The sequence below is a fragment of the Episyrphus balteatus genome, chromosome 3, assembly GCF_945859705.1.
Source record: "Episyrphus balteatus chromosome 3, idEpiBalt1.1, whole genome shotgun sequence".
In the NCBI taxonomy this organism is placed as follows: domain Eukaryota; kingdom Metazoa; phylum Arthropoda; class Insecta; order Diptera; family Syrphidae; genus Episyrphus; species Episyrphus balteatus.
The window spans coordinates 29,450,938-29,556,912 of record NC_079136.1 but is presented as its reverse complement, the minus strand read 5'-3'; the positions used below and the strand labels follow the sequence as shown (position 1 = coordinate 29,556,912).

At 33.4% G+C, this 105,975-nt stretch overlaps 5 protein-coding genes and 1 pseudogene across 9 annotated transcripts; 3 read left to right on the top strand and 3 right to left on the bottom strand.

Moving 5' to 3' along the window:
• Positions 1-2,157: 2,157 nt before the first annotated feature.
• Positions 2,158-10,181, bottom strand: LOC129915964 (heterogeneous nuclear ribonucleoprotein 87F-like). 2 transcript variants are annotated; one of them, XM_055995694.1, is made up of 5 exons: positions 9,941-10,181; positions 9,002-9,476; positions 5,508-6,086; positions 5,309-5,442; positions 2,158-2,400 (listed from the first exon to the last, which is right to left on the bottom strand). In XM_055995694.1, the coding sequence occupies exons 1-4, from the start codon at positions 10,004-10,006 to the stop codon at positions 5,312-5,314; spliced, it is 1,251 nt and encodes a 416-aa protein (XP_055851669.1). In that variant the 5' UTR covers positions 10,007-10,181; the 3' UTR covers positions 2,158-2,400; positions 5,309-5,311. The 2 variants fall into 2 exon arrangements, with proteins under 2 accessions (XP_055851669.1, XP_055851667.1); XM_055995692.1 differs by lacking the exon at positions 2,158-2,400 and adding an exon at positions 3,106-3,679 and having other exon boundaries at positions 9,941-10,180.
• A 1,280-nt stretch (positions 10,182-11,461) lies between these two features.
• Positions 11,462-14,647, bottom strand: LOC129914896 (cytoplasmic dynein 1 intermediate chain-like; annotated as a pseudogene).
• Positions 14,648-18,131: 3,484 nt separating this feature from the next.
• Positions 18,132-29,862, top strand: LOC129915965 (ribonucleoprotein RB97D). 3 transcript variants are annotated; one of them, XM_055995696.1, is made up of 6 exons: positions 18,132-18,315; positions 18,477-18,709; positions 18,793-19,037; positions 22,009-22,536; positions 22,968-23,118; positions 29,609-29,862. In XM_055995696.1, exons 1-5 carry the CDS (start codon positions 18,271-18,273, stop codon positions 23,102-23,104), a joined length of 1,188 nt encoding a protein of 395 aa, XP_055851671.1. In that variant the 5' UTR covers positions 18,132-18,270; the 3' UTR covers positions 23,105-23,118; positions 29,609-29,862. The 3 variants fall into 3 exon arrangements, with proteins under 3 accessions (XP_055851671.1, XP_055851670.1, XP_055851672.1); XM_055995695.1 differs by lacking the exon at positions 29,609-29,862 and adding an exon at positions 24,770-24,957; XM_055995697.1 differs by lacking the exons at positions 22,968-23,118; positions 29,609-29,862 and adding an exon at positions 24,770-24,957.
• Positions 29,863-45,752: 15,890 nt separating this feature from the next.
• Positions 45,753-60,430, bottom strand: LOC129914364 (homeobox protein rough-like). Its single transcript, XM_055993570.1, has 4 exons — positions 59,580-60,430; positions 59,335-59,510; positions 49,523-49,757; positions 45,753-46,351 (listed from the first exon to the last, which is right to left on the bottom strand). Exons 1-4 carry the CDS (start codon positions 59,864-59,866, stop codon positions 46,090-46,092), a joined length of 960 nt encoding a protein of 319 aa, XP_055849545.1. The 5' UTR covers positions 59,867-60,430; the 3' UTR covers positions 45,753-46,089.
• Positions 60,431-64,759: 4,329 nt separating this feature from the next.
• LOC129913665 (mitogen-activated protein kinase kinase kinase 4) lies at positions 64,760-83,348 on the top strand. Of its 2 annotated transcripts, none has more exons than XM_055992454.1 (16): positions 64,760-65,250; positions 75,826-76,011; positions 76,071-76,548; positions 76,610-76,770; positions 78,345-78,439; positions 78,499-78,769; positions 78,831-79,037; positions 79,106-79,246; positions 79,308-79,836; positions 79,905-80,050; positions 80,818-82,033; positions 82,097-82,288; positions 82,352-82,640; positions 82,694-82,800; positions 82,861-83,040; positions 83,109-83,348. In XM_055992454.1, exons 1-16 carry the CDS (start codon positions 65,012-65,014, stop codon positions 83,169-83,171), a joined length of 4,500 nt encoding a protein of 1,499 aa, XP_055848429.1. In that variant the 5' UTR covers positions 64,760-65,011; the 3' UTR covers positions 83,172-83,348. The 2 variants fall into 2 exon arrangements, with proteins under 2 accessions (XP_055848429.1, XP_055848430.1); XM_055992455.1 differs by lacking the exon at positions 64,760-65,250 and adding an exon at positions 71,403-71,532.
• A 4,971-nt stretch (positions 83,349-88,319) lies between these two features.
• On the top strand, positions 88,320-92,257 carry LOC129914895 (mitogen-activated protein kinase kinase kinase 4-like). Its single transcript, XM_055994343.1, has 9 exons — positions 88,320-88,334; positions 88,454-88,738; positions 88,807-88,952; positions 89,722-90,937; positions 91,001-91,192; positions 91,256-91,544; positions 91,598-91,704; positions 91,766-91,945; positions 92,014-92,257. Exons 1-9 carry the CDS (start codon positions 88,320-88,322, stop codon positions 92,104-92,106), a joined length of 2,523 nt encoding a protein of 840 aa, XP_055850318.1. The 3' UTR covers positions 92,107-92,257.
• Positions 92,258-105,975: the final 13,718 nt, after the last annotated feature.

The window sequence follows — 105,975 nt, the reverse complement described above, 5'->3', positions numbered from 1 at the left end:
GGTCAAACGATAGGCAAATGACAGTCGTAAGGACTAACGAGTATCGTAAAATTCTAACGATTCTCGTTGAACACAATCGCATTTCAACGATAACGAAGTAATTTCAACGATAATCGTAATACAATATTACGATTGGTAAATAATAATATCGTGTTGATATTTGACAACCGTAATAAGGCTCTGCCTCTGAGGTGCGTTCTTTTTCTAACAATAGTTAACTATCGTTAACTTTTGTCGTTCCTAAACTACAAAATAGTTACGATTTGTAACTATTTGACAGATGAACATCGTTCCTAAACTCGTTTTTAAGTGTCAAATAGTTACAAATCGTAACTATTTCCAACTCACCTAAGGTGCGTTCTTTTTCTAACAATAGTCAACGATCGTTGTTATGTCAAAAATTATTGTTCAAGTGTCATTGTTAGAAATCGTTGGATTATTTACAAATCATTTAGGAACGATTTATTAGGTGTGTTTTTTATTACCACCGGGCTTAACTGGACAAATAAAACGCAGTCGGGGCTAAGCAATTTACATGTTAAATACAACAACACCTTAGCCCCGTGGGCTTACTTGTTTAGCCCGGAGATTTCTCTGGGCTTAACTTTTTGAACAGTTTTAAATCTGTGCTACCAAACTATTTTTTTCAAAAATTGTTTAGAATTTGTTTAAAAACGTGAAAAATCACTTTTGGAATAACAAAACGTATTTAACTAGTTTTGGTAGCATACATTCTTGTGTCTCTTTGTAAAATAAACAAGAAAAATACAAGAAATACCCGAAAGCGAAAATATGACAACTCTAAATTTTTGTTGTTTTCGGAACATTCAATGTGCAGTGCTGCCAAGATTTCAGGTTAAGCCCCGAGGCGTTTTTTTTGTCCAGTTAAGACTGGTGGTAATAAAAAACACACCTATTGTTAGAGATTGTTAGACTGTCAAACCACCAGCTAAATTTCTTTTGAGAATACTTTTATTTCCATTATTATAACAAAAAAATTTGTTTTTTATTTAAAATAAATTATCTTTCATCAAAAAATTACAAAACTCTCTTTTTATTTTCATTTTTCCCGCTTATTTCCAAAAGAAAAAACATCTTTGAGTTTGTTTTGTAAACAAAACATCCACTTTGACACATCAACAATCTCATGAATGTTTAACTCATATCATGGAGGTGAGTTGGAAATAGTTACGATTTGTAACTATTTGACACTTCAAAACGAGTTTCGAACGATGTTCATCTGTCAAATAGTTACAAATCGTAACTATTTTGTAGTTTAGGAACGACAAAAGTTAACGATAGTTAACAATAGTTAACTATTGTTAGAAAAAGAACGCACCTCTAGATCATATGAGTTGAACATTCATGAGATTGTTGATGTGTCAAAGTGTATGTTTTGTTTACAAAACAAATGCAAAGATTTTTTTTCTTTTGGAAAAAAGCGGAAAAAATGAAAATAAAAAGAGAGTTTTGTAATTTTTTGATGAAAGATAATTTATTGTGAATAAAAAACAGTTTTTTTGTTATAATAATGGAAATAAAAGTATTCTCAAAAGAAATTTGTTTGATGGTTTGACAGTATCTCTAACAATAAATCGTTCCTAAATGATTTGTAAAAAATCCAACGATTTCTAACAATGGCACTTCAACAATAATTTTTGACATAACAACGATCGTTGACTATTGTTAGAAAAAGAACGCACCTTTGCCGTTAGAATGTACACACGTGACATGTGAGCCTCAAAAAAATATTCTTTCGTTTTAGTTTGGCCAAACGCTTTTCTCGTTTTACTACCACTTATTTGAAATTAAATTTGCGGGTGTTTTAGGCAAAGGGGTACCTTAGGTATAACTGATCTTTGGAGAAGAAGATCATGTGTTAATTGTAGTACTAGATCTACTCATAGGTAAACTACCACCTCCAATGGAACGGAACTTATGTTGAATGATTTTGAAAACGCTCAACGCCACTTTTCATTTGATACACTCGGGGCCGAAAATGAGCAATTCCTATTACCTACCACCAAAATCAATTATGTAATCCAGCAAGAAGCAATTCTTAATCTTAATCCACTGTAAAAAAAAAAAAAACAAATTCAAACAAAACAATCTTTTTTTTAATTATTTTTATTAAAATCATATAATATGCACAAAAAGAAGTTTATCATCAATACAACAAAAGCATGTTGGAGACGACAATTACGCACGCGACACTCTCTGTAAAGTAAAAGTTAGTTTTTGAAACTCACCACAAGCCACGCTGCGGTCCTTAGAGTGTTCTTTCCAAAAACAATACCAACAAGGAACCATCAGAAGGCACGCATAGCGATGCTGTTTTCACGACGCCTTTCTTTTGTTGGCAATCAGGATCATGCAGTAGTTCAACGAACCTAAAATGTTCTTGGAACGAGATACATACACAAGCAATTCATTAGTTCAATCGGTCGATACAAAATTGAGAGTAATTTTTTGGTTTTCCTGTGTTTTTATTTTTTCTTCCTGGCTGTTTTGCATATTTTTGCATTTTGATAAAAAATTCAAAAAATCTGCCAACTCGACTTTGGTAAAGCTCCTGCTAACTACCTCACAACATCATTGAATTTTGTTTTATTCAAATGATTTTATTTTTAGTATTTTTGATAGAAGAACAAACTTTGGTTTGCTGACTCTACCTCGTCATATTTTTTTTTACTTGTTGATGAATCTCTCACATTTTCTCTGTCTGTCTCTTTCACTGTCACTGGCTGTGGGTTGTTTTGCTGGGATTTAAAATCATTTCAAATCTTAAAATTAATTTCTACAAGAAATAATTTATATACCTGAAAAATCGTTAACGAGCAAATACGAGGAATCTAATTTCATGATGACAAAAAAAATATACATCAATTACAGATTTGAAAAATTCCTCTCGCTCAAAAAATTTCGAAAAAAAAGCTTAAAAATGAATAACTACAAATGTTACATTGGTTTTTTTTCTATTTTTTTCTTTGTTTTTGTTTTATTAATTCTTACACAGATAGTTGTAGTAATTAATGTCTTACTAATAGTACTTATTTATTCAGATTAATATTATTGGTGGACGAACTGTAAAACCAGAAATACAGCGGTTTTCTATTATGTCGTTCTTGCCTCGATTCTTTTTTTTTTCTTTTTTATAAAATTTTAAACAAAAAAATCAACGCTATTTTTGACAGAAGTTCTTAATTTTGTTTTTTGTTATTTTTGTGGAGGGAAAATTATGTTTTAGAGTCATAAATATATGATTTTTTATTTATATATAAATAATGTGTATTTTGTTTGTTTGATATTTTCTTTAAAAAAAAAGCTTTAAAACTATTATATTTTTAAGTTCAATTTTCTAAAAAAATCTCAAGTTGGTCAAAAGAAAATAAATGCAAATTTTTTTAATAAAAAAATAAACAAGATAGATGATGGGACTACATACTACCTATTGTTTGTAATAAATATTATTTAATCATGATGATTCGGCTACGCACGCAGTAAAATTTTATTTAGCTTTCTGCTTTTCTTGGTTTTTTGTTTGTATTTTAGTCAAGGTAGGAACTAAATTCCTCAGTTATCTACCTCATCGCTTGTTTTTTTGATTTTTTTTTCTTTATTTCTTAGAATTCTGCCTATCTTCTGTCACATTCTTCTGTCTGTATATTTGCATTTTTACCTATATTCGTAAAAAGAAAAAAATGTAAATTATAATTTATATAGTTTTTTGGTTTTTCTTCTTAACTTAAATGTCTAAAAGAGAAATAATAAGATTTTTTTAATACATATTTTGTACTTGTGCTACAAACAATGGTTCACTTTTTTTGTGGAATTGTTGAGGTTATAAAAACATGTACAAACAATTGAAGATTATAATTTCATAGTTTAGTAGCGTTTTCGTTTGGTAATCCGAAAGAACTCTCATATTCCGGATGCCAGAAGAAAAAATGGCAATTCGGTTTTGGTTCGGAAGCTTGTGTGTAAGACTATCATTTCAAATTAGAAAATAATACATTCACCCTGAGTGAGTGTGCTTCCCGTTTTATTTTATCTTCAAATTTCTATTTTTTAGGAACTGTTATCTAGCGGTAAACGAACGCTTTAAGAAGCATTTTTGATGCTTCCGGACAACCAAACGAAAATACTTGAAGTGAAAGAATCTCCCAAATAAATTTAAGGCTTAGTTTTCTCCTGGAAATACTTACATATAAACATGAAATTAGGAAAACAAAAAAAGCTATAGCAATATTAATAAAGTCAATCGGCAGTTAATTAAAAAGAAGGAAAAGTGGAAACACAAAATTTAAACAATTTTATGAAATAATGCACAGTACTGTTCGAAAAATTTTGGTCAAACATCTTACTATCTACCCTTTTCGGGATTAGATCTTGGAATTTAGGAACGCTTTGCGGTTTTTTGCAGTAGGTAGAAGCATATCGTTGAACACTGCATTAAAGTCGATGTTATTATCAATAGGGGCTGCATATGGCTCGGGATAGCAGTCGAATACGATCCGAAGTGATTTAGTGGAAAAAAATGAGAACAATCAGTTGGGTAAACAAAACCAAGAAACCATGTCATTGAATTTAAAAAAGTATTGTGATACTGGGACTACCGATAGGAAGAAAAGCTCAAAAAAGACAACCCCAATAAAGATTGTACAGTCATCGGCAACAAATTAAAAAAAAAGTTTCACTGAAATTTTTCGAACGGCACAGGCTCAGATTTGTATTAATTTTGAGGTCATGAGACTCAAAGAAGACAATTCGGTGATAGAAACAACTTTGTTTTCTTAAACAGAATTTTGAGTGAACTAAGTATTAATTTGCCTTTAAAAAAATAAAAATCAACTGATGTTTTTATTTTAATTTTACATTCAATTTGGTCCTTTCGATAATTTAAACCTTTTTTCCGGATAATTGGATTAACTAAACAAAAATTATCAATATCCTTTCTAACGGACAAAAAATTTTATTTAATTTAGCCAAAAAATGTTTACTACCTTTGTAATAACACTCGAAAATACACGAACACACGCATTACACATTTTGTTTTGTTTTAATAGAATAACAACTTGTCTATTTTCAACTATAGTCTTTCTAATTCTGTTTTCATCGATATTAGTTTATTTGTACAGTTTAATTTTGGGAGAAACACTTAATACTTTGGAAACTTTTGTAGTTAATCTGATTTACTATAATTTTTAGGTCAACATTCTTGTCAGTCTCATTTTCATTCTGTTGCAACAACGAAAACTACCTTTTTTTATAAGAGAGAAGAAGAAAAGTAAATGTGTAAGCAACTTACCTATTAATACCTCCTGTTTCCACCGCCCATGTTTCCACCACCCATATTTCCACCCATGTTTCCTTGTCCACCACCATAGTTGCCTCCTCCGAAGCCACCACCACCACCGCCGCCTTGGTTACCCATACCACCGGCTTTAAAAAAAAAGAAAAATTAGATTAACAATTGAAATAGAATTTGAGCAACAATAATAAATTACCGTTTTTGTGGAAGCCACCACCGCCGCCGGAACCACCTCCGTATGGAGCGGCTCTGTTATTTCCAAAGTTATTTCTCGCTGGGCCACCTCCATAACTTTGTTGGTAGTCGTTGCCGAAGTTACCTCCGCTGCCGCCACCACCACCACCGCTTCCCCAGTTTCCGCCTTGGTTGCCACCGGAACCACCTCCAAATCCACCACCGGATCCACCACCACTGCTCCAGTCGTTACCGCCGCCACCACCACCGGCATTGTTGTTCCATGGTGCTGGTTGACTGTTCCAGTTACCACCTCCACCGCTACCACCTTGGTTGTAGCCACCACCGCCATTGTTTCCAAAGTTACCAGAGTTGCCACCCCAGTTGTTGCCTTGGCCGCCGCGACCACCGCCGCCGCCGCCACCTCCCCAGTTTCCTTGGCGATCTCCGCCACGACCACCGCCCATGCCTCCACGGCCACCGCCGCCTCCGCCGCCACCTCCGCGACCGCCACCACCACCGCCGCCACCGCTCATGTCCTGTTTGGCAATGGCTTTCTTAACATCCAAAAGTTTGCTCTTGATGTTGTGGGTCTTTTGCACTAAAAAAAAATATATTAAATAAAAATATGCAAATTAGCTATTTTTGTTCAAAAATCTAAAAATTGAACTTTGAGCAAGCAATTAACATTATAATTTTTTCTAATTTCATTTCTAGACGGTTCCTTGAAAGTTCTTATTTCTGAGTTCATTCAAAGTATAATAGGCGGTGATTAAAGCTCTTTAATTGTTTGTTCACAAAAAAATAAAAGAAAATACATAATAATAAAATAACTTTCATTCTAACTATGTACAATAATAAATGTAGAGAAAACGATAAATTTATTGGTTAAAAAAAACTTAACTTCAAAAACAAAGTTAAACTTTTGTAGTAGTCTCACCTATCTACCTACCCTAAATCCGAGATTTACCGAATCAGATTTAGAATAAATCTCGAGATTTGTTCTAGATCTACTAACTCTCGGATTTAGGGTAGGTAAAGCAGAACGTTTTTTCTCATCAAGAAAGTAAAAAAAAAAGAGCGAGGATTTCAAAGTGAACTATTGGTGAGCGGTGAGGCTATCCAAGTGTTACGGAATGTAAAATTAAAAGCCAATTAACACAGTTGTATATTTATTTACATTGATTTATTTGTAGTTTTAGCATCACCCAATTGGCCCATACTTAGGGTTATCATTTGGTTGGTATATGCAAAGCTTGGTATTTGTTTTTCCTTTTTTTTATCTTTCCAGAGAAATGGCAAATTTTCTTGCTTCCTAGGGAAAATCTGGAAAAGGATTATTTGTCAATGTACGTTTTTAATGTCTTTCATTTGTGTATAAGCTTATTGGCCAGTCATTTAAGGCATCCTAGGTCGCAAATAATTGCAGTGGTATGAGTATGCTTGGGATGTTGGTACCAGTGGCAGTGTTGTGCCAGCGGTTTAAAACCAAGTTTGCCGCGGAAAATTCTCCAGTTTCATACGAATCATGCTTCGAGATGTACTCTCACAGGTAAAAACTCTCCGATTGTATGAAATCGAATAAACTTACAAAATACTTTTTTGACAAGGATCTATACTGAACAGATCTGTAAGATCTTACTACAACATTAGATGAGCCTAACAATATAATCATAATTAGGGATGGGATCCCCATGCAAATGCATGTTTTATTGGGAACACCTTGGAAGCAAGGAAAAAAAATTATACGTTACTGAAAGTTTTTCTTCCTGATTTTTTCAAAGAAAATTAATAAATATTTTTTTAAAATTATGTAGTTATAAATGCATCTTTTAAATTCATATTTTCTATGTTAAGCGCATATTTAAGTACATGAAAATCGTATTCATAATCATAATTATATTTTAAAATGCAAATAAATGTTTAATTTTCTTATTATTCCATTTAATAGTGTCCGGATACTAGACGCTACAAAAAAAAAACAGTTCTGAGCTATTTTGCAAGACACAAAGAGCTAGTCGCTCAGCGACTAAAATGACAGCTGTCGAAAAATTCGCTTTCCAAAATCGCCGAAAAATGAGTGAACAGAATGCAGTCACGCGACGAACTGTCAAAAAAAAAAAAAAAAAAATGCCTTTAAAAAAATCAATTATTGAGCGAATCGCTGAGCGACTACATTCTGTTCCCGATGGGCAACTTCCATACAAATTTCACATTTTTAACAGCAGTTATTTTAGTCGCCGAGCGACGCATTCTGGTCAGCTCTTCGATTTTTTTGTTTAAGGTGACTGGAATGTAAAACAAATATAATTAACAAAAGAATAACACCTCATTTAAGCAGATTTATCCGTAAATTTAAATACAAATTTAGGCACCAAACAGTTTCGCTCCCGAGAAATCAACCCTTAACTTTTTCATGTACTTTTAATAGCTACTAGCTACGGTCGAGTAGAAAAAAACCGGTTATGGTTTGTGTTTGAGGCAAACGAACGCAGCCTTTCTTAAAAAAAGAATGTGTTAATTACAAGACGGGTGCCTTTTACTAAGAATTTCATTTCTACACTAAATAAAAATACAGTAGAGATCCAGTATAACGAATGCCGATATAACGAATGATCGATATTACGAACACTTTTTAAGTCCATTAAGAAAGTGTTCTATATAACGAACAAATAACGAAAATCGGAAAATAAAAACAAATAAACTTACAAACAAATTCGAAAGAAACTCTTGACTATAAATGTGTTAATATCTTCTTGTACGTATGTTTATGATAATATTGGAAGATACAAACACAATTTTCCATTACTTAAGTGTTTTTTTTTTTCGCTTGTTTTGTTACATATGTCCTGCATAATTGCCTTTGGGTATGCAAACAAACAGATGCTCAAAATATCAAACGGATTTTTTGTTGTTTAACGTTTCGTGGCGTTCTTTTTTGCTCGTTTAAGTAGAGTATGAAGTAAAATAATAAAAAAAAAATACAATTGTACATAGTATTTACCTAAGGACTTGTATAAAAAAACGTCTTCAATTTAACGAATTTTCTATATAAAGAATTGACACTGGACATTATATCATTCGTTGTACTGGGCCACCACTGTATTTTGTTTCTCTGACTTGGTTGACGATATTAAGGGAGGATTGATTTGGTTGGTGTATCTACGTGCTTGTTTGAACATCAATAATGACTGCTACGATCGACTGTACTAACAAGCCGAGTAAGAGTCTAGGTCTACTGTACTATCATTTCTTGATTAAAAATATTCAAATTTAGAAATTTTTAAACAGCTGCTTAGCATGCATCGCAGCTGTGCTAATACTATCGCTCAGATATAATATAATTAAAACGAAATGAATGTTATTTTTTTTCGAATGATAACACCTAAATTCGATTTAATCATGTTTACCGTCAACCGATATAGATACAATAATTACCGAACAAAGACATTTCAATTATTTAAGCTGCTAATTAAGTTTGCATGATTTATAGGTAATTAAAAAAAATATACTTACACACTACTTTGTCCACTGGATCATAATCATCGAATTCAACAAATGCAAAACCGCGTCGTTTGCCGGTTTCTTTGTCCGTCACAATATTGACACTCAAAATTGTACCGAAATCCTTAAAGTAATCACGAATGCATGCTTCATCGTGATCATCACGCAGACCGCCAACAAACAATTTCTTAACAGTGGCTCCGGCATTGGGGCTGTCAATTTCTTGGCGGGGTACAGCGCGCTTTGGTTCGACAACACGTCCATCGATTTTATGGGGGCGGGCATTTTGAGCATTGTCAACCATGTACGATTGCGAGTAGGTGATGAAACCGAAACCACGCGAACGTTTGGTTTTTGGATCTTTCATTACTACAACATCGACAATGTTGCCCCATTTTTGAAAATGGCCTTTTAGAGAATCGTCAGTGGTGCGGTAATCCAAACCACCAATGAACAGTTTTCTCATGTGTTCGGGTTCAGTGATACCCTTAAATGAATTGAATAAAAAAAAGAAGAGACAAAGTAGAAATTAAAAATGGCTTCCTTTTTTTTGCATTCAAAAAGTTGTTATACAGAAAATAAAAAAAGATATTTGAGAAGATGAGGACATCATCATGATTCACCCCAAAAAAAATACTTAAATCAACTCAATAAAAGACTACAAAGTATTAATTTACATAATTTATTTAAGAAATGTCTTTTATTAAAGGTAACGCCGACAAATGAAACCAGACCAAGCCGGCAAAGGTGGTCTTTAATTAGTCCGCCATTTTGTGTTAAATTTTCATTTTTTTTTAAGATTTTACATATTTAAGCAAGGTTTATAATAAAAACTGAATTTAATTTAATAACAAAACTTTAATAATTAATTATAATTTACAAGAAAAACAATTTTGCACTTAATTTACAGATTTTAGATAAAAAAATTCTAAATTTTATTTTTGCACTTACCTCTTCATCGTAGTTGCCGTTTGAATTACCATTACGATTATCATTACCATTTTCATTGTCCGACATTTTGAAAGGTTTTATTTATATAGTAAAAAAAAAGATTGAAACAAATATTTTTTTAAAATTAATTAAATTATGCTTTTAAGAAAAAATTTTTTTTCCCATACACACGCGAAACACGAAGGAAGAACAACTTTCGTGAAAAAGATGGTGGAATCGAATGAATGAAAAAAGATGACGAAGACCTCGCCAAAAAAAAATTAGGCTAATGTTGCCGGCGACGGCGTAATTTGCTCGGCTAGCCGGTAGCAGTGAAGTCAGCTTGCGGCTTGTTTGTGAGAATAATTATTTGTAAGGAAGTGTTTACACTAAGAGGGTTTACACTTTTCAATTTGTTTGAAGAGTATGGTTTGATTAGGACTGTTAAAGCCTGTTTTTAGGTGTGTTTTTTTATTACAACTGGTCTTAACTGAACAAAAAAAAACGCAGTCGGGGCTAAGCAATTTACATGTTAAATACAACAACACTTTAGTCCCGTGGGCTTAGTTGTTTAGCCCGGAGATTTTTCTGGGCTTAACTTTTTGAACAGTTTTAAATCTGTGCTACCAAACTAATTTTTTCAGAAATTGTTTAGAATTTGTTTACAAACGTGAAAACTTACGTTTGGAATGATAAAATATATTTAACTAGGTTTACTAGCATACATTATTGTATTTTTTTTGTAAAACATACATGAAAATATAGGAAAAACTCGAAAGCGAAAAATATGACAACTCTAAATATTTGTTGTGTCTTGTGTTTTCGGAACATTCAATATACAGTGCTGCCAAGATTTCAGGTTAAGCCCCAATGCTTTTTTTTTGTCCAGTTAAGCCCGGTGGTAATAAAAAACACACCTTTTGTGTGTTAAGCCTTAACTACATTGGCTCAAAAAGTGAAAAAGTACAAAAGTGAAAATTTTCAAACGCATTTTTGTATGGTTTTTCGGACTGGAAAATTAAAATAAATGATGCAGAATGCTTATTTCTCCGTCCAAAAATCAATTTGTAAACTCTTTTTTACAAAAAAATCCCACTAGCGAGAAAAAAAATATTTTCACTTTTGTACTTTTTTAAAAAGTGGTGAATGTAGTTAAGCCTTTATTGTTTGAAATAATTTTGCAAATTATCTCAATTCGAATGTCAAATAGCATAGGAAATTTTTTAAATTAGAAGGCCGCCTCCACAGGAGATAATTTTTGTCATGTTGACGTGTCTTAACAAGAAATGTCTTGTGTCGAAAAATGTCGAATTTGACAGATGTGTTTTTTTTTCTTTTGGAAGTGCAGTTTTTTCATTATTTTTTGTCCTCTCATGAGCAAGGTTGTCTCCGTAGTAGCGGACGACAAAATATATTTGTTTGTTTTGCGAATTTTTGCATGTTTAATGTTGAATTGAATTAGATTTCATGAAATGGTATATACTTTTGAGTTTATTTATTTATTTTGAATTTATTTAACAGGTATTAGGTGTGTTTTTTTGTTTATCTATATAGATTTTGTGCAAAAAAACGACATCGAGATTTTTGAAATGAAAACAATTTACGTGTTAATTACAACAAAAACTTTATCTGTATAGATTTTTGAAAAATCCAGATAATTATCCAGATTTTACTTTCTCTCGATAGAAAACAGTACTGCCAAGGTACATTACACTTATTAAATGTCAGATTCCAATAAACGACAGCTGCAGTTGACAGATATATGACAAAAAAAAATTTAATATTTAAAATTGAATTCAATTAGGAATAACAAACAACACAAATCAATGTAAGTATAAGCATATTTTTTGGAAAAAGATGAAAATTGTACGATAAACTTTGGTTTTTTTTTTAATTTAATAATTTTAGGATTCACGTGTTTGCAAGAGTGCGATATCTTCCCCAAAATTAAAGAAAAAAACCTGAAAAGGAGATGGAAAGTAAATCAATTTATTCTTACAATGAACTAGCGTATTAATCTTTTTTTCTAGGAATTATTTCACAAAAGAAGAATTCTGTGTACTATGCGCTTGGGTCTTAATCGTGTCGGTACCTTCAACCCTCACAGCCAAAATGTAATGTCAAATGCTCTTGGAATGCGCGCTCGTTTGCGAAAACGTCTATTCTTAGACGATCAACATGAATAAATGATAACAAAGCTCTTGTTGTTAATAAATTGCATCGTTAGAATGCCCACCACAAAAACAGTCTCTTACATTTTTAAAATGATACACGTCATGTATGCGTGCGCTGCGAAGAAAAGCAAATACAAACATACCTCCCGACACATATTCCCCCAGGAAACACTTTTCATCCCAAACAGCAGACAGCAACAAGCAAGACAATCCTAACATTGCATTATGCAGCTCATTCAACACCCAAAAATCCTTCAGCTCCCGTTGATGAAAAACCATTTCATAAGAGATCGCTTCACTGCGTTCAAACTTGGACGACATGTGCATGATAAGTGAAGTGTGGAAACAAATGGCATGTTGAAAGTGGTAATTGTTTCAGAGCATCATTTAGCTCCCCAATTGGTTGCAGGTAATATTTTTATTGATTCTCCTTTTTTGGTTCGATATATTCCTTATGTACTCTGCCTGCATTGATGTCGTTTTGTTTCTGTAGGACATGTCTTCTACAAATGGGTCTAAAGCCCCCATCGAGCTCCCGAGAAAATCTGCATGAATCTTCTTCGCAATTGCTTTCCCCTCCTAAACAGTTATGCAGAGGGAGGAATTAAGGCAAAACACATGGATTCCCAACCCAACTTAACCAACCCTACAACTGGACATCCGGGTCTGAACAACTCGAGTACGGCAGACTTTTTAAACTAAGTTTATCCATGTATTATATTTGTTTATATTTTATAACTTTGTCATTATTATTTAACGTTAGACCCCCTTTGTGCCATCAAAATTTTAAATGTATCTTAGAAATAAGTTATTTTATTATTAAATTGCAAATTGCAAAATTAAAACGTAATCCGTTTTGCTTTTTCTCATTAAGATTTATCTGACAAGTTTCCAATCCGATATGAAAATTAAATGAACAAATTTGTGCGCGCCTCACTGCATAATCTCGGAACTGCACTTTTACATCAGACTTACAAAATGTTTCCATAAAAAATTCAACACATAACTTTGTATTAGTTTTTAGAAATAAAAAACATACTCAAAGAAAGAATTACTCAGCTTTTGACAAAATTTACCTATATATTTATTTAACATTTTTGTTTCATGTTTTTTTTTTTTTCATAAGTAGGTACCTACTCAGTAAATACTCTTTTACTAATTTTCATTATCATACATACACAAAACAAAAAAAAAAACAATCACCGATGCCGAGGGCACTTCGGTATTCCATAAATCAAGGCGACCACTGCCGTCGACAGAAGCGAACAAGGCGGGATGAATTGGAGACCATAACATAATTTGAATTTTCTTCAAATGAATATAATGGTTTAGTGTCCTACAAGTAAATACAAAAAATGTAATACATATTGGTCGTTATAGTAGATATTAAATTTCACCTTAAGACTCCATAACTTTATTGTCCAATCAATGGACGATGTAAGAAACAAATCACCAAAATCTGTTGTAGATTGATTTGGATGAGTTGATATTCCCGTCACTGGACCCAAATGTTTCTCATAGACTTCAGACACACCCGAACGTATTCCATGTCGATAAGCTTGAGTAGAAACAACAATTTATTTATAAGCAAATGAAAAATCACAACAAACTTTTACCATAATAAACATTGCCATCTTCACTACCCATAACCAGATTGTTAATCTCATTCGATGGAAAGGACATGCAACTGATAGCAATTGGGTTCGATTGCCGTGGCTGCAATTCCAGTGTATCTCCATGAGCAAAGCTTGCCATCGGATGAGATCGATAACACATTGTCTGCATTCTGTGTGCCAACCATTTGCAAACAATACACTGGATGCGTATGTGCAGTTGCACTTAGAGGTGCTCTGCTGGTTTAGCAAAGCATGTTGACATAACGGCACTTTGACAATGGAATACATCTTCGGGTGTTTGTTTTTTATATTTTGTGTTCCAGACCATTACAACACCATCTGGTTCATTGTGACTCTCCTTAAAAAATTTAGTGGGTTTTAGATAGAATCGTAGAAAAAAATACAAATGCAAACCTCATGATTGTGATATGAAACAACAACCAGTTCAGGAAAATGTGTTGGCCAATCCATTGAAGTGACGCATCGATTCTTAGACCATCGGTCTTCGTGGAAATCTCGATTCAATGACAACCTAGCATGTGTCCTCTCATCGTTTGACTCCTATCACCACCTCCAATGTATTCGGTGTAGATGTCGACATTCTCAGATAGAGCCCTTTCGAAGACACGTCCAGCGGGTAAAACAAACCTTTGAAAGTCCGCCGACAAGATGATCATCTGTTTTTGTTCTTCCGATAGTTCCTTAACTGAAAGCACAAATGTTAAATTAATGTAAAGAGAGGAGAGAAAAAATTCACTTACTTTATTTTTCTCTTCAGGTTCTTTTTTGTGTTCAAGTGGTGTTATGGCTGATGCAACTTCCTTCATAGTGGGCAAACCATGTGGTAGAATTCCTGGTGGTAGTTTGGAATGGAACCCATTGTCGATGTGTGGCAGCGATCTCTGTTCGTCATCTCCTTGGGCATCATAAGTAAGCATAGGTAAAACAGGAACAATTCTACGATTTTTTTTGTTTGTTTTTTTTTTTCTCCCATTTTGTTTAGAGCTTTGTTTTATTAAATTTTAATTTTTTAAATAAAAAAGCAAAAGCAAACTTTTTGACAGACAGTTGTCAAAGTAAATGTTCAGTGCTGCCAAATTTTAACACGGATTCCAAAAATCTCGATGTCGTTTTTTTGCACAAAATCTATATAGATAAACAAAAAAACACACCTATTATAAATGGTTTTTATAAAAATAGCTTGTTTATTTTTTAGAAGGTAAAAAAAAAAAACAAACCACCCAACTAGCACAACAGCTTCTATAAATTGAAATTTCGCAGGATCTACTTTCTATACAGCTTGTATTGAGCTTGCTTCTGAATTTAACTGCTTATAGAAGTTCGGACTTGTTTAAAAACTTCTAATAAGTTGTTTAAATACTGTTAAAGAAACTTAAACGAAAAAAACTTGTTTTTCGGATAAGCCTGTTTAATGAATTTATAGAAGCTTTACAGCCCAAGTAACAATTTAGCTTTCATAAGGGCCAATGCAAGCTATTTTTTGACTTGTTTAAGAAGAAGGACAAGTCTTATGCAAATCATTTTGGCGCACATTACCGAATTTCCCCAAGACCTTCCTCCTCAGGCAATCCACAAGCTAATAGCTTGTGACGAAAAGCGTAAAACGACCTTATGCAGGCCTTTTTACAAAACAATGAAACATTTTAGGGAAACTATAGCTTCGCTAAGGAAACTATCATTTGCATTGGATGTTATAATAAGGCCTTATGGAGGTTGTTATAAGATGTTGAATTTATGAATAAAAAAAAAAGATTTTATTGATTTTTTTTTTCTTTTAATTTTTTTCTATTTTGTTTTTTCTTCTTTTTTGGCCATGTCAATGCTTTTCCTGTCGTTCTGAAATGAGAAGAATTTTATTTTAATTGAAAAAGAACACATTTTTTTTTTATTTCACAAATGGCCCCGCCAGGAATCGATCCCACGTACCTCTGCATACCAAGCCAGCACCTTACCAGTAGACCATACTCGAATATTAAAGATGAGTGGCAAAAAGGGAGCTAATTGAAACCTCACATAAAAATGCAATGTTTTTTTCTAAAGTGTTACAAACATTGCATATCTGCAGGATAAAAGCTTTGCATTCTTATTGGTGAAAAACATTGCATACTTGAAAGATGAAAACATTGCATACTTACAAGAACCTCTTGGAACAGGTCTTATGAAAGCCTTCTGTCACTTGAAAATGGAAGGCTTCTTTAAAACGGTTCAAACAGGTCTTATGAAGGTCTTCTTTAACTTATATTTGCAAGGCTTCTTCTAAACACTTCCAGATAGCCTTAAGGAAACCTCCTTTGTTTCCAAAATGGATGATTTGCGTAAGTAAGCCTTAAACTAAACTTATACAAACTATAGCTTGCCGAATCGAAGAAAATGGACCTTATGCAAGTAAAATTGTTACTTGGGAGAAACTACCAAGTTTTGTATTTGATTTTTGGTTTTGATATTAAATAATCTAGCTCGTACACTTTTTGGTTTTGACATTGAATAATTTAGCTCGGACATTTTTTTGCTATTTGAACTGATTAAGTTTTTGATTTCATTAATGAATATACTAGGATGGCCGAGTGGGTAGAGTGGTGGACTACCACCAAGCAGATACGAAGTTCGATTCCTGGGTGTGGTAAAAAAAATTATATACTTTTAAAATTATTATTAATAGATATACTAAAAACTAATGGAATGTTATATATAATATCAGATCAAAAGATAAAATTCATGATTTAAAACCAGAATTCTCTTTTGTTTTTGTAGTTGTTTTTTTTAAATTTCGATAAGACATGTATTAAAGAGCTATACAAGCTCTTCCGAAGCTATCTGTCAAACCTCAAAGCTTCTGTAGAGCTTCGGTAAAGCTTCGTTTAAGATCCTTATAGAGGGTAAAATTTGTATAACGTTCTCCTTTTTCCATGCCCAACAACCTTACTAAAGTTTAAAAGAAGCTGAAATGTAGCTTTTGTAATACCTTAACCGAAGCTGAAATGTTAGTTGGGCAAGCAATAGGTACAATAATAAATTGAAAAAAAAAAAATTAAAAAAAAGAAGTATTCATATAAAATTGACCATATAAAATAAATTTTGTCCGCAAAAAATCATACATCATCCTCTGGCGAACGAAGCATATGAAATGAATTGTCCGAACAAAATTTGCCCAGCCAAGAAAATGAAAATTGTTATGTTGTAGATGTTAGACATTGAGTTAGAGAAAAATATTTCCTGTTGAGGCGGCCTGTAGAAATTTGAACTGAACCGGCTAGCCGAGTCAGCTTGCAGCTTATTTCTCGGCTTTCAGCTCGTTTGTGAGAATAATTATTTGCAAAGGGGTGTTCACACTAAGAACGTTTACACTTTTCAATTTGTGTGAATTTTATTAGGGATTTTCACAATTTACTAATGATTCCGTTTCTCTTAATTCTTCTTCTGTTTTTATTTGCAAGGAATAGTTAGAAATAAAAAAAATTGATTGATTGTTCACAACTCAGTTGAAATTCTTTAATTAATTTCAAGCTTGGCTATATTTTGGATTTTGTTTGGAAGCTTAAAATTTAGTTCAATTTGCGTACTTTATTGGAAGCATGACTTGATGGCTTCGATATAGCCGTTTTTTTTATGCATGTGGATTTGGATCAGGATCATACATATAAAACAAAGACAACATCACGTGATCCTGCTTTTTATCGGGATCATTTTACTTGAACCAAAAAATTAGTTCCAATTTTGAGAAGTAGATGTCTTTTGTAGGTCGGTAGGGAGAAAGATAAGAGATGGAGTATGAATTGGATAATAAACAAACATGAGCGAAAAAGAGATGAATATAGAAACAGATCGCTTTAATTTATATCCATGATTATGGATCATTGGTCATTCATGCTATCGTTTGTCCCACACCTTCACTTCCAGCGTTTTTGTATGAAAAAATATACAGTTTTAGCTGAATCTATGCACAACTCGGTTGAAATTCAAGAATACCGGCCTTAGTATACTTTCATCCTAAAGGCTTAACTACATACACCACTTTTTGAAAAAGTACAAAAGTGAAAATATTTTTTTTCTGGCTAGCGCAATTTTTTTGTGAAAAAGAGTATACAAATTGTTTTTAAGACCAAAAAATAAGCTTTCTGCATCATTTGTTTTAATTTTCTAGCCCGAAAAACTATTAAGAAATGCGTTTGAAAATTTTCACTTTTGTACTTTTTCACTTTTTGAGCCAATGTAGTTAAGCCTTAAATAAAATTATCGTTCTATGTAAATCCTAACTAAAATCGGCACCTGATATCTCAACAAGCTGAACAAACCTATTTTTTGAAAATGACAACGTCATTTTTCAAACTGCAACCTACTTCACGTTAATATTTTTCGGAGTCAAATTTTCGGACTTGTCGGTAGTTGTTTCATTTTCTTTCATTCCATTTTTGTGTGTGAAAAGTTGAACTGTTTAAAGCAGAACATAAAAGTGTAAAGTGCAAAAAGCAGGTGAAATTCACAAAAAACTAGTGTTTTAATTAAATTAATACAAATTAAAAGAAAAATATAATATATTATAATGCATAAAGATAGTTACATGAGTAGATCAACTAATAACGGCATGGTAAGTACAAAATTAGTTGTATTAAAAAAACCCAGATAAAAATGTCTTAATGGAAGCCATATTAAAAAAATTGAGCTCATCCGAAATTATATACATAAATTACAAAATGGCGTCATCGAAATTTATTTAATTACAATTTTTTTTTTCAAATAAATTTTAAGGAGGAATCGCCTGATACAGAGCATTTGCGAAAATTATTTATTGGTGGCCTTTCGCCAATGACCACAGAAGACTCACTTAAATCATTCTACCAACAATGGGGTGATGTTACGGATGTTGTAGTCATGAGAGATCCAGTTACTAAACGTTCCCGGGGATTTGGTTTTATCTCATTTGCCAAATCTACAATGGTCGACCAAGCGCAAGCTGCAAGACCTCATATAATTGATGGAAAGTAAGTTTGCCCTAAAAATGAATTAATTTTTTTTTTTAGAAAGTGAGCAAAATCAACTAAACTTAAAATTATTCTAATCTAAGGACTGTTGATGCTAAACGAGCTCTTCCCCGTCCAGAACTAGATAAACCCGAAGCAAGTGCTACTGTGAAAAAAATATTCGTTGGCGGATTAAAGGAAGTTCATGATGAGCCATGTTTGGAAGAATACTTTCAACAATTTGGAAATGTTGTTGGAGTTAAGATTTTAACAGATAAGACCACGGGTCGCAAACGTGGATTTGCATTTGTGGAATTTGATGATTATGATGCAGTTGATAAAGCAGTATGTAAGTATCAAGATTTTGGGGGATGGGGGATGGTTTAATTAAATTTATAAATTCTTGCTTCCCAAACTATAACTTTAGGAACATAATTGGCATTAGTTTTATTCCAATAAGACGTCAAACCTGTCGGTAAAATGTAAAGAGAATGCGCAGAACAATTCTTCTGTTTCATCAACAAAATCTTAAAATTCCACATTCAGTCGGCTTCTTCGGAACGCTCTTTTTCCCATACAATCCCCCTTTTACTGATCGCTACAGAAATTCTCCCTCAAACTTAAAATCAGAATCATGCGCATAAAACACGTCCAGTGGTTTTTTGTGTATGAACTTGAGGGGTGAAATTCATATTTTCATTCATTTAATTAACTTCATGGATTTGAAGTGAAAGTACAAATCTGAAATCAATGTGGAGCATTAGAAGAAAGAAGAATTCATTAATTAGGGTATCTTCTTTGCTTGTTTTCTGTACTATTGTTTGAATAAACACTGCAGTTTGTTTAAGATACTGATTTCAATAATAAGCCACAGCATAATAATGTTATTACAAATTATCGCACCAAAACTTTGCTCTTGCTGATGCTCCCGGCCATTTTCTACTGACTCTTATCACTGACATGCATACAGAAAAAATGTGTGGTTGTGAATGGGGGCTTAGGGTCATCTGAACAATGAACTATAATTTAATAAAATACGATTAACAATCCGAGAACTTCCATTGGCACAATCGGAATATAGACCATCAGACTATACTGCTGTTAGTTATTGGTGGAATACTTTTACTTTTTGGACATTGAATTCATTTGTAAAATAAAAGTTTTTACCAGGTTTAGACATTTTATAGAGAAGACTTAGAGCCGTTTGTGAATCGAAACTTAAGCATTTATGTTCAACATAAATCCTTATTAGACAGTTTACGCAGAGGAAAAAGTAGTGATTAAGAGTTTATGTTTAACATAAATTATTTAAGTTTCGATTCAGCAAATGGCCCTTAACTACTTAAATGGCTTCTCAGACGGAAGCAGTTCTAATTTGTAAATGTTTGTTTAATTATTCCAATCATTATCTGCGAATTTAAAAATCGACATGTAGGTAATGCACTGTTCACATGAGAGCGACCAACGTATGAGCGAACGAACGAACAAAAATGAAGCTTAATGTATTTCTAAAGTACATTTTTGAATAAAAACTCTATTAAAGAATAGGCAGCTGGCTAAAGTTCAAATTTTTCAAAAAAAGTTCCATATTAATAACTAGAATAAAAAAAAATATGAAAAAACAAATTGGTCGGTACGAATAAAAGTTTGTTCGTACGGACAATTGGTTGGTCCACATTTTTCTTGTTTTAGAAATTGAAATGTAATAATTAAAAAAAAAAAATTAAACACTAGTTAGCTTGCTACTTTTTTATACAGTTTTTGTTAAAAAAATTAACTTTGAAAATATATTAAATTTCATTTGTTTGTCCATTCGCTCATTCGTTGGTCGCTCTCATGTAAACAGTGAGTTGATGGGGTTGGATAACTTTACCTGATTAACCATCACCATAACCAAAAACGATCCAAGTTCTGAGCCTTCTCCACTTCTGAAGTGGCGTTTATCGATAAAAACCTACACTCGTCCAAAACTAGAACATATCCTTCCTGTGATCCTGATATTCACCTGGGGCCGAATCACGGCATACGTTCGTTAACGTATGGTTGCTATAAATCACTATCTTTGTCCACTGATTAAATAGAGACAGCAAAAGTCAAAACGTTAACCTATGATCGTAATCTTGTGCCGAGATTCGGACAAAAGTATTCAAAAGTATACGAAAAATCAAGAAAATTTTAACCCTTATTACAGACCCCGTCATCATAGGTCCCGTCGTACTAGAAGGCCAAATGAATAGGAAGTTTGGCTGATTTTTTTTTACGAAGACAGTTACACATTTTAATCCTTGGAATGGAATGCATACAAATTAAAAAATAACACCCAAATAATAACGCGATGATATTGTTTAAAAAAAAAAAAAAACTATTCGGCGTGAATATGATTCAAACCCACGACATGTGCAGAGCACATTGAGTTAGCAGTATTCGTAGCGGAACTTTACGTTCGGAACTTTGCTACGAGGGAATCTGTAATAGGAGTGTGTGTCTCTCAAACACCGCATAATGTTCAAAATTTCGATGTTTTTCAAAGTTGTTAAATCATTTGCGATTAGACTCATGTCAAAGAAACTATTTGCGCATGTATTATACTTTGGATGTATGAACACTATCTGATTTGATTTCTGAAGAACGTGAGTTTTCCAATTTATATGAGGAAAACTGACATTTCCGTCATTTTTCCTAACTCTGAAGACCTCAATGTAAACCATCCGATCAATAGAACTCAAAATATAAGCTGTTTAAGCGGCAATATTTTGGAGAATTTCTGTTTAATTTTTTGTTTGTTTAAATTCAAAGCACTCCAAAAATAAAGCAGATATGGTTGCTTAAAAAAAGCTTATTCCTTGAGTTCTTGCATTGCCAAAATTGTGACCTTCAGGCTAACGAAATATGACAGCATCAATCCTTATATTCATAATGTGAAATAGTGTGAATTATTACTCCTCACATCAATTGGAAAAACGCATTGTTCAACTCTTTTAAAACATTGTAAACCGCGAATTAAACTGCCAGACTTTTGAATTCGATGAAAACGCATACTTTCGTTTCGGTTATATCTAAGTATATTGAAATATGTATACATACTCATGTATGTATATTTTCCCCTTTGTTGCAAGCTATTAAGTTACTCTTTAATTAATTCTTTAACATTGTGGAAAGAGCTTTGTACTCATGAGTCAAAAAATGTCTGTTATCATAAGAAGGGAAAGTTTTCTGCTTTCTGTTTTCATAAGGGGTTTTGTTTCCAAAGAATAAAAACACAAAAAAAAAATTAACTCTTAGATATTTATAACAATTTGTTTTTATTTTTCAATTTTTAGTAAAGAAAAACCACACAATTAAATATGTGTTCGTGGACGTCAAGAAATCTGTATACAAACAAGAGGTAATGCGAAAACACCAACAACAACAACAGCAAGGACCCGGTGGTGTGGTACCGCCAAATAATGGACAATATGCAATGCCAAATAATATGGCACCTCCACCACAAGCATATGCCAACAATGGCTGGGGAATGAACAGCTATGCAAATGCCTACACACAGCCACCACCGGCAGGCGCTGTTCCTCCACAAGCTTACAGCTATCCACCACAGAACGCCGCCAATGGTTGGAATGCTGCTCCGGCGCCATACCAAGGAGGTTGGAATCAGGCACCAGCCTATGGGCCACCTGCTGCAGTTCCACCTCAAGGTCCACCTGCTGGCGCAGCACCACCCAACAGTTGGGGACCTGCTGGTAATTTTGGCAGTGAGTATCAACAAGCTTATAATGGTGGTCCAACAAAGGCCGGTAATTTAGGTGGAAATCGTATGAATCCTTATGGTGTAACGGCAGGAAATAATTATGGTAAGAAATCAAACATGATTTAGTTCTTCTTTAGTTGGGAATCATTATTTAAATTATACCCTTCAATGGCATTTGCGATTTAATGATAGGTTTTTTTTTTTTTTTGTCACCTGTGTGTGTGTGTAGAGTAATTGAAAAAACTTAAATAATTGCAACAAAAAGTTCATCACTACTTAACTTAATGTGTAATCCATTTGCATCGTATGTACATTGCTCATTATAAATAGTTAACGAAAAGTAAAAACAATACAGCTTTTGTTAGTTTCACTCTAATTTTGTGTACGTCTTTGACCTCTTTGTGTCCGTTCACTAACAACATTAATAATGAATAGGAAGTACTTTTTTTCTAAGAAATAACACTGACACTAAGGAAATATTTTTAAAGGACGACACAATACAGAAGCTGCTATCACATGTTAAACTATTTTCAGGCACCATTCCACAGAACACATATGGTTCTGCTCAAGGCTACTATAATTCATATAGTACACAACAGCCTGCGGCGGAAAGTTATACACCAGTTAAAAGTAGTGGCGTCTCTGGACATGCATCAAATCGGCAATATTAAGAATATATTTGCAGGTATGTTTGCAATAATTGTCCTTGTAATGATTTTTTTGTTGCAATATCAAAATAGCGTGGGCAAGATAAGAAGAATTTTTATACATTTATTTATATTTTATATCAAAATATCAACATCAAACACAAAAAAAAAACCAACAACTAGTCATATATCTTCTACTTTTAATAATTTATTTTATTTAAGATGTATAAAAGCGGCTCGATTTGATTGAACTCTTGTTTTTTTTTTTTATTCAACTTAAAAATGCTTGTAAATTACTGCTTATTCATTTATTTATTAAATATTTTATTACGAGATACTTGAACTCCATACAAGTTAGTGAATAATTATTACCTTGGTTATTTTTGAAGCAGTGATCTTTGCAGATCGTCATTATGCCTTTGAAAATTACATTAAATTATATTTGTAACGTACCAAACTGAAATTGATACAAGCAAGCAGATTTAATTTATTTAATTTTCGACTCATTTATATAAATATTTTAATTTTGATCAGGATATCAACAATAAGTTTTAAAAATTAGTTTTTGACCCTTTTTGATAATTCTGAGTTGATGCATTTTTAACATTGATCGATCTAGAGATTTCATTAACCAACCATGCTGAATTCCTTATTATTGTACAGATTTGGGGTATATTATGAAAAAATAAAACAAGCAATTGATTAAACAGGCAGCAGCACCACTGCAAGTATGAAAAAGCCATACATAAACCGCTTCTAAAACAAAATTATCTTGGATTACAAATATCATAAAATACAAAGTTTTTTTTTAATACAACGTAATCTCTTATCTCAAATACGAGAAATTCGTTCCTTCTATGTAACCACTATTTTTATTCTTTAAATAATTGATTTTTATTATAAGTTAAGAGACTTGAAGCAAGATAAATAAACTTATCTTCCAACTGACGGAAATATAATTTGGAAAAATTGATTTTATTATAAATATATTCTTAATTCAATTTTAATGCTTACTTTTCAATATTTTAAAAGTACATAGTTCAGTTTTTAAACTGTTATATGTTAGTACGCACTCCAATTTTTTGAACAACTTTTTAAGGAAAAACGACAAAATGCTTGACCATATTGCAAGTTGTCTTGAAATGATACAACAATTGTTTTAGATGAAGTTGTTGTTTAAGGCTCAATAAAGTTAAATGCAGGCGCTTAAAAGGGTTAAATGTATTGTACTTTCGAGTTTTGTTGGTAGTAAAGATTTTTGTAATTCAAGATTTTTATATCAAGGGTTTGTTTATCTACATTCTACAAATTTGAGGGGTGTTTGAGCCTTACCAAATACAATAAACTGCAGTTTTGATTTACAAGTTAAACCAGCAATTTCGTAAACTTTCCCTTTTATTTTTGAAATCGCTATCAACTCATCATTACGATTAAAAAGTTTTGATAACTTCCATTATCCAATTATATTTTTTTGTATATTAAGGACCTACGCATGATAATAAAGAAGAGTAATACCTGCCTTTATTTTTTGGTACTAAGAAAAATACATTTATCTCAAAGTGAAGGTGCTAGAATTGCGAAGAATTTTTTTTAAATAATCAATATTCATTTATATTTTATTCTATATTATTATCTTATATGTATAATATATATTTTTTCTCTATAAATATCTTATCTTTTTTACTTTAGGCATGTAAGATGTATACCTAATTATATGAAAAAAAATCTTTAAAAAAAAAACCAGAACAAAGTGACGTCATGTGTTTATCTCTATCCCTTCAAATAAGGTCGCAGATTAAATTTAAGGATCTCTTTAAAAATATACTATCATTGAAAAAAAAAGAAACTAAACAAAAAAAAAAAACACTTTCAAATAATGCTGAAAAATCATTATTACTATTTTTTTTTAATAAAATGAATTTTAATAACAACTATAAAAAATATTCCACACAATACACATATCCATGAGTAGTATTATATATAATATTTCAGGAACATACTAAAAATTCATTTAAAAGAAGAAAACATAAGAAAGAAATGCAATGATTGATTACGGGACTATAGCAGTATAACATTAACGTAAAAACAAAAGAAAAAAAACTGTTACCGTGTCTTCGTTTATCTTTCAAAGCTATACATTTACTTGAATTATAAAGTGTGAGGTGTTTGAGGGATATAAATGTGTATTATTATTTTTTTTTTTAATAATATTTTGTATTTCCAATAAATTTTTTCATTACAATACTATTTAATAAATAACATTATTTGCATTCAAAACAAAAACAGAAGAAGAAGAAAAAAATAATAAAAAAAAACGGGACAGATACATTGATGTCTGGAATTAAATATATGTAAAATTATTTATAAAAAAATTAATTAAATGGATATAATAAATATACAAGATTATTCCGTATATAAATAATGATGAAATCAAAAAAATCTATCAGGAGCATTCTTATTTACGAAAAACAATAAAAATTATTTATTAACTTATATAATTATTTTCAGCAGCTTTATAATATATATTATATAAATATTGTAAATTTATATAATTATTTATATTATGGTGGTATCATAGGTATGTATATTTATAATATTTAAATAGATCCTCAATTATATGAATAGCGAATCGAATCTTAGATTAAATTGGGTCGTTTGGATTAGTATAATAATGTTTGCTATTTGAATTTTGTTTGCTTGAGTTTCAATCATCGGACTTTAGTTTTAAACCTGTGCACTGCTGCTATGGAAATCATGGTATGCGATTTTAACGATTTTAACATGTATGTCTAAGGGTAAAACCCAAAGTCAAACCATATTAAATCTGCATGGTATTCAATATGTACTTGCGTTTTTATCGTGTTAAAGGACTTGGTCGAACAGGGTATTCCCCCAAAAATGGGAGATAAAATCGTAAACCATAGCATCGATACCGCAGTGTCAAATATTATATGCGTTAAAGTAACTCGAACCATATGAATGCTAGAAGTAGGTCGTTAAGAAGTTCAACTACCTATACTGTCCAACAAAAATTGCCAGTACAGGCCTTGTGGAAAAGCTTTTTTCAAATCAGTGGGACCAAACGATTTCACAAAAGTACACACTAAAAAATATACCCCTGAAATGCATGAGAAAACCACAGACGTGCTATGGCATTGTTGTTGTAATTTCTTTATCAAGCGACGTACATCCCTTATGACCTATCTGCCACACGATCGGTGACAGACTGAAACTCAATCAGCAAGGGTGTGTCTGTGTATTAAAAATATTCACAATACATAAGAGTTACCATTGGTAAGCTTCTTCATAAAATACTTCCTTTTTCTATTGTTTTTGTGAAAGAGCTTTCAGGATTAATGCTTTTTTAAAGCAATTGGTACGGAAAAAAGACATAAGTGTTGTCGTGTGGTTGGTGGCTTTCTGTTTTTCGTTTGTTTGGAAAACAATTAATGTCAACATTTTAGCATGCGCCGCAATGGACTTTCAGGGAAAATCATTTGGCGGGCGTGTCGCTTCGGGATGTTTCTTGAATAAGTAAATTGCAAAAAATTACATTAGGGGTAAGCACGTAAACGCGGAAAACCCATAGAAACCGTAGAATTTTCTATCGGTAGAAATGAGAAATGAGAAACCGTAGAAAAAAAATCTGATAAACTTTGGGTGTGTTCAATCACCTATCGGATAGGCTATTTGGGATCCCCGTATCTGGAATATGTTTTTGAACGCGATTTATGTCTTATTATTCAGATAATCACAAATAAAATATGTTAATATTGAAAAGAGAATATTATTTTATCTGAGCAAATTACATTTTTTTTTATTGTTGCATAGTATTTGCATAATTAGCTTGACTTAATTTTTTTAATTAAACAAATTTTATAAGTTCAATTTGACGTTTAACAAACAGCTGTTTTTTTCCCTTGCTTACGCATTTATTTTCTGCGGGGGTGTTCATTTAAACCTTTTGCGGAATTTTCAATTTTTCTGCAAAGTAAAAAATTATCTCGTTACGTGAATACCCTTATTATTACATCTTGGTTGTGTGGGAAAAGATAAATCTATTTTTCTTTTTTTTTTTTTTTTAATTTGTTATTGTGAAATTCTACCAACAAAGGGGTAACGCTGGTACTTTTTTGATCGCACTTGAAACATTTTTATGCAAAGTGCTGCATCGCTGTGAGAGCTTTTTGTTGTGATAGACTTATGCGTTAAACATGATGCAGAATGAGATGTAAACGTCCTATCTTATATGTACTGACAATTTTTGTAGAACAGAGTATAGCTGTGTTTAAAAATTAGTATAAAAACAATAAAATAGATGTTACTTCTTCGATACAAAATAAATACGATTTATGAAAGTTTCCTGAAGTCGTCATCTGCCAAACGCACGTAAAGTATGCAAAAACATTAAGCAGGCAGAAGATAACAAGTAGATCTTCTTGAATCAAAGGTTTTTTTTTATTAGAGAAGTAAGATATAACAATTTTGTTGGTACACTTGTTTGAAATGCCGAACGTCCTACTTGTAAGATTCATTTATGTAGTTCGGTTCCTTTCTCTTTTTATTCGATTCACTATTCATAATGAAATCAATTTTTTTTACCAATACATCTAAACAAAATAAATTGCCTCGTAGGAATGGATAAAATGAAATATTATTGAGTTATGAAGTCACTATCCCTCTATCGTTATAAAATAACAATTTATTATCCACAATAAACAAACAATTTTTAATGGGACACAAATTACGAAATAAAATACAGTATTGATGTTGATTTCTGTTTTAACACATTTTTGAGATTGAGGGCGGAATTTAGAGTCGTCACTCAAATAAAATTTTTACTCAAGTGTACATTTGCTCTTGCGTTAGGAACACTTCAGCTACTTCTTTCCTTAAGAAAACCTAAGGGTTTCTTTACATTTAGCTTATGAATTCCAACTGATAAAATTTTGTAAATGCTTGAGCAAACACTCAGAAAATTCATCTCAGACTCAGACAGACAAGATGGGGAAATTTTTACTCTCGTTAGCCCTTGCTTTTCGAAAAAAATCGCAACTTTTGAAGTCTGAAAATTACCAGATGTTTACTTAATTTAGAATTAAAATGTATTAACAAGTTTTGTAATAAAAGACATTATTACACCGAAAAATATAAAATTTTACGAAAAAGTGCAATGTATGAAAGAACATTGTGTTTTATGATTTTATATATCCAATGAAAAGAGAGTAAATTTTTCTTAATTCGTTCCACATAATTACAACTTCATAGATGCGGCAGATGTTTGTTGTGACCTTTTGAATTTCTGGAAAATTGGTTAACTGCGTTTATGCGTTAATGATTTCGGGAACCTTTAATTTTTTTTTCAAATCGGAGAAAACAATTCTTCATGTCATATAGGATTGTCAGAAACCAAAGCGCTCTTTAACCCTCTGTAGGCAAACCTCTTATTTGTGACGTGATAGGCACACGGGTGCGAATTTGGTTTATACTTTTTCATGTCGCTAGAACTTTTTTCGTTCACAATATTTTATAGAGAATCAAGTATGAAATATTCCGAAGAATTCGAATATTGTATTCACAATTCCGAAAAAAAATATTTTCACCCTTATCAAGAGACTTTTTTGTGACCACTTTTTTGAAAAATCGTATTTTTTTTATTTTTATCCTGCCAAATTCGCACCCGTGTGCCGACAGAGGGTTAAGAAATGGTTTAAGCGGATGATAGACCGTTCTATTTTTATTTACAAGTTACACCAGGAATCAGGTTTATATTTGCGCGTGATGAAATACTTAAGAATCAACATTATTACTCTATTTTTTTTTTCGATTTATTGTTGTCTCGTACAAAATTGTTTCATTATTTGTTTTTATGACTTTTAAAACAAGTTACAATCAGTTATTATAGTATTAACTACTTGTGCTATAAGAAGTGAAACAATTGGTTAACAAACAACTAGTTGTGATCGAAAACATCGATTAATCGCCGATAGCAACTCAATTTAAAGTTAGACACAATTAAGAAGCACAAAAAGTTAATGAACGACTAGTCTCTTGAACTACATAATTTGAAATAGATATTTGAGAACAAAAAGGGTAAGAATTTTTTGTAGGGAAATAAGAGTAGAAGTCCTTTATTTGATTAAAAAAATTAATATTGTAGTCGCGTCTAGGTTAAACAAAATAATTTTTAATTAATTCAATATTTTCTCGTTGTAACCCACGATATTCTATTTAATAAGAAACATCATAAAACGTTAGTTTTATTTCCATTGATTTCCAGCTAAATTATCACTATTATGAAGGACTTATTAATATATAACTCAAGGCACCAAAAATAAAAAGCATTTTGAATAGTCCTTAAAAATATGAATGCCTCATTGCAGTCTTGCTTATTTAAGAATTTATATTTCATTATAAAAATAAAATACAACGAACACTATTGATTTAGTTAATAAGGACTTAGAATTAGTGGAATTTCCATTCAGTTTCTTAAAACACAAATACTTTCCCTTTTTTCTTTTCTTCAAGCGGGCTACAATTATTAAACAGAACCCCCCGGTAAAAAAGGAAAACAATACTCAACCAGGTAAGTCTGTTTCATGGTTTCAGCTTTTTATTCGGCGCTGTGATGTGATCGTTTGTTGATGTCAACGTTATTCAGCGCCAAAACTTTGCCAGACCAGATGACTTCTGGATATATTGTTAAAAGAAATCAATTTTTTGTGTACTCAAAAGAAAAATATTTAAACGAAAAATATACAAAAATATTTTTATATAAGAAATGCTACTGTGTTTTTTGCTTAAATTTATTCACCGAAGAGGTATTCAAAAGGAAAGATGGGTCACTCAAAGGGGAAACCAAGTTCGGCCTTATTGTAACGCAAATTTTTTACGAACCCGGAAATACAAAAGTAAATTTCGCAATGTGAAATTTTGTTTTGTGATTCGTAGCACTTTTACGATCCAATAGAATGATAAAATAGTGCCTCTTCTGCGACTGCAAAAAAGACTGGAAGGATTCAACAGAGTTATATGGAGCGATGAATAAATGTTTGATATGCTTGTCATAGCGCTAACACAAGGAAACGTAAAAGGCGTTATTGGGAGATAACGCTTTGAGTTAGAAATACAAATTTTTCATTAAGCCTAATATGCAAATCGATTAGTCGGGTAGTTTTGATTCCCTCGGAATTTTTTTCCCCATGAAATGCGACCGGGACTCTCCCGGAATTTATTTCCAAAGAAAATAACAGCTAAATTCTCCGGATTTTTCAATAGAGGCTATTGTGAATAAAAATTTCCCAGGTAATGTTTCCAATGTTTTAAACATGGCAACGAAAATGGTCATGAAATTTTCCCCTCGGAATTTATTGGCATCGGCAATAAATTTTCAGGAGAAATTTAGCTGCCATTTCATAGGATTTTTTTGTTCCCTGAAAGTAAATTCCGAAAGAGATACGATCGCACAAAAAATTCCGAGGGAAACGAAATTCGTTCGGAGATTCACGATAGGACCCAATATGTACCGGTTTTTGCCCGTAAATATGGAAAGCGAGGTCGACAAGTTACAAGAACCTCACTGGGTGAAGTGAAATTGATTATGAGGTTTTCGTACCATAGAAAATTTCAAACAAGTATCTGCTCTGAATAAAATAAATTAAGGAAGTGGTTTTCATTCAGAACAGAGCTGAATATACTTCGCACTCACAAAACTTCACCTAGAAGGTTCACACCATACAAACAAATACAGTAGTCCCTAGATAATGTGAATTACTAATAATGCGAATTTCTCTAAAATGTGAATCGCCAAAACTTTTCATTATCATCTCTATAATGTGAACTTCGAAAATTTTAATACTCTATAATATGAATTTCCTTTGCAAAAGCTTGCTTGTTTTCCTCGTTCGGACACGCAATTTTTGTATAGGTTTGAAAAGTGGATAACTGTTATTTGTATCTTAAAATATATTGAATGCAGCTGTAGGTTGGAGATTTTTGTGCTAACATTTTACATCTTTTTATGTAGTTTCTTTTACGTTATGTTATGAAGAATTGATTTTAAAGATTCTTATGAATTTTTTTTCAGTTTTTGAAATGGAGTGTATTTATGTATATTTTATAGATTTTTTTCTGAATTCAATAAATGCTTAAACTGGGCTTAAAATAAATATTTTCTGTGATATTCATTGGTTATAATGTTTTAATCATTTAAATGACAATTGGAAAAAGTTCCAGTAATGTGAATCCCTCTAAAATCCGAAAAAGCCTTGTTTTAATTAGTTCACATTATCGAGGGACTACTGTATTATGTTTTACAATTATGAGAACTAGATGGTGCTACTAGTTAATCCCTTTGACATTTTTGTCAAATTGTAAATTCTCACTCTTTAAGGTGGCATTCATATGGATATGCGATATGCGTCTGCGAATTGCTAATAGTCACTGAATATGTAATTTCATTTATATGAGTGGCTGCAGAGAGCTGCGAACTGTAATAAAAAAATTGTAGTTAAATCAAAAGTGAGGTGCGAGTTAATTGTTCGTAGCTTTGTGGAATGCTTTTGTATTTGTGGACTGCGAATTTACATTTGACAGTTCGTATTTTAATTGTTTAATAAAGTGAATAAGTTGATATTTGCTTCAGAAAAAGCTTTAAAGGAATTATTCACGGACGCAGTTCGCAACTCATGAATGGCAATTTAGTGCTGCAAAAGAAGTATAACCTCAAAAATCTTTCCAATTTTAGCAATTTCATTGGAAAGTTAGTCAAGAAAAATCCTCCTTACTTGTTTACACGTCTTACTTAAGAAATTGACTAAATATCTAGTCCCTAATGTTTCCTGTCCATTATTAATTAGCGATTTCAATGCACCTTATAATGAAAAATTCGATCGCCTATGAAAAAAAGGGAATATCAAAAAAGTATTTTCGCTCGCTCGAAATTTCTAAAGAACGGCGAAACGTCAGAGATAAGTTCGTAGAACTTCGCACCTCAAGAATATGAACAAACCTATCATCATCATGTTTGTATCATCTACTCTGTGTTACGTAGTGTAGGTATTTTGTTGACAAAATAAAGTGAGTTTGTGTGTCCTTACAAAAAATTTAAAAAAAAAAGTAAAACAACATTGATAATTATACAAAATTTCGTTTCCTTTAAAAATACATATATTTTCTTAAAAATATAAAAATAAAATAACAAATATTTGATACGTAATTATAAAATGAAAGAAAGATTCGCAAACTTGATTACATATTTCGGTAGTTCTGCGCACATTATTATCTCAATTGAAACTTTGTGACATTCGCTAAATAGGTGAATAAAATTATGTTATTTTAAAGTTTTCTTTTCAATTAGATATAACATTCTATTTAAAAATAAGGAAAACGTAGTAATGTGTGTTACAATACTGTAAATTAATTGAAAAACGATGAAATAAACATTAAAAATGACAGTGTTTCGGAGAGGAAAAAAGACATAACATTAGGTCTGTTTGCTTACTCTGACCATAAACAAAAAATACCAAGACTGGAAATTTTCGTACGTCTTTCCCCCCGAAACCCTTTTGTGTACAGTGCTGTCTGTGAATATATGTGAAAGCCACCACGTTGGTAAATGACGTTAACACGCACACATTTATAGATTCACGACATTCACCACACATTTGACACGAACACAACGATAGGTTCACGACATTCACCACACCTTGCAGCTTGTAGGCAAACGTCAGTTGACCGCCGAGTTTCCAGTCTTGGTATTTTTTGTTTATGACTCTGACATTGGGAAATTTCCTTCTCTGGAAAAAAGGAAATTTCCAAATCTGTCAAAGTCAAATGCGACAACCCATACTTTGATGAACTCCACATTCAAATACAAAGTTAAGGCATAACCACAATGGCCACTTTTTGGAACAAGTAGGAAATTTACAAAATTAAAAAAAACTTTCTTTCTAGTGCCATTTGTTTTTGTGAAAAAAAACTACAAAATTTGTTTTAAATTTTCCAGTCGGAAAAATGATCATAAAATGAGCGAAAATTTTCACTTTTGAACTTTTTACAAAAAGTTAGTAGCCTATGCAGTTATACTTACCTTTAATAAAACATGGGTTTTTAATTAATTTGCTCATGAATGTATTAACAAATAACCATGGCTGTAAAAAATCATTTTATTTTTAATACTAAAAATAAAAAAGAAATAAATATTGAAACTAAAAATTTTCAGCCTTAAAAAATTTGATTGCAAATAAAAAATTTTATACATTAAAAAAAAAAAAATCAATTTAAATTAGCTAATGTATAGGGTCAATGTGGGTAAATGTAAACAGGGGTAATTGAAAACATGGCTCATAACAAGCTTCAGTTAAATCTCTTTGATGCATACATAAATACAAATTGCGGACGCATGTATCTTTTAACTTATACGTCAAGCTCATTGCTGTCAAGATAGAATTCATCCGACGAGCGTATTTTCCGTGAAAGATAATTTTTTAAAGTGCCAAACAAGTCGTCAGTCTTTCAGAAAAATTTAATATTTTTGCAGATTCAATTAAGTCAGTTTAATTTGCAAATACTTTTTAGTTTTTAACTTTGATGTAGATTCTATGCGAAACAAACAAATTTTAAAAAACAGGACATTTATGTCGATTTGCATGTGTTTACATTAGCCCCAGAATATTTTTCATAATGGGTAAATGTAAACAACGTATTCTGGGGGTAAATATAAACATATATTTTTGCTGAAATTATTGGTTTTAATCAAAATAAAGTATTTTTAGTCAATTACTATTGCTAAAGTGCAGGGGAGTAACATTTTAAAGTAGCCAATACCATCATTTTCAGTGGATGATGTTGAAAAATCGGTCTCTGACGAAAAAAAAAGAAAAGAAAATATGGCGTTCAGAGCTGCTCAGGATGCATATTGGGTGCCTATATAAAGAATCAAAGGAAGAAAACGAAAACTTTTATTGGAATTTGAAAAAGTTTTTGTCAAATACCTTCTTGAACGTTTTTCAAGTCGTAATCCATATCGTCCCGTTTCTGCTTGAACCTCGTAAGTACATTTTTTCAAAGATTTGTTTTTTCTCTTAAACATTGCTCTAAAACTTACAGAAAGAATATATACAAGGGTTTTAGTTTAGAAACAACTCAATCAATATGTCTTAAACATAATTTGATTTCCTTTTGTTCAATTCATATTTTTGATTTCAAGAAAAATGTATTGTAACGATGAATTACCGAACTACTTTTAAGATAAAAGTCTGAACACACTACCTGCTACAGTAAAGGTAGAAATGTGAACGGACCTTTAGTAATTAAGAAACTACCCTCTGAACGCATCCAAAGAAATTCCCTCGACTGCTGAATATCCCAAAATATCCCACTGGACTGGAAGTATGAAGCGCCCCCTCTTGGAAAGGAAGCTTCGAGAAGCAAAGACGAGAACCTTCGAAGACATTCTCGAATTCCGAATTTCAGGTATAAAAGGGCAGCGTGGACACCGACCGGATACAGTTTAATCTTGAATGTGAAAGAGTACAGTACAAAGTGAAATAAAGTGTTGGAAATTGTTAGTAGTAAATAAAGTGATTGAAAAGTGTGTTTGTTTGAGCGAATAATAAAAGTAAATTGATTTGAAATAAAGTGTGTTCTTATTTGAACGGAAAGATAAGTGGAAGTTAAAATAAACGAAATAAGTTTTATTGTGAACCCGGAATAAAACGTTACATTGGTGTCAGAAAAGTGGAATAAAACTTATTTATTTGTGCGAATCAGATAATTTCGCGAATAAAATAAAAAGTGCGCGTGTGTTTTAACAATAAACAAAGTGTAAAACATTTTGAAATAAGTAAAAGTGCTCGCGTTTTGAAAAGTTAAAATGGGTAAGACATTGAATCAGTTAAGTTTGACTGAGCTGAAGGCGGAATTAACTAAACGAGGTCTTCCTACTGCTGGATCGAAAAATGACCTCATTATTCGCCTGCAGGATTATTTAACCCAGAAAAACGAAGATTTGGATACATTTCAATTCGAAGTTGAAATGGTAGAAGAACGAGTAAGTACTAGTTCCGATATGTCATCCATGATGGCTGTTCTCCTTGCAAAATTTGAAGAACAGAAAGATCAAATGGAACAGCAACGTAAAGAACAAAAGGATGAACAGAAAAATCTTCTTGAACAAATTGAGACACAACGCAATGAACAAAGAGAACAAATGGAACAACAACGAACAGAGCAAAAGAGTGAACAACAGAATCTTCTCGAAAAAATTGAGAAACAACGTACCGAGCAAAAGAGTGAACAACAGAATCTTCTCGAAAAAATGGAGAAACATCTAGAAGAACATCGCGATGAGCAAAAGAATCTTCTAGAAGAACAGAAAAATCTTTTAGAGGGAAAGCTTGGTGATTTCGAGAAGAAGTTCACTGCTCTTGACGAGCGTGTTGAAGAAAACAAAGAAAAGCTGTTGGCAATGCACACAAAGTTCGAAGAGAAATTCCAAGACATTACTAAAGAGTTGGACAAGGTTCGAAAAATTAAGGCCCGAGAAAGTTCTGGTGAGTATTCAAAGAAGAAGGAAATGCATCCACCAACCTTTGATGGACAAAGTTCTTGGTCGATCTACAAGAAACAGTTTGAGGCAGCTGCCACAACAAATGGCTGGGATGACGAAGACAAATGTATAGCGCTGACTCTTGCTCTTAGAGGTCCTGCTGCTGAGTTGTTACAAACTTTACCACCAGAAAAGAATGGTAACTTTAACGCTCTTGTCCAGGTCATTGAAAAACGCTTTGGAGATGGCCATATGCAGGAAGTCTTCCGCGTCCAACTCAATACAAGAGTCCAGAAAAGAGGAGAAACTCTGCAACAACTCCAAGCAGATATTGAAAGGTTAGCTCATCTGGCATATCCGACAGCAGGAGACGACATTATCAATCAGTTTGCGACAGAAGCCTTTGTACGTGCTGTATCTGATATAAATCTTCAGCGAGCAATTCGAACAGCTGGAAAACGTTCCCTTCCTGAAGCATTAGCGTTTGCACTCACTATGGAAGCAGCAGAACAGGCTTCTCAAGGCGTTCATCGGGTAAGAGAAGTTACAGTGGAGGAATGCTCTTGTCAAAAACTCGCATTCCAAAGAAACCAGCGAGACGGAGCTGCTCGATGCTGGAACTGTAACAAGACAGGACATCTCCAGCGGCAGTGCAGATTGCCACCAAGAAGAAGTGCTTGCCAGCACTGTGGAAACAGGAATATTGCCCAACAACAGGTAAGCGATACAACCAACACTCATCCTCAACTTGATTCCCATTCGGGAAACGAGTAAGAACCAACTTCGAGGGGCAGAAGCTGGTTTCTGGTATCGATGGCCCCAGAACCACAATTCAAGTCTCACAAACTAAACGAGACAACAAAAGTCTGACAGTAGAGGCAACCATAAACAATAACCAACACGTGGCTACAATTGACACCGGTGCCACCGCCTCTATTGTACGAAGAGACTTGGTAAAGATGACGTGGCTACATAACATCAACAGCTATCGTCTGAAGACCGCCACAGGAGAAGCAGCAAGAGTGTACGGAGAAGTTCGTCTTGAGATCCGTATAGCAGAACTAAAGTTTTTACATGTGTTTTTGGTGGCAGATATATGTGACGAGTGCATCATTGGAATCGACTTTATGAAGGAGCATGGAATCATTTTGGATATCGGTAATCAAGTCCTGAAATACAGAAATGTAGAGATTCCAATGGTCTATGGCAGCGAAAACTCAACAACAATTAGAACTGTCATCAAAGAAGACATGTGCCTGCCTCCTTCTTCAGAAGTTTTTGTGTGGACGAAGTTAAAGGGGAACTGTGGAAACCATCGATACCTCATGGTCGAACCAGAAGTTGAGCAAAGTTCCGAAAACATCATCATCGGGAAGACTCTTGTGGCACCAAAGAACAACATGGTACCTGTACGGATACTTAACATCAAACCGTACCCAATCAAGCTTAAGAAAGGAGAAGTTGTTGGGCAATGTGAATCTGTGTCCGCAATAACTAAGATCAACGAGATGGACACACAGATGACTATGAACTCTGAGAAACTAAAGACTCAAATTCTCAAATCAGACAACTTGAGTCAACATCAGCTTAATGTTGCTGGAAGGCTTCTTCATGAATATGCTGATATCTTCTCTTCACCCAGCGGGCAATACGGCCGAACACAACTGGTGCAGCATCGAATCGATACAGGAGACGCTAGGCCGATTCGTCAACCAGCAAGACGTCTCCCCTTGGCCAAACAAAGTGAAGTTGAAGAAATGATATCGACAATGAAGAAAGACGGGCTGATCGAAAATTCCAAAAGCCCTTGGGCATCACCGGTAGTTCTCGTCAAAAAGAAGGATGGAAGCACTCGATTTTGTGTCGACTACCGCAGGCTGAATGATGTGACGAAGAAAGACAGCTACCCACTGCCAAGAATCAGCGATACTCTAGATGCAATGGAAGGAGCACAATGGTTTTCGACTTTGGATTTGAAGAGTGGCTACTGGCAGGTAGAAATCCATCCAGAAGATCGAGAAAAGACGGCTTTCTCCACAGGAAATGGTCTGTGGCAGTTCAATGTCATGCCGTTTGGGCTATGTAATGCCCCAGCTACTTTTGAGCGCTTAATGGAGTGCGTTTTAAATGGATTAACCTGGAAATCTTGCCTAGTCTATTTGGATGATGTCATCGTTTACGGGAAAACATTTGATGACCATTGTGAAAACCTAAAGGCTGTATTCCAGAGGCTACGAGAAGCACATCTTAAGTTAAATCCAAAGAAATGTGCACTTTTCAAGACCGAGGTTAAATATTTGGGGCATATCATCTCATCCCAAGGAGTAATGACTGATCCAGAAAAAGTTGACACTGTGAAGAATTGGCCAACCCCTCAGGACAAGCATCAACTTCGGAGTTTCCTCGGTCTGGCAACGTACTATCGACGGTTCGTGAAGGATTTTGCGAGAATCGCCAAAAGCTTGCACCAGCTTACGGAGAAGGGTAAACCCTTTAAATGGTCAGGTGAGTGTGAGAAAAGCTTTCAGGAACTGAAGCTACGGTTATGTGAAGCTCCTGTGTTGGCCTATCCGACTCCAGGCAAACAATTCATCATTGACGCAGATGCAAGTAATGTTGGAGTTGGTGCTGTTTTATCGCAAGTTCATGACGGAGAAGAAAAGGTCGTTGCCTATTTCAGCAAGGTACTCTCGAAACAAGAAAGAAACTATTGCGTGACCAGAAGGGAACTTCTAGCTCTGGTATTGGCAACAAAGCACTTCCATAAGTACATCTATGGACAGAAGTTCCTTCTTCGCACAGATCATGGTGCACTAAATTGGCTTTTGAACTTCAAAAATCCAGAGGGTCAAGTAGCAAGATGGATCGAGATACTCCAGACGTATCAATGTCAGATTCAACATCGAAGAGGAAAGCTACATTCAAATGCAGACGCATTATCTCGGCGCCCGTGCAAGCAAGACTGCAAGCATTGCACACGGCTAGAGGAAAAGGAAGTTGTCGCTGTAAGAAGAACGAGAGCTGATCCCATTTGCGGCTGGAGTAATGAAGAACTCAGGATGGCCCAACAGGAAGATTCGGACATCGAACCCATCCTTGCATGGAAGGAACATGAAGAGAAACCAGAATGGGCCGACATCTCCGACCGAAGCCCCAATCTCAAAGCATATTGGGCACAATGGGACTCACTTCATGTGCAAGAAGGGTTACTCAGGCGTAAGTGGGAATCCGCAGATGGTAAATCTTATGTAATGCAACTAATCGTACCTCAGTCAAAGGTTAATGATGTTCTCCGAGAGATGCACGAGGGAACTTCTGGAGGCCATTTAGGCATCAACAAGACGCTGGAAAAGGTACGCCAGCAATTCTACTGGTTACGTATGAGAGAAGACGTTGAAAAGTGGTGCCGAAAATGTGATACTTGTGCAGCTAGCAAAGGACCAGCTAGAAAAATGCAAAGCAAGATGCATCAGTACAATGTGGGCACACCTTTTGAGAGGATTGCAATAGACGTGGCAGGTCCTTTTCCCGAAACCAACAAAGGAAACCGGTATATCCTCGTAGTGATGGATTACTTCAGCAAGTGGCCTGAGGCATTTGCCATCCCAAACCAGGAAACCAAAACAGTTGTGGATAAGATTGTCTTTCATTGGGTGAGCAGGTTCGGAGTACCCATGGAACTTCATTCCGACCAAGGAAGGAACTTCGAATCTAAGATTTTTCAAGAGGTTTGCTCACTCCTTGGCATCAAGAAGACGCGAACAACACCGCTTCATCCACAATCTGATGGGATGGTTGAGCGATTTAACAGGACACTTAAAGAACACCTGTCAAAAGTAGTCAACGATAATCAACGAGACTGGGATCGACATATTCCATTATTCTTGATGGCTTATAGAAGTGCAACACATAGTTCCACTGGACATACACCATCGGAAGTCCTTTTTGGTTCTACAATACGGCTGCCAAGTGAGATAAAATTCGGATGTGTTCCAAATGAGCCACAGGAAATAGATGAGTATGTTGATAACCTGAAAGAAACACTGGCTGACATTCACCAACGGACAAGGACAAATATAAAAGCGTCTAGTGACAGGATGAAAACAAGATATGACGCGCGAGCGACAGCAACAGGGTTTCAAGAAGGAGAACTTGTGTGGTTTTACAATCCCCACCGACAAAAGGGACTATCACCAAAGCTACAACAAAACTGGGAAGGCCCTTACACAGTAATAACCAGAATCAACGACGTGGTTTACCGTATACAGAGAGGGGTAAGAGGCAAATTAAAGGTAGTTCATTGTGACCGTTTACATCGTTATAATGGTGAAAGTAGCAATGGAGTTGTTCGGGACGAACAATCCTAAGAGGGGGGCAATGTAACGATGAATTACCGAACTACTTTTAAGATAAAAGTCTGAACACACTACCTGCTACAGTAAAGGTAGAAATGTGAACGGACCTTTAGTAATTAAGAAACTACCCTCTGAACGCATCCAAAGAAATTCCCTCGACTGCTGAATATCCCAAAATATCCCACTGGACTGGAAGTATGAAGCGCCCCCTCTTGGAAAGGAAGCTTCGAGAAGCAAAGACGAGAACCTTCGAAGACATTCTCGAATTCCGAATTTCAGGTATAAAAGGGCAGCGTGGACACCGACCGGATACAGTTTAATCTTGAATGTGAAAGAGTACAGTACAAAGTGAAATAAAGTGTTGGAAATTGTTAGTAGTAAATAAAGTGATTGAAAAGTGTGTTTGTTTGAGCGAATAATAAAAGTAAATTGATTTGAAATAAAGTGTGTTCTTATTTGAACGGAAAGATAAGTGGAAGTTAAAATAAACGAAATAAGTTTTATTGTGAACCCGGAATAAAACGTTACAGTATATATCTTTTAAGAACTGAACAAAATTTGCTTTGTAGATACGTGGTTCACGCAGAAACGGGACGATATGATAAAAACGAAATTCTAAATTTTAAACCACCGTTTACATTTACCCCGAATTTGTAAAAAAAAAAACAGAAACATGGTGGGGTATTTGTAAACATGCTATATTTGACAGTAATTTAAACAATTTGGGAAATATTTCTTTATATTAATAAAGAAGAATTGAACCATTTATTTGCAAAACATGATAAGTCCACTTTTTTTCAAAATTCGTTTTTTTGACTAAATTTGTACTCCAGGGATAACCACGTCTGTCTTTAAAATATGAAGTATCTACTTCATCTATATCCGATTTTACAGCTACGCGAAATATTTTTTTAGTATCAAAAATAGAATAAGTCCCGGACTTATCATCTTTTGAAAATAAACAACAGCTTCTTTTTGTGTAAATGGTATATTAGATTAATGGCTGAAAATCTTAAGTTTAAAGCTACTTTAAAGTTAAATAATTAGTCCGGACATTGTATTTTATTCTCAAATACAATTGTTTGATAGACTGGGGCTAAAAGCGAAATTGCATATCCATTTAAAAACTAATTTCACATCCGTTTATTTTCAAAGTATGATAAGTCCAAAAGCGTTTTTAATTTGTATCTTTTGAGCTATCGCTCCAAAAATTAAAAACGAAACGGTATTTTGTAGCTAGGCAAGAGTTCTACAGAATATATTTTTTATAAATTTTTCTACGCATATCAAAAGAAAATAGAACGTTTTTTTCTTCTCCTGAAAAATTTAAAATCATGGACTTATCATGTTTTGCAAATAAATGATTCAATTGCCATCACTTCATATTTGCATTTGAAGATACCTGTCAAGTTGTTCCGTGAAAACATATTAAAATCTAAAGTCCAAAGAAAAAAAAAAGACATGGAATTGTTTACATTTACCCACATTGACCCTATGTTCAAATAGTCAAAGTTGTAAGAAATTCGAGGACGAGGAATATTAGACAAAATTTTTAATGGAAACATTTTGCATTAAATTGTTTTTTTTCAATGCAGACATTTTTTTATTTGCAATAATTTTTTTTAATGCAAAATATTTTAATTTGCAATACAAATTTTATTTTAAATGCAATTTTTTTTCTATTCCATTTTTTTTAAATTGATATTTTTACAACCCTAGTATCAACTACATAATGTAAATACTTGCAGAGTGTTAAGAGAAAAGTATAAAATTGATTTGTTTGATTAAACAATTAATTTAAACTAGAGCTCTTGATACCCGGGTACCCGAGTTTTCGGGTATTACTCGGGTAGCCGGGTATTCGGGTACCCGAGTACCCGGGTACCCGGTTGTTTAGTTACCCGAATACCCGGGTACCCGGGTACTCGTGTATCAAAAGAAAAAAAAAGTATTTGTTAGGAAAATTGTTGATACTGAGCATTTTAAACGGTAAATAACACACCATAGGTATAAGATTGAAGGTAAAAATTAAATTCAAAGCAGTTCTCCAGTCAAAGCAAAGAATTGTCGTCAAAAAGAGTTTTAACTTGGTTTACTAGCATAAATCAAAAGATGCAATATCCGCATCGTCTCCATTCCTCTGGGTGGCCGAACTATGCCCACCGGAGAAAGGTCCTTGCCGTGTGCAAAGATACCTTTCATTTTGTTTATTTTGATTTTTAAAAATTTTCCAAAATATTAAGTGAAAAAAAAATTTTTTTGAATCCAACATGGATGCCATGGCCATACAAATGGTTTTCGTTTTTTTGTGAAAATATTTTTATGTATCCAACATGGATGTAATGGTCTCCCCACTTCGGAGTTAAAATAAAAAAAAAACAACAGCAACATTTTTGACAGACAGCTGCCAAAGTGTATGTACAGTGGTGCCAAATGTTTGCATGGATTTCAAAAATCCAGATGTCGTTTTTTTGCACAAAATCTATATAGATAAACAAAAAAACACACCTAACGTTAGTGTTTACTGTCTTAAATTGTAGCTTAGAATATACCAATCATTTTTGGTTTATGGTAAAAAAAAATTTTCCACCCATCATAGATCCCATGGCCCTAATACTCTTAAATCAAACGCTTTAAAATAAAACAAACAAATGGCTTTATTGTACCCGGGTACACGGGTACTCGGGTATTATAATACATGAAACTACCGGGTACCCGAACTACCCGGGTACCCGAATACCCGGGTACTCGAGTAATACCCGAAAACTCGGGTACCCGAGTACCCGGGTATTTGTGAGGACGGGTAATACCCGGTCGAAATCAAGAGCATTAATTTAAACAGTTGCAGTTGTTACTTTTACAGTGATAAAAAAGATTTTTAAATCTACATATGTTGGTTAGGGTGTTCGTTATTTTTGAATCAGGTTCCTAAGTGGAAAAACTGTTTCTAAATAATAATAAAAAAAATCCACTAAATTTTTCAGATTTTTTTTGACGCTAGATGGCGCCCCAAGAGGGTTAAAGTTTTTTCTCATTTGAAATTGGTATATGTTGACTTATTTGGCCATTTTTTTTAGATATAGCTTAAATTTAAAAATTTGATGAGGTTCTATTCTATATTAAACACCCTTTTCAAAAACTTATAAACCATTTTTCTAGGACTAGGGGTTTAGTCAGGACATGTACCAGGTACCTATGTCTTTTTTGGGTTTATTAAACCAAGCATGTTTTATTAAAACAAGCATATGAGTAGCATGAAATAAAAAAATAAAACCCAAAAAAGACATACATGTCCTGACTAAACCCCTAGTCCTAGAAAAATGGTTGGTACCTTTTTGAAAAGAACCACATTAGTCCAGTGCATTTATGATGTTCATATATGGGTGACCCAGCAGTTTGTACCACCCCCAAATTTGTTTTGCTCATTCGATAGAGCATTGGCTGAATATCATTACCCTGATTTTTCGCACTCGAGAAATTCACCTTTCGGCCGCCATCTTGGATTTTAGTTTTGGTTGAATATCTCGATTTCTATTTATGCTACATAAAAGTTGTGTCTACAAGAAACGTAGGTAATTAAAATTCGCGTCTTTATGTTAAGAAAACTTTTTCGATATTCTGAGTATTCAAAAACTTGCAAGCCAAAAAAGTAAAAAAAAAACCGAAAAAAATGACAATTTTAAAGATTTGAGCACTTTTTATTAAAATTATGAAAAAACTTATCGAGAAAAGATTATTTGCCTTAAAATTCTCTACAACTCTGCTATACAAATTTTTTTGTATCGCTATAATTAATAAAGTTTTTAATACTTTTTTGTTAAAAAATACCTCTTTTTTACGAAATAAAGAGACTTAAATATAAAAAAATTGCAGGTCCTGAATTTTCTCTTGTAACATAAACATAAACCTATAAAATACTCATTTATCATTTAAAATTCAAGATTTAGTAAAAAAAAAAAATTAAGAAAAAAGTAAAGATAAAAAACACAAACAAAAAAAAGCATTTTTAACAAAAAAAAGTATTAATAACTTTTGTATTTATAGCGAAGGTTTTTTCATAATTTTAATAAAAAGTGCTCAAAACTTTAAAATTGTCACTTTTTTTCTGTTTTTTTTTTTACTTTGTTCGCTTGTAACTTTTTTAATATTCAGAATATCGAAAAAGTGTTCAAAACATAAAAGACGCGAAATTTAATTTCCTACGTTTCTTGTATACACAACATTAGGGCGTTCGTTATTTAGGGTTTTTTCTGGATTCAAGTTCCTAAGTTGCAAAACTGTTTCAAAATAATAAAAAAAAATCCCCTAATTTTTTCAGATTTTTATTTTTATTATAAATAGAAATCGAGATATTCAACAAAAACTAAAATCCAAGATGGCGGCCGAAAAGTAAATTTCTCGAGTGCGAAAAATCAGGGTATTGATATTCAGCCAATGTTCTATCGAGTGAGCAAAAAAAATTTGGGGGTGGTACAAACTGCTGGGTCAAATTATAAATGCACTGGACTACATCAAAAAGTTTTACATTTAGGCTATACCTAAAAAAATGGCCTAATAAGTCAATATATACCTATTTCAAATGAGAAAAAACTTTTACCCTCTTGGGCGCCATCTAGCGTCAAAATAAAAATCTGAAAAAATTAGGGGATTTTTTTTTTTTTATTATTTTGAAACAGTTTTGCAACTTAGGAACTTGATTCCCGAAAAAAACCTAAATAACAAACGCCCTAATGTTGTTTTTTTGCCATCGGGGGGGGGGGGGGGGGGGCAGTTATGGTTGGCGCAGTGCATTAACCCCGTGGCAATTGCACCCGTGGACCTTTCCTTATTTTTTTTTAGTTTTAACTGACCCATAAACATTGAGGAAGGTATGAGGTGGCATGCAACCCCCCGCTTGGGCGCATTATAGGAGGTTCGATGTAGGCATTTTTTTTTTCAAAATTAAAAAGTTTCTGGGAATCTAAAAGAAACTTTGTATGTATGTATTGTACAGTGTACAAACCTGGCCGTGGGTGTTATTGCACTGCACCGTTATGATTAAGGTTAATTCGTACCAAATAAGTCATGTGTTCGTGAATTTCTTGTGACCAAATAGTAACATATATTTCCGAATATGAAGTTCCAAATATCCAGATAACTTCAGGTACCGAATGTCTTGTTGTATTTCGAGTTTCCCACGACAATTATTTCCAAGTCATACTTCGTATAATGGTCCAAAAAGAGAAAATGTACCAATAAATTCGTAAATAATACGTTCCCATTTCAATGTTTGAATGATGAAAAATTTGGATGCAAAAAAAATTTTATGATAGCTCTTCAGGGCGCCATTTTAGTAGACCTTGCATATGAGGAGAGCATGAGGTGACTGTTTTTCTTTGTACGATTATAAATACATTTTTCTATTCTCAAAAACCCAAATTAACATTAAAGTTGTCCTTGAATGAAGTTTTTTTTGCAGCTATTATGTTTCGTACCTACCTACCTTTTAAACCTTAAAAAAATGAATCTTTTATGCTTAGTGCAAAATTAATACTGTGCTGCCGCAGTATTTTTTTTCCAGTAATTAGCACATCTTTCTTGAGAATTCAGGAATCTTTTCAAAATCAACCTTGCAAAAAGCAAATTATCATATTTAGATTGTTTTCATCCCTTGTTGCATTCGCAATTCATTCGCCGCGATTTCTCCCCTTCTAAAACCAATTTAAATCCACGATGCTGAAAAGTTAACAATAGAAATCAAAATCACGCTTCCATGTAATATGTAACTCTTCTCGTTTTATTATTTTTTTTCATCTTAGATTTCCTTGGAAATAGGCATCAAACTTACAATATCATTCTTATTATCAATATAAAAAAGAAAATCAAAATTATTTACATCTCTATTATTGTGATACAAAAGAAATATTTCATTCAAAAATATAGAAAACTGAATGTATCTCGAAGGTACTTATACAAAATAAATGCCCCCGCACTGGACATTAATGCACTTGAGTGCGTTCATTCATTAGTTTGAAATTTCGACAATTAGATATATAAAATTACATAAAATAATATTAAAGGTAATAAAAAGTATAAGTAAACATAATTAAACAATAAAATTACTGCTAACATGAGTTAACTGCGTTATGTTTATAAAAGCCACTTATTTCATTGTAATTTAGATCGTTACGATTAGGCGCGGATGTTGGTGGTGGTGGTTGATGATGATGATTTGTGGATGGTGTTGAGGACATAGGTACTGCAGGAACCATTCGTGATGGAAGACCATTTTGAGCATGGAAGTGCTGATGAAGATTCGATATAATTGGGGGATAAACATTTTGTCCCATTATGGATGTCATGAAACCATTTGCAACAACGAAATTCCTGAAAAATAAAAATAAAAAACATAAAATAGGGTGTTGATCATTATTTGAATGCTTTATGGGAATTAAATAGAAAATAGATGATAATAAAATAGGTAGTCGTTAAAATAAAAATGATACCACTGGAGATTATTTTTAAAATAAGGGTAATTTCAATAAAAATAAAACTATAATTATTAGGGACATTCTTAACTAGTAGAAATTCGGAATGTATCTTTAATTTAACGAAATACATGGTTTAAAAATTCGCTAGTTTCTCAGATTTGTATGTAACGTTTTTTTTAAGTTTTTCGTCGTTTTATGTTTAATTTTTGGAATGAGGAGTACTGGAGTTGAATTGAAATCTAAATACATTTTGTAAATTTTATTTACTATTCCAAAATCAGGTGTTTGGAAGATCACACCCGTAACGGTTTTAAATTGGATATTAAGACAAATTTGAATATGTACGTATGTATTAAAAATAATATAATGCATTTTACTCAATATTCAATTTAAATTCTATTAATAGTATAGAATAATGGTAAAATAATTCATAAAATTTTGAGTAATACTCTCACGCCCTGAACGATGGAAACGACCAGTTATCAATTTTTTTGGGTTTGTTTTTTTGTATCTTACTTAGTTTTTGTTGTTTCTTCGTTAAGTTAAAAAGAACTTAGCGAAGGATTCAGTTAAAAATCGCAAATTTAGAATTAAAAAAAAAAATGTATTTAAAAAACTGTACCGGATTATGTGATTATGTTTTCGGGATTCGTAACGAATTTACGATACGAAAGGAATTCGTGAAATTGTTCATATTTTTCAACATGTTTTATACATTCTAGCAAAGGTCTTTCAAAATACTAAAAAATTTAAAAAACATTTAAAATTGGTAAAAATTTGACGAAGCTGGATTTTTTGCAATGGAGTGAAGGTCCTAAAAACGGAATTTTTCTATACAGTTTTGTAATCAGTAATTTCTATAAAACGTGAAAGGTCTCCGTCCGAGCATATTTTGTTACCCTTTTTTTTTGTCACACAGTATATTTTACTGTAATCTCAAAATCTATAGTTTCTGGTATTAAGGATTTAGATAAGTAAAAAAAATAAATTGCACGACTGGGGTCGCACGTACTTGCTCTTATGGTAAAAGTTAGTCTAATGTTAAAGCTTTTCATTCATAAAAATAAAGGAAAATTTAAAATTTGATATTTTTACGGAATTTCATAAGTGGTGAAAAAAAAAAATAAAATCTGATTTTATAAATAATTAAATACCGTTTTTTATTTCTTGTATAAAAAGGAATTTTCAGAAAAAAATTTTCGAAAATCGTTAGAGCGGTTTTTTTAAAAAATAATTTTTTATATACAGGGTGTCCCAAAAGTAATGGATCAAACGAAATATGCTGATAGGCCAACTTTAGGGCTCTCAGAATTTAGTAACTTGTTCATCCCAAATCCTTACGGTTTTCAATTTAATGCAGTTTTTGTGAATTATCGAAAAATCTCGACTTTGCAACAGTATTTTGCTTCCTCCGGTCATAATTGATTTTTGTTTTTTACAATTCTTTCAATAAAACATTGGCTAATAAGAACAAATAATTATTTAATCAAAATATTTTTTATTTCATACGCCATTTTGCTGCAAATTAATTAACAGTTCCATGTTTTATAAAAACTCAATTACTTAATTTTTTTTCAGAGCAACACACTGCAAAAAATTTGTATGGTGTGACACTGGTTAATTATTTTAAAAACTTGCCGTGTTATTGCACTTTTCAAAAATGTATAAAAGTTTCCAAACTTGAAGTTAGAACAAAAGATATTACAATTTTAATGCAACAAAACAGGACTTTTCAGGGAAAAATAACAAAGAAAAATAAACACATTTCCTCGACTGTTGTTTGTTTATTTCTTTTTGAATAAAAGCCTCGATTTTTGTTTGTTATTTTGCTCTGAAAACCCCTGTTTTTTTGCATTAAAATTGTAATATCTTTCGTTCTAATTTGAACTTTGGAAATTTGTATACATTTTTGAAAAGTGCAATAACACGGCAAGTTTTTAAAATAATAAACCAGTATCACACCATACAATTTTTTTTCGGGATGTTCCTCTCGAATAAAAGTAAGAAATTGAGTTTTTATAAAACATGGAACTGTTACATAATTTGCAGCAAAATGGCGTATGAAATAAAAAATATTTTGATTAAATAATTATTTCTTATTATTAGGCAATGTTTTAGTGAAAGAATTGTAAAAAACAAAAATCAATTATGACCGGAGGAAGCAAAATACTGTTGCAAAGTCGAGATTTTTCGATAATTCACAAAAACTGCATTAAATTGAAAACCGTAAGGATTTGGGATGAACAAGTTACCAAATTCTGAGAGCCCTAAATTTGGCCTATCTGCATATTTCGTTTGATCCATTACTTTTGGGACACCCTGTATAAAAATTTTCTAACATTTTTCAAAAAAAAACTTTGTATGCCATTTCGAAGAAATAATTAATTTACACCTAAAAACGGAATTTCAAAATTTTTCACCGACCCGTTTTCAAAAAATTGAATTTTCAAAAAAAAATTTTGAAATATTTTTTAAAAATCCAAAAATGTGTTTTTTGAAAAATTAAAAATTTTTTTAAAAAATAATTGCTTAAACTTTTCTGTATAAAAATTTTGGTCGAAATCTGTTTTGTAGTTTACGAGAAATTCATAAATCAAAAAAACGGTTCTATGGCAGGTACAGTTAATAACTGTAGAAAAAATATTTTTTTTATTTCCAAAGAAAGCTTCTATGTGCTTTACTACACACAAAAAATTTAATCAAAATCGTTAGAGCCGTTTTTGAAAAAAACTAACTTTTGTATTTCCGTTACATGACAGGTACCGTTAGTTTTGGTCCTAAAAAAAAAATTTCAATTTCTCCTCTAGGGAATCACCAAAAACTGTTAACTACCAAGTTTGAAGAAAATAGCTCCAGTAGTTTAGGCTGTAGCTCGAGGTTCTTACAGACAGACAGACAGACAGACAGACAGACAGACAGAATTGCCGGACCCACTTTTTTGGCATTCTCCATCATCGTAATGTCATGTAAAATTGTTATCTCGATTTTTTTTACGAATCCTAAACTTGCCCTATAGTACCTATATCGCAAGTAAAAAATTATGTTACATTAGTTTAATTATTCTTACCTGTATTGCTGATCGATGTGCGCTTTTTCAATGCGTTTATCTTTGGCACGTCGATTTTGAAACCAAATTTTGATTTGTGTCTCTGTCAGTCGCAAATTCTCTGCCAATTCAAATCTTCGACTTCTTGATATATATTCGTTACGATGAAATTCTACTTCTAACCGGAGTGTTTGCTCTGTGCTAAAAGTTGTTCGTTGTCGTCGGGGTCGACCTTCTTTTCGACGACGTCTGGCAACTTTAAATATAAAAAAAAATAAAAATTAAGGGTTAGTAGCAATATACATTTTATAACTTCAAAATATAATCTGATAAAATACACAAATGAAAACAACAAAACATGCGAATTTGTGTAAGGGTAGATTTTAAATCACAGTCCACATCAACGCCTTGTCATAATGAACAATACCAATTGAATTTTAATTATCATAAAATGTATCATAAGAACATCACAACAGTCAATTACTTTCACTTAGTTTAACTCAAGATTTATCAATGCATTAAAATCAAACTTACTCATCCAATCCAACACTCTTCATCACATACATATATACCTATCAATGGCAATATATTATGATGATAATCACCACAATAATGGGGTGTGATATAAACCCATTTTTAAGTAGAGGTTTACAAAAACATTTCGATTATACGAAGGGAAGATAACACTGTTTTTTTTTCATGATTTTGTGTCGTCGTCGTAAAACCTTCTGATCAACCTTATGCAAACAATTGTATAACATTCCCACAGAAATTATCAGACATTTAACAATAAAATAAAATTAATCTCCGGAAATTTGAAATTTCGTCTGTACTTCTTAAGGGAGGCAAAAGCAGCAAAAGAAGTTTTTTTTTTTGAAAATGGGAGAGGGTGGTTTATTGTTTGGAGAATGATGAACGGAGTTTATAAATGGTTTTGTGGCAATGCAATATCTCAATCACGAACGTATCAGACGCTTGGTTAAATAAATCATCTATGATGAATTATAATTTAATTAATTGTTCTCTCTAGATCATTGTCATGTTCGTGTTTACACAATCATTTCCCTCATATACATAACATTTATTGCACCCTAATTTTGTTTAGATACTCTGGTATTAAGTGGTCGCAGTTTGGTGGAAAAAAATGGTAAACAAGCATTTTTGATTCTATTTAAATGACCTGGAATTTTATGTTCGTGATAATTTATTAGATAAAAAGTGCATTTTTAAAACGATATCCCCGTTCCCCGTATGATAAATAACCTAAATAAACGTAATATCTTTCAACTAAATTTTAATTCAGAAATTCTATCTTTCTTTTAGTTTTATTTTACGTTAATTTGTTCCTTTGAGTAGGCAATAGGTCTTAGTTTGATAACACTGATCGATCAGATTTTTTAACCAAGAACCAAAATATACTTTTCTGAAGGTTTTAATAATGCTCAACACGAATATTTATTAGTTTTCGTTTTTGAAATACCGTTAGAAAATGCAAAAACGGTATTTTGACTATTTGAAAGTATGCTTTAATGTGTGATAATTTATTTCAACATAATTAGAATATTAAGGTCCATTTTTTTCACTCGGAGTTGAACAAAACTTGAGAATTTTTATATTAAAAAACTGTTTTTCTTCTTTCAAAAACTGATTTGCGATATCTTTTATTGCCCGAGATATCTTAAGTTAAAGGTAATAAGCTTAAGACTAACTCATATTAATCTTAAGTTTAAATAGCTGGTCAACAAGATTTTTGCAACACGAACCAAAATATACTTTTCTTATCGTTTTAAGGGTTCTAAACTCGAATCCGGAGTCAAAGATATTCTACTAGCCTCCCTTTTTGAAATAATACTGTTCTAAAAAAAACTTTTTTTTTTATTTTCTAACAGTAATAGGTACATATTTCAAAAATTGAAACAAATAAAATTTTTCTGACTTTGGATTCTTGTGCAGCACCCCTAAAACCCTCTGCAAAGTAAGTATATCTTCTTTCTTATGGCAAAAATATTGTTGACAAGTAACTTAAACTTTAGAATAATCTTTGCAAGATATCTCGGGCAATAAAAAGATATCACAAAGATTTTAACAGTTTTTTAAATAAGAAAAATAGTTCTTGTAGACACTATTACAAAATTTGTTGAAATAAATCACCATATATTAAAGCATAACCTCAAAAACAGTCAAAAAACGTGTTTATGCTTTTTCTAACGGTAATATTTCAGGAAACAAATACAAATTTTCTGGCTTCGGATTCGAGATTTACAACCTTAAAACCTCCAGAAAAATATATTTTGGTTCTGAATAAAAAAAAAATAAATTTTTTAGACCAGTGTAATTTGCTAATATTGCGTCGACGTATAATATGTATAAAATTAATACTTTCCTTTAACGTCTTTCTGACTTTCTTATTATTCAAAATAGATTTCTTGTTATAGGTGATTTTTTTTTGTTTTGTTTCAATATTTTAAAACTCAATAAATATGTCTTGAAAAGGACGAACCTTAAAGGACGATCTCTTAAACGTTTAATTTTTTTTTTTACCTCGAATATCTTTCAAGTTATTAGATTAATGAAAAAAGTAAGGAAGACCTTTTTGTGGAGCAATATGTTTTCTACAAAAATATGTCTTGCCCGTTTGATTTATAATTTTTCAATTTTAGACCAGTGCCGATGCCTTCAAAAACATTAACAAATTTAAGAAAGAAATAAGATAAAAAAAAAGATATTCGATTTTTTTGACCCACCCTAAGATGTATTTACCGCCGTCGAAGTGAGCTCACCTATTTCAAATTTTTGATTTCCCTTCTTCACCGGCAAACAAGTTTAACGATGTGTTAACATCTATATTAATTCAAAGCTCATGTCATCAATTACAATAACGAATTAAGTGGAGCAATTTGGGCTGAAGAACTCGAAGCACTTCAAAGAACGTTTTTAACAATTTTACAAATTAATTGAATGAAATACAAATACCTTATGTTTTGAGTACTCATATGCCACAGTGAACTCACTGTTTCTACATGTTCAAAATTAATTACGCACCTTTATAAAAATAAGTCATGATTCTAAATTTAAAAAATACTTGAAATTTTTGAATTTATACTTCTTTTCCGCGCGTTAATAGGTAAACATAGAGTGGAAATTTCCTTTTTGACAAGAATATATTACTGAGCCTTACTATGACAAAATCATAAGTGTATAAGACGACTCCACTTTAAAAATTTCATTTCAATTTTCCCCTATTGTAAAATCTGGTGATTAATGTTTCATGTTTTTAAATATTCCTTATTATTCCTTATTAAAGTGGGCGTTTCGGAAAGCATCCTAAAAAAACTAAATTTCGAACAAAATTTGATGAAATAATCCTCGAAAGCTATGACAAAACAGTATCTGATTTAATCTATTTATTTTAATGAAAGAATTTGTTTTATTGAACAGCAAGTAAATTTTGTTGTATAAAATACATAAATTAAAATCCTGTCATTATTCAACAGAAGCCTTCACCAAATTGCGATCCCTACAACAACTTTTTTTTTTCATAATTTTTATTTCCACCCTCATTGCTCAAGCAGCACCTTAACTCCTGACACCTGACATTCGATAAATATTTTTGATTTTCTACTCAATGTCTTTGTGGTAAATCCTTTTTGACATGTCCAAGTCTGTCTGTCTACAAAAAAAGATTCCTGGTGTTTTTACACAACAAAGACAAACATATACGGTTATTCGATACATGCTCATTGCAATTTGTCGTTTTGATGGCTTCCTCTTTAGATCGATTTCAATAATTTTTTTGCATACCTACAACATTGACTTCAAATAAACACTCACAACAATATTTGTTTGTTTAAAAAAAAAACTTTCAAAATCAAGAACTATACATATGTAAGTCAGGTCCCCTTTTGTTTTTAAACAACAATAGGGTTTAACAGGTTGTACCACAAGGCAGCAATACCATAATCGATCGAACCACATATGGCCACCGAAAGTGATTTCCTTTTTTTTTTATTTTTTGCTTTAAACCAAATGACAAAAATAACAAAAAAAAAGGCGATTGGTGAAATCACTTTTTTTTGTCGCATACCCTTGGTCGAATACTTATTTAAAATATGTTCAAAAGAAATCCTCGATGAATGAGTTACCCTGCCCATCTTCATTGATCGGATATTATGAAATTCGATATCTCTTATGGATAATATGATTTTTTTGTGTAATTTTTTTCATCATAACTTAAACGTATCCGTTTTTTCTCGTTTTTCCGGAACATTACCGTATTTTTTTTTTTAAGAAGTTTTTTATTCATAATATTGGATTCGATTTTTTCTTATTGGGATTACGATTTATAATCCCATAAATATTATTCCCATCTGCTTTAATACTTTTTTTTAAATATTTTTTTTTTTTTTTCAGATAATGCGTATATTAGTATCTCACAACCTGAGTGGCCAAATATTGAGAACCATTATCAGAAGACTGAACACTACAATAGGGACATTGTCAAATAAAAAAACGGAAGATATAGAGGTTTGTATATGAACAAATGTTGGGAAAATTGTTTCATTTGAGTAAACGTGTTTATATTTTTTTGGTTGATTCTAGCTTCCACCGGAACCGACAACTTGTTGTATGTCCGGATGTGCAAATTGTGTTTGGATTGCGTATGCTGAAGAGTTATCTAAGCTTTTCGAAGGAAATAATGAAAAAGCCCGCGAAATAATTTTAAACAAAATAAGTGATCCAAATTTAAAAATGTTTCTAAGTATAGAATTGAAGTATATTCAAAGCAGAGATAATGATAAAAAAGATTAAAAAAGTAAAGGATTGTGTGTATAATTTTATTTTTATAATTTTAAAATAAAACAATAAAGTACTGATTAATTAAATAAAAAGTATATTTTTGTATAACTTTTTCATAACATAAAAAACTTTATTGTTACGAAAATTACCTTACAACTATTGAGTTTGCAGGATGCCTCGATCTCCTTGTAGTACCGTAATTATCGTCTATTAAATTAGCATATATATTTTAAATACAAAACAAGTTACAATGTTCAGAGGATAGTCATGGACGTATGGCAATTATCCTAATAAAACAATGCATTCTAACATTAATTTGCCTTAATCAAAGAGATATAATGACAACTGGATAAAAATGAAGTGCATCTATAGTGCAGTAAGTTTTTTTAATTAGACAAATTTAAGCAACATTTCTGTGAACGATAAATTCAATTCTGTATTTTAACTCGAAAAAGACAGTAACAACCATAAAATATAAGGTAGGTAATATTCAAAAACATCTTTCTGTAGTTGCACCACGAGGCACAAAACTGCATGCAGTTACGTGATTTTCAGAGCATTTTTTTTGAAAACTTGAACAATTTTGAATTAAAACAATGTTCTCATTTTTCTTTTAGATTTATATTTCTTTAAATTGTAGTATTTTGTGATTTTTTTCTGATTCTGCTTAGTCAGAAGTAGATAAAAACGCTATAAAGTATATTGCAAAGTTTAACATCATTACTTAATATTCAATACGCTGAAAAAAGTTACGTACCTAAAGGTTGTTTTTTTTTAGGAAAATATTTGTTTGTTTCGTAAATACTTCTTGAATCGTAATTTTTACGTTTTTGAACTTGTTTTTATTTTAACATTAAATTGTTTTTCCTTTTGTATCTAGAGTGTATATCATATTAAACTTTATATAATGTCAAAAAGCTTCTAACTAGCTGACGATCAAGACTCTTTCATCGAAACCCCCTTTGTCAAAATAATGTGTTTTTGAAGTTATGAAATAACAGATGAATATACATATCAAGTCCTTCTCGCCAATTTATTTTTAAGATTTCTGTTTTTTTTTAATTTTTGCATTGAAGTTGTAATCAACACATCAAATTTTAAGGGCAATGTTGTACAGATCAAAATAACTTTTTACCTTTTTTTCATATGATTTCGATTTCTTTACGTTTAACAAAAATTTATTCAGCTTAAAATTTTAAATATTTCGTGACTAAAGTAAAAAAAATTTCTGTTCATTTTTTCTTATATAAAATTAAATTTACTACAAAAAAGATCTGATTGAAAATTTTCGTCAGACGAGCCGTATTCGAGTAATTAAGCTTTTTAAATCGAAGTGTTTTTTCAATTTGACTGTTTCACTTTGGAATTTTGTGATGAGCAAATTAGTGAATAGAAAAATAAAACCACTACAGATTCTTATAGGAAATTTAATTCTCTACAAAAAAGGTCTCTAAATAATTTTCCCTAAATTGAGTTCTGAAGAAGTTATTCACGATTTAAAAATTGATTTTTTAATTTTTTTCTCGATTTAAATCGTGAATAACTTCTTCAGAACTCAATTTATGGAAAATTACTAAGAGACCTTTTTTGTAGAGAATTAAATTTCCTATAAGAATCTGTCGTGGTTTTATTTTTCTATTCACTTATTTGCTCATCACAAAATTCCAAAGTGAAACAGTCAAATTGAAAAAACACTTCGATTTAAAAAGCTTAATTACTCGAATACGGCTCGTCTGACGAAAATTTTCAATCAGATCTTTTTTGTAGGAAATTTAATTTTATATAAGAAAAAATGAACAGAAATTTTTTTTACTTTGATCGTCTAGCAGTTCTGTTGTAACACATCATATCATGTATAAAAATAAAAAACACCGATGATAGACTTCTTAAAATTATTTTTAACGGCTCAAATTTTCACCAAATTTTTTTTTCATCATCCTGAACAAGATTTTCGAAGTAACTTTCAAAAAAAAAAATATTTTATTTTTTTGGCCCAGTCTACTGTCTACACACCATTTATGTTTGAAAATCCCAGTTTTGGGCTATTTTATGTTTATTTTTTCAAGTAATTATATTGCACATTAAGCACTTAACAAAAGAGGGAGCTTAAAAATTACAGAATATCTTATTTCTGAGTAAAATAATTTTTTCTGATACCAACGACTTCCGTGGTAAAATAGGAATTTCCCTTTATACATTAGTCATGGTGATGGCTTGTAATTTGTTTGACTTAAACTATGTAAATATGTAGGTACCTAAACATTTGTATTTACTGTATTTCAATAAGTGCAATTTTGCTATGTGTTATTCAATAATTAATTTGAAATTGTTATGAAAACATTGGTAGCAATGTATTTAAATTAATTTTAAATTGTGTTTTTGAAATATTCTTGCGTCTTTATTATTCAATCGAGTTTATATGCTTTTTAATACCATGGGCATGGACATGGTATCTTGTTCAGATATTTTAAGTCCTTAACTCAATGCAAAAAAATTATTGCTCCTTATATCTTAGACCAGTGCCGATGCCTTCAAAAACATTTAAAAGTACAAAAAAATCATAGTAGGATGAAACCCATTGGAAAAGGCGGTGAATATGATGAAAATTAAAGGAAAAATAAATTACGGGCGAGTCGAGTTCGGGAAGTGGGTGGGTAGAGTTTTTAATGGTAAAAAATGGTATATCTCGGTTTCCGGCAAAACTACAAGTCCTATAGAAAAAAGTTGTATGACAAAGTTGTAGGTAATAAAAAGATCTACAACTTTTGTATCAACAATTTTTTCACATAACCTCAATATTTATGTGAAAAATTAAAAAAACCGAGTTTTTGGTTTTTTATTTTTATCTTTTTCAAAAACAAAAATTTTTCTACGAAATTTATTGAAAACTTACCTTATTATGCCCCAAATACACTGTAATTTATTTGATTTAAAATATTTATTTGTTCACCTTATTTTGACTTAATACCAAAAAAACACCCTAATTTTCAATCGAAAATTCACGTGTCAAAATATCAGCTTTTTTCAAAAAGTCGGTGGGAATTTCGTTTGTTAAAATGTCTATTTTCTGATGGTGTAAAAAAAAATTTACATTAGTATACTAAAGAACATGTTTTAGTAAAATGCAAAAAATGAAAAAAGCTGGAATTCGAAAAATTTTTTTTATCATTGTTTACAATTTTGGCCTATTTATTCAAATTTACACTTTAATTACTCAAAAAACGTAGGATTTCATGTAATATTGATTAATGTTACGGTTTTTGAGTAATTTAAGTGTAAATTTTAATAAATAGTCTAAAATTTTAAATAATGATAAAAAAATTTTCGAATTCAAGCTTTTTGCTTTTATCGAGAACATTTACTATGGTATACTAATGTAAATTTTTGTTTACACTATTGGAAAGTAGAGATTTTAACGAACAAAATACCCACCGATTTTTTGAAAAAAGCTGATATTTTGACACGTGAATTTTCGATTGAAAAGTAGGGTGTTTTTTTGGTATTAAGTCAAAAAAAGGTTAAAAAATAAATATTTTAAATTAAATAAATTAAATTGTATTTGGGATATAATAAGGTAAGTTTTCACCAAATTTCGTAGAAAAATTTTTGTTTTTGAAAAAGATAAAAATAAAAAACCAAAAACTCGGTTTTTTTAATTTTTCACATAAATATTGAGGTTATGTGAAAAAATTGTTGATACAAAAGTTGTAGATCTTTTTATTACCTACAACTTTGTCATACAACTTTTTTCTATAGGACTTGTAGTTTTGCCGGAAATCGAGATATACCATTTTTTACCATTAAAAACTCAACCCACCCACTTCCCGAACTCGGCTCGCCCGTAATTTATTTTTCCTTTAATTTTCATCATATTCACCTCCTTTTCCAATGGGTTTCATTCTACTATGATTTTTTTTGGTTTCAAAAATTATCGACCCTGGTCTATCTCTGCTGTCCAATAATTTGTGGGCAAACTATTTTGTTTTTATTTTCAAGAAAAAAAGTACGTATACGCCATACACCTTTTTTTTAAATTATTTTTTATTCAAATGGAATTTATTTATACAGGGTGTCCCAAAAGTAATGGATCAAACGAAGTATGCTGATAGGTCAACTTTAGGTCTCTCAGAATTTGGTAACTTTTTCATCCCAAATCTTTACGGTTTTCGATTTAATGCAGTTTTTGGGATATTTCGATTAATCCCGACTTTGCAAACAGTATTTTGCTTCCTCCGCTCATAATTGATTTTTACAATTCATTCACTAAAACATTGCCTAATTATAAGAAATAATTCAATAATCAAAATATTTCTTATTTCATTCGCCATTTTGCTGCAAATGAATTAATAGTTCCATGTTTTATGAAAACTCAATTTCTCACTTTTATTTCAGAGCAACACCCTGAAGATATTAAAATGCCATAATTTGGTAACTTGTTCATCCCAAATCTTTACGGTTTTCGATTTAATGCAGTTTTTGGGAAATTTCGATTAATCCCGACTTGCAACAGTATTTTGCTTCCTCCGCTCATAATTGATTTTTGTTTTTTACAATTCTTTCACTAAAACATTGCCTAATAATAAGAAATAATTAATTAATCAAAATATTTTTTATTTCATTCGCCATTTTGCTCCAAATGAATTAACAGTTCCATGTTTTATGAAAACTCAATTTCTCACTTTTATTTCAGAGCAACACCCTGAAGATATTAAAATGGCATAAGTTCAGAATTGTTTTAAATGATACTACTTTTTGCTTGTTTTTAGACAAAATGCACATGATGGACATAGTGAATTTGGATGATAACATAAAATGTTTTTTTTTTTTTTTTTTTCGTGGATGGGTATTTTATTTGGATGAATAAGATGCGAAATTCTTGTAGTGCCTAGTGGGCTTATTACAAACAAAATGCATTAACAATACAGTTTTTTAAAGTATCCTGTACCCTTCTCCTGCTTAGTTACTGCTAACAGGTCTTGAGAATAATTTAAAGTAACTTAAAACTAGGATTTTTAATGATTGATTTAAAGACTTACGAAAAGCTGTTAGTCCAACGGGAAAATGTGAATCCGAAGGAAATCCAAAAGCCGATTTACCATGCAATCTATCCGATAAATAGGGAATTTGACCCGATGGACCATGATTCGGATTAAAACCATTTACAGATGAATCCGTTGGATAGTTGGAATACACAGAATTATTATCACATTGCCTACAACAATAGGAATTGGTAAATTAAAAAAAAAAACTCTCACAAACATCATTTCTTTCTTAAACCAACCTTTCATCATTAACTATATCGGGTGACGAACTTAAATCACTTTGATACGAATGATCAAATTTTTGTTTTGTAAAGTCGTCACTTTTTATCACCTCCATTGGCTGATTCGAATGTTTCGGACTTTCATTACTATTTTTCACCGTTGGAGTTGTTTCTAAATGCCCGTAAAGACGTTCGAAAAATTGCCGCGGCGACGAAGGTCTATGTGTTGGCACAACGGATGAATTCATTCCTAATAGAGAATTCGGTGAAACTCTTTGAAACCCTTTATTATTAATCGGCTGCATATTTTTAATACTATTTATGCATATATTTATAAAAATGACACACAAAACAGATAGATACAAAAAAAAAATCACATCAAAATATCGAAAGACATCCGCACGTATAAGCTCTTTAAACGACCGCTTCTAAGGAACTGACCACTGGCGAATCCTTTTTGCCTTTTCAATGCAAAAGAAAGTACGAGTATCCTCAACTTATCACCTGACCGATAAAACAAGGCTCTCGACAACGGCAAGCCATAACGAACCATCCATCAACACGATATACCAAATACCACCCTCGCTCGCAGTCACCGGCCGTAAGGGGAATGAAGGAAGAAAATTTGCTTCCTGACACCCGTTTCATAATAATCTCCTGATGTTCAACGATGATGATATGTATCCAATCCGTGTGATTAACCGACACAACCACCACCACCGACTTAGACATGAGGTATAAGAATCTATCTATAAAGGCGTACGCAAAGTGTATTAAATTACCACCCAAATAACACTTTGACAGGATGTATCATCACACTATAAAAATCATGAACGTCACTTCATTCATCGTCATCCACAGACCAGCAGAGCTAGAGCCAAGCCAGACATATGGATTCCGAGGTGTCAGGTGTTTTGTGCAGTTGGTTAGAAAAAGTGATGATAATTTGTGTGACGTCGACGTGCGACACACCTCTTATTGGTTGGAATGGACTATCATCCCTTATCGTTATCCTTTTGTAATATGAGAGGGTAGTATACAAAACTCCTCCTTAATCCTTGTTTATCATACTCATTCTCTTCCTATTGTAATTGTAGGGCGATTTTAGTGTCTCAGAAAATAACACTTGAATTATGCCTTAAAATAATCGTACTGTGTGGATAGAGTCGTTAAAATACAAATACGACTAATTATCGCGGTTTATCATAAAATTTCATGAGGTTTAGGGTGGATGGAAATTATTCAATTAGTTTATTTGATCGACCAAAATGGGGATGATGGCGGAATGGTATATATTGGCTCCGCCTCATATGCGCAAGGACATTTTCTTCCATTGCTGAAATAGAGGATTATAATAAATATGAAACGATTTACATTTGAAAAGGGGAACAAGAAGTTAATTCTTTATAACCAGCGTTAAATATTTAGTATGGATTTTGAAAGCCACTTTTCAAGAACTTTATGGAACTAAATATGTAGGAAGTTCCTAGGATATATGTAGGGTGTCTTTTGATGGCTAAAATAAATATCAATGTGTTGTGGTAGTTTCCTTTCTCGAAGGAAAGGTTTTAATAAACTTGGGCCTACGACTGTAAAGAATATGGTAGGGCCCTTTCCTTGTAATCCACATAACTTGCAAGTTGTCCACATACACTGTGGCGTATACGTATTTATTTTGTATTCATTTTGTTCAGATATTAAAGTTATTGGAAATAAAATTTAAAACGTGGAGCCCGTAAAAATTAAGGTTCAAACTTCAAAGTCCCCCCAACGGTGTTCTCTGGTCTCTGCGTACCCCGTCGATAAAGCTTGAAAATGTATGTTCATGCAATCTGGCCAAACGACACATTGTTTCAAGGTATTTTTGAATGACGAATCGAAAGGATCACCTAAAAAAAATATAATCCTTTTGTTATGAAAAGTAAATATATGCGAAAAACTGATAAAATAATGGTATCCCTAATACAATGAAAAATTAAGAAAGTTTATGTTAATTTTTCACGTGAGAAGGAAATTTTTGAAGAAAATAAGAGGTTTTGATTTAGAACTGAAAAACCCTGTGAACATAACGCAAAGCTGTAAAATTTTTTGAAAGTGATGCATTGTTCATATGATAACCAACAACCAAAATAGTAGATTCAAATATCCAAGGAGAAAGGGTGTTTTTTCGAGAGAAATGAAAGTAAAATTTTATATCTTAAATTTTATTTTGAAATAACCGAATGATGTTATGCATGATTTAAGGGTTTTTTTTAGCAATATAGACCGGGCTGCAAACTGCAGAAATGCTTTACTCATAGAGCTAAAGGAAATTTAAAATTGGAAGTGAAAGATGATTTATTAGTAATTAAGAAAACCGCGATTGGTGTCGTAAAGTGCATTTATGCATGCAATGCTTAAAGAGCTTAAAGACAATATTGGTGTCAAATTAAAGGTTATATCGTTCAAAATTTTGAAGATTCCTGCGTCAAAGCTTGGCAGATTTGCCATACAACCCGCTTTAAGGTCAGAAGTGCTGAACGTGAGTTTTTTGCTAAAGTCCTGTGTTTTCGTATCAAATCAAAGATAAAACTAAGAACCTTCCTGACATATAAGTTTTTGAAAATTTTAATACACAAAATCATTAAGAATGATAAGAAATATCTATCTGTAAAGTTTAAATAAAATCTGTCAAGCATTAAACGAAATATACGTAAAAAACAAAAATTAAATATTTCTACTATCCGAATTTTTGGAGAAAAAATAAGAATGTAGTTTTGTTAGAATAGCTTAGATCATTCCTCACACCAATTTCAATAAAAATCATTAGAGCCAATTTCGAGAAAATTGCAATAATTCAAAAATTTTGTATGGTAGGTACACTTTCTAAAACAGATACATTAGGTACAAAAAAAAAAAACAACTTTGGAAATTACTAAAAAATCATCCGTATAATTTCAAGAAAATCCGTCCACCCCTTCAGGCTGCAGCTTCATATACAGATGGACGCACCGACCGACTGCGACGCACAGACGCACGGACCAACGGACGTCATGACAAAATCTAAATCTTCTTAGCTAAATCTCAGATTTAGGGTAGGTGATAACATACTATTAAGGTAAAAAAAAGCCGACCGTTTAAAATTATACCCTGAACTAAATCAGTTCCATCAATTCCAAAGTTGTATCTAATGTTTATTTGTTAACGTTCGTTAACGTTTTGACTATTGCTCTTTCTATTTAATAAGAAGAAAAAGTAAATACGTTAACGTACGTATGCCGTAGTTTGACCCCTGTTTTCACTAGAGCCAAAATGAGATGATTAGTCAGCTATTACATGTAGGGCTGCCAGATAAAATTTTATTAATGTCGGGACAACAGGTCTCAAATGTCGGGACAAATCGGGACAGAAAAAAAAAAAAACATGAGATCGAAAATAAAAAAATAGTAAAATACAAACTTTTCCATGCATGGGACTTTTTCCTTAATTTGTGTGGACTTCTTGCACAATTGAGTTGGTTAAAACACCAGTTTTTGAAAATCATTGTTTGAAAAAAAAAAATAAAGTCTTCATCCATAAAATAAAATCCCATTTATCGTAGAAAGGTATTAGGTACTCGCTTAGAAACTTGCTGTCTATTGATGGATCTTTTGGTAAATGTACTAAGCCCCAATTTATGTATGTTTTCAACAGTTTTCTTATTTTGGAGAATGAATGAATTCGACCTAAAAGTTTTTTTTCTTGTATAACTTGAGTGACTTTTCTTATATTTAAAACCATTTACTTTTAATGCAGACTTAAAGTCATTTTTATTTAATTTTTTTATTTTTTACTTTAAGCATGCATTAAAAGTGGTGAAATTTTAGAAAACCTTAGCTTTTGGTATTATTATGCATATTAATTTCAACACATAACAAAAATATCTTAAAACATTTTTTTTTTTAATTGTCGGACGGTTCAAATTCCTTAAAAAAATGAAAAAATGTAAGAATATATTTTAACTGTGAATGTTCCACATCTCACTTACATAAGTAACTATTAAATACTCTTATGTGAGTTTAAACAGAAAAAAAAAATAGCCTGTTTTCACTACAGCCCAAATTTAATAGTTTCACAAATAAGATCAGTTCGAATTCCAAATTCTTAAAATTTCCGATACGATTTGAAATTCGAAATGATATAATTTGCTCATTTGAGCTCTAGTGAAAACGAGCTATACCTAAGGGTTATTTCTTACATTGTTTACTTTACAAAATATCTTAATCCATTGGAATGGCGGAAATAAATTAAAACTGTTACCCACAATCATTTCTTTTCTCCCTAAAGTTTTCGAACGAAGACTGATTAAGAAACGGAATGTCGGGACAAAATCGGGACATTTTGTAAATCGGGACAGATATCGGGACAGGGTCTAAATGTCGGGACTGTCCCGGCAAAATCGGGACGTCTGGCAGCCCTAATTACATGAAGCCTCAAGAGGCTTGACTCTTTTTTTGAATTTTCTTTTGATAATCATTCTGTGAGGCGCGTACTACACGACGCCTCTTGAGTCAAAGACTCAAATTTGACATTTCTCTTTTAATTTAAGTATTGTTGTTATTGTATTCCACCAAAAAGCAAAAAGAAATGAAAGGGAATGTTGAAAAAAGAAAGAGTGGAAAAAGAAACGTCAAAAAAGAGTCTCAGAATTTTTGCCCACGACTCTCCGGTAGGATAATTTTTTGTTTTATCTTCTTTCTCTTTTGCACTCATTAGTTTTGATAAGAGGCGCGCCTCTTGAAGCTTCATGTAATAGCTGACTTACTCAAATTATCTCATTTCGAATGTTTTCTATTTCTTTTTTCCTCTATATTACAAATTTGAAGGATTTTTAAACATTTTGCTAGAAAAAAAAGCTACCAAACAGATCTGACACTGCACTACACATGTACAGATAGAAACAAAAGTTTGAATTTTTGAGCTTAGTATGCAGATCCCACCAATTTATCGTCTTTAAAGTACCATATAGAGAAACTAATAAAAGTAATTTATCTACTATTTACAATTCTGAAATTAAGAGCTGCGCGGGATTTATGAAAAATAATTTTAAACATCATTAAAAATAAAACAAAAAATAAAAATTATAATTTGTTCAAACTTTCTTTCTTAACTGTACCAATTCAGTCAACGTCCTTGTACAGCGGCTCTTCTCAAACATAATTAGAATTGCATAATCCTAGGCTGAGAAAAATGTAAAAGTCAAAACAAAATGTCAAAAGCAAAACCAACAACAACAACAAAAAAAAGAGTTGTTATCAACTGTCAAAATAATTTTTGAAGACGAAGGTTAAAAATGGCACTCTGAAGAAAGACCACCTGATCCGGTAAAATTAATAAAAAAAAAAATATTTAAAAATTTATTCTTCAAAATCATAATTAAAGTGCTTATAAAAATTCAACTGTGTTAATAGACTAGTTGATTTAATAAAAAAATGTATAAAAACGTATCCGAAGTTCTGTTGAAAAAATCATTTCAAGTGTCCCGAAGAAATGCTGACTGTGCTGATTGTGCCACTACCAAAAAACCCAATCAAGAAGACATCGAAAACCAATCTCAGGGACACGAACACGAAATAAATTACACGGGGGACGACGACAAGGGCAATGACAACGCCAACAGAAGTGCCGCCGACGAAGTTGCCAATCAGATTAATATCGATGAATATTCCAAGTAAATATTAATGAAAAAAATATTAAAAAGAAAGGAACACATTTTTTTAAGCAATTTATTTATGAATTATGAAATGTTATATGTATTTTTTACTATATTGTTAGTATAATTTTTATTTTTATCCAACAACACTTTGTTGATGCGTGGAAATGAGAAGAATTATTGTGGTTTTTGGATTGGCGGCAGCCTATCAACATTGTAGTCGCGAAATCATTGAGAGGTTTCTCAATAAAAAAAAAGTAAATAATACTATCGACTGACGCTGTCGTGGTCGGTCGTCTCGTCACACAGTAGAATATTTGCTTGGAAAATTTGATCGAAATCATGAAATTGTTGTCAAGTAAAAATGGCTGAACAAAAACAAGTCATTCAAAAGGTTTACTTATGCGAATCAATTTATTTTTTTTATTCAGAACTGTCAAAAAACTTATTTTGATCATTTTTGGCCAAAAAAATTGATTTATTTTTTGATCTAATTTTCAGATCTAGAGTTTTCGTTTCGTAACGAAAAAAATCAATTTATTGATCAAAATATAAATTAAGCAAACGAAAACCCCATTATTTATAATTGCGTTAACGTAGTTCCTTGAATAATATTTCTTTCCTCCTTTTTTTTTTAATATTGGTTCCTTTAAAGAAATCTTTCCAATTGGAAAACTTGCTTGCGCCACCTAAGACGAGTTCTTTCTCTTCTGAAACTACCCTCTGGGTTGGAATCGAAAACTTTTCGAGCCGTAGCATTGTTGTCCTAGCCTTCGCGACGCTGCTCCTTTTCTCTCTTGGCTAGGTTAGTGTCCTTTTACAACCCGTACAGTTCGATGTTGTATCTTGTCAATGCATACCAAAAACCCACCTAAAGAACTTTTCTCAAAACAATCAAAGGTACTTTCATCCGCTTTCGTCAAAGACCACAGCGCAAAATTTTAAACGATTTAGTAAATTGCTAAAGCCATTTAGTAAGTTACTAAGTTAAAAATCAGTATGCTTTTTGGCTCAGTAACTTACTGAAATGGCTTTAGCAATTTACTTAATTTTTTTAGAATTTTGCGCTCATGTTTTTACACAATATAGCGAGACTGGGATGACAAGAGTCTTGTATAAGAACATCTCAATTCCTAAAGATAGGGCAAAGCCAATTCTTTGTTTAATTATAGCGCTTGTGCTGTTTGTATTAATAGCGGAACCAAAGTAGACGAGGTCGTTTACTCTGTCCATGGTGAGCTTAAAATATTAACTACTGTAATATAAGGTTCATTCTATATACCGGCCGTATTCTGCTATTCGATTCACGTGAAAGTCTTAAATAAGGAGCGTTTAAATGGGCGTTTAAATTAAACTTAAACATTTTTTTTTCTTTAAAATTTATTAAACAGGCAAAAACAACGTTTTGCTTTCGAAATTAAACGTTTTTTCAAAGCCATGCTGACGTGGTAAAGGAAGGAAATCTCTGGATTCACGTGAATCAAATAGCAGAATACGGGTGTACATTTTGTCCCAAAATTAATGGATCAAACTGAAAATTCTATAAATAACATCTCAAGAATTAGATAACTTTCTTATTTCAAATCATAATAGGTATTTATTAGATGCTAGTTTTGTGAAGTTTTATGCTTTCAATGTCCATTTAGTTTTAAACTAAAAGATAGTTTGAAGTTTTGTTAAAGAAGGATGATGTGTTTAACAGATAGAATGTATGTACGAGGAGAGTCAAAAAGTTTGAGGAATGAAAGGTTTTTCATAGAGGAATTTTTTTGCTTTGTATTTTTGAAAATTTATACCAACTTTGGTTAAAACCGCTTCATTAGCATTTGTGCTTTCGTTTTCGTTAAATCGGAAAGACTATATTAATGAGTGTTTGAGTTTGAGTGAATCTTGCCTTTGAAAAACAATGATGTTTAAATTGTTTATTTAAATAAGACAATGAGTCGATTTGAGATGATCCCCTCAGAAAAATCATGGTCAAAAAATAAGGTTTCAATACGGTGGATAAGAGCCATCTAAAAAGCTGTTCTGCTTCTGCAAAACAAAGTTTCCATTCACAAGGACCATTTCGCGATCACTGACTTTAAAAAATATGGATTCGGTATATTGAATCATCCAACTAAAAAGATTTGGCCTATTGTGACTGATTTATTCACAAAACTAAGAAGAAAACATCGAAGAAAAAATGTACACACGATGAACAGGTAAAGTGGCAATTTCTGCCTATTTTAAAAGATTATGACAAACAAAAAATGACGATTTACCTGTATTTTAAGATACGATGGATAAGGTTGATTAAATCTCTTTACTTTTTTAGTAGAACTTCTTTTTCCGACTAACTATTTCGGTTCCAGGGTTTTTAAAGCAAAATTATTGGTTTCGCAGTTAAAATTTAAAATCTCTCCAATCACAAAATTCTCCGCTTACTTTACGAGTCACCTCAATAAAATCAAACATTTTCCGGTAAAATCACGGGTTTTACCGGTATGACGTATTGTTCCCGTGCAAATTCAAGAGTTTCATGGAAATCATGGTCTTCCCCTATAAAATGCAATCACGTTGGTCGAAAAGGTTTTTATAAGACCTTCCACTATTGGGAGAACCTTACAAACCCAAACAAATAGTCAAAACGATGCTTTTGTACAAACGATAACTGTAAATGCCAGGTAGACTAATTATATTCTTGATGACAACATAGTATATTTTGGCTTCAATTAATTTACCGCCAGACACATTTTTGTCCCCTTCGTTTCAATACTAGCAAATACAGTACTGATATTTCTTTAATGTCAATCACATCAGCGAAAACAGAGAGTTGAACAAACTTTTTAAAAATAATACCTCTGGTTTTGATCTCTGAGTTGTGCATTAACAATATAATCCTTTCTTTTTTAGCGTAAAACACTGGGTCATATTCATATCTCTTTCATGAGTTGTGATTTTATAGCTTCTAAGAAAAATTGGACTTTATGTTATTCAAAGACAATTAAGACCAACCTCTTAACCAATTTCCGATATAGGTACTATATACAGGGTGTCCCAAAAGTAATGGATAAAACGAAATGTGCTGATAGGCCAACTTTAGGGCTCTCGGAATTTGGCAACTTGTTCATCCCAAATCCTTACGGTTTTCGATTTAATGCATTTATTGTGAAATTTCGAAAAATCCCGACTTTGCAACAGTATTTTGCTTCCTTCGCTCATAATTGATTTTTGTTTTTTACAAAACATTGCCTAATAATAAGAAATAATTAATTAATCAAAATATTTTTTATTTCATTCACCATTTTGCTGCAAATTAATTAACAGTTCCATGTTTTATAAAAACTCAATTTCTTACTTTTATTTCAGAGCAAAACCCTGAAAAAAATTTGTATGGTGTGACACTGGTTTATTATTTTGAAAACTTGCCGTCTTAATCCAGTTTTCAAAAATGTATAAAAGTTTCCAAAGTTGAAATTAGAACTAAAAACATTACAATTTAAAAGCAACAAAACAGGGCTTTTCAGAGAAAAATAACAAAGAAAACTGAACACATTTTTTCGACTGTTGTTTGTTTATTTCTTTTTGAATAAAAGCCTCGATTTTTGTTTGTTATTTTGCTCTGAAAACCTCTGTTTTTTTGCATTCAAATTGTAATATCTATCGTTCTAATTTCAAGTTTGAAAACTTTTATACATTTTTGAAAACTGCATTAACGCGGAAAGTTTTCAAAATAATAAACCAGTGTAACACCATACAAATTTTCAGGGTGTTGCTCTGAAATAAAAGTAAGAAATTGAGTTTTTATAAAACATGGAACTGTTAATTAATTTCCAGCAAAATGGTGAATGAAATAAAAAATATTTTGATTAATTAATTATTTCTAATTATTAGGCAATGTTTTAGTGAAAGAATTGTAAAAAACAAAAATCAATTATGAGCGGGGGAAGCAAAATACTGATGCAAAGTCGGGATTTTTCGAAATTTCACAAAAACTGCAATAAATTGAAAACCGTAAGGATTTGGGATGAACAAGTCACCAAATTCTGAGAGCCCTAAACTTGGTCTATCAGCATTTTCGTTTGATCCATTACTTTTGGGACACCCTGTAAATAAAGTTATGCATTCGTACAGAAAACAAAGTTGAGATAACATTTTTCCATGACATTACGATGATATGGAAAAAAAGTGGGTCGTGGAAGTCCGTCTGTCTGTCCGTCTGTCAGTCTGTCTGTAAACGAAGCTACAGCCTAAAGTGATAGACCGATTGATGTCAAACTTGGTATGTAGCATTATTTGGCGACTCTCCAGAGGGTTTTTGGAATTAATTTTTTTGCACCAAAAATAACGGTACTTGTAAAATTTAAATTGCTTAAAAACGGCTCCAACGATTTTGTTTAAAAAATTCAAATAGAAGTTTTAGGAAAAGGTCTATCTTCTAATAAAATTTTTTTTTTGAAAATCATTATTAACGGTACCTGCCATAGAACGGTTTTTTTTCAAATACGATTATCTCCGAAAGTGCTTATTCGATTTCAACGAAACGAAGAATCATTTATATAATTTTAATATAAACCAAAAACAAAATTTAAAAAAAAAAAACAATTTTTGGATTTAAAAAAAAAAAATTTAAATTTTTTTATTGAAAAATCAAATTTTCGAAAACGGGACATTAAATTGTTTTGAAATTTTGTTTTTAGGCGTTGATTAGTGATGTTTACAAAATGGCATAACAATTTTATTTTAAAACTTTTTTTCCAAAAAATTATTTATAAAAAATTAGTTTTTTTAAAAACGGCTCTAGGAGCATTTCATGAAAAATGGTAACTTTTTATAATTAGGAAAAAGAGTAATAGATGGGATTTATTGCAATGAAAAACTTCTTTAGAGGCAGAAAACTCTTTATCAAGAGTTAACAAGTGTTTGCGAACTTAACTCCTAAATCGATATTCACCTAGCCAAACTTTTCATCAAGTTTTAAGTAAAAATAAACGCTTAAACGTGGTGGACTTAATGTCGCATACGTTACGCAATATATGTATCTAATTTATGGTAACTGTATTTTTTAAATTGCGATTTGTGGACGCTTCATTACATAGAAGGGATAATATAAAATTATTTCTAAGTGTTCAAATCGATCTTAAAACTGTTACGGCACTTAAAATCTATTTCAAACACTGAAAAACATGCAAAACTTTCATATACGTTACAATGGAAAGCTCCTCTAACGATTTTGAAAATTTTTTTTATAAAAATGCATTTTCCAAATTTCTATATAAAAAGTCTTAAAAATTTAAGCAACTTGAACTCTAAGAGCAAGTTCGTGCGACCCAGTCGTGCATTTGATTTTGGATAGAAGCTGCTTCTAGCCTGAGTATCATCTTAAGACACTAGTTTAAGTTAGATACTTTTCTAAAATTTGACTATGAATATGGCCCACTATCTTTATAAATTCTTAACACCAACTGCCTATAGCTGCTTTTACCTAGTCAGATTACTGTTCTCGCTCTGTATAGTTTGATAGATCGTTTTACGTTTTAACTATCAAATATTTCCCTTTTGTTCTTTTTTTCTTCCCTTATCGATGTCGGTGTTCTTTTATTCTATTTTCTCAGCAGTTTTGGCTTAAGTTTCTTTCTTTCGGAGTAAAAATTATTTTTTTTTCCAACTTTTCATTGAATAATTGCTACTGTATGGCAGCGAGAGTGTGTTGTATACCGCCAACAACAGAGTGCACGTTGTTCACCACCATTGCTGCCTTCACCGAATTGTAAATGTTTATTTTTACATTTCAAGAAACAAACAACAAATATGAATGCACACAACTGAGCTCTGCGCACATTCAAGTACAAAATAGAACACAAATCCAGCTGAGTGCGGGGAATTTTGTATTCCCTTCCGCCCCAGCCACCGTGCCGGGTATTGTAGAGGAATAAACACTAAAGAGTAGAATGTTGACAGAAGCTTTGGCATTTCCAATGATGGACATAACTTTTGACAGCTCTATTGGGGAAGCACAAAACCAGCAACACATCATAATTCAGAAGCTATTCCTTATTTTATCCCCAAAAGTGCGTTTTTAATTAAAAGTTATTCCCCCCAGTCAATAAAGGGAATGTCCTATATTATTGTGTGCATTTTTAGTCCAAAGATAAGGCGTCTTGTTATCTAATTCTCTCATAGAATAACAATTATTACAATTCAGTAGTTTTGCTGCTAGCTTCAAATAAAAAAAAAAAAATCATCGCCAGTGAGTGACGGTGTTTTTTCGGCAAACGTGAAATCATAATTTTCGGATATGAAAAAGTCACAAAAAAAGTAAGAACTTGATTTTTGATTTCTTTTTCCAAAAATGTAAACAATATTTTATTGAATTTCTTTGAAGCAAACTATAATTTATAGAAAAATTAAAATTTCTGTAAATGAAAATAAAAAAGGGCGGAAGAAGATGACATGACTTTGAAAATGTGATCATCTTCTGTTTTACAGATTGAAAGTGATTGATTACTTTAATGAATATAAACGATCTTGTTAGTTGCAAATTGATGTAGAATACTTGTACATACTTTAATCCAAGTTAAATAGGAAACTTATTAACATTTATTTTTATCTGTGCAATTTTGATTTATATCACAAAAACAATTTTATGAGTTATACTATACGCAATAAGGCGTGTCGGAGTCCGATGAATTTATGTGCTAAAATCGGAATCATTGAATCTTTTCAAACTCAACAATGAATAAAGCTTAAGCTTTATTTTTACGCTTTTACGAGCAATTGTCATTAAAATTTCACTGACACACTAATCCATCGGAGCAAAAGTTGTGGTTATTTATTGCTTAGCATAGAGCTAAATAGTTTTGGATTAATTTAAGCAAATGGGCTTGACAGCGAGACGCTAGCAATAGCTGCTACTTAAACTAAAAAACCCTTTTTTCATATAGGTAAACTGAATCTTCTAACATTTATAAATTCGCTCAGTGTAAAAATTAGGGCATTGTATTTAACTTTATCAAAGTTTATTAACAAAGATCAAGGTCAAAAAGTTCTTTACCGATCGATTTCAAATTTTGACAAAACGTTCCATTTTAATTTACCTAAGTTATATATTACAGTGGCGACAAACTAAATAGCACATGTACCCTAAAATTTCTAAAATGAAAGTTTTTCGCACTTTTTTAACTTAAAAGAGCTGTTTTATTAATGAGGAAGTAAGAACACAGATATATTTGATTTATTAAAAAAGAAATTAAGTACATTGAATTCTTTAACAAAAAATAACAACAAAATCATTAATATAGCTCAAGTTTTTTAGGTCAAAATAAATAGCACACTTCCTAAAAACAAAACCAAATTAACAAAAATTTTAACACAGTTAAAAGAAAATAACTAGTATTTGGTTGGGTAACCCTTATTATTTATCACAGCATAAAACCAGAGGTTAATAGACGTAACAAGACTCCGAAATCGTTCAAAAGGTACTGAGTCCCAAGCTCGTCGAAATTCCTGCCAAAGTTTGTCCAAATTTGAGGTATCAGACCTGTTAATCGCTTTTCCCACGTCACTCTACAAGTCCTCAATAGGATTCAGATCTGGGGACTGGCTTGGCAATTGCATAACACCGATTTTTTGGACGGATAGCAATTGTTTCACAGACTTAGTCTTATGTTTTGGATCGTTATCCTGTAGAAATGTCCACTTTAAAGGCATTTTCTTCTCAGTAAAAGGTAGAATAGTGTCCCTTAGGATTTCCTTGTACTTAAGGTGGTCCATAATACCCTCTATCCGATGAAACGGCCTCACACCATGCCAAGAAAAACATCCCCAAACAAGAATACTAGCCCCACCATCCTTAACAGTCTATAATTTATACTGCGGGTCACATTTCAACTGCCCCACGCGGGGAATTTCCGTATGGGGTGTTTGGAAATGCATCTTATGCCCCATAGGGGGCATTTCCAAATGCCCCATACAGAAATTCCCCGCGTGGGGCAGAGTAAAGGATGGTGGGGCTAGTATTCTTGTTTGGGGATGTTTTTCTTGGCATGGTGTGGGGCCGTTTCATCGGATAGAGGGTATTATGGACCACCTTAAGTACAAGGAAATCCTAAGGGACACTATTCTACCTTTTACTGAGAAGAAAATGCCTTTAAAGTGGACATTTCTACAGGATAACGATCCAAAACATAAGACTAAGTCTGTGAAACAATTGCTATCCGTCCAAAAAATCGGTGTTATGCAATTGCCAAGCCAGTCCCCAGATCTGAATCCTATTGAGGACTTGTAGAGTGACGTGGGAAAAGCGATTAACAGGTCTGATACCTCAAATTTGGACAAACTTTGGCAGGAATTTCGACGAGCTTGGGACTCAGTACCTTTTGAACGATTTCGGAGTCTTGTTACGTCTATTAACCTCTGGTTTTATGCTGTGATAAATAATAAGGGTTACCCAACCAAATACTAGTTATTTTCTTTTAACTGTGTTAAAATTTTTGTTAATTTGGTTTTGTTTTTAGGAAGTGTGCTATTTATTTTGACCTAAAAAACTTGAGCTATATTAATGATTTTGTTGTTATTTTTTGTTAAAGAATTCAATGTACTTAATTTCTTTTTTAATAAATCAAATATATCTGTGTTCTTACTTCCTCATTAATAAAACAGCTCTTTTAAGTTAAAAAAGTGCGAAAAACTTTCATTTTAGAAATTTTAGGGTACATGTGCTATTTAGTTTGTCGCCACTGTATATTAAAAATTTACCATTCACAAAAATATTATTTTTCCCTTGTTCAAAACAATATAAAAAGTTACCGGAATGTAAATGGAACGTTGTGTCAAATTTGAATACGATACCGATCGCTTTTAAATTTTTAAGATTTGTACGCAAATGAACATACAATTTACCAAACATGTTGACTTCAACCTAATTTTCAAAGCAGAGAAGAATATTCAAAAGATTGAAATGGATTTTAAAAGAACAAAATTAGTACTTTCAAAATCATTTACAAATTTAATTTAATAAATAACTACGCGCTAAGACATAGATTCAAAAACTGTTGAAAAGACGCAGTTTCGATTTTTCAAGGAGAATATCTCAAAAATGTGATGTGATAGAATTTTTCTGACTTCAGATTCAAGCGTAACGCACCAAAATCCCTAATAAAAGTATAAATTGGTTTCTGGAACCAAAAATTTGTTGGCTCAACAAAAGATCTTCCATCCCGATACCAAAAGTATAATTTATGAAAAATTAAACGAATCCCACAATATGCATTCAAATTCTCTAGATTTTACACATTTCGATTGACCAAAACTATTAGACTACTATTAGACTTCCACCTCCAATGGAACAGGGCTATTGAATTTTTTAAAAATAAGTGTTTTATTATAATTAAAGTCGTTTGAAATTATTCATTTTAAAATTTACGATCTTGGGATACAAGGGGTTAAGGTTGAAATTTTTAATTGCTTGAAAGGTTTACTTTGAAAATTTGTTTGAGTAAAGAATCACCAACAGGTACTCATCCCATTACTGTTATACATATATCAAATTCTTTCGTTTTATTAAAAACACACTTTTGTCTACTTATTTAAGAGTTTATCTAGTGGAGTGGTGTGTGCATCTGGGCAGTATTCATTTGGCTCTTTTTACCAAGTCAACCTCCAGCCGTTTCTAATTTTGCATATCAATTTCTTCGGTTATCATCATCAGCTTGATCATTCCAGCCGAGATGTAAACTTGGTCTGATTCTCGAACCTTCTGGTTGAAAAATTACTAGCATACACTGACCCCGATTGAAGAGAATGTACAGTTGTATTTTGTTCGTCATATATAGTGCAATTAGTTATTGACGCAAATCAAACCGTAAATGTTACGTAGGACCTCCCTATCGATTCCGTCAATAGTTGTTTATCAGCCAGAGAGAGGTCATGGTTCTAATAATACAGAAGAAGCAGAGCAAGATGTTAAAATAACATACTTCGTTTTGGACAACCTTTTCTCTATAAAATTATTAACTGGTTCGCAAAAACGGATTTTCCATAATAATGAATAATGAAACAATAAAACCTCTATTTAGTGTTATGTATCAAGTTCTAACTGTTCCAGTGAGCTTTCAAACTCCCACATGGCTCCTAAAAATAAACAAATTAGCCACCCTGTGAATCTGATAACAAAAAAAAACTAATAAGACTAAAGGATATTTTTGCTCTTCCACAAACAAAACTCGCATAGATAATTTCGATATCTAATCAGTGGTGTTGGCCCAGATATCGACAAGTTAACGCCGCCGTTCCCAAGCATTCAAGTGCTATTCATTAAATGCATACATTATTGCGATTAGGCACGCGAGAGCAAATATATCTAATTCCAATCATTCAATCTAATCAAAGTGAATTAAAAGGTCGAACGTTTGGAAGGATTGTCTTTCTACTATTTAAATAAAATAAAAAAAATAGAAATGAGGAAAAAAAGGTTAGCATATTGTTTCGGATTTATTGTTTTTTTTAAAACATTTTATTAAATTTTTATTTTATAATAATTAAAATGTTAATATTAAATGTTAAATAAATTAATATTAATTGTTAAATTAATTAATATAATTTTCATTTAAGTGTGGAATTTCGTGTGAAATCTTCAGCGAAAAAAATTCCTAGAGTCAATGAGCGAGATATTCCTGAAGATGAATTTACATTACACCCAGATGATGTCATTGCAGCGAGATTTGAAGAATATGGACATACGCCACCAAGGACAAGAATGAATAAAAAAAACCGTGATTGGGAAAGGAAGCAAAAACCGTAAGTGTTGAAAAAATATTAAAACATTTCATCATCTAACGTTTATTTTATTATTGTAGTAATGATCCAGTTCCAAAACGAGGAATGAGTCGTCCAACTAGATCCAGAGTATTAAGGCGTAATACAATGGATTGTGCCTTATTAAATGAAATATTTGTTGATGAAGAAGTCAAACGAAATGATAAGCGATCGCAAGCTCTAATACGTGAAGCTGAAAGAGAAATGAAAACAGCAGCGATACTTCAACAAACTCGAGTGGCCAGCTTCCATGAGATGAATCCTGAAAGTGTTGACAGTTTAACAGGAAATTCTTGTTGTCGAACTTCCGAAGTGCCTACTTTTATTGAATCTTGTAACCGTTATATGAGTGTATCGTCTAGGCCTATTGGTTGTCGCTCTTCAGCGCCACCATTAGCCTTTGCCATGAATCTTGGAATGGCTGTCAAAGAAACGCCAGCATTGCATACACGAAAAGAATTTCATGAAACTTTTGCGAATTTAATTAAATTGGGTAGTATTGATCGTCAAGAAATTAAGGTGAGTTATTTATATTTTATTTGTAAATAAACGTATTCAAGAGTATTTGTCTGTTGATTAGCCCACACAAGAAGAACACACATGGCAGACAGAGCTGAAAGATCTCATCTGGCTTGAATTGCAAGCTTGTCAAGCAGATCGAACCATGGAACAACAGGACAGATTTTTATTCTCATCGCGGCAAGGTGTTCCTGATCTTTTAAATGAGATCATAAATTACAAGTAATGCATGCATTTGTTTAACATTGATTGTTTAAGTTTTATGTAAATATTTCCTGTGTGTTGTTAGTCTGTACCAACTACTAATAATGTTCCTCTTAGACATTATTTATTGATTATTCAAAAATTGTCAATTGCATTGTTGTGAATTAATTTTAGATTAATCTCTTGATGTCACTGGGCAGAAAATTGGGAGAATTTCAGAAATTTAAATCCGGTTCGAAATGAACTGTCGTACATTTAGAATTTAAAGCTAGCTTTATTCCATCTTTTTTCCTTAATTAGACTGCGCAAGTTTTGGTATTAGATTTGAATTTTTTATATTTTTTACTTGGTCCGTTACATCTGTGAGATCTGCAAATGTAAATAAATTTTCAATTAAAAAGTTAAAGTAGTAATCTCAACTCCAAAGCTCTTCGGCAGGCATGACAGATGACTAATCAATTAGATGTGTTGTTGCACTACTTAGACACAACTGTTTACCGACTTTTATATTTTGAAAATTTTGAAAATTTATGCTAGGAATTCTTAATAAAGAGATTTTTTTCTTAAACATGCCTGATTAGAAAATTAAGCAAAGAAGTCTTATCTATAAACGAAAACAGTATCTTATTTTTTACTGCTTAGATATAAAGCTATATGTTGTAAGACCTCCCTGTCTTTATCTAACCAAGTAGCTTATTAGCCCCCTCATGAGTGGCACTTACATCGAGGAAACTGAACAGCTTTCGATCTTAAGAATGACCATTGCAACCCAACTTCTTTGGAAGAGTATATATTTGATCTCGCTTAAAACGCTGCAAAATGCTAAGGTTTCCTCCGAAGATGCAAGCAATTTTTCATCTCCTCTGATCTAGCTGTGATTTATAAAGCATAATGTTTGCCCAAAGCTTGATTATAATTCTAAGCTCCTCTTAAGACCCACTTGAGCTATTTAGACAGAATTCAAACTAGAGCTTAAAAATTATAAGTGAAAGGCCGATTACAAATCCAATCAGATCTCTTGACCACCGGTGGTGTAAAGTCTCATGCCTTTCTTAGTTTTATAGATTTTTTTAGAAAATGTTCAAATAAAGTAACAAGCTGCATTCCTCCCCTGAAACAATTTAACCGTAAATTTATGAATTTCGAGTAAAAGACTTGCTCAATTACGAACTCGCCTTTGAGGTCTACGTTGTTGAATGAGAGTCAAAGCCCATCGTCAGTGTGACATGCCGTTACGCGAACGACTGTTCTACTGAGCAAGAACACATATTCAGCTTCTTTCTTGCGATTATAGTGCCAAGCTCTTGCATGTATTTGACCAAGGTAGTTTCAGACGGACAGCAATCACAGTTTTTGTATTCTTTTAGCAGAACCACACATCCTTAAATATCTTTGTTTAATACTGCATGTTCAGGTGTTAAACACTTTTCTTTGACACGTTCTGAAAAAAAGCGCAAACACTTTTAATTTTTTTCTTTTTTAAGTATCCTTTTTCATTGTGCACTAAAGTATAACTATATTTTTGTATTTTCAAAGTTTTCTGTTCAAATGATCCTTGAAACTAATTTTATACCATCAAACTCTTCTTACAGATTTCGACCTTTATATAAAAGAGAACTAAGTACAGTAAGTACTGACAGCGGGTTAAGTACCGGATCGGGAAGTGACACTACCTCTAAGTTGGATTGTAAGTTAAAACAGCAAAAACAAAAAAAAACCTTATAGTTACACTATTTTTCTTTACAGCTCCGTCTGTAAATCCTTGCCAAGGCTGCATGTCCCTCTATTGTAGAGATTGTGCTGAACAACAAAGAGTTGCTTTCAAAGAAGTTGAAGAACTTCTAACTCGCCTTGAAGCTGCCGAAGCTCTTTATCCCTCATCAAACACTATGGGTAGCTTCCATCCCGTTTATAAAAGTGAAAGTTTTGTTAGTCGGATAAAAGCAATGTGCTTGTGGTATAATATAACTCGACAAACTCGTCTTAAACTTATGATTTTGGGTACAATATTTACAAGGTAAATCATTAAAATTAACAAAAAAATCAATTAAACTTCTTATGTTTAAATATTTTTTTAGATTGCAAGGTGAAAAATTCAATTGGCCTGTTAAAACAGCAGCAACAACAACAGAGAGTACATCTTCATCTTCGGGTTTGGAAAACGAAGATTCAGCTGTATATTCTACTGAATCAAAAAGTTCCGCCAAAGAATTCCAACCACGAATACCTAAAGTTCAATTCCAAGTAGATGAAAAATCCTATGTAACTCCTTCAAGTAGTACTGAGTAATAATTGCATGCAAACAAAAAGAAAAGTTTTGAAATAATTAGTTGTACTATAAATTTGTTTTCAGTTCTACATCGACCACAGGTTCGAACCATCGTTCGGAGTATCAGGAATTCACAGAACGTGTTAATACATTTAGTTTCTCCCACATTGAGCCCCTAGTAAACGTGTGCGCTGGTACTGGAAAAAATTCCACAACCTTATACAGGTTCTTCCAATTAACTTCTAAAATAATATTTTATATTAAACATTTGTTCCTTTGATTTCAGAAAATTTATCGAAAACGTACTTAAATCAAAGGGTTTGGCCAAAGCACAATCATTCCTTCAACGCTTGCACAGTTTAGTTCTACACAAGGCGCAATTGTCTTTAGAAAAAGTCGGCGCCGAAGAAGATGATTATGAAAACGATCTACATGATAAAGATCTACCTCGCATAGAACCTGTAATAAATAAAGAACAAATTGACGAACTACGTCGCTATGGATACTGGAGCCCAGAAGCCAAATCAATGGGTTTACCTTCGTACATTCCCACATTTGTTTTTCTCAGTATTATTCCATTGGAGTTTATGCATGAGTTTTTGCGAATGCGTCTTGAGACACGGCCACAAAAACCAAATCCTCTTAGTCTAAAACAATTAATGAAAGAACTTCGTGAGGGCTTAACCCTTGCTCTTACCCATCGAGAGAATTATCACAGACACATAACTTCAGCATTGCAAGAAAACGAAGAAGAATTGGAGAAATATTTAAAAATATTGGATCAATTTGATTCCACTGTGAAGACTACATTTGGAGTGAGCATTTTTGTTTTAATTAAAGTGGAATTTAGATTGATTTTTTAATTCGTTTGTTTGTTTTGCAGGTGTATCTAGATTATGTTGATCAAATGGTTATAGAAGCATCATCGGAAAGTCATCAGAAATCAGCTTTGGAAAAAGAATGGATGTTCACTAAACTTGTTAGTCCAATGATTCATGGAATGCATGCATTGGCAACTAAAAAATTTTGGTAAGAATTTAAAGGCCAGTTGTACAAATATTTAATCCATGGTTGATCAATCTTATCTTTTTGGGGGATAATATCGTGTTAAGGCAGGTTGAGGTTGAACAACATTTTCTTTATTGAGATATTTTCGGATTAGCCGCGTTTAATCCGAAAATATCTTAAAATGATGTCTGTCAGAAACCGCGAATGCCTTAAAAGTTATATCTTTTTTATTATTATTTTTGTTTTTTATTTAAGTTGCAATGGTACGTAAGATTAACCATTGTCTTAAGCATCAGATTCATGAAAACTTTCCTTGTTTAATTATTTCAAATACGACTCTAACGATTTTGATAAAATTTTTTGAGTGCAATTTTTCAAAATTAACCGAACTTTTGAAAATACCGTTATCAACGGTACTTCCCATAGAGGCTTTTTTTTATTTTTAAATTTCTTGCAAACGACTCAACCGAATACAACATGCATTTTTAAACGGAAGCGTTTCAAAAAATAAAACAACAACAAATGTTCAGACAAATGTCAAACAGAGCAGTGTGTCTGCTTGTATGCGTGAATCTTGATAAAAATCCAGATTCAGATTTTTGAATCTCAGATTCATTTTTTTGAATTCAAGACGCAAATAAATCATGAAATCTGAGATCTGTCCACTATTTCCTCTCTTCCCCCCCCCCCCCCCCACTTTCAGCTCTCAGATTCACAAATGTCATTCTAAATCTCGTCAATAAAAAACGATATTAAATTTTATACATTTTTTTTGTGTTTAATTTTAGTTTAGTGATTCGAAAACTTCTAAGCAACATCAGTGAACGTCTTGTACAAAAAGTCCATGAACTCGATACTAAAATTGAAACAACAAATTCCCACCCCGAAGACAAAAAGAAAGATCTCTTCCAAATATGTCGTGACACTCAATGTTTTTTCACCTCCGAACGAGAGAGTTCCCTAAAAATTCTATTCTTTGCCAAAACATTTTGCCGTGACGTCGAACATTCCGACTTTCATCGCGAACACTACGAAGAATACCTTAATCGAAATAAATTAAATAATTTCGTTTGTCCTGCCGTCAAACAAGAATTTAAGTTGGTTCAAAAAGATGTTCTCGAAGTGCGAGATAGACTTAAGCAAATAATCGAACGTATTCAACAACAGTGTTGTGTTCGAAATATTATTGAATTAGACGAACAAGATCGTCAATCTGTATTCTCCGGATATCGTGAAGTCTTGCATCAAGGATTTAAATTTGGTTTTGAATACAACAAAGATGTCATTCGATTGTTCGAACAGAAGATTATGAAAAATCGTGATATAACGTCTGACAAAAATCTTGCCTTAGGAATTGTTGCCTTTTCGAAAATGTGGATGGAGTTTGTTACGGAACGTTGCGAACGAGGACGAGGTGTTCGTCCTCGATGGGCTTCTCAAGGTCTAGAGTTTCTTATATTAGCTTGTGATCCTCAAATAACACGATTCCTCGACGATCATCAGTTTGAGGAATTAAAACACAAAATGGACCATTGCATATCACATGTGATTGGAATCAACTCGGAACCGGAGAAAACAAAGAAAAAAGCTAGTCCACGGACACGTAAGACATCTTCTCCTGTAACTAGTCGATCACGAACACCCACACGATCTCCTCTATCAGCTGGAGTAGGTGTAGATTACTCATCACAAAAGTTCCTCCATCCACAGTTGAGTTTAAAAGAAGAACCATCTTCTCCATCGGATTACAGTTCAGTTGATACCCCGGATTGCGATTCAACAAACTTAAATACCATAAGACTGATAGTTCCGAGTAGAATGGGATTAGATAGTCTAGTATTGCGGCAAATACGGGTTCGAGATGCCGTCAATCGGTTGGATATGGAGATTGAAAATGCATTGCGAAGCAAGAATCTTATCGGTCAGGTTAAGGCTTTAAATACTTGTGACAAAATTCAGATACGGGCAAGAAGTGTGAATTTCCATTGGCATCGAGGAATTAAGGTACAGTCTTTTAGGTAGAATGTTTGAATTTTCCTTTGAAAACCCTTGTTTTTTTTTTGATAGATTGGCCAAGGCCGTTTTGGAAAAGTCTACACAGCTGTGAACAACTCAACAGGGGAGCTTATGGCCATGAAAGAAATTGCAATCCAACCTGGCGAAACTCGAGCTTTGAAAAATGTTGCCGATGAATTGAAAATTCTGGAAGGTATTACACATCGTCATCTTGTTCGTTATTATGGAATCGAAGTGCACAGAGTAAGAGTCTTTTCCTGAGTCTCAAATTCAAGCGTTTAAATTTTTCTAATCCTTGTTTTTTAGGAGGAATTACTTATTTTTATGGAACTTTGTCCAGAAGGAACACTAGAATCACTTGTTGAGGTGTCCGATATCTTTCCAGAGGGTCTTACTCGACGTTTTACAGCCCAATTGCTTTCGGGTGTACAAGAATTGCATAAACATGGCATTGTACATCGTGATATAAAGACTGCAAATATATTCCTAGTCGATGAGAGCAATAGCCTTAAATTGGGTGATTTTGGTTCTGCGGTACAAATTCAAGCTTATACCACAGTGCCTGGTGAATTACAGGGACATGTTGGAACACATGGTAAGAAAAATTGGTTTGAATTTTTTTTCGAAGGTCTTAATTTTGTTTTGCAGCATATATGGCTCCGGAAATGTTTACAAAATCTTACAGCGATGGACATGGTCGTGCTGCTGATATATGGTCAGTGGGTTGTGTTGTTATTGAAATGGCTTCAGGAAAAGTGAGTTCTTAAGAATTTTTGAAAAGTGGCAAATTGTTAAAAAAATACTTTTTATGTTAGCATCCTTGGTGGCAATATGATTCTGGTCATCAAATTATGTTCAAAGTGGGAATGGGTGAAGCTCCAAAAGCACCAGATACTTTGTCACAGGAGGGACATGATTTTCTACAAATGACTTTGCAACATGATCCTAAAAAACGTTGGTCAGCAGTTCAGCTATTGGAACATAACTTTTGCAAGGTATTTTTTATTTTTCAATTTTTAATATAAGTCCATGCTTTAACTTAATTCTGAATTTAATATCCAAGGTTATAGATGAAGATTGTCATATACAAGACCGCGGTCGACATTCATTTCGGAGGAGCTATTAATCGATTATAAAGATAAACCTTGTTGAATGTTATCTATATGTGTACCTACTTGACTTCATTTCGTGTAGATGATAACGAAAAACAAAATACCGCTGTTGGCGGACTTATAAAATGCATTTGTTCATAAGACGGGATTAATAATTTAATTATATATATATTTTTACTTTAAATTTTAAACATTTATTATAGTTTTTTAAGTGATGACAATAATCTGATGCAAAGAAAAAATAGATTGTTATTAAAGTTATTAAAGTATAAAGAATGTCGAACGACATTAAATTATTATTTTATTTTTTGTAAACAGTTATTGCAACTATAAATCAAATCAAAATAAATTATAAATATTAAATATTGTTCGTTCTATTAAACATTTTAAAATTTGACTTTACTTTATTAAAAAATAAAAAGTCAGTTTTCAAAGAAGCTTTCGATAAAAAACCAATATAATTTTATTGAATTTTTGTTATAGCTGTGAACTTGAAGTTTTATCTAGAAAAAAAACATGTTTCGAAACATAAATGTTCACCTTGGTTATTCAGTAAGCTGAAGCCTTGTATGTATGTGCTTACCTAATCAAATCATATTATTTGATAATGAAAAAGACAATATCCAATCCATTCCAAAGACCTAATTAACTTTTATTCGAAGAAAGTACTTGATTATCGTTTACGTTGGTTAAAATGTCTTATATATGTAGAAAATAATAACCAGCTCAATTTAAAACAAGAAGAAATTTGTTTATTTCTGTTTAAGAACAATTAGAAGAAAGAAAATATTTAAAACATAAAATTCAAAGTACGTATGCAAAGCATACTTTTCTAAAATTCAATTTGAAAAGTGTTTCTAAAAACACAGTGTAAATGTATCTCCAACACTCCTCCTCATTTACTCAACTAGACCACATCTTTCACGAAGCATCTTGTGTCTTCCAGCTGCCAATGGTTTTGTAAGTAAATCAGCAAGCATTGATTCTGTTGGACAATATTTGCATACTACGTTCTGTTTCTTGATAAAATCTTTTACGAAATGATACCGAGTATCTATATGTTTGGTTCTATTCGAAAAATGTTCTTCTTGTATCAATTTCAAGCAGCTTTGGTTGTCTTCGTATATAGTCGTTGGACCACATACATTCTGCTGCATTTCTATCAACAAACGTCTAATCCATGATGCTTCTTGACACGCCTCTGATAATGCAATGAACTCGGCTTCAGTAGACGAAAGTGCTACGCAAGTTTGTTTACGACATGACCAGCTCACTACACCACCGTTTAGCTTAAATAAGTAGCCACTATTGGATTTTCGGTTGACTCTATCCTCGGCCCAATTCGCATCCGCATAACCGTGAAGAAGTCGATCTTTGTTGTTTCCGGTTTCACTTAGTAACAACTTTACCTTTGATGTGCCCTTGAGATATTTAACTATCCGTTTGAGCTCATTCCAATCGTTTTGTTTGGGTTGACTGACCTTCTGTGCCAAAATCGAAACGCTTGTAGATATGTCAGGTCTTGTGTTCACTGAAACATATAGAAGGCAGCCAATTAGTTTTTGATATTTACCATTATCCATCAAAACTTCGGAATCATCAATCTGCTTTCCGTAATTTGGGTCCATTGGAACTTTTGAATATTTTGAGTCGGCCAGACCAAAATCGCTTGCTATTTGCTGGATATAGCTTTCTTGATTTAAACTATAGTTACCATTTTTATCTTTGTCAATTTTTAAACCCAAAAAATTCTTAATGTCACCCAAATTCTTCATTATAAACTTTGCTGATAGAATCTTCTCCGTTGAATGAATCAAGTGTTTTGATTTGCTCGCCACAATGATATCATCAACATAAATTAGAATGAAGCACCACTCACCCTTCTCCTCCTTCGAATAGAAACAAGTATCAACGTTGCTTTGAAGAAAATGAGCACCTATGAGAACTGTATGTATTGCCTCGTTCCAAGCTCTTGCTGCTTGTTTCAGCCCATAGATGCTTTTCTTCAACAAACATACCAACTGCTCCTTTCCTTCGACTTCAAAACCTGGTGGCTGCCTCATGTAAATTGTTTCTTTTAAGTCACCATTCAGGAATGCTGTTTTGGCATCCAAGTGTTGAACGACAAACCCTTCTATTGCAGAGATAGACAATAATATTCTAAATGTCGTTATCTTAACAACTGGTGCGTATACTTGATCGTAATCAGTGCCATATTTTTGTGAGAAACCCTGGGCAACTAGACGAGCCTTAAATCGCTTTCCATTGTCATTCGAATTCGTTTTTAATTTGAAAACCCATTTACTACCCACAGCAGTTCGGTCTTTTGGCAACTCACATAACACCCAAGTCCGGTTTTCTTTCAATGACTCCATCTCATCTTTCATAGCATCAAGCCAATGTTCTTTCTGATTGCTAGACATGACCTCCTTCAGGTTCCTTGGTTCCTTATCAGTACATTGTACAACATTTACTTCTTCGATTAGTCTAATCGGTGGAACCCCTTTATTTGATCTTTCAGAACGCCTAATGCTAACATCTGGTGGAATCACATCAATTTCTTGCTGTTCTAGAACTGGAGCCTCTTGTTGATGAGAAGTACTTTGCTCAACATCTTGTTCTATAGTGTCAGGAGGAACATCACTTGGTTTCAAATTAAAATCCGTTTCTATCTCCACATATTCTGGCTCACTTTGCTTCTTTTGACTAACCTCAATTGATGCTGTGTTGGATACCCCACTTTCCAGTGTTTCATTGAAATCTACGAACTGAACATCTCGACTTACAACTACTTGCTTATTTGACGGATTGTAGCAGCGATAAGCCTTCGACTGTTCATCATATCCAACAAATATCATTTGGGCAGCAGTTTTGTCTAGCTTTTGTCTCTTTTGAGCTGGAATATGAACGAAACATTTGCAACCAAATATTTTGAAATGTTGAATACCTGGCTTCGAATTATTCCACCCTTCATACGGAGTTACTGCTGCTGCTCTTGTCGGTAAACGATTTTGTATGTAATTAGCAGTTACAACAGCTTCTCCCCAAAACATGTACTGCAAACCAGCATCTAACAACATACAACGAGCCATCTCAATCAGTGTTCGATTCTTGCGTTCTGCAACGCCATTCTGCTCGGGTGTATATGCTGCAGTATATTGAATTTGAATACCTTGACCTTTCAAGTACTGCACTGTTTCGTTAGCCGTATACTCTCCTCCTCGATCTGACCTTATTATTTTTGGTTTCCGCTGGAACTTGTTTTTCACCATTTCCACATATTCCTTTAACTTTGACAAGACTTCTGATTTATGCTTCAGTAGATAAACCATGGTATATCTAGTAAAGTCATCGATAAAGGTTACCATATAACGCTTGCCGCTTGGTGAAACTGTTTGCATTGGCCCGCAAACATCTGAATGTATCAGATCAAGAGGAGCAAAAGTTTTAGTACTTGATTGTTTCGGAAATGGTAATCGGGTTGTCTTGCCTTGCAAACATATCTCACATCGACACTTTATGCCACAATCAACCAATTCAACCCCATCAACTTGTCCGTTTAAAACCATTTCTTTGACAACTTGAGGATCACGATGTCCGCAAACCCTGTGCCAATAGTGAATACAATTGCACTTATGCTCACATGCTGAATACACCTTATTGTATTCCCGTAACTTATAAAGACTTGATTGAAGATCCGCAACAGCAACTTGTCGACCCTTATGCTTGATTTCACATAAATCCTTTTTGAAATCAACGGTAAAACCTTCTTCGGCAAGTTTTCGAACTGACAACAAATTTCCCCCAATTTCTGGAATATACAAAACATTATGTAAAGTTACTGAAGATACTTCACTATTCTGATTGAGAAATTGTATGATTCCACTTCCTCGTCCTTCAGTTTTCACTTCATTGCCATTCGCAACATTTATTTTTTCATGATGTTTCATATTTAGGTCGGTAAAGAAACGCTTGTTGCTTGAAATGTGACATGTAGCTCCAGAGTCAATAATCCAGCCACCCACGTCTTTTGAAACCATGAATAAAAACTCAGGACTCGTTTCAACTTTGTTTGCTTTATGTGCTTGAGACTGATCAACTCTGGATTTACTTGACTTTGACTTCCACTTTTTGTATTGAATGCAATCTTTCTTGAAGTGACCTTTTTCTTTACAGAAGAAACAGTTCTTTTCTCTTTTGTCGCTTATTTTCAGTGCTGATTCTTTGGTTTCTGTACTTGGTTCATTTCGACGACTGAACTCTTCCAACAACTTAGACTGGACTAAATCATAAGTCAAGTCTGCCTCCGGACGTGTCTCGAGTGCAGTAATCAGAGTATCATAGCTTCTTGGCAAGCTACTAAGAAGCATAGCAACTCTCCAAGTTTCAGAAAGCAGTTCTTCACCGATGTCTCGCAATTTATCAAATAACTCCGTCATTTGATTTATGTGATTCTGAACATCAGCACCTTCTTCTAATTTCAAGTTGCAAATCTTGCGCATCAAATGGACCTTATGACTGAGAGTGCACTTTTCATGGTAAGTCTTCAGAGCCAACCAAGCATCTCTTGCGGAAGACGCTCTTCTAATATGAACAAGCTGTCCATCTTCCACCAGCAAACCGATAAGTGCCTTCGCCTGGTTGTTTCCCTTTTCCCATTCTAATTCAGCAGCAACATTTTCCGCAGCAAAAGTTGGCTTCGCTTTATTGACGACATCCCACAGACCTTCTTTTATAAGCAAAAGTTCGAGCTTGAACTTCCATATTGAATAATTTGCATTATTCAATTTAGTCAGATTGAACTTCGTCCCTTCAGCCATTATGAAATCAAATTGCAAATAAACAAAACTTCTGATATTTTAAAAACGTGATTTCTGGGCCAATAACCTGTAGAAAATAATAACCAGCTCAATTTAAAACAAGAAGAAATTTGTTTATTTCTGTTTAAGAACAATTAGAAGAAAGAAAATATTTAAAACATAAAATTCAAAGTACGTATGCAAAGCATACTTTTCTAAAATTCAATTTGAAAAGTGTTTCTAAAAACACAGTGTAAATGTATCTCCAACAATATATTGATTGCTTAGTCATAGTACAGAGGAGAACAATCGTTGAATATTTCAGGTAAGGAATACTAAAATTAAAATCTTCAAAAATTTAATATGATATCTATGGAAGTATGTATGTATTTTATTTTTTTAATACAAAAATATTATATTTTATATTTTTTTGTTTGAAATGAAAACGATAGAATCTAAGATATAGTTTAACCATTAAAATATCATGAGATATAAAGATATTACCTTCGTACATTCCCACATTTGTTTTTCTCAGTATTATTCCATTGGAGTTTATGCATGAGTTTTTGCGAATGCGTCTTGAGACACGGCCACAAAAACCAAATCCTCTTAGTCTAAAACAATTAATGAAAGAACTTCGTGAGGGCTTAACCCTTGCTCTTACCCATCGAGAGAATTATCACAGACACATAACTTCAGCATTGCAAGAAAACGAAGAAGAATTGGAGAAATATTTAAAAATATTGGATCAATTTGATTCCACTGTGAAGACTACATTTGGAGTGAGCATTTTTGTTTTAATTAAAGTGGAATTTAGATTGATTTTTTAATTCGTTTGTTTGTTTTGCAGGTGTATCTAGATTATGTTGATCAAATGGTTATAGAAGCATCATCGGAAAGTCATCAGAAATCAGCTTTGGAAAAAGAATGGATGTTCACTAAACTTGTTAGTCCAATGATTCATGGAATGCATGCATTGGCAACTAAAAAATTTTGGTAAGAATTTAAAGGCCAGTTGTACAAATATTTAATCCATGGTTGATCAATCTTATCTTTTTGGGGGATAATATCGTGTTAAGGCAGGTTGAGGTTGAACAACATTTTCTTTATTGAGATATTTTCGGATTAGCCGCGTTTAATCCGAAAATATCTTAAAATGATGTCTGTCAGAAACCGCGAATGCCTTAAAAGTTATATCTTTTTTATTATTATTTTTGTTTTTTATTTAAGTTGCAATGGTACGTAAGATTAACCATTGTCTTAAGCATCAGATTCATGAAAACTTTCCTTGTTTAATTATTTCAAATACGACTCTAACGATTTTGATAAAATTTTTTGAGTGCAATTTTTCAAAATTAACCGAACTTTTGAAAATACCGTTATCAACGGTACTTTCCATAGAGGCTTTTTTTTATTTTTAAATTTCTTGCAAACGACTCAACCGAATACAACATGCATTTTTAAACGGAAGCGTTTCAAAAAATAAAACAACAACAAATGTTCAGACAAATGTCAAACAGAGCAGTGTGTCTGCTTGTATGCGTGAATCTTGATAAAAATCCAGATTCAGATTTTTGAATCTCAGATTCATTTTTTTGAATTCAAGACGCAAATAAATCATGAAATCTGAGATCTGTCCACTATTTCCTCTCTTCACCCCCCCCCCCCCCCCACTTTCAGCTCTCAGATTCACAAATGTCATTCTAAATCTCGTCAATAAAAAACGATATTAAATTTTATACATTTTTTTTGTGTTTAATTTTAGTTTAGTGATTCGAAAACTTCTAAGCAACATCAGTGAACGTCTTGTACAAAAAGTCCATGAACTCGATACTAAAATTGAAACAACAAATTCCCACCCCGAAGACAAAAAGAAAGATCTCTTCCAAATATGTCGTGACACTCAATGTTTTTTCACCTCCGAACGAGAGAGTTCCCTAAAAATTCTATTCTTTGCCAAAACATTTTGCCGTGACGTCGAACATTCCGACTTTCATCGCGAACACTACGAAGAATACCTTAATCGAAATAAATTAAATAATTTCGTTTGTCCTGCCGTCAAACAAGAATTTAAGTTGGTTCAAAAAGATGTTCTCGAAGTGCGAGATAGACTTAAGCAAATAATCGAACGTATTCAACAACAGTGTTGTGTTCGAAATATTATTGAATTAGACGAACAAGATCGTCAATCTGTATTCTCCGGATATCGTGAAGTCTTGCATCAAGGATTTAAATTTGGTTTTGAATACAACAAAGATGTCATTCGATTGTTCGAACAGAAGATTATGAAAAATCGTGATATAACGTCTGACAAAAATCTTGCCTTAGGAATTGTTGCCTTTTCGAAAATGTGGATGGAGTTTGTTACGGAACGTTGCGAACGAGGACGAGGTGTTCGTCCTCGATGGGCTTCTCAAGGTCTAGAGTTTCTTATATTAGCTTGTGATCCTCAAATAACACGATTCCTCGACGATCATCAGTTTGAGGAATTAAAACACAAAATGGACCATTGCATATCACATGTGATTGGAATCAACTCGGAACCGGAGAAAACAAAGAAAAAAGCTAGTCCACGGACACGTAAGACATCTTCTCCTGTAACTAGTCGATCACGAACACCCACACGATCTCCTCTATCAGCTGGAGTAGGTGTAGATTACTCATCACAAAAGTTCCTCCATCCACAGTTGAGTTTAAAAGAAGAACCATCTTCTCCATCGGATTACAGTTCAGTTGATACCCCGGATTGCGATTCAACAAACTTAAATACCATAAGACTGATAGTTCCGAGTAGAATGGGATTAGATAGTCTAGTATTGCGGCAAATACGGGTTCGAGATGCCGTCAATCGGTTGGATATGGAGATTGAAAATGCATTGCGAAGCAAGAATCTTATCGGTCAGGTTAAGGCTTTAAATACTTGTGACAAAATTCAGATACGGGCAAGAAGTGTGAATTTCCATTGGCATCGAGGAATTAAGGTACAGTCTTTTAGGTAGAATGTTTGAATTTTCCTTTGAAAACCCTTGTTTTTTTTTTGATAGATTGGCCAAGGCCGTTTTGGAAAAGTCTACACAGCTGTGAACAACTCAACAGGGGAGCTTATGGCCATGAAAGAAATTGCAATCCAACCTGGCGAAACTCGAGCTTTGAAAAATGTTGCCGATGAATTGAAAATTCTGGAAGGTATTACACATCGTCATCTTGTTCGTTATTATGGAATCGAAGTGCACAGAGTAAGAGTCTTTTCCTGAGTCTCAAATTCAAGCGTTTAAAATTTTCTAATCCTTGTTTTTTAGGAGGAATTACTTATTTTTATGGAACTTTGTCCAGAAGGAACACTAGAATCACTTGTTGAGGTGTCCGATATCTTTCCAGAGGGTCTTACTCGACGTTTTACAGCCCAATTGCTTTCGGGTGTACAAGAATTGCATAAACATGGCATTGTACATCGTGATATAAAGACTGCAAATATATTCCTAGTCGATGAGAGCAATAGCCTTAAATTGGGTGATTTTGGTTCTGCGGTACAAATTCAAGCTTATACCACAGTGCCTGGTGAATTACAGGGACATGTTGGAACACATGGTAAGAAAAATTGGTTTGAATTTTTTTTCGAAGGTCTTAATTTTGTTTTGCAGCATATATGGCTCCGGAAATGTTTACAAAATCTTACAGCGATGGACATGGTCGTGCTGCTGATATATGGTCAGTGGGTTGTGTTGTTATTGAAATGGCTTCAGGAAAAGTGAGTTCTTAAGAATTTTTGAAAAGTGGCAAATTGTTAAAAAAAATACTTTTTATGTTAGCATCCTTGGTGGCAATATGATTCTGGTCATCAAATTATGTTCAAAGTGGGAATGGGTGAAGCTCCAAAAGCACCAGATACTTTGTCACAGGAGGGACATGATTTTCTACAAATGACTTTGCAACATGATCCTAAAAAACGTTGGTCAGCAGTTCAGCTATTGGAACATAACTTTTGCAAGGTATTTTTTATTTTTCAATTTTTAATATAAGTCCATGCTTTAACTTAATTCTGAATTTAATATCCAAGGTTATAGATGAAGATTGTCATATATCTACAAGACCGCGGTCGACATTCATTTCGGAGGAGCTATTAATCGATTATAAAGATAAACCTTGTTGAATGTTATCTATATGTGTACCTACTTGACTTCATTTCGTGTAGATGATAACGAAAAACAAAATACCGCTGTTGGCGGACTTATAAAATGCATTTGTTCATAAGACGGGATTAATAATTTAATTATATATATATTTTTACTTTAAATTTTAAACATTTATTATAGTTTTTTAAGTGATGACAATAATCTGATGCAAAGAAAAAATAGATTGTTATTAAAGTTATTAAAGTATAAAGAATGTCGAACGACATTAAATTATTATTTTATTTTTTGTAAACAGTTATTGCAACTATAAATCAAATCAAAATAAATTATAAATATTAAATATTGTTCGTTCTATTAAACATTTTAAAATTTGACTTTACTTTATTAAAAAATAAAAAGTCAGTTTTCAAAGAAGCTTTCGATAAAAAACCAATATAATTTTATTGAATTTTTGTTATAGCTGTGAACTTGAAGTTTTATCTAGAAAAAAAAACATGTTTCGAAACATAAATGTTTACCTTGGTTATTCAGTAAGCTGAAGCCTTGTATGTATGTGCTTACCTAATCAAATCATATTATTTGATAATGAAAAAGACAATATCCAATCCATTCCAAAGACCTAATTAACTTTTATTCGAAGAAAGTACTTGATTATCGTTTACGTTGGTTAAAATGTCTTATATATTGATTGCTTATAGTAGAGTAACTAAAGCAAATTATTAGGGAACCCGGCCGAACAGCTCTGATTTTGACGATTTTTTTTTTCAAACGTAGGTAATTAAAAATACTTTAAAGTCTATAGATTAAAAATTGCCGGTGTTGCCGTATTGTTTTTTAAAATTAAAATTAAATTTTTTTTTAACAAAACCATTTTTTTTGCTTAAATTTCATAAAACAAACTATAGCAAAAGATTCTCTAGGTAATTTAAGGAAAATATATAAAAGGCTGTAAGGGACAATCTTCCATCGTTTAAGCGATAAATGCAATTTTCTAACATTCTGACCTCAAACACAAAAAAAATATTTTGAAAACAACGGCAACACCTACAATATTTTAAAATACATTTTTAAAAAGCCAGAAGCTCATTCTTATCTCTTAATTTTAAATTCACTAAATTTAATCAAGACTTTTTGAAAAAATGGTCCTCAAACTCAGAATTAAAAAAAAAAAATGTTATTAGAAAAATTTAAAATGACTTTTTTCCAAACTTTTTCTAATAAAATATGAATTTATTTAAAAAAAATTTTTGGCGATAAATATTATTAGTTGAATTTCGAAGCAAAAAAAAGGTAAAATATATCACACTTTTGAAAAAAAATGAAAAATTACTTCAATTTCAATGGTTTTTTTTTATTAAAACTGAATTTTTGTATTGAAATAATTAATTTTCTCAAAGACTGTAGTAAATAGGAACTTTAAATGTCTGCCATTTAACTTTCAACAGTAAGGGTTATTAAATGAATAAAAAATAATTTTATGTTTAGATGTTGAACTCTAAAAAAAAAATAAGTTACATTTTTTTTCAAAACTTTTACTAAAAAAAGTTCTTCGAAAATGAAATACTTTTTAATTTTTTTCATAAACCGTAATACATATTGACATTTCCTTTTATAATTTGAAATCATAATAAATGCGGCCAAAAAAATTTGAAAATAAATGCATTTTATATTACGACCAAGTTTAAAAAACGACATGTTAAAAATTTTTCAATAATTTTTTTTTTTTCAAAAATCTGAGTTCAATTGCCATTCTTTCAAAAGCCGTTCATTCAATTATCTTAATTTTAATTTTACATATATGACTAAGCTTCTAGCTTTTAAAAAATGTAAATTTGAATATTGTAGGTGTTGCCGTTGTGTTCAAATATTTTTTTTTGTGTTTGAAGTCAATTAATAAGAAAATTGCATCTATCGCTTGAACTATGGAAAATTGTCCCTCACTCCCATATATTTTTTTTCCTTGAATTTCCTAGACAATCTTTTGGCATCAATTAATTCATGAAATTTTAGAAAAATTTTTGAAAAAAAATTGTTTTTGTTCATAAAAATCTTCAATTAAATTTAAAAAATCAAAACGGCAACACCGGCAATTTTTAATCTATAGACTTTAAAGTATTTTTAATTACCGACGTTTGAAAAAAAAGATCATCAAAATCTAAGCTGTTCGGCCGGGTTCCCTAATATTGCCAATTTTTGAGCTTTAGTTACTCCACTATCAGTCATAGTACAGAGGAGAACAATCGTTGAATATTTCAGGTAAGGAATACTAAAATTAAAATCTTCAAAAATTTAATATGATATCTATGGAAGTATGTATGTATTTTATTTTTTTAATACAAAAATATTATATTTTATATTTTTTTTGTTTGAAATGAAAACGATAGAATCTAAGATATAGTTTAACCATTAAAATATCATGAGATATAAAGATATGATGAGAATTTAAAATATTTGTAATATACTTTTGAGAATGGGCAGGTTCAGAAACGTTAGGGCCTAAATATTTAGGTAATTTCTCGCTCTCTGATTGGTCAACTGTCAAAAAAAATCCTTCCAATTTAGGTAAATTTAAATTTTATTAAAGCTGACTGGAAAGTTAGGCAAGAAAATTTTACCTAAACATTTAGGAAAGTTTTTTTTGTCAACATGACAGGTGATTATTTTTAATAAATGAATTACGTTAGCAAAATTAAATCTATTTGTTTGAAAAACGAGTAAAAAGTGCTTTATCGGTTATAATTAATATTATTTATTTATTTAAGAATAGTGAAATTTGGTGTCTGACCCATGCGATCTTTAAAAATCTTAAGTAAATTTCGATATTTGACAATAATAGGTGTGTTTTTTTGTTTATCTATATAGATTTTGTGCAAAAAAACGACATCGAGATTTTTGAAATCGAAACAATTTACGTGTTAAAAACAACAAAAACTTTATCTGTATAGATTTTTGAAAAATCCAGGTAATTATCCAGATTTTACTTTCTCTCGATAAAAACAGTAGTGCCAAGATACTTTATTTGTTGTGTTCATACAAAAATATCTGAAAATATTAACAAAAAAAAAAAAAAAAGCGGAAAAACCGAGGTTTGAAAAAAACTCTCATAGAAAAAAATAATCAAAAATTTGTTTGACATGGTTGCATTGAAATGTTAATATCTCGAGATATACGCAATGCACTTTTCAGATAAAAGTCTTAAATGGATCCTGATAAGATTGTTGAACAGATATGTATATAAAATTACCAAAGTTTTTTCGAAAAATTAGAAATAAAAATAAAAAAGTTTTCACATTTGATTTTTAAAAAATCGAAAAAAAAATTCAATATGGCTACCTTCAAACGCTTATAACACAAGAACGACGCAACTAATGTTAATGGTCATGGTCTTAAAATGTAGCTAAGAATATACAGATAATTTTTGGTTTTTTGTGAAAAAACAATTTTTTTGAATCCAACATGGATGCCATGGCCATATGAAAATTTTTGTTTGCATCCAACATGGATGTAATGGCCTTCCCACTTCGGAGTTAAAATAAAAAAAAAACAAAAGCAACATTTTTGACAGACAGCTGCCAAAAGTATATGTACAGTGGTGCCAAATGTTTGCATGGATTTGGATGCGTTTTGGATGCGTTTTGGACGCGTTTCGGACGCGTTTCAGATGCGTTTTGGAAGCGTTTCAGATACGTTTTGGACGCGTTTCAAACGCGTTTCAGACGTGTTTCAGACGCGTTTCGGACGCGTTTTGGACGCGTTTCAGAAGCGTTTCGGACGCGTTTTAGACGCGTTTTGGGCGCGTTTTAGGCGCGTTTCAGATGCGTTTTGGACGCGTTTTGGACGCATTTCAGACGCGTTTTGGACGCGTTTCAGACGCGTTTCGGACGCGTTTCGGACGCGTTCCAGACGCGTTTTAGACGCGTTTTGGGCGCGTTTTAGACGCGTTTTGGGCGCGTTTCAGATGCGTTTTGGACGCGTTTTGGACGCGTTTTGGACGCGTTTCAGACGCGTTTTGGACGCGTTTCGGACGCGTTTTAGACGCGTTTTGGGCGCGTTTTAGGCGCGTTTCAGATGCGTTTTGGACGCGTTTTGGACGCGTTTTGGGCGCGTTTCAGATGCGTTTTGGAAGCGTTTCAGATGCGTTTTGGACGCGTTTCAAACGCGTTTCGGACGCGTTTCAGACGCGTTACAGACGCGTTTTGGGCGCGTTTAAGGCGCGTTTTGAGCGCGTTTTAAGCGCGTTTTGGGCGCGTTTCAGATGCGTTTTGGACGCGTTTTGGACGCGTTTTGGACGCGTTTCAGACGCGTTTTGGACGCGTTTCGGACGCGTTTTAGACGCGTTTTGGGCGCGTTTTAGGCGCGTTTCAGATGCGTTTTGGACGCGTTTTGGACGCGTTTTGGGCGCGTTTCAGATGCGTTTTGGAAGCGTTTCAGATGCGTTTTGGACGCGTTTCAAACGCGTTTCGGACGCGTTTCAGACGCGTTACAGACGCGTTTTGGGCGCGTTTAAAGCGCGTTTTGGGCGCGTTTCAGATGCGTTTTGGACGCGTTTTGGACGCGTTTTGGACGCGTTTTGGACGCGTTTCAGACGCGTTTCAGACGCGTTTTGGACGCGTTTCGGACGCGTTTCGGCGCGTTTTGGGCGCGTTTCAGATGCGTTTTGGACGCGTTTTGGATGCGTTTTGGATGCGTTTTGGACGCGTTTCGGACGCGTTTCAGATGTGTTTTGGAAGCGTTTCAGATGCGTTTTTTACGCGTTTCAGACGTGTTTCGGACGCGTTTTGGACGCGTTTCAGAAGCGTTTCAGAAGCGTTTCGGACGCGTTTCGGACGCGTTTCGGACGCGTTTCAGACGCGTTTTGGACGCGTTTCAGATGCGTTTTGGACGCGTTTCAGATGCGTTTTGGACGCGTTTTGGACGCGTTTTGGACGCGTTTCAGACGCGTTTTGGACGCGTTTCAGACGCGTTTTGGACGCGTTTCAGACGCGTTTAAGACGCGTTTTGGACGCGTTTCGGACGCGTTTTGGATGCGTTTTGGATGCGTTTTGGACGCGTTTCGGACGCGTTTCAGACGCGTTTCAGACGCGTTTTGGACGCGTTTCGGACGCGTTTTGGATGCGTTTTGGATGCGTTTTGGACGCGTTTCGGACGCGTTTCAGACGCGTTTCAGACGCGTTTTAGACGCGTTTTAGACGCATTTCGGGCGCGTTTTAGGCGCGTTTTGGACGCGTTTCGGACGCGTTTCAGACGCGTTTTGGACGCGTTTTGGATGCGTTTTGGATGCGTTTTGGACGCGTTTTGGATGCGTTTTGGATGCGTTTTGGATGCGTTTTGGACGCGTTTCGGACGCGTTTTGGATGCGTTTTGGATGCGTTTTGGACGCGTTTTGGATGCGTTTTGGATGCGTTTTGGATGCGTTTTGGACGCGTTTCGGACGCGTTTCGGACGCGTTTCAGACGCGTTTCAGACGCGTTTTGGACGCGTTTTGGGCGCGTTTCAGATGCGTTTTGGACGCGTTTTGGACGCGTTTCAGACGCGTTTTGGACGCGTTTCGGACGCGTTTTGGATGCGTTTTGGATGCGTTTTGGACGCGTTTCGGACGCGTTTCAGACGCGTTTTGGACGCGTTTTGGATGCGTTTTGGATGCGTTTTGGACGCGTTTCGGACGCGTTTCAGACGCGTTTTGGACGCGTTTCAGATGCGTTTTAGGCGCGTTTTGGGCGCGTTTTAGGCGCGTTTTAGGATGCGTTTCAGACGCGTTTTGGATGCGTTTTGGATGCGTTTTGGACGCGTTTCGGACGCGTTTCAGACGCGTTTTGGACGCGTTTTGGATGCGTTTTGGATGCGCTTTGGATGCGTTTTGGATGCGTTTTGGATGCGTTTTGGACGCGTTTTGGATGCGTTTTGGATGCGTTTTGGATGCGTTTTGGATGCGTTTTGGACGCGTTTCAGACGCGTTTCAGACGCGTTTTGGACGCGTTTTGGGCGCGTTTCAGATGCGTTTTGGACGCGTTTTGGACGCGTTTTGGACGCGTTTCAGACGCGTTTTGGACGCGTTTCGGACGCGTTTTGGATGCGTTTTGGATGCGTTTTGGACGCGTTTCGGACGCGTTTCAGACGCGTTTTGGACGCGTTTTGGATGCGTTTTGGATGCGTTTTGGACGCGTTTCGGACGCGTTTCAGACGCGTTTTGGACGCGTTTCAGATGCGTTTTAGGCGCATTTTGGGCGCGTTTTAGGCGCGTTTTAGGATGCGTTTCAGACGCGTTTTGGACGCGTTTTGGATGCGTTTTGGATGCGTTTTGGACGCGTTCAGATGCGTTTCAGATGCGTTTTGGACGCGTTTTGGACGCGTTTTGGACGCGTTTCAGATGCGTTTCGGACGCGTTTCAAACGCGTTTCAGACGCGTTTTGGACGCGTTCCAGATGCGTTTTGGACGCGTTTTGGATGCGTTTTGGATGCGTTTTGGACGCGTTTTGGACGCGTTTTGGATGCGTTTTGGATGCGTTTTGGACGCGTTCAGATGCGTTTCAGATGCGTTTCAGACGCGTTTCAGACGCGTTTTGGACGCGTTTCAGACGCGTTTTGGACGCGTTCCAGACGCGTTTTAGACGCGATTTGGACGCGTTTTGGACGCGTTTCGGACGCGTTTCAGACGCGTTTTGGACGCGTTTCAGACGCGTTTTGGACGCGTTTCAGACGCGTTTTGGACGCGTTCCAGACGCGTTTTAGACGCGTTTTGGACGCGTTTCAGATGCGTTTTGGACGCGTTTTGGACGCGTTTTGGACGCGTTTCAGACGCGTTTTGGACGCGTTGTAGACGCGTTTTAGACGCGATTTGGACGCGTTTCAGACGCGTTTTGGACGCGTTTCAGATGCGTTTTGGACGCGTTTCGGACGCGTTTCGGACGCGTTTCAGACGCGTTTTGGACGCGTTTTGGATGAGTTTTGGATGCGTTTTGGAAGCGTTTCAGATGCGTTTTGGACGCGTTTCAAACGCGTTTCGGACGCGTTTTGGACGCGTTTCAGACGCATTTCAGACGCGTTTTGGATGCGTTTCGGACGCGTTTTGGACGCGTTTCAGGCGCGTTTCGGACGCGTTTCGGCGCGTTTTGGGGGCGTTTCAGATGCGTTTTGGACGCGTTTTGGATGCGTTTTGGATGCGTTTCAGACGCGTTCCAGACGCGTTTTAGACGCGTTTTGGGTGCGTTTTAGGCGCGTTTTGGGCGCGTTTTGGACGCGTTTCGGACGCGTTTCAGACGCGTTTTGGACGCGTTTCAGACGCGTTTTGGACGCGTTCCAGACGCGTTTAAGACGCGATTTGGACGCGTTTCAGACGCGTTTTGGACGCGTTTCAGATGCGTTTTGGACGCGTTTTGGACGCGTTTTGGACGCGTTTCAGACGCGTTTTGGACGCGTTTTGGATGCGTTTTGGATGCGTTTTAGATGCGTTTTGGATGCGTTTTGGACGCGTTTCGGACGCGTTTCAGACGCGTTTTGGACGCGTTTCAGATGCGTTTTAGGCGCATTTTGGGCGCGTTTTAGACGCGTTTCAGATGCGTTTTGGACGCGTTTTGGACGCCTTTTGGATGCGTTTTGGATGCGTTTTGGACGCGTTTCAGACGCGTTTTGGATGCGTTTTAGATGCGTTTTGGACGCGTTTCGGACGCGTTTCGGACGCGTTTTGGACGCGTTTCAGATGCATTTTGGGCGCGTTTCAGATGCGTTTTGGAAGCGTTTCAGATGCGTTTTGGACGCGTTTCAAACGCGTTTCGGACGCGTTTTGGACGCGTTTCAGACGCGTTTCAGACGCGTTTTGGACGCGTTTTGGACGCGTTTTGGACGCGTTTCAGGCGCGTTTCGGACGCGTTTCGGCGCGTTTTGGGCGCGTTTCAGATGCGTTTTGGACGCGTTTCAGATGCGTTTTGGACGCGTTTTGGACGCGTTTCAGACGCGTTTTGGGCGCGTTTCAGATGCGTTTTGGACGCGTTTTGGACGCGTTTCAGACGCGTTTCAGGCGCGTTTCAGACGCGTTTTAGACGCGTTTCGGACGCGTTCCAGACGCGTTTCAGACGCGTTTCGGACGCGTTCCAGACGCGTTTTAGACGCGTTTTGGGCGCGTTTTAGGCGCGTTTTGGGCGCGTTTCAGATGCGTTTTGGACATGTTTTAGACGCGTTTCAGACGCGTTTTGGACGCGTTTCAGATGCGTTTTGGTTGCGTTTTGGACGCGTTTCGGACGCGTTTCAGACGCGTTTTGGACGCGTTTCAGATGCGTTTTAGGCGCGTTTCAGATGCGTTTTGGAAGCGTTTCAGATGCGTTTTGGACGCGTTTTAGACGCGTTTTGGGTGCGTTTTAGGCGCGTTTTGAGCGCGTTTCAGATGCGTTTTGGACGCGTTTCAGACGCGTTTCAGACGCGTTTTGGACGCGTTTCAGATGCGTTTTAGACGCGTTTTGGGCGCGTTTTAGGCGCGTTTTGGGCGCGTTTCAAATGCGTTTTGGACGCGTTTTGGACGCGTTTCAGATGCGTTTTAGGCGCGTTTTGGGCGCGTTTCAAATGCGTTTTGGACGCGTTTTGGACGCGTTTCAGACGCGTTTTGGACGCGTTTCGGATGCGTTTTGGACGCGTTTCAGATGCGTTTCGGACGCGTTTTAGACGCGTTTTGGGTGCGTTTTAGGCGCGTTTTGAGCGCGTTTCAGATGCGTTTTGGACGCGTTTCAGACGCGTTTCAGACGCGTTTTGGACGCGTTTTGGACGCGTTTCGGACGCGTTTTGGACGCGTTTCAGACGCGTTTCGGACGCGTTCCAGACGCGTTTTAGACGCGTTTTGGGCGCGTTTTAGGCGCGTTTTGGGCGCGTTTCAGATGCGTTTTGGACGCGTTTCAGACGCGTTTTGGACGCGTTTCAGATGCGTTTTGGACGCGTTTCAGACGCGTTTTGGATGCGTTTTGGATGCGTTTGGGACGCGTTTCGGACGCGTTTCGGACGAGTTTCAGACGCGTTTTGGACTCGTTTCAGATGCGTTTTAGGCGCGTTTCAGATGCGTTTTGGAAGCGTTTCAGATGCGTTTTGGACGCGTTTAGACGCGTTTCAAACGCGTTTCGGACGCGTTTCAGACGCGTTTCAGACTATAGATGGATAGTTCCGCAGCCAAATAGTTCCTGGAACTAGTTCCTCACTCGGAACTAGTTCCACTATTTCCCCAAAATTAATTTAAACAGTTCCATCGTTCAGACACAGCCACACACAATAGAAAGAAAGAAGAAGATAAACAAGAAACAAAACGAATGCGAATATATCTCTGTCTCTGTTTAAAATACACGCATGTCATAGAATTCTCATCCAAAGCCAACACACATGGATGCGAACGAGTTGAGCGCCAAAAATTCACAAACCAAAACCACAACTACTTTCTTATGAATCATGCTCACGGACATGGAACTACATTAATAGTTCCAGTTCCAGGATCAGGAAAAAATATTCAAATTCATACTATTTCTTATCTTGATGCATTTTATTGAAAAAAAAAAAACTTAAATTCTAGATAGTTCCGCGGAACTAGTTCCAGGAACTAGTAGGTAGATTAAGTTTGTGTCAACCGACATACGTTTTTCTGGCCGCTTTAAAAGGTAGATTAAGTTTGTTTCAACTGACATAAGTTTTTCTGGTCGCTTTAAACGGCCATCAGGAAAAAATATTCAATATCATACTATTTCTTTTTTTGATGCATTTTCCTGAAAAAAACTAAAATTCTAGATAGTTCCGCGGAACTAGTTCCAGTAACTTGTTCCGACCGAAAAAAGAACCGTTCCATCGTTCCATGTTCGTTCCGGCTTTGCCTTTGCCTTGTCTATAATAATAATAAAATCAAAATTGAAACTTTTTCTCATGATTTCTCTTTCCAGTTTTATAATGAAACCGTAATGCCGACTTATAACGAGTCGATTTTCGCCGTGCGGCGAAGCTTTTTGGCGTCAGTCGAGTCGTGTGAACGTAAGCCGCACGCGACTAAAGTGACAATCCCCATACTAGAGTCCTAGTCGACTTAAGCCGTGAGACATATCATGTGGTTAAAATCGACTCGTGAAAAGTCGGGATAGGTATACCTACTTATACCTTTTGAATCTAATATATTTTCTAATAACTTATCGTTAATAAAAATTATCTGTGAACCATCAAGTTGCTAAAATTTTTTTGTTGAGATATCACTACAATATTTATTAGGTATAGTTATTTCAAAACTTTTAGTTTACATTTATAAAATGACATAATAGGACACCAAATTATATCCGATTAGTCTCTAGTAAGTTACCTGCACAAATTTCTAACCAAACTTAAAAATAGTTAATGATATTGAAAAAGCATCGGAAAAGGGCCCAAGAATTATTTTGCCTAGAGGCCCATGACATGGTTAATCCGGAACTGTACACATACGCCACAGTGGCCAGTCAATTTAGAAAATTGATACAAGATTTGTTACCATTGTTAACAAAAAAACAAAAAAAAAAAAACAGTAACGGACAACGGAATTGTGGAGTTCAGTTCTGATAGTTATGTAGAGTTTAGAACTATGTTAGGGAGGCGCACAGGTGTACTGACCCATTTCACAAAAAGTGAATTCAGAGAAATAAAAATAAAGTTAATACTTTGCCTTCAACTAGTATTTTCATGGCTTTTTGTTCATGTTTCACGCGAACAATTCACTTCATTCGTATGTCATCCGAAAACAATTTTTACAATGAACGATATTTTTCGAATAATAACAAATTTTTTCCCAATTGAGAAAAAATTAAATGCAATTTTTTCGGATGAAGTCTGGATTTTGAAACATTCACATGAACAAGTTTTTTTCTGGAATTTACAATAGAAGATAAATGAAATACAATGAGGCATATTCATAGTCGTATTTAGACCTCAGTTTATCTTAGACTGGGGTTAATCCAATGTTATTTTAATAGGATAAACTCTAGTCTTTCTAAGAAGAGGCTTACACAGTGTCTATGAATATGGCCCAATGTTTTTATAGAGGTGAATAAGCAATCAGCTTAGTGAAAAATTAAACCTAGGATTTTGCAAATGCCTCCAGCTAATATAAATTTCGAATATTCAGTACCTTAATAAAAAAAATGCATCGGTAGCTTTTTTTTACAATGCAATTTTATATAGTGTTCAAATAATTCAACCAAAAATTTCACAGATATGTTTTCAATCATATACCTCCATCATTTTAGGATTTCGTTTATTTGCGTTTAGTTGTGCGACTGGTAACAACTTTTGGGGTCATAACTGTTGGCTTTGGTGTTGGTGGACCATCATCGATTCCACCGCCACCTCCACTACCGCCAGCTGTGGGTGGAGTTGGTGCGGCTGTTGGAATTGTTGGGACAACAAATCCAGCCCTTGATTCAATATGTCCACTGGATTTAGCATTAGCATGAACTAACACAGCAGCCAAGATAACCAATAAGAGCACTGAAACTATTTCATTATTATTAGTTAAAGTTTTAATACATATTAAATAAATTTTATTTATATAAATATTACCCTTCATAATGTCGAAATCCAAAGAAAGAAGTTCTTAGTCGAAGCTAAACGAAAAACTATAAGCAATCAAACTTCAAGTGATCTTTTTATAGGGGTTTGGATTTTCTTATCAGCCATAACATTTTCTGAGGAATTTTAATTTCCACTTTCATTATGTTTTTTGGTAATCAAGTTTTTTTTGTGTCTCAACTTAATCAACTGATTTAAAAATGATAATATCACTTCGCCTTAGCGAAGGTGTAAGATACTTAAAAGCTTCTTATCAAAAATAATTAAGTTGATTAATCCAATTAAAAACAAATCAATTTTACTGTTATTATCACTTCCTCCAACCAGGGACATCTATATTTTTAATACAGTAATTAAAAAGGCATTTAAGTTCATTAATTTTGTAATAATGAAGTGGATTATGAATTATAATTACGCAGCTAACGTTTAAGGGGCCCTATATGCAATATTTTTAGGGGCTTCTTTTTCCTTGACTAGGGCAGAGCCTTGTTGTAAAATGAAAAAGTATAACTTATAGTTATTAATTTCACTTTTTTAAATGTTTGTTTTTTTGGTAAAGGTAGCCGCAAAACAGTAAAAGATTTTCTAAAAATATGTACATATGTGCTGCAGAGTGTTTTTAAAAATTCATTTTTTGTTGAGATTTTTCTAATTTTCACAGCCATGAGCTTGTTCAAAAAATTGCAAAAAAAAAGTCAGCGATGAACAATTGTGGATGTCTATGCTCAACAATCAGAAAAACCCTATCCGCAATAGAATTTAACTTCTATGGACAGCTGTGTGTTGGATTTGTTTAAATAGATGTAAATTCCAAATTTTGCCAAAAAAAATTTCATTTTCCAAACGTATCTCAAAAACGTATCATAAAGCATATTTCTGCCTTTATATTCAGGACACAACAAACCTTTGAACAAATACAAATATTCTAGTTCTCTCACGCAAAAAATCCGCTATTAGCTCCCGTTTTAAACATGCTAGTAAAATTTGAAAATCTCTGTTCTCCTCCTTTTCATCCATTTGAAGAAAAACCAATGAAAGAATTTTGATTTTGACCCTGCTTTTAAATCTAAAGTAACTAACGAGTGGCAAATTTGAGTATATTTTGACATACATTGATTTTTGCCAAATGTTTCATTCGAAATACGAAACCCTAGGATTAGGAATTTTACTGTGTGTCATTTCTCGGCCCCAAATCAGATCTACCAAATTTGTGCACACACTGATGACGGGCGTTTAAAGTTGTTGAGTCAATAAGAAAGGAGATGAGGCAAAACTACGTATATTGAACATTTCATACATTCCTATGGGCTGCTCCATATGGAATTTGGGCAAAATGCCAAGAGTCATATTATGGTAAGTAAAGAAACTGAAATTCTAATGACTAATCCTAGTTTCCAAAAAATCTTTTTTTACGAAAAAAATCGTGTTATTTTTGTATGTAGGTCGTCTTATTAAACGGTGTTGTCATTTCTTTATCAGCTGATTGATATCCAAAACATGAAAGCCAAATCAACTTAATGCAAGAAGTAGATTGAAATTCCAAAAAAAAAACTAATAATATTGGCATCGCTGATAACAAAACTCAAAATCATATAAAAAGATGATCCAAAAGACTTATTGTCTATAGTTTTTATTTACTGAGCTTCAAGTAAGAACTTCTTCCTTTGGACATCGAAATAATGAAGGGTATGAAATAATAAAAAATACTTAAAAATTTGTAATTTTTAATAAAAAAAAAAATAAAAATAGTTTCAGTGCTTTTGTTGGTCATCTTGGCTGCTGTGTTAGTTCATGTTAATGCCAAATCAAATGGACATATTGAAAAAAGGGCTGGATTCGTTGTCCCAACAATCCCAACAGCAGCACCAACTCCTCCCACAGCTGGTGGTAGTGGAGGTGGCGGTGGAATCGATGATGGTCCACCAACTCCAAAGCCAACAGTTATGACCCCAAAAGTTGTTACCAGTCGTACAACTAAACGCAAATAAATGAAATTCAAAAAATGAGGAAGAATATAAAAAAACATACATACATATGTAGGATATTTTCGGTTGAATGGTTTTGAACGCTAAATAAAAATGCATTATTCAAAAAAATAATAAAATCTACCCATGTTTCTTTTCTATTTTACAAAATATAAGTTTACATATAAACTGGAGGCGATTGCAATCCCTGGTTATACCGAATGAAAATTAGTTTTTCAGCTTAACTGATTTCTTATGCATAAAAAAATTGCATTTCACTTTTTCTGTATAGGTACCTACCTAAAATTCGAGACAAAAAATTGTTCATTTGATTGTTTATTAATCCGACTCCCCCGAAAAAAATGCATTTCT

Coding starts and splice junctions, on each gene's coding strand:
- LOC129915964 (XM_055995694.1), bottom strand. CDS start 10,006: ATGTCGGACAATGAAAATGGTAATGATAATCGTAATGGTAATTCAAAC. Junction 6,087..9,001: donor TCCAGTGGACAAAGTAGTGT/GTAAGTATATTT, acceptor ATTTTTTTTTAG/TGCAAAAGACCCACAACATC. Junction 5,443..5,507: donor TGGTGGCTTCCACAAAAACG/GTAATTTATTAT, acceptor TTTTTTTTAAAG/CCGGTGGTATGGGTAACCAA.
- LOC129914364 (XM_055993570.1), bottom strand. CDS start 59,866: ATGCAGCCGATTAATAATAAAGGGTTTCAAAGAGTTTCACCGAATTCT. Junction 49,758..59,334: donor CGTTGGACTAACAGCTTTTC/GTAAGTCTTTAA, acceptor TTATATTTAAAG/TTGCCAGACGTCGTCGAAAA. Junction 46,352..49,522: donor CACATCGATCAGCAATACAG/GTAAGAATAATT, acceptor TTTATTTTTCAG/GAATTTCGTTGTTGCAAATG.
- LOC129913665 (XM_055992454.1), top strand. CDS start 65,012: ATGTATAAAAACGTATCCGAAGTTCTGTTGAAAAAATCATTTCAAGTG. Junction 79,038..79,105: donor ACTCCTTCAAGTAGTACTGA/GTAATAATTGCA, acceptor ATTTGTTTTCAG/TTCTACATCGACCACAGGTT. Junction 82,801..82,860: donor TTGAAATGGCTTCAGGAAAA/GTGAGTTCTTAA, acceptor TTTTTATGTTAG/CATCCTTGGTGGCAATATGA.
- LOC129914895 (XM_055994343.1), top strand. Junction 88,739..88,806: donor CTGTGAAGACTACATTTGGA/GTGAGCATTTTT, acceptor TTTGTTTTGCAG/GTGTATCTAGATTATGTTGA. Junction 91,946..92,013: donor TGGAACATAACTTTTGCAAG/GTATTTTTTATT, acceptor TTAATATCCAAG/GTTATAGATGAAGATTGTCA.
- LOC129915965 (XM_055995696.1), top strand. CDS start 18,271: ATGCATAAAGATAGTTACATGAGTAGATCAACTAATAACGGCATG. Junction 19,038..22,008: donor TGCAGTTGATAAAGCAGTAT/GTAAGTATCAAG, acceptor TTCAATTTTTAG/TAAAGAAAAACCACACAATT. Junction 22,537..22,967: donor AACGGCAGGAAATAATTATG/GTAAGAAATCAA, acceptor AACTATTTTCAG/GCACCATTCCACAGAACACA.